Source organism: Callospermophilus lateralis, chromosome X, assembly GCF_048772815.1.
Source record: "Callospermophilus lateralis isolate mCalLat2 chromosome X, mCalLat2.hap1, whole genome shotgun sequence".
NCBI classification, from domain to species: Eukaryota; Metazoa; Chordata; class Mammalia; order Rodentia; family Sciuridae; genus Callospermophilus; species Callospermophilus lateralis.
The window spans coordinates 84,978,040-85,122,218 of NC_135325.1; positions in this window are offsets into that span (position 1 = coordinate 84,978,040).

A 144,179-nucleotide genomic window follows, 5' to 3' on the forward strand; every position below is an offset into this window, starting at 1 on the left:
GGCAAGAGGATTGTGAGTTCAAAACCAGCCTCAGCAACTAAGTGAGGCCCTAAGCTACTGAGCAAGATGCAGTCTCAAAATAAATAAATAAATAAATAAATAAATAAATAAATAAATAAATAAATAAGACTGTAGCTCAGTGGATTTAGGATTTGGATGTGAGGTGTCCCCCAAAAACTCATGAGTGAGAAAATGCAATAAAGTTAGAGGAGAAATTATTGTATTAGAGAGCCTTAACCCAAATAGTAAATTAACTCCCTATTGGGATTAACTCTGATAACTAAAGGCAGGTAGGGTATGGCTGGAAGAGGTGGATCATTGGTGGCATGCCTTTGGGGTATATATTTTGTATCTGGAAAGTAGAGTCTCCTTTGCTGCCTGATCATCATGTGAACTGCTTTCTGCCATTCTCTTTTGTCATGATGTTCTGCCTAACCTTGAGCCCTGAGTAATGGAGCCTGCTGTCCATCAACTGAGACCTCTTAAACCCTCAGCCTTCAATATTTTCCTCTACAATTGTTCTGGTCAGATCTTTTAGTCACTGCAGTGAAAAAGCTGACTAAAACAATGGTATGGCACCTCTAGCTTTGATCCCCAGTAATAAAGGGAAAAAGATATTGAAATGTAGTGACATAATAATCTTAAATAAAATAATGAGACAAGAGTAGTGAAATATTTTTTTTATTTGTTCTAATTAGTTATACATGATAGCAGAATGTATTTTGACATACTGTACACAAATGGAGCCCAACTTCTCATTCCTCTGGCTGTACGCAATGCAGAATCACACCGGCTGTGCAATCATACATGTACATAGGGTAATAATGTCTGTCTCATTCCACTGTCCTTCCCAACCCCAAACCCCCTCCCCTCTGCTCAATCCAAGGTTCATCCATTACTCCTTAGCCTCCCCTACATTATGGGTCAGCATCACCATACCAGAGAAAACATTTGGCCTTTGGTTTCTTTGGGTTAGCTTATTTTGCTTAGCATGATATTCTCCAGCTCCATCTATTTATCAGCAAATGCAATAATTTCATTCTTTTTTAACACTGAGTAATATTCCATTGTGTGTATATATAGCACATTTTCTTTATCCATTCAACTGTTGAAGGGTATCTAGGTTTGTTCCATAGTTTAGCTATTATGAACTACTGCACTGCTATAAATATTAATGTGTCTTCATCACTGTAGTATGCTGATTTTAAGTCCTTTAGGTATAAACTGAGGAGTGGATAGCTGGGCCAAATGGTGGTTCCATTTCAGGTTTTCTGAGTAATCTCCATACTGCTTTCTAGAGTGGTTACATCAATTTGCAGTTCCACCAGCAATGTATGAGTGTACCTTTTCCCCCACATCCCCACCAACAATTATTGTTCCTTGTATTCTCGATAATTGCCATTCTGATTGGAGTGAAATGAAATCTTAGAGTAGTTTTAATTTGCATTTCTCTAAGTAGTCAGAGATTTACAACAAAACAAGAAGTGATGAAACAGAGAGAGAAAAGTGTCAGCTTTGCTTATACAGAAAACCAGTAATGATCTGACTTTTCCAATTCAAACCTGTGTGATATTCAGCAAAAGCACAAGTTCCTTCCCAGCATTTAGTCAAAATATAAACAATATTGGTGATTTTGCCCACTAAAATGGCCAAAAATAAAGAATCCCTATGACACTGAGTTTCTTTCATTATTATTGTTAAAGGTAGCATTCACATATTCACTGCCCGTTGACTTGGTTTCCCTATTTTTGACTTGCTCCATTTATAGCCTGAACCAATTAACCACTCATTATACAAACTTACTGCACTCCACTACCAAAAGGTCACAATACTGATGCCAAACATAGTGAAGAAAACCTACCAGCATAGCACAATATGGGCCAGATTTACTGGGCTTAAGCAATGATCCTAAGGTTCCTGAGTACTGGAACTACAGGCTTACCATGACAATCAACCGTTTCCCTATTTTTGATTTGTGGTTGCATAATAAATTTCATTTCTCTTCCCAATACAATAGGAGGCAAAGTTTAGAAAAATATCTATCTGCTGGCAATTTAAATGCTGAAAAATAGAGGTCATAATGCTTAAACTGAAATCTGATGCTCTCAGGAAGCAGGTGTGGCTCCCTATTACTTAGTATTACCTTGAATTTTTGATGCTGCTATTTATCCTTCATATTCCAAATAAAGAACAGTCACTTTTGTGTCCTACCAGCCCTGGGATTGAAGATGACATTTTGACTCTTTGTCATAAAAGGAAACTAAGAGACAGAGCATACCACTGAAGAAGCTGAGCCACGTGCAAATTTTCTGAAGGACTCTTAGGTTAGAAAAGAGACCCCCAGAGCTATATCAGTATTTCACAACCAGAAGAAATGATGACAGATACATGGGGGCCATGGTAGTAAGTGTCTTGTTGCTCAACTCACAGAGGAATGGCTGAAAACTTTACTTTGTATATGGGCATGATGCTGTCCCAGCCTGGCCTTACACCTGTGTATCCCACAAAAAACATGGTGGCTTCTTGAGTAGGAATCCCTGAGGTGAAAAGAACTGTTTCTCATATATATATATATATATATATATATATATATATATATATATATACACACACACACACACACACATACATTTTTTTCAGTTGTTGATGGACACAATACCTTTATTTTATTTGTTTATCTTTATATGGTGTGGGGGATTGAACCCAGTGCCTTACGCATGCTAGGCAAGTGTTCTACCACTGACCTTCAACCCTATCCAGAAGAATGGCTTCTTAACTATGGGACAAGTGCTGTCCCCTTGAACTGATGTATTGGTGCATACTGATAAATATGAATGTTCTTGTTCACAATTCAGCAGCTTCTTTCTACAACTGTTCATGTGTCATGATGTCCAACAGCCATGCGGCTATGTGGGGTCTTACCTTGGAAGTGAGCAAATTGCTGCATTTCTTCAAGGGAAAACTCAGGTTCCAATGTCAGAGGTCCAGATTGACTTGTTAATGACTGGCAAAAACCAGGAACTCTCTGGGAGTTCATCATTTGTCAGACACCTTTCTTTCTCCTTTTATTACACATATGTGTTTCCAAACAATGACCTGTGCATCATTGCACAGGCAGAACTCGTTATGTGGCTTGCCTTCCTCTGTACGTGGAGGTTTTGATATCTCCAGCTTCTGCAATAGTGATACTTCTCCAAAGCATCCTGAGAGTTTATGGGCATTCCACCCACACCAATCAACTTATCCTCCTGACAGCCCAGAGGAATCTGGTAACAAGAGTATGTCAGATCAGATCTTATGCATTGTTCAGGGGCAAAAGAAATCTCTTCCCCTACATTGCCTTAGCTCTGTGTTGTGAATGAAGTCATCACATTTTGGGTGTTAGCATTTTCTGTGCTTCTTCATTCGCTCAGCTATAGCAGTGTGAATCAGAGGTGAGCCTTTTTGATCTGGTTCAATGCTGATGTGGTAATGACAAATGTAATGTGTCGTGGAAATGACACACATCTCGTGACTCAAGAGCCAAAGAACTTTCTCTACTGACTGCCATTGAAGTAATAACTTGTGGCTGGATTGAGATTAAAAAAGCAGTGCTCGGGATTGATTAGGCCTTCCACGCATCAGGAATGCCTCTCAGGGTTTCCCCTGGTGGGTTAGTCAGATTGGGTGTGGGTTCTTGATGGCCAATGATGGCAAATAACACAACCTTCATGAAACCAAACAAAGTCCTGAAATACACAGAAAAGGGCATCTCAGAGATATTTCTCATCCTTGAGTCTGTGGTTCAATTGCAGCAGCTTGGGAGCTCAGAGATTTTGGTGTTCCTTCACAGCCAAGCAGGCAATAAGTCGACCCCAAACAAATCCTCACTGTGACTGTGGTGGCAATCAGAATCCTTCATCAATTGTAAGCTTGCTCCATCATCTATTCCTTGAACAGTTTGTTCCACACAGTACCATTAATATAAAGGTAGCTAAGTATGTCCCTTAAGCATTTGCTCATCCATTACCCTTGTAATTGGTATAACTTGCAGAGCTGATGCTTCAGTGATGAATAGAACTCTGGGAGTGAGAGACACAGAGACACAGATTTCATATATGTTATATGTGTGTGTGTGTGTGTGTGTTTCATATATGTTTCCAATACATATATACATAATATGTATGTATGTGTGTGTGCGTGTATTTCCCATTGTTAGGCAGTGATATTTCTATACAGGCAATATGACATTTTGTTTTTTTATGAGAAGCATCTGTGCGATTGAGTCCTAGGACTTGGATCAGATATAATTACAGGCAGGAAAGGCTGAAACTGTGAATCAATTACAAGCCTGTGCAAAGTCTATCATGACAGTGTGTTTGTGTGAGTCTGTCTGGGTCTCTGTGTATTTCTTAGAGGGAGAGGGTGTTGGGTTCTTCCTGTTGTGTGGGAGATGCTGGCAGCTCTTGCTGAGAGGAGCCTGAAGAGGCTGAGTCACCAGTCAGTGTTTTTCCTTCATTGATTCTGTGAGGGCGACTATGCTAGCTGGGCCTTTTGATGTCTGGTTTCATAAAACAGAGCTCTCTGACCTTTTCTAAATAAGCACGGTGCTGAAGACAGCTTTTCCCTCAGTATTTTCAAGACGTGTGGCACATGTCATAAAAAAACCCTCGGCGTAATAATATTGAAGGTATGTTAGAAACAGACACAATCAATGTTGGCAAGATTTTTCAGTGAAGTGCCAGATATTAGAAATTTCATTTTGGATATTCATAGGTCTTTGTTCCAGACCAATGTCAGCTCTGCCATTCTCTCAGAGAAGAAGCCACGGAAATCAAAGGGCTATTGTGTTCCAATAAAATTGATTAGAAAGAAAAGGAGACGTGGCAGGACAGATACTACTCTCAGGCCATCATTTGTTGGCCCCTGATAGAAAAGATTAGATACCTAAGTGTTTGCAGGTGCCTCATGCTATCCTTCTGGGCCGTAATCCATCATCATTTTGCTCATCACAGACATACCTGAGGCTGAGTTTGGACACAAACTGTCTAAAGGTAAAGCTGTGTCTTTTCTAGCCACTAATTCAAATCTCTGTATAGCTGTCCTGTACTTGTGGCATAAGGCCCAGGCTCCCTAGAAAGACTCCTTGAGGAAAGTGTGGGTGCCTGCCAATAGATATCGATTTTGATGGAGTTAATAGGAACACTTTGAAAGAAATGTGTTGTCTCTTTAGTCCTTCTTCCTGATATTCATTCATGATATCTGCTGAGAGAAGAGCCAGATGGTAGATTAGAGGTATCTAAATATGTCAGTTCCACATTTCTTCAATGCCCTGATTTTGTGGCCTGGCCCCTGAGATCAGTGTTCCTCCTTTCCCACTGTTGCCCCTTCCTTCTGATCATTGGCAATGCCACGGGGAGAAGGAAACCTAGGGGAGAAAGGAGCAGGTGCAATTCCCATTCTGCTTCCACTCAGACCAATTTGCTTTTCTCTTTCCTTATGCTCTCTGGAAGTTACTTTAAAGGCGTTGGAAAAACAACCAGATGCACTGCTTTTAACATGAAACAATGGACTGAACACTGAAATTGAAGGTCATTGTTCACTACAAGCAGTGATCCTAGTTTTCCTAGTTTTCACATGAGTCCCATTTCCTCAGCTTTGGATATGGCACTCGGGTTGCTTTTTCTATGGGTTCTTAGGTTATTTTGTTCCAAGGGATAACTGTGTAATGGTGTTCCAAAAGTATGGGCATTTCACACAAATTAAGCAGTGTTGATTTAAAGGCTCATATTTTCACCTGGTATTTTTCTTCTGTGCAAAATATCTACCTTTGTGTGTCTACCTTTCCCTTTTATAAAAGCACTTGGCAACCTGGGGCCAGGGGAGAGGCTTTTCCTTCAATCTAAGAAAGGCTGTCACCAAAACAAACTGCTATTAACATCAGGGTTCCTGATGACAGACTAATCTTCCACCTAACATCAAAAGACCAGGAGGTTGACTCTGGCCACTTCTTTGACTCAAGAACTACTCATATACAAATAATTTAAAGCCTTTCCCATTAAGCCCTGAGGTACTGGCATTGCTTGCTGTAGGGCTAAATATGTGTAAATTGAAAAGATTAGAGTGGCATTATTGTTTGTTTGCTACAATTCAGCTTCTCTCCTTCACAGACTGGTCAAGTCACCTAATCAATCAAGGATAGTGAAAGAGGCTTACCTTGCAGAAAGAGATAATCCAAGAAGCCCCACTGGCCCATGCTCAGCATTCCACAGACTCTACCCCAGCCCCCTAACAGCTCATACCATTTCACCAAGTAATTGACATGTTCAGTAAACATGCTATTTTACCACTTGCCATTATCTAAGGGAACTCCAAGCCTAGAATCTTGTTCTCCTTCTATAAATGTTCAAAGCCACCACTTGGGAAATGTGGGAATCTAAATTCCTACTTAATATATTATGAAAGCATGGATGTTTATTGCAAGACTTCCCTTTCAAGTAAAGTGGCAAAATTCACTGTAATAAAAATACCTGAGAAAATGTGAAGGACTTACGTGGCAATATTACTTCTTTATCATTCTCAGTTCAGTACAAGCAGTGATCCTGTGAAGGTAGAGTGTGGAGAAATCCCCTTAGTAATATTTTCCTTTCATATTCATTTGATTATGAATCCTAACCTTTTAGACTTAAACGGGTTTTTCCCCAGGTCTTTCACAAGTACTGGATATGTATGTAAATGCAAGGTCCTCTGAGAAATTGAGGGGAGATTAAAAGAGCTAGGGTGATCATCAGCCTCTTTTACTGCTGGAGAGGTCCTGTGGGGCAGGAGCCAGAGAACACAGTGGTGGGGCAGCTTCATGGCTTTCCCTGAGGATATCTACATATTTTTTTTCACATATTTAGTTTTTTTTTTCATACACTATGAACCAAATTACTACTTTTATGTTTCTGGGGTGAACCCCATGCAAGCCAATCACAGTAAAATGCACACAAATGAGAACCCTGATGGATGTATTTGCTTTTAAAGGCTATTCATGAAATCCACAAAATACACATGTGGGCAGAATAAAATTTGAAATCCAGACACATTTGTTTACACCAAACCTTTAAATCAACTGTTACAACTTTCAAGGGGGATTCCTATGATGGGGAGACAAGAGATGAATATCCTTATATGACATGACACACTCCTTCGTGGGGAACACACACAGACCTGCAGGCAGGCCTTGTCCTCAGGTGATGGTGGAATATCTGAGGCCTGGAGAGTGTTACCTGAGTGCCTTGTCCCTGGTTGCCCAAGTGTCCTGGGTTATTTCCCTTTCAGTGTCCCTGTGCAGAATTCTAGCTCTGGTCAGCAGGTGGCACCTTTCTATACTCCTGTGACTCCTCAGAAGGAAGTTTGTGGGAAGGATGCTTATGGTACAACATGGAGCACACAATACAAACGTACAAAAATCTATGCATGCATTGGGGTGACAAAGCTGCTTTCGCCAAATGAGGGAAACTGAAATGTAATGACTTGGAATGATGTGCAGTTGCATGAGCAAAGTAAATTCAAGAATGACGTGCATTGGATAGTTCTGTGTCTGGGAAAAGTGCCACTGAAATAAGGTAGACACACCAGCATGCCACCTTCTCCTTAGCTCAGGTGGAGGGATTCTTTGGGCTGCACCCAGACCTGAGGGCTGCAGAGTCCTGGAATTCCACCCTCTGATTTCTCCTCCTGTGCAAAGTTGTGTGCACTTCCCGTTCTGACCCAGGACTCTGTTATAAGTGTTGGAGATACAGGTGAGAGAAGTTGTTGTTTTGAAAGTCAGCTTGTTGGACTCTTACGAAGCAGTCATATGACCATCTTCCTTAATTCTACAATCCAAACTGCTCTTTTTTATTTTAATCCATTTTTATTCTGAAACAACTTATGGAGACTATGAAATATAAATAATATTACCTTAAGAGTATAGCACATTAGGGCTTGGGTTGTAGCTCAGTGGTAGAGAGCTGTCCTAGCATGTGTGAGGTACTAGGTTCAATGCTCAGCACCACATAAAATAAATTTAATGAAAGGTATTGTGGGGCTGAGATTGTGGCTCAGTGGTAGAATGCTTGCCTAGCATGTGAGAGGCACCGGGTTTGATTCTTAGCACTTCATATAAATAAACAAAATAAAGTTCATTGACAACCAAAAGAACTTTAAAAATAGGTATTGTGTCCATCTACAACTTAAAAAAGAATATAGCACATTGTAGCACATCATGCTAACATGATGGGGTTTTGCTTCCTACAGTTTTTTCATGCAATCATAGATACTTACATGCACAGATTATACAAAACATTTTTCACTCAATATTATATTTAAGCTACTTTTCATGTAAATAAATATTTGTCAAAGTTCTTTGTGATTTTTAAAGCAATTTGTTTCTAAAATTCACCTTTAGAAATTTCAAGCAATGAAAAAAATATATAACATGGGAGATGAATTTTTTTCTCAATATTCTTTTCTTAATCCAAAATTTTTTTGCTGTGTTTGTGTATATCATCCCATTTTTCTGTATAGATTTTAGAAATATATATTACAATACATTTGTATATTTTATCACTTGTGTTGACTTCAAATTTTGTTTTCTAAATATTTTTATAATAAATACATATATTTCTTTATACATGCTCTTATATGCAATATACATATATAAGTTGTAATTGTATTTATGCATATATAGTTTGATGATAATATGCACAAATCTTTTTCTTGGAACAGTAGATTATCTCACAAGTGTGTAGGATTTCACTTCAGACAATTTAGACAACTTGGCTATCAAATCATAGGTGTCATCTGAGGACACAGTAAAACTTGTAAATATCTGGTATCTGATGAGTAAGTCATCTTAATTTCTTCTCAGGAAGACTTATATACCTTTCTCACAAAATTCAGTTGATTCAGTCAGAAATAACTTCCTAAGCTCTAACACACACACACACACACACACACACACACACACACACAAACAAACACACACACACACACCATATTCAAGTGAATTCTGATATTAATTCATGTATCCTATAATTAATGCCTATGTACATTCCTGCAATTTTTTTTCTAATTTTGGTATTACTTTCAACTTCAATTACTCAAAATTCTTGGGAGAAAATGTAAAATAATGTTTAAAATTTAAAAGAAATAGGCCTCGATTTGTGGCACAGTGGTAGAGTGCTTGCATAGCATGTGTGAGGCACTGGGTTTGATCCTTATTACCACATAAAAATAAATAAAATAAAGGTTCATCAACAACTAAAAAAAGAAATTAAAAAGAAAGAAATATATAAAGCATTAGTATCCCAATAACCCAGGAATACTTAGTATAAATATTTCGATCCATATACCCCAGGATTTTAATCCTACTTATACATATGCTTATATAAAATATCAAAGCTATTTAAGAATGTACAGTCCATTTAGATATTTGTCAATATTCACATTTACTTGCATCTTTTTAGAGGTAAACTCCTTTTAAACAGTACTATAAATACATATTAAAATAATGTTTATTGTTTTGTTACAAAAGAATTATATGCCTGATAGAAACAAAGATAAGGAAAATACATTAAATAAAAATATTTACCTGTTCCTTCACAGTGCACTTTGATCCTATAAACACACTCTTTTTTTCTCAATCTAATGAAATCTTGTGTTTTCTTTTTCTGAGTGCATCAGAGTTGTATATAAAAGTTGGGTTCATTTTGACATAACCATCCCTGAACAGAATTTAATTTACCTAATTTCAGTCCCACCCACTCTTTCCCATCCCTTCTCCCTTTCCCTATTGCCCTGACTCTACCACACATTTATTATTTATTTTAATTGTTGATACACACACATGCACACGCGCACACACACACACACACACACACACACACACGAAGGTAGAATTTACTGTGGTATATTTATACATGTATTTAGCATAGTTTTATCAAATTAATTTTTCATTTACTCACCTTTCCCTCCTCCCTCCCACTAAATCTCCTTCTTCTATTCCAATAATCTTTCCTCTATGATATCCAAGCAGCTCCACTCCCCTACTTTCCCTCACTTTGCTCTATTTTCCATGTATAAGAGAAATCATTTGACCTTTGATTTTCTGAGTTTGGTTTATTTCACTTAGCATGATGGTCTCCCATTCCATTCACTTGCAGGAAAATGCTATAATTTCATTATTCTTTATGAGTAAGTAAAACTCCATTGTGTGTGTGTGTGTGTGTGTGTGTGTGTGTAAACAATTTCTTAATTCACTCACCTGTTGATGAGTATCTCGGCTGGTTTCATATCTTGGCTATTTTGAGGTGCACTGTAATAAACATGGATGTGGCTGTATCACCATAACATGCTGATTTTAGTGCTTTGGGATATATTACTGAGGAGTGGATTAGCTAGGTCATATGGTGGGTCCACTCCTAGCATTTTGAGGAATCTACACTGCTTTCCAAAGTGGTTGTACTAATTTTTAGTCCCACCAACAATGTATGAGTGTACCTTTCTCCCCACACCTTTGCCAGCATTTTTATTATTTGTAATTTTGATGATTGCAATTCTAACTGGAGTGAAATGAAATTTAAATGTAGTTTTGATTTGCATTTCCATATTTGATAGAAATGTTGGAGATTTTTTCATGTATTAGTTGGCTATTTGTATTTCTTCTTTTGAGAAATGTCTGTTTAGTTATTTTGCCCATTTATTAATTGGGTTTTTTGAATTTCATCGAGATTGGGTCCTTTGGAAGACGTCTATCTCACTTTAGCTTTGGGCCTTCCCCACAGAGGTGCTGGGAGAATGCCCAGATTCTTATAGAATTCCCACCCCTGGTTCTCTCTGTCAGTCCAGGACTCTGAGGTTGGATGTTCCAAGGGTGCTATGCTGTGTCTGCTGGCTCTTTCCATTGTGTGAAGGAGCACAGGATGAAGAGCTCAGGGCTGTTACTCTGACTGTAGTGAGATGTTGCACATCTGCTCACCTCTACAGGGTCCTCTTCCATGTGGCATAAAGTCTGGTTGCTGTCTGAAAGTGCAGGCTCTATGATTGTGGGCTCTCTGTGAGTGGTTTGTGGTATGGAAGCATCCCCTCCTGATCATTGAAGATCCCCAGTACACTGTTTTGGGAATGAGAAAGAGACTCAGCTGGTACACATTTATCCAAGCTCTTACTATCTGTGGTTGTGAATTGGGGGTACTATTCCCCTCTGCTTACTGGGAAAGTGTTCTTCTGCCTGTACTGGAGCTCCCACTGCCCACAACTGTGAATTGTAGGTGTCATTCTCCCCACACTGCCTGGTACAGAGAAATTTGTCTTTGAGATCTAACTGCCTACAACTGTAAATCACAGGTGTCCTCTCATATCTGCCTGAGCTCCCCTGGAGGCTTTGTGGGATGCTGGATTAGGCTAGCACGTCCCAGGAGTGACTAGCTCTCAAGTTCCACCCAACTCTCCTTGTCTGTAGTGAGGGGGAAGGGGCTTCAGTAACGTTCAGCTAGCAGTGATCCCTCTACAAGTTCCATCTAGATGGATTGTTGAGGCATCCCACTGTAGAGGTATTCCCTCTGCTATTTTTTGTTTCTATCTGAATGTGGAGAGATTCTGTGTTGATTTAATATCTTCTATGGAAGATGGATAGGTATGGACTCTACAAAATGGCTACCATGCCTAGTATGAATTTCAGTCCACAGTTTGGGTTAAACTACTTATTCTCCTATTCTCCTTCACTGACTTGTTACATTTTTTCCCCTTTATTTTATTTTTGTACCAAGCATTGAACTCAGGGATGCCTAACCACTGAGCCACATCCCCAGACCTTTTTTGTATTTTATTAGGGACTGAATCTTGCTGAGTTGCTTAGGACTTTGGTAAGTTGCTGAGGCTGGCTTTGAACTTCTGATCTGTCTTTGAAACTTTGAACTGCCTCAGCCTCCTGAGCTGCTGGGATTATAGGTGTGAGGAACTGCCATGCAGACTTTTTTGCTCTTGTCACATTTTTATTCAGTCTGCTTTTTATTTTCAGTAGTTAAGAAAGTGAGTCTATGTATTTTTCCTCACTCTCTTTCTCTCTTTATTGCCCATATACCCTCACCCAACCCAGGTTTGGTTTCAGATTTAGAGAACTCTATTCTTATTTTCTATTTCAGTAACCAAACTTCAAGTCTCTCTAAATCTCAGAATGTCCAGGATTGAGTTTTAGATTTTTTTACTCTGTCACCCAACTCTGGTAAGCTCTTCTTTTGCTATCTCCTTTCTGGACTGTGGAGGAATCAGGACTTAACTGCCTTGCTCTGCTCTGCCATATTCCTCTCCAATTTCTTATATTATGTTAAAAGTTTCTGATTTTCTATGTGTCTATGATGATTTTGCTATACAATGTTGAATTTCAGTGAATTCCCTTAGTCACTAAACTTGCTGAGGATCAGTGTTCCAGTTTTATTAAATCTTGAGCTGAGTAACTACAGGGAAGTGTACCTTTTCTATACGCCACCATTTTCCCTCCATCAATATAATCTTAAAGATACTCTTCTTTTCATGTTTTTTATTAACAGGAATATCTCTTTACTCTTCTGGGGACAGAGAAATAAATATGGATGACAAACAGAGAAATAATGATATATAAATATTGATCCTCTTTTCCACACCAATACTGATGCCATACTCATAGAACATTGAACATCAGGCTAACTTTTTTTAAAAAAAATAAATTTCATTGAAGACCATGGGAATAAAATGTAATCAACATCTAATTTTAGAATCAAATCAAATACTACTTGAAAATGTGAAAATAATAAGTATATGACAAAGGGGAAATACTGTAACTAGTAAATTTGAAATCTATAGCATCATAGTCAATTTTAGATTATTAAGAAATAAATTTGTCAAATTGAGTAGTTTATTTTTAAGTCCCTGTTTAACTTCTATTCTATGACATTTACTATTTTTAAAGAATGAAATAATTAGATGAAAATTAGTGTTTCTCCAGTTAGCAACCTTGGTTTTGGAGGAAATATTTTGGAAGCTGTATTTTCTTAAATAAATTCTAAGATAATTGCTTAAATAATTTCTGAAGTAAAAAGAAACACAACCCTCAGCAAGGATGAGGATATATTTCTTGATATAAATCCTGTCATACCATTATCCAAAGGCAATGATTCATTTACCACAATGCTCCTTTCCTACAATTACTAGCTATTTGTTAAAGCTTCTTGTAAGCAGTAAGATTTATAATTTAAAGCCTTCAACAAAATTTTTCAAAAAAATATGAGGTGAAAGTTCCCTTTATCAAAGCCACAATTTACAAAATTGCTCTCAAAAAGAAAATAATCCTTGCCTATTCTTGTACATTTCCATCTCCAGATTAATTTTAGCATAAATTTTCAGACAAGAATTTATACAAAAGCTTTTAAGATTTCATTGGGTCCATCATGAATTTGCAGAATGATTGAGTAAATTTTTGTATTTTTAAATTATTTTTCTCTTATGATATTCACTGATTGCAGATATTGCTTCAGAGGTTCATTATTAGAAGAGGGTTTCTAGTACATACTAGAAAATTTAAGTGTACATACATACAAATTTAAATGTCAAATCTTGCAAGCAAAACTTATGAAATTGTCCTAAGTTTTCTAATTAGGAATAAAACTTAGACCTGTACTTGCTTTCCTAATTATATAATATTATCATAAATATAGATACATACATTCAAATGACAAAATTTTCAGTTTTCAAGTTCTGAGTCCCAATAATTCCCTAAACAACCAACCACAAAACCTATTAATCCAGTGTATCACTTCAAGTACTATCTCCCACATAGAAAATGCAAGAGACTCTTTTGACAAAGAGCTATATAGATTTCATGAATGATTTTAAGGAATTAGTTTAAGACTAGAGTGAATATGTTCCCCTTTGAAGGTTATTACTCTACAAAACTTAGGTTGTTGTTGAGGAGGGCAGCTTTCTTTCAGAGATGCTCTTTTAACCTTCTAGATCCCATTACTTTGCCACAGATGGAGCATTTTATATATCACATACAGTGTTCTGGGTTAAAAGGTCAAGGGTAACTTCTTATCCTGAAAGTGAGACCTCCTTAATTACCAATAACCAGATTTGTGAACAATATGTATTGTCCTGAACCTGTTGATTTCCTCGAATTTTGTATAAGAATAAAAATTTTCTTGTCCTATCCAAACTGAATCAAGAGGACATAGATAATTTAAACAGATCAATTAAAAGTAATGAAATAGAAAATGTCATCAAAAGCCTACCCAGAAAAGCCCATGACCAGATGGATTCTCAGCTGAGTTCTATAAGATCTTCAAAGGAGAACACTGATACTCCTCAAAGTATTCCATGAAACAGAAAAGGAGGGAAATCTTCCTAACTCATTCTATGAGGCCAATATCACCCTGATACCAAAATCAGACAAAGACACATGAAAGAAATAAAACTTCAGACCAATATCCCTGAGGAACATAGACACAAAAATTCTCAATAAAACTCTGGCAAATCACATATAAAAACATATTTAAAAGATAGTGCACCACAATCAATTAGGGTTTATCCCAGGGATGCAACATTGGTTCGACATACAGAAATAAATAAATGTAATTCATCACATCAATAGCCTTATAAACAAAAATCATATGATCATCTCAATAGATGCAGAAAAAGCATCTGACAAAATAAAACACCCCTTCATGTTCAAAACACAAGAAAAACTAGGGACAGTAGGAACACACTTCAACATTGCAAAAGCTATACATGCTAAACCCAAGGCAAATATAATTCTAAATGGAAAAAAATTAAAAGCATTCCCTCTAAAAACTGGAACAAGACAAGGATGCCCTCTTTCACCACTTCTGTTCAACATCATTCTTGAAACTCTAGCCAGAGCAATTAGACAGGAGAAAGAAATTAAAGGGATACAAATAGGAAAAGAAGAACTCAAACTATCATTATTTGCAGAAGACATAATTCTATATTTAGAGATCCAAAAAATTCCACCAGAAACTTGTAGAACTAATAAACAAATTCAGCAAAGTAGCAGAATATAAAATCAACACCCATAAATCACATGCACTCCTATACATAAGTGATGAACTACTGAAAGAGAAATTAGGAAAACTACCTCATTCACAATAGCTTAAAAAAATATGAGAGTCAATCTAACAAAAGAGGTAAAAAAAAAACCTCTAAAATGAAAAATACAGAACACTAAAGAAAGAAATTGAAGAAGAACTCGGAAGATGGAAAGATCTCCCATGCTCCTGGATAGGCAGAATTAATATTGTCAAAATGGCCATACTACCAAAAGCATTATACAGATTTAATGCCATTCCAATTAAAATCCCAATGACATTCTTTATAGAACTAAAAAAAGCAATCATGAAATTCATTTGGTAAAATAAAAGAACCAGAATAGCCCAATCACTCTTAGCAAGAAGATTGAAGCAGGAGACATCATGTATTTTAAGGTCTGGTATCTGATACCAGACTTTAAACTATACTACAGAGCCATAGTAATAAGAATGACATGGTATTAGACCCAAAACAGATACACAGACCTATTGGTAGACAATAGGAGACACAGAGAGAAATCCAAATAAACATAGTTATCTCATACTAGACAAAGGGGCCAAAAACATTCAATGGAAAAAAGATAGTCTATTCAATAAATGGTGCTGGGAAAATTGGGAATCCACATGCAACAAAATGAAATTAAACCCCTATCTCTCATCATGCAGGAAACTCAACTCAAAGTGGATCAAATACTTAGCACTAGACCAGAGACCCTGCACCTAATAAAGAAAAAATAGACCCAAATCTTCACCATGTTGGTTTAGGATCTGACTTCCTTAACAAGACTCCTAAACCACAAGAAGTAAAATCAAGAATCAATAAATGGGATGGATTCAAACTAAAAAGCTCATTCTCAGCAAAGGAAACAATCAATAATGTGATGAGAGAACCTACATGGGAGAAAATCTTTATAACATGCACTTCAGATAGAGAATTAATCTCCAGGATATATAAAGAACTCAAAAAAATTTAACACCAAAAAATCAAATAACCAGGGCTGGGGTTGTAGCTCAGTGATAGAAAACTTGCTCCACACGTGTGAGGCCCTGGGTTCAATCTTCAGCACCACACAAAAATAAACAAATAAAAATAAAGATATTGTGTCCATTTACAACTAAAAACAAAAACAAAACAAAAACTAACACAATCAGTAAGTAGGCTAAGTAAGGAACAGAACAGACACTTCACAGAAGAAGCAATACAATTGATTAGCAAATTTATGAAAAAATGTTCAACATCTTTAACAATTAGAGAAATGCAAATCAGAAGTACTCTAAGATTTCATCTTACCCCAGTCAGAATGGCAATTATCATGAATACAAGCAACAGTAAATGTTGCCAGGATGTGGGGGGAAAGGTACACCCATACATTGTTGGTGGGAATGCAAATTGGTGCAACCATTATGGAAAGCAAAATGGAGATTCCTCAGAAAACTTGGAATGGAACCACCATTTGACCCAGCTATCTTACTTCTTGGTTCATACCCAAAGGACTTAAAATCAACATTTTACAGTGATGCAGCCACATCAATGTTTAGAGCAGCTCAACTCACAATAGCTAAAGTATAGAACCAACCTAGGTGCCCTTCATGAATGCAAAAAAATGTGATATATATATATATATATATATATATATATATATATATATGATGGAATATTACTCAGCTTTAAAGAAAAATGAAATTATGGCTTTTGCCAGTAAATGGATGGAGCTGAAGAATATCATACTAAGTGAAATAAGCTATTCCCCAAAACCAAAGGGCAAGTAATTTCTCTAATATGATGATGCTAATTCACAATAATGTGTGGGGCTAGGGAAGAATAGAGTTACTTTAGATTAGATAGAGGGGAGTGAATAAAGGGGAGGGGTATGGGGGTAGAAAGGATAGTAAAATTAAACATACATTATTATGGTATGTACACATATGAGTAATTGACTAATGTGATTCTACAACATGTACAATGAGAAATTATACTCCATTGCTGTATATTAAAGTGCATACATACATTCTACTGTCATATATAATTAGAACAAATAATTTTTTAAAAAAATTTGTAACTTAAAATAGGCCACTAAAAATAAGTTTCTTGTGTCCACAAAATAATCACCCTGATCACAAAACCAGGCAAAGACACATCAAAGAAAGAAAAGTTCAGACCAATATCTCTAATGAACATAGATGCAAAAATTCTCAATAAAATTCTAGCAAATCAAAGACAAAAAATATCAAGAAGATTGTGCACCATGATCAAGTGGGATTCATCCCAGGGATGCAAGGTTGGTTCAACATACGGAAATCAATAAATGTAATTCATCACATCAATAGACTTAAAGATAAGAATCATATGACCATTTCAATAGATGAAGAAAAAGCATTTGATAAAATACAGCACCCCTTTGAGTTCAAAACACTAGAAAAACCAGGGATAACAGGAACATATCTCAACATCGTAAAGGCTATCTATGCTAAGCCTCAGGCCAACATCATTCTAAATGGAGAAAAATTGAAGGCATTCCCTCTAAAAACTGGAACAAGACAGGAGTGCCCTCTTTCACCCCTTTTGTTCAACATAGTTCTAGAAACACTGGCCAGAGCAATTAGACAAAAGAATTCAAAGGGATGTGTATAGGAAAAGAAGAACTTAAATTAGCACTACTTGCTGACGATATGATTCTATACCTAGAAGACCCAAAAAACTCCACCAGAAAACTTCTAGAACTAGTTAATGAATTCAGCAAAGTAGCAGGATATAAAATCAATACCCATAAATCAAAAGCATTTCTATATATCAGTGACAAAGCCTCTGAGAAGGAAATGAGGAAAACTATCCCATTCACAATAACCTCAAAAAGTAAGATACTTGGGAATCAACTAATGAAAGAGGTGAAAGATCTATACAACGAAAACTACAGAACCCTAAAGAGAGAAATCAAAGAAGACCTTAGAAGATGGAAAGATCTACCTTGTTCTAGGATAGGCAGAATTAATATTATAAAAATGGCCATACTACCAAAAGAACTATACAGATTTAATGCAATTCCAATCAAAATCCCAATGGCATTCCTCATAGAAATAGAAAAAGCAGTCATGAAATTCATCTGGAAAAATAAGAGACCCAGAATAGCTAAAACAATCCTTAGCAGGAAGAGTGAAGCAGGTGACATTGCTAAACCAGACCTTAAACTATACTCCTGAAAGGTGACCTTCCACTAGACAGCATGGGAGTAGCTGGCAAGGAAATTGTCATACCTACTTGGCTGATGGCTCCCAGCAATACTACAGAGCAATAGTAACAAAAACAGCATGATATTGAAACCAAAACAGACTGGTAGACCCATGGTACAGAATAGAGGACACAGAAACTAAGCCACAAATTACAACTATCTTATATTATACAGAGGTGCCAAAAACATGCACTAGAGAAAAGATAGCATTTTCAACAAATGATGCTGGGAAAATTGGAAATCCATATGCAACAAAATGAAATTAAATCCATATCTCTCACCATGCATGAAATTTAACTCAAAATGGATCAAGGACCTACGAATTAAACCAGAGACTCTGTGTCTAATAGAAGAAAAAGTAGGCCCTAATCTTCATCATGTGGGATTAGGCCCCAGCTTCCTTAACAAGATTCATATAGTTCAAGAATTAAAACCAAGAATCAATAAATGGGATGGAATCAAACTAAAAAGTTTCTTCTCAGCAAAAGAAACAATCTGTGAGGTGAACAGATAGAGCCTACATCCTGGGAGCAAATCTTTACTCCTCACACATCAGATAGAGCACCAATCTCTAGTGTATATAAAGAACTCAAAAATCTAAGCACCAAACCAAAAAAAAAAAAAAAAGAAAACACAAACAAACAAATAACCCAATCAACAAATGGGCCAAGAACCTGAACAGACACTTCTCAGAAGAGGATATACAATCAATCAACAAATATATGAAAAAATGTTCATCATCTCTAGCAATCAGAGAAATGCACCATAGTTTATCAAAACAACAACAATGAAATTGGATATAACAAATGTGCTATGTATGGGACAGATTGAAAATCCATAGGTAGGTCAACAATGATGTGTTACTTTTCATTTACAAAAACTGATGCAGATCTGAATGTACTAACAGAAAAAATACAGGTTCAAAAATATAGGCTAGTAACCAAACAACACAAATGATTCCATTTATGTAAAAAATATACATAGACAACAATGCTACATATGTTTAACTCAACATAAAAATTACAATATCTTGAATGGTAAACAGAAATCTGATGATATGAGACATGAGAGGAACAAGGACAGAACAATGGTAAAGGTAGGACTGACTTTCCCTATCATATTATGAAAGATTATTGGGAGAAGGCATTTACATGTACATATGCACTTAAGTATTACTTTATAAATACTCTAAGGAGATATGAAATAAAATATATAACTGAACAAAAACAAATCAAACAACAAAATGGTGCCATACAAAAGAGAATGTGAAGAAAATATCCTTAAAATTGTCTTAGGCTGATAATTATCAATGTAAGGTTATATACCTAACCACATAAGAAATGTGAAACTAGAGTACCAGGAAAGGGTTTAGAGAAGTAGAATGTTCAAAGGAACAAAATAAAGGACAACATGAAGTGGAATATTGAAGATGTGCTAATCCCAAAATATACCATCTATACACACAGAGACAAATACAAACACACAACCCAGCACATACACATCTGGGCCTATCATTGTGAAATTCCTAAGATAAAAGAAGAAATTTGGAATAAACAAAATGAAAATCAAACAATTCATAATTTTCTATCCCTCCTTTTTTTAAGTCAGAAAGAACTTGATAGCTTTATTTTGAATCCAAATAGGCATATAGGAAGCAATGATTTAATAGAGATACCAGTAGTAGAAGAAGCAACATGTACTTTCTGGAAAAAGCATAGGGAAATTTTGGTGATTCTAAAATCTGTTTAACTTGGAAAAGGAGATACTGAAATCTGGGACACAGACTTCTAAAGAATTACAGATGCTTACCCAGAGTTTCTATAGATTACTGCAGGAATCCTTAAAACCCAAGACACCATACTTAATGGTTACAGTTATCTATTCATTACTAATACCAAAGCATTAGGATCTGTAAGCTGAGACCAAGAGCTCAGAGAAGAGAGAGCTAAACAGTACAGTATAACTGGTCTTTTTGAGCACACTATGTATGGAGAGTCCTTGAATATTTAGACATGAACCATATTATGGATTATTTGCCCCTACTGAGATACCTGGCTTATTTATTTTAAAAAGGCTTTATTTATAAAGCATCTTACAGGTCAAAATTAAGAGAAACAGAAACAGAGAGGAAAGCAAATTCTGTTCTTCATTCTTCCACACTCCTTGTCTCCTGGTAAACACAAATTGCATAGACTAACAGGAAGCAGATTGGTAAAGACAAAATTACATTGGTAGGGTGGTCCCTGAACCAGTATCATGGATTTTGAGCCACAAGACTTAGATATACTTTTTTAAAATATTTTTTTAGTTGTAGATGGACACAATAGCTTTATTTATTTTTATTTTTGTGTGTGTGTGGTGCTGAGGATCCAATTCAGCATGCCACCCATGCAAGGCAAGCACTCTACCACTGAGCTACAGTCCCAGCCCAAGACTTAGATATTCTTTAGTTAGCAAATGATTCTTCCTAAAGCACATATCCTGACATAAAAGTCATCAGTAAGTCTTTTAGATGCTATGCATTTATTCTGAAACATAATAAACATAGAAATAACTATAAAATAAATAATGTTCACATCCTAAAATGCAAAAACAAAAATCAGAAGCATTGCTAAGGAGCTTGTGCCTTATCCTTCTGTATAAATTAAGAGCCATTTACAGATTTCAATTAGTGTATAAATTAAGAGCCATTTACAGATTTCAATTAGTGGGTGATAGCAGGAAATTTGTACTTTACTGAGAATGTTTTATTAATTCATATGTCAGCTACATGGGTGCCACCTGCAGACCACAGTGAAATATTTGCATATTTATGTAGGGAACAAAAGGGAAGAAATGAAAATATTTAAATTGAAGAATTCTCTTAAAGTTTGAGTGCTTCTCTTAATACCACCCTGTCAGGGAAACATGTCAAAGACTTGATAATGGGCACTGGAGATTACTGAGGGTGCTTCTAGTGGAATGCCGAACATTGACTAATGGACCTTCCAGGAATTATCTCATTCTGTTGGGATATAACCCTTTCATTGTTTTTGACTGATTAGGCTACTATATCACTCTGTAAGGGACAGATGAAAACATGTAGAAAACGGATAGCAACAGCAGCACTTCCTCTTCATAGCCATGCAAATCATTTCTATTCTTTCTAATGTACATTTTATTCTATTGGGAAAAAAAGGAAATTCAATTTGCAATTTAAAAAGTGTTTAATACTCTGCTGCTTCCCTCATTAATTATTGGGACAAATAATAACTTAGACAAGTGTTCATTCAATGATGACAGGAAAATACCAGCATGACAGAGAAGCCTGTGAGATTTGGTGATGACAGACAGGCAACAAAAACAAAAAGTGACAATGGGACTATATCAAACTAAAAAGCTTCTGTACAGCAAAGGAAACAACAGAACAAAGAGGAAACCTACAGAAAGGGGGAAATATTTGCAAACTATACATCTGACAAAGGGCTAATATCCAGAATATTTAAGGAACACAAATAACTCAAACACACATACAGACACACACACACACACACACACACACACACACAGGCCTCCTCATTGTAAAAGCCACAGCTCACTGCATACTGTCCCTGATTCTTATGGGGGGCCCCAGTGCCTTCCTAGACCAGATGCTTTTGTGAAAAGGCATAAACTCTCCAGACACCTTCCATCATTGTCCAGGTTTTTATTGCAATATCACAAATAAACACCAGCGACTTCATTAGGACAACCTCCAATGACCTGAAGACATTTATCAATGTTTTGCTATGAAGCTAAAGCAAAGAGTGGGCTTCTGTTTGACTGAAAACAATTGAGAAAGAAATAGTACCAAATATCAATGGGACCATGAATCTGTTCCTTAATATCATTCTGGGGACCTACAAATGGAGGCAAATCTTCATTTTTAGATATCTTAGCTGCAAGTAAGGATTCACATGGGCCCTCTGGAGATGTTTTTTAAATAAGATGATATCATCATGGGCACACTGATAGAGAAAATTTACAGCTCACAGCAACTCTTTGGCTTCCAATAACTATGATGAATCATGAAAAAATGAGCACATTAACATGGTTATTATAGAGTTAGGGCTGGATAAATTGGCAGATTCGAGGTTGGAACTCATTTTATCCCTACTGTGTCTGGAGGAGAAAGAAAAAGGACTAGTATAGGAATGGAAGTTATCACTGATCCATTCATCATTTTCCTGGGTGATCTGACAACTGGTTAAGATTAAAACTCATACTGTTTTTGTTCTTGAAAAGAAATTCTAAAAAGGAACAAAGAATCATCTTCTTCATTCATCAGTCTTGGCATTCCTTCTTCAAGTTGTTTGACTGCCTCACTTTATTGGTTTCAGAAAACTAATGTTCCTTAGGCCTTCTCAGGAAGTTTTGGGACATTTTATATCAGTTGGTTACCACTATGATCCTAGTAACCACATTTGTATTTCCTCATGGATGTCATTACAAAGACTCCACTGCTGTGATGCTAAGCAGAGGGAAAAGACCATTAAGACAAAAATAATGAAAAAACTTCCAAGACAGAAAAATAAATTATATGAGTTTTATGACAATTCCTTCAACAGAGAAACAAAAGCTGAGTTGGATCAACTCTCAGGAGGTCATAAAATGGAGGATCTTCTTGGGGATCACCTATGTTACCTCCTTCTAGTATCAATTCAGATTGGTCACAAGAGATTCATTCAAAAACTTTTTTTAAACCTTAACATATTTTGAAAGATTTAAATCAACAGATTATATTCCTTGAGTATATTGGAATTAGGTAATAAGTTAGTAACAACAGAAAAACTGGAATTTAATTTATAAATCAGTAACAGGTGTTAGAAAATTGAACAATCTCTTTAAAAATAATCTATAGATGAAAGTTTTTGGTACAAATTAGAAATTATTTTGGATTAAATGAAAAAAAATAAACCAGTCAGAAATCCTTGAAATGAAGGATACAATAGATCATTCAAAAACTTAATGGGATTCCTTAAAAGGGGAGGGAAAATGGAAGATTAGAGGACAGCTACATTGTCCAATTCATGCTCCACAGCTCTGTGATTCAAGCAGCAAGAGTACTGCTTTTTTTAAGCTGTGTGTTATGTTTTAGATATTAGGTGTTCCCCAAAAGCTCATGTGTGAGACAGTGCAAGAAAGTTTAGATGTGAAATAATTGGGTTATGAGAGGCTTAATATAATCAGTGGATTAATCCCCTAATGGGGACTAGTTTGGTGGTATCTGTTGGCAGGTAGGGTGTGGCTAGTGGAGGTGGTACCTGGAGGCATGTCTTTGGGGTTTATATTTTGTCCCTGTTAAGCAAAACTCTGTCTCTGCTTCCTGATGCCGTATTCCCAGATGCTTTCCTCTGCCACACCCTTCCACCATGATATCCTGCCTCATCTTAAGCCCCAAGGAATGGAGCCAGCTTTCTATAGACTATGACCTCTGAAACTGTGAGCCCCCCCCCCAATTTTTTCCTCCTCTAATTGTCTTGTCACCTTTTTATCACAACAGCAAACAGGCTTGCTAAAATGCTGGATGAGTGAGGGCATTCACTGAAATTCAATATTAGAGAGTAAAATAATCATAAAGATACAGAAATTCAAAAGCATTGAACACAGAATAAGAAATAATACATTAGAGAAGTGCCAGCCTTGCTGGCAGTGGCAGCATCAGTGCCACCAAATCACTGCAGAGGGAAGAGGTAACGTAGGCAGGAAAGAGAAAAGCACTGTAAATAATTTTTGCATGAAAGAATATGTGGAACAAGAGTGAGGCTTATCTTGACTGACCCGGAGATGGTAGGGCAAGTTAATGATGGAAAGTGATCAGAATCTCTCACTGGCAAGGGGAGAGCTACAGTGAGAACTATCAGCCAGAGGCAACACGGCAACTTGTAGAGGTGGAACATCAGGAGTTCATAAAGGGCATTCAGCTTGAACCAGCAGGTACCTATCATGGGGTCCAGAGTGTGCCTGGACTAGTGCAACTGAAACATGTGCAGAGAGCATCATTCCCAGGATAATTCAAGCTGGGGATACTGAGGGGAGAAAAAACTCAAGTTCCCTTGGTTGTCCAGAGCCCATGGAAACATTTGGGAAAAGGTCAGAAACTGGTCAAACAGATACCTCTGCACAGCAGTTCCGATACTGGGAAATTCATATCCATGGCAGTGGAATACAGGAGAACTATGGAGGATTAGATCCCCTACTCTAAAAGAGGAATTTGGGGTATGTCCTTGATCCCAGCAACATGAGGAATTGATGTAATCTCAAATACCTCCTGACAAAGTTCCAAAAGGACAGCCAGAATTAAATCCCAACCACTGGAACTTCCCATTTAGAACTTTGCATTAACCTTAGTCTCAGAATGCAGTGACCTAATCTGTCCAGATAAAACTCCAATTGTCATTATTACCCAGTCTATCCTACCCTATAATGAGAGATAGGAAGCTAAAAGCTACTAAAACCAGCTTCAGTTCCAGATCACACTGAGTGGCACCTCACTAAGAATAAAAAGAGGTTGAGTTTAACAACCCCCAGCTCTTGATTCAAGGGGTACATGACATAAAAAGAAATGCAAAGGATAGTGCATCACCATAAGCAATGAACATCCATCTTTGCCATGAGTTTTAACCACCTCAGCAGAAACAAGTCCTTCATTTATTAAGAATTTTTTCCTACTTTTTTCCTTTCCTTTTTTAAAGCTTTTTCCATTCTCTGTGCCTGCACTGATAGATTTGAGAATATATATATATATATATATATATATATATATATATATATATATATATATATATCCATGTATATATACACATAATACATTCCTTTTTCCTTTATTTATTTTATTATTTTTAGCTATTTTTACTCCTCCTTCTTTATAGATGTCACCTGCAACCCTCTCACCTACTGCCTGTCTGTTCACTTTTTACATATTTCAAATATTTTCTTGCCTTGCCATCTCATATTTTCTTCACTTAAGGAATTATAATTTTACTATCTGTTAGAACTATTTAGTTTATATAATTACAACCCCCACGATTCATGTTGTTGTGATTATTAATACAGTAGATGATGTAGTTGAAACCTGCTGTTTAATGTTACATGTATTTCATAGCTCTTTATTGTTGACTTTAACGTTAAATGCTGTCCACACCATCCATCTTCATGTAGGAATTAGTGTTAGAAATGTCATAGTAGGCACAAGATATTTATTTTAAGGCTATATATTTGTTGTTACTATTGATGTCCCTTGCTCCCCCGCTTTTTTTAAGAGGAATTGAGAAATGACTGGGATACTACAAGTTCACAGGGCAGAGATCCTACTACCGCACTACACTCATCACTCTGCAAAGTAACAGTGAAACTCATTCCATGCACAAACTAGCTCCCATTCAACCTTCAACACAAAGAATAAAAGAGACAAAAATCACAAATCAAGAGCACATGCTAGGTAAAAAGGTATGTGACTCTCTCAGCATGAAAGTTTTTTCCTATTTAAATTTTTATTGGCACATAATATTTGTAAATATTTCTCAGGTATAATGTGATGTTTTGACTCATGTATACAATAGGTGGTAATCAACCTGGGGCAATTATCATAATCACTTTACACTTTTGTCATTTCTTTATGGCAACCACATTCAAATTCCTCTCTTCTAATTTAAGATAAACTATGCACTATTGTTCATCATACTGAATGGTGAAAAGCAAATTAGTACAACCACTTTGGAAAGAAGTATGGAGATTTTTCTAAACTATAGGAATAGACCTACTATATAACCCAGCTATCCCACTCCTTGGTATTTTTCCAAAAGAACTACAGTTAGCATACTAGAGAAATACAGCCACATCAGTGTGCTTCTTTCTAAAGCAGAGATTTTGAAAAAAGAATGCCATTAAGTTCATTGTGGTAATACAAAAAGAATGCCATTAAGTTTAAGTGTGGTAATAAAAAGGAAGTCAGCAACATCCACTTCCTAAAATGTAAAACAAAAAACAGGACCTTTGTTAAGGAACTTGTACCTTATGTTTATATTAAGAAGAACCTTTAACAGATTTTAAGTAATGGCATGATGATGGGAAATTAGTCTTTTAAAAATAGGACCTTTGTTAATCTCTGGATTAGCTACTCAAATTGAGCATAATATTAACTGAAGTTTCACAAATTCACATTAAAACTTCCGATCTTACTCATTTGTTTCATCATATGCTGAGTTTACTATTTTTTTGTTCAAAGTATACATATAAAATGAATAATATGCAGCTTTATGGATACAAACAAAAATATTTCTTAAACAGTGGTATCGGATCAGAAATAATTGGACACTTCTGCTTTAAAGAACTCAGATGATGATGCGTACACACATCAAGTATCATCTTTAGACTCAGAAACACAAGGGATGACAGGTGACATCATCCCTTCCATAGTAACTGCTAGACTCTTCAATAAAACAGGAAAGCTTATAGCTCCAAATATCCAATTAAATAACTCGCTCTCCCAAAATACACATACAGAGAGAGAGTCTCACAGTGATAGTAGACACCTACTATGCCAAAAAATTTTGCTGCTAGTCCTTCCTTCCAGCATGTAAATATTCTTCTCATGTTCTGCCTCCAGAATAAAATGACATGTCCTAGTTGTCATAGCAACCAGAATTTCATCAAAAATGTTCTTGTTGATGTCCACTTTCTAAGGAAATCAGGAAGTACACATACATCCTAGAAGCAGAGTACTGATATTGAGCTCAGTTCCTTATCCCATGCCAAATTCAATGAATGAATTCATTAAATTTTAGACACAATACCCAAAGTTCTTCATAGAATGAACATTTTGGGAAAAGGAGATTTTTATACAAGGGATTATGAAAGAAAGAGAGAGAGAAAGAAAGGGAGGGAGGTTTGTTGGTTGGTTGAGAAACTTGATTCACCTATTAGAAACACAGATTCACATTACAATTTCTGTTCTAAACTACCATTCAGCTTTCCATAATACAAGATACATTCCTTCAGGCAGGAGCTTGTGGATTATAATCACTAAAAAATGAGCATCAAAGGAGAACAAATATGAGGATAAAGTACCTGGATGTCAGAAGAAGGCAAACCAGAAATTCTGGATTTCCATGGCCAACATTTGGATACATGCGTATTTGAAGGGTTCTGAGGACAAAATGGGTCCTGAGAAGATAAACAACCTCCACAAGGTACACTGTGCCCTAGGGTAACAATAGATAAATCTCATCATAAGATAAATAATCACTGAGGATCTGTTCTACCCAGGTAATTATTCTAAAACCACATTGATAGTAAATAATATAAGTGGTTCTCTTATAGTCACATTAAAATTCTTAAAACAATCTATATATTGGCACACACAGATTCTGTTAAACACACACTAATTCACAATAGGGAGCCAGAGTTACATTATCATGCAGCACTTTCTGCTACAATAAGAGAGGTCCAGTCTGTGTGTTCAGTCCTAGCAAAAAACATGCAGGTAACAGGCGCTTAGGAGGAGAGAAGTGCAGTAATGATTTCTAGTGTTTCCCAGGTTTAAAACTCTCACTGTGTGGGGCTGGGATGTGGCTTAAGTGGTAGCGCGCTCGCCTGGCATGCGTGCGGCCCGGGTGCCACATACAAACAAAGATGTTGTGTCCACCGAAAACTAAGAAATAAATATTAAAAAATTCTCTCTTTCTCGTCTCTCTCTCTCTTCAAAAAAATAAAACTCTCACTGTGGCCTACATTTTTTTAGCTACCAAGATGCTGTCACTGAACAGTAAGTTGGCAACCTATGTAGTTTTACTGGAAGGGAAAAGAGTGAAATGATTTCATGGTCAGTCTCTTCAAATCCCGGAGATTTAGAAAAAGACAGATGCGGATTTCAGTCTCAGCTGTGCAACTCAAAAATATGACCTACAGCTTCTAATAAAACTCTCTGTGCCTTGGAGTCCATAAATCAAGAAAAGTGATAATATCATGAAGGAAAATTGAAACATTTCTTCCAGAAAATAAAGCTTTTTCCCATTAAACATGTGATTTTATTGGAACATAAAATAGACGTAACATTTTTATTTTAAATGAACAAATCAATGGATCTAAAATGAATTAGCATTATGAATTTTCATATATTGGTAAATATAAGCCACAAACAAAAAAGCTTTTTAAAGTCTTAACATAAACAATAAAAAAGCAAACTTATGGTCATAAGTCAGCTTGATAAGAGTCCAACAAGCTGACTTTCAAAACAACAACTTCTCTCACCTGTATCTCCAACACTTATAACAGAGTCCTGGGTCAGAACGGGAAGTGCACACAACTTTGCACAGGAGGAGAAATCAGAGGGTGGAATTCCAGGACTCTGCAGCCCTCAGGTCTGGGTGCAGCCCAAAGAATCCCTCCACCTGAGCTAAGGAGAAGGTGGCATGCTGGTGTGTCTACCTTATTTCAGTGGCACTTTTCCCAGACACAGAACTATCCAATGCACGTCATTCTTGAATTTACTTTGCTCATGCAACTGCACATCATTCCAAGTCATTACATTTCAGTTTCCCTCATTTGGCGAAAGCAGCTTTGTCACCCCAATGCATGCATAGATTTTTGTACGTTTGTATTGTGTGCTCCATGTTGTACCATAAGCATCCTTCCCACAAACTTCCTTCTGAGGAGTCACAGGAGTATAGAAAGGTGCCACCTGCTGACCAGAGCTAGAATTCTGCACAGGGACACTGAAAGGGAAATAACCCAGGACACTTGGGCAACCAGGGACAAGGCACTCAGGTAACACTCTCCAGGCCTCAGATATTCCACCATCACCTGAGGACAAGGCCTGCCTGCAGGTCTGTGTGTGTTCCCCACGAAGGAGTGTGTCATGTCATATAAGGATATTCATCTCTTGTCTCCCCATCATAGGAATCCCCCTTGAAAGTTGTAACAGTTGATTTAAAGGTTTGGTGTAAACAAATGTGTCTGGATTTCAAATTTTATTCTGCCCACATGTGTATTTTGTGGATTTCATGAATAGCCTTTAAAAGCAAATACATCCATCAGGGTTCTCATTTGTGTGCATTTTACTGTGATTGGCTTGCATGGGGTTCACCCCAGAAACATAAAAGTAGTAATTTGGTTCATAGTGTATGAAAAAAAAAACTAAATATGTGAAAAAAAATATGTAGATATCCTCAGGGAAAGCCATGAAGCTGCCCCACCACTGTGTTCTCTGGCTCCTGCCCCACAGGACCTCTCCAGCAGTAAAAGAGGCTGATGATCACCCTAGCTCTTTTAATCTCCCCTCAATTTCTCAGAGGACCTTGCATTTACATACATATCCAGTACTTGTGAAAGACCTGGGGAAAAACCCGTTTAAGTCTAAAAGGTTAGGATTCATAATCAAATGAATATGAAAGGAAAATATTACTAAGGGGATTTCTCCACACTCTACCTTCACAGGATCACTGCTTGTACTGAACTGAGAATGATAAAGAAGTAATATTGCCACGTAAGTCCTTCACATTTTCTCAGGTATTTTTATTACAGTGAATTTTGCCACTTTACTTGAAAGGGAAGTCTTGCAATAAACATCCATGCTTTCATAATATATTAAGTAGGAATTTAGATTCCCACATTTCCCAAGTGGTGGCTTTGAACATTTATAGAAGGAGAACAAGATTCTAGGCTTGGAGTTCCCTTAGATAATGGCAAGTGGTAAAATAGCATGTTTACTGAACATGTCAATTACTTGGTGAAATGGTATGAGCTGTTAGGGGGCTGGGGTAGAGTCTGTGGAATGCTGAGCATGGGCCAGTGGGGCTTCTTGGATTATCTCTTTCTGCAAGGTAAGCCTCTTTCACTATCCTTGATTGATTAGGTGACTTGACCAGTCTGTGAAGGAGAGAAGCTGAATTGTAGCAAACAAACAATAATGCCACTCTAATCTTTTCAATTTACACATATTTAGCCCTACAGCAAGCAATGCCAGTACCTCAGGGCTTAATGGGAAAGGCTTTAAATTATTTGTATATGAGTAGTTCTTGAGTCAAAGAAGTGGCCAGAGTCAACCTCCTGGTCTTTTGATGTTAGGTGGAAGATTAGTCTGTCATCAGGAACCCTGATGTTAATAGCAGTTTGTTTTGGTGACAGCCTTTCTTAGATTGAAGGAAAAGCCTCTCCCCTGGCCCCAGGTTGCCAAGTGCTTTTATAAAAGGGAAAGGTAGACACACAAAGGTAGATATTTTGCACAGAAGAAAAATACCAGGTGAAAATATGAGCCTTTAAATCAACACTGCTTAATTTGTGTGAAATGCCCATACTTTTGGAACACCATTACACAGTTATCCCTTGGAACAAAATAACCTAAGAACCCATAGAAAAAGCAACCCGAGTGCCATATCCAAAGCTGAGGAAATGGGACTCATGTGAAAACTAGGAAAACTAGGATCACTGCTTGTAGTGAACAATGACCTTCAATTTCAGTGTTCAGTCCATTGTTTCATGTTAAAAGCAGTGCATCTGGTTGTTTTTCCAACGCCTTTAAAGTAACTTCCAGAGAGCATAAGGAAAGAGAAAAGCAAATTGGTCTGAGTGGAAGCAGAATGGGAATTGCACCTGCTCCTTTCTCCCCTAGGTTTCCTTCTCCCCGTGGCATTGCCAATGATCAGAAGGAAGGGGCAACAGTGGGAAAGGAGGAACACTGATCTCAGGGGCCAGGCCACAAAATCAGGGCATTGAAGAAATGTGGAACTGACATATTTAGATACCTCTAATCTACCATCTGGCTCTTCTCTCAGCAGATATCATGAATGAATATCAGGAAGAAGGACTAAAGAGACAACACATTTCTTTCAAAGTGTTCCTATTAACTCCATCAAAATCGATATCTATTGGCAGGCACCCACACTTTCCTCAAGGAGTCTTTCTAGGGAGCCTGGGCCTTATGCCACAAGTACAGGACAGCTATACAGAGATTTGAATTAGTGGCTAGAAAAGACACAGCTTTACCTTTAGACAGTTTGTGTCCAAACTCAGCCTCAGGTATGTCTGTGATGAGCAAAATGATGATGGATTACGGCCCAGAAGGATAGCATGAGGCACCTGCAAACACTTAGGTATCTAATCTTTTCTATCAGGGGCCAACAAATGATGGCCTGAGAGTAGTATCTGTCCTGCCACGTCTCCTTTTCTTTCTAATCAATTTTATTGGAACACAATAGCCCTTTGATTTCCGTGGCTTCTTCTCTGAGAGAATGGCAGAGCTGACATTGGTCTGGAACAAAGACCTATGAATATCCAAAATGAAATTTCTAATATCTGGCACTTCACTGAAAAATCTTGCCAACATTGATTGTGTCTGTTTCTAACATACCTTCAATATTATTACGCCGAGGGTTTTTTTATGACATGTGCCACACGTCTTGAAAATACTGAGGGAAAAGCTGTCTTCAGCACCGTGCTTATTTAGAAAAGGTCAGAGAGCTCTGTTTTATGAAACCAGACATCAAAAGGCCCAGCTAGCATAGTCGCCCTCACAGAATCAATGAAGGAAAAACACTGACTGGTGACTCAGCCTCTTCAGGCTCCTCTCAGCAAGAGCTGCCAGCATCTCCCACACAACAGGAAGAACCCAACACCCTCTCCCTCTAAGAAATACACAGAGACCCAGACAGACTCACACAAACACACTGTCATGATAGACTTTGCACAGGCTTGTAATTGATTCACAGTTTCAGCCTTTCCTGCCTGTAATTATATCTGATCCAAGTCCTAGGACTCAATCGCACAGATGCTTCTCATAAAAAAACAAAATGTCATATTGCCTGTATAGAAATATCACTGCCTAACAATGGGAAATACACGCACACACACATACATACATATTATGTATATATGTATTGGAAACATATATGAAACACACACACACACACACACATATAACATATATGAAATCTGTGTCTCTGTGTCTCTCACTCCCAGAGTTCTATTCATCACTGAAGCATCAGCTCTGCAAGTTATACCAATTACAAGGGTAATGGATGAGCAAATGCTTAAGGGACATACTTAGCTACCTTTATATTAATGGTACTGTGTGGAACAAACTGTTCAAGGAATAGATGATGGAGCAAGCTTACAATTGATGAAGGATTCTGATTGCCACCACAGTCACAGTGAGGATTTGTTTGGGGTCGACTTATTGCCTGCTTGGCTGTGAAGGAACACCAAAATCTCTGAGCTCCCAAGCTGCTGCAATTGAACCACAGACTCAAGGATGAGAAATATCTCTGAGATGCCCTTTTCTGTGTATTTCAGGACTTTGTTTGGTTTCATGAAGGTTGTGTTATTTGCCATCATTGGCCATCAAGAACCCACACCCAATCTGACTAACCCACCAGGGGAAACCCTGAGAGGCATTCCTGATGCGTGGAAGGCCTAATCAATCCCGAGCACTGCTTTTTAAATCTCAATCCAGCCACAAGTTATTACTTCAATGGCAGTCAGTAGAGAAAGTTCTTTGGCTCTTGAGTCACGAGATGTGTGTCATTTCCACGACACATTACATTTGTCATTACCACATCAGCATTGAACCAGATCAAAAAGGCTCACCTCTGATTCACACTGCTATAGCTGAGCGAATGAAGAAGCACAGAAAATGCTAACACCCAAAATGTGATGACTTCATTCACAACACAGAGCTAAGGCAATGTAGGGGAAGAGATTTCTTTTGCCCCTGAACAATGCATAAGATCTGATCTGACATGCTCTTGTTACCAGATTCCTCTGGGCTGTCAGGAGGATAAGTTGATTGGTGTGGGTGGAATGCCCATAAACTCTCAGGATGCTTTGGAGAAGTATCACTATTGCAGAAGCTGGAGATATCAAAACCTCCACGTACAGAGGAAGGCAAGCCACATAACGAGTTCTGCCTGTGCGATGATGCACAGGTCATTGTTTGGAAACACATATGTGTAATAAAAGGAGAAAGAAAGGTGTCTGACAAATGATGAACTCCCAGAGAGTTCCTGGTTTTTGCCAGTCATTAACAAGTCAATCTGGACCTCTGACATTGGAACCTGAGTTTTCCCTTGAAGAAATGCAGCAATTTGCTCACTTCCAAGGTAAGACCCCACATAGCCGCATGGCTGTTGGACATCATGACACATGAACAGTTGTAGAAAGAAGCTGCTGAATTGTGAACAAGAACATTCATATTTATCAGTATGCACCAATACATCAGTTCAAGGGGACAGCACTTGTCCCATAGTTAAGAAGCCATTCTTCTGGATAGGGTTGAAGGTCAGTGGTAGAACACTTGCCTAGCATGCGTAAGGCACTGGGTTCAATCCCCCACACCATATAAAGATAAACAAATAAAATAAAGGTATTGTGTCCATCAACAACTGAAAAAAATGTATGTGTGTGTGTGTGTGTGTGTGTGTATATATATATATATATATATATATATATATGAGAAACAGTTCTTTTCACCTCAGGGATTCCTACTCAAGAAGCCACCATGTTTTTTGTGGGATACACAGGTGTAAGGCCAGGCTGGGACAGCATCATGCCCATATACAAAGTAAAGTTTTCAGCCATTCCTCTGTGAGTTGAGCAACAAGACACTTACTACCATGGCCCCCATGTATCTGTCATCATTTCTTCTGGTTGTGAAATACTGATATAGCTCTGGGGGTCTCTTTTCTAACCTAAGAGTCCTTCAGAAAATTTGCACGTGGCTCAGCTTCTTCAGTGGTATGCTCTGTCTCTTAGTTTCCTTTTATGACAAAGAGTCAAAATGTCATCTTCAATCCTAGGGCTGGTAGGACACAAAAGTGACTGTTCTTTATTTGGAATATGAAGGATAAATAGCAGCATCAAAAATTCAAGGTAATACTAAGTAATAGGGAGCCACACCTGCTTCCTGAGAGCATCAGATTTCAGTTTAAGCATTATGACCTCTATTTTTCAGCATTTAAATTGCCAGCAGATAGATATTTTTCTAAACTTTGCTGCCAGCTGCATGGGAAAAAGAAATGAGATTTATTGTACAACCACAATTCAAAAATAGGAAATGAATAGGCAATTGCCAGTGAATGTGTAAAATGATACCTCCTTCAATAACAATTAAAGAACACAAATGTGAAAAGACTTCTTCAATTTGGTATATTTGGTTTGTTAGAACCAATAAAGAATTGAAATTCATGTTTGTCCATAGCCTGACAAAATAGGCACTGGAGAGAATCTTGGTACCCCTCAGAATCTCCCTGGTAGTTAACCTATGTCTGTATTTTTCTTTCCTCTCTATCATCACTGTAGGAATTCTCATTATAAGTGAGAGTGGAAATATTAAAATTATCAGATACTTTATTGTCAAGATTTTACTATATACTTTTAGCATTTATCCTGCTTCATTCTAAAGCTTTAAGTGTACTCTTTACTGATTTTGAGAGTCTATACCAGATTTAAACATATTTTATCTTTCATATTGTCATCTTTTAAAAAGTATACATCATGTACGAGTGATATTTTCTACATATCTTAAAAATAAAATTCTGTTGTTTTTAAACAAAATTCATATGTACTATATGCAAATAATTCAAAATTCACTTCTTAAAAATTGTTCAAATGTATAGCACTCAATTAATCTTTCTCAATATATTCCGTATTTCCAGGTTTGGATATATTCTTTCAAAAATTTCATTTTCCTGTACCCATATACATCTCACTATTCTCTTCCTCTTTCCTTTTCTATCTCTTCTTCTCTCCTACCCTTCTTCCTTTCTCCTCCACATCTTTCTCTTCTCTCTCTCTCTCCTGTCTGTATTTCATTCGGAATGTCTGTCTTTCTCAATCTCTGCATTGTTGTCTTTCACCATTTCAATAGGGTACTAAACAAGACCCATCTATGTTAAACTATCCTCCATTTCTCAGAGTTTTGGTGCTTTTACAAATTATCAAATATTTCAACATATCTCAACTTATCTGAACTTCAATCATCTAACACTTGGTGTATGTTTAACTCACAATGTGTTTTAGTGGTCCCTAAAACCATCCTCAGTGTCAATGATTTTATCTAAGTTCTCATTGGACTCAGAAATTTGCTATATCTGTAGTTACAGTTTCTCACAGTGAAAATTCATTTCAAATAGGTCACATTATACAAAGGGAAAAAGTACACCAAGCAATGTCTCAGAGAAATGAGACTCAAATTTCCAGGTGTCCCCTCCCAGTATATTTGCATAGGGACCTACTTAAATATCAGTAATAATGTGTGACAATGCAGGCAAAGTATTGCTAAAGAGAGAAGCTCACCTAAAATTTATGTACAGGGTTTTTTGAGGAACCTGTCACATAGACATGCAGAGCATTTTTGGCCTGACTTCACCAACCTAGACCCCAGACTCCCTCTGCACTCTTGGAGCCTACATAGGAATTCAGCATAAATAATATCTGTTTATCTGTTTAAACCAGTACAGCATGGTCCAAGGCTTTGGGCATATGAAAACAAACTTTTGAAGTAAAATATTCAAGTACACAGAGGTTATCTCCCAGGAGTGAGTCAAGGGTTGGGTCTGAAAATAGTACTTTCCTTAGAATATACTATATTTTAGGAAACCAAGAAAGTCAAGTTAACCCTTCCCTGCCTAGATAGCTCCTTTGACCCTTGGTCTAGGATCACTTAGAGCAAAATTATCGTATTTTCTTGTGCATTTGCATTTACTATAACGTATAATCAATACAGCAACAGAATCAGTATGAATATACCTCATAATTAGAGGAGCCAGCAAAGGGGAAAGGAAACATATTATTTCTATACTAATTTGACTGATTTCTCTCCTAAATACAATTTTATTTGTATCTGGTGATAAATTTATATAGAACCATTTAACAAGAAAGTCAGTTGATGGTTAGTGAAATCCAGATCTTTTATGTCCATTTTTTTAATCAGTATTCTGAGACGGTTTTAACTCAATATCCCAATATATTTTGCCAATATCAATATTATTATATGGCTTATTTATACAAGACAGTTGTTGAAGTTGGCACCATTCCTTAGGGGAAACTGTATTTAACCTCTGGTGCTACTGATTTACTTGCATCAGAAATCCATTGTTTTTTAAATTTTTTAATAGCTTTCTATCCACACAAGCATAGGTAATACATACTTTTGTGGCATGTTAGTCATTCCATTGTTATATGCCATCCATCATAACCAGAGACCTTTCTGATTATTTGATCATCAGGCTTTATGACACAGTAATTAGTATGCCAGAAGTTATACACCGCACAGACTGATCATCCAGTATGGAGTTGCTCCTAGAAATTCCTTCCTAAATGATATCCTTTGCAATAAATGTAACTTGAAAATAAGTCCAAGGATACTGGTACATTACTATAGTTACATTAAATCATTAACCATACAACCAGTTAGTCATCATGTTGTATGACCACAAAACAATGAAACCTCAGGTTTGCAGGCTTCTATTTGACCTTGTCAGGTTCAACAGCAGGATTGTCATGGCAAATATATGACTTTACTCTTTTGAGCATCAGGATATAATTGTGCTAAAAGAAAATAGCACTTTCGTGATTGAGCCTCTTTTGAGACAACAATTATTGGATTTCTCTATTTTCTGGTGAGTCACTCTCATTTTCTTACTGTGATACCCAGTGGGGGGAACTGAGATGACAAATCTGATATAGCTTCTTAGACCACTGCTTAATTTTGCAAAAACAAGATTATATGGGATATTCCTAAATCACAGCATTTACATTGACCTTAAGAGATAATATTAAGTGGGTGAATATTTCAGTAATTATAAAGTTAAACCAGCATGGCTTGTATATGCAGCATATTAACTACTTCATCTTTGGCTTAACATTTACCTTTTAAAGTAGGTGAAAAAAAATCATGTTCTTACAGAATGAATGAACTTTATAGAGGTTTTATTCAGTCCATAAGGTTAGTTATCCACTCAGGAAGAAACTGATGTGTTTGTGGACCACATGTAGTCAGTCTCCTCTTCAATAGAAATTAGTGGGTCAGTCCCAAATATACTCTTCTGTTCTTCAGCATTCCAAACCAAGGAGATTGCTCCCAAGTTAGTCACAATCACAATCCATTTTTCTTAAGGTTCTTCAGGAAGAAGATTATATGGATACATAAAAGGAAGCAACTCTTCAAATCCATACTTAACTCATTTCGGTAGTTTTTTTTTTTTTCTTCCATCTGCCACATGGAATACCTTCATGATGAACAGAAGTGTGATCTATTGTTCCAGTACATTTTTTCACTTTTGGTAATAGTTCTGAGGTTAAAAGTCACAGCTCAGATTGAATGAAGTCTGAGTTCAATGCAGTGCTAGGATTCAATTCAACACAATTCTCTGATTTTATTTTATAAATTATAGCTAAAAATAGCAAAGGGGTTGTCTATTTGGCTTGTTTCTCATTACTACTCAGGATTGTTATCTATCAATTTTAAATTAAATTGTTATGTAATTTTTATCTCCAGTAAACTACTTACATAATAGTTGTTGTCTCATACAAAGGGTGTGACTCAATAGCAATCCAAGCATCAAAGTTTATTTTTCATTACTTCTTCCTTCCTCCTCACCCCAAAAAATGCATTCTCAATGTTTTATCATGGCAAGGTTATTCTAATAAATCACACTTCTTACACCAACTCTGTTGGACATCACCAAGAGCACACTCAGGCTTAGTAATTACTAAAAGGACCCAAAGGACTCAGAAGCCCTTGTACTTACATTTATGGCTTATTATCATGAAAGGATACAGGTTAAAGTCAGCAAAGGGAAAAGAAGCATGGGTCATAATACAAGAGAAATCAGGCACAAGTTGCCAAGTGTCCCAGAAGAATCGCACATGGACATAGCTAGTTATACCAGAAATGACATATGTGAATTAGGGAACACCACTTGAGACTTGTATTTCAGGGCTTTTATTGTGGGTAAATCATGTAGCCATGCAGCACTTGCATGAATGACCAGTTGGCTTGCAATATGCAGCATATCAACTACTTCATCTTGGGCATAACATTTAGCTTTTAAAGTAGGTGAAAAAAAATCACCAAGCCCCTAGAACAAAAACAGCCATTCACACAAAACAAACACATTGCTAGGACAAACTTAAACAATCAAACAGGTACCCATAGTCTAAGGACACAAACATAGAAATTAAACTTATCAGTCAGAACATTCCAAAGGTTCCAAGGTTATCTCCCAGGAGCCAAACAAGGGCCAGTTTTGAAGACAGGCTCTTCTTTGGAATGTACATGGTTTGAGCAACTTAATCCTGCTTAGTTAACCCTTCTCAGTCCACAGTAAAATATAAAGATTTAATCTGGCCAAATCCATGCCCAATAAATTGAAAGTTTTCTAAGATTAATCAAGAAATCAAATATCCAAATGAGGGGTTTTACACTTCTAACAAAAAATGATTTATTTTCCCCATTTCTCTTAGGTTGAAATAAAATCACTAGACAAAAAACAGTTTTTATTTATACGATAGGCATACCCTATAAAAAGCATTAATTTGGAAGCCATATTCTTATATTCTCTATCCAGTTGGTTAATTAACATATACCTAAAGGAAAAGAAATCCTATGTATGGAGTTCTCAGTAAATAAAAGCATGTTTCATAATATTATGTTCATGAACACCAAGACCTATAAGAAATTTTTTTCTTACTTTTATTCTAAACCCCCAAAGAAATTTCAAGCTCTTACCTTGGAACTTCTTACATGAAGTAATCTATGTAAATTTTAAAGTACCTGAAGTTTCCAAAAATAAAGACAAAAAAAACATCATTTTACGATAAAAAGACAGTCCATAATGGTCCTGGGTAATAAAATTGTCTTAGCTACTCTGGAATACTACTAACACTATATGAATATTCAAAATGCCTTGTAAAATTAAAAGGAAATTTTGATAATTATTTGCTTGCATATTCAATATCTAGGATGATTTAGGGAGATTTTAGGTCTTTTGCTAAAATTTCATTTTTTTCTAAAAAGTAATACCTAGGGAATTTTTGCCAGGGGGATTTTTAATACATAACGTCAAAATTAAAACTATTATGAACATTTATAAAAGCATTAAATTAATATCAGATTTCTGAAATGAATAGAAAACTTTAGTGGTCTTTCTCATTGTCCCCATTTTATACTATGTTAATCAACAGAATACAACTGAAAGTATCACAAGCAAAGTAAGCTCTCCCTGTACAAGTGTCAGGTTATTTTAGGACACAGAAACAAGAGAAGTGAATGAATAACTGGTGACTCACCTATTTCTAACTCTACTCAGAAGGTGCTAACTATATTTTCCACGTAAAAGAGTTCTCAGACAAAGCTTCATCGATAAAACACATACCCTTCTCAAATGCACATGCACATACATGCACACACATATAAACATGCATACACACAATCGCTGTCATGGTAGACCCTCAATAGGGCTGCTAAGGATGTATGAATACTGTCTTTTCTGCCTTCCCCAATAATTGCTGGTACCTCCAGCTATTAAATAGCATTTCTCAGTGACCATTAAATGAGATTTTCAGCATAATAATCAGCTTGTAATTAACTTTCAATGGAAACTGGGACATACAAATTCATCCTCAGAATCAACATGATCAATAGATAAATGAATAAATTATTAGACAAGGGATATAACAAATTCTCAAATAAAAAACAGTGGAGTAAAAAAAAATACCGAGTTAAAACACACAAAAGGATAATTCATGATTCTGGAATTCCCATGCAACAGACTTGCTTCAGTCTCTCTTCAGAACCATCTTAGAATGTGGAAATAAGAAGTGCTTATACTGAAGTGATCTCAAATTCCATACAACCACAAAGCCAGTGCATAAATATTGAATGGCCAAAGAATCCATTTTTTAAAAAAGTCAACTCCCATAATAGAAACAAAATAGAAATAAAAACAAGATTATGTAAATATACAATGATGTACCCTCATCAAGAGTCTATAGAAAAGCATGCCCAAGGTCACACAAGTAGTATGTCATGGAAAAAATATTGGAACCCAAGTCTTTGTGATACAGAAATAGACATTGTCCTCTCCCCAGCAGTATTCACCACCTCCTGAGCTTGGAATCCCATTCTTATTACAGAGGCCAAAGTCAGCCACAACCATACATCATATTTTATCATGAACTGTATTTAAAGATATCAGTTCCCTAATTCTGTCTCTGTCTTCTTCTCTCTGGTTTCTTTGTCTCTATCATTTTATCTATATAGGCAGTATACACACACACACACACACACACACACATACATATAGACAAATATCTGCAATCACAAATTACAAGGATATACAGAAAAAGTGATATACAGATATATATGCATAAATGTACATCAACACATATAAATATAAACACTCAGATACACACACCACATATATTCACACATGTTATAGATAAATGTCAAAGCCAAAAATGCAGCATGCATTTCAATTTGGCATTGAAACCACCATCACTCAAATATAAACAAAATATACTTATGCAGCTATTTTGAATGCCCAGAAAATTAAATCAAATTTTGAAGAGACAAGTAAAGAGAACATATCTACATATAGTACTTTATTTTATTTTTATTGGTCGGTTATCATTTTAAACACAAATGTTATTGTTTAATAGAGGCAATTGTGCAATGTGCCTTCATCAGAGAACTTATAATCAGTTCATATAATTTCCCTACAAAAGGATGTAAATAAGTACATTTCCTTCAACCTCATTTTTATCATCTGTGCTACCATTCTATTGTTGTGTGTGCAAGCAAACGTATATGTATGTAATCATCATAGTACACAGAACCTCAAATTTTCAGAAGCTATTCAGTGTTCCCAGATATTAAATACTTCAGTACCTTATTAATCTAATTCTCCTTGTCAGATAAATTAGAAAAGAATATTCATAACAAAAAGATAAACAATGTTACAATTAGCAATAAACACTAACTTCAGAATCAAATTAAGTTGACCAAGAAATAAAATTCCCAAAGAAAGGATTCAATTGTCCCTTTTCATTTTTAGAATTTATTTATACTATCTGGCTAAACTATATTAGTATCTGGTTAAAAAATGAAGCCAGGAGCAATGGCATGTGCCTGTAATCCCAGTGGTTTGGGAGGCTAGGACAGGATGGTCGCAAGTTCAAAGTCAACCTCACCAATTTTGTGAGGCCCTAAGCAAATTAGTGAGACCTTGTCTCAAAGTGAAAAATAAAAATGACTGGGGATAGGCTGGGGTTGTGGCTCTGTGGTAGAGCACACTAGCCTAGCACAAAAGTGAATTAATTAATTAATTTAATTTTTTTTAAAATGGCTGCGAATGAGGCTCAGTGATTAAGCACCACTGGGTTTAATCCTTGGTACCAAAAAAAAAAAAAAAAAAAGGAAAGTCTAGATAACAGTGTTCAGTACTGAGAACTACAAAAATAACAACTAAGTCAATAATATAGAAGCAATTATCTGGTAAACTCTTTGCTTTACAGTCAATTTTACATATTAAACCTGAAAACACACACACACACCAATTCTAGGTGATAAATTTTCTTCATAAAGTTATGTTTTTACAAACCTCTGGCTCATTTTGTGAACAAATATTAACTAAAATCCCAGGCTAGTGTTGTGGCTCAGTGGTAGAGTGCTTGCCTCACACATGTGAGGTACTGGATTCAATCCTCAGCACCACGTAAAAATAAATAAAAATATTATGTCCATCTACAGCTAAATTTTTTTTAAAAAAAAATATTGATTAAAATACCTAAAATACTTTATTTAAAAAAGAATCAGTTAAACAAGTTGTCCCATTCTAAACAGCTCTAGGTCCACAGATACATGCACAATTCATACCATGAAACATTTTATAATTAAAAAGTTTTAATTGTAATCATTCCTAAAATGAACAATTTCAAAAGAATGTTTCCAGACATAAATCAACCTACTTTTAAATGAATAATCACCCAAATATGTCATTCACAATTTTTTCAGCAAAATTTTATTCACAAAGAATCCTCTGTTTCAATATATATTCCATTATCAAAAACCCTTAATTCTGCCTCCAGGTAAGTAGACACTTTCTGTTAAAGATATTCATTTATTTTCCAGTTCCCATTAATACAATATAGGTGAGAATTTAATAAATCTCTATAGCTATAATTAATTACTGAATAGTATTTTGTTTTAAGAAGGCAAATGTTTTTTATCCTTTGCCAAAGATAAGACATCCATGATTTCTTTCAAGTGAGTGAGGTAGATGTATAATTTTCTGATCACCTATTGAGTCCTCATTGGTGCTCAAGACACATAGTATCCCAAGCTTATAAGGATATTTTTACAAGGTTATTCATTGCATTGTTTTCTGTTGCAACAAGAAAATATTACTTCACATAATGGAAGTGCTTATCCAAGTACAAATGAATATATAACCTAAAGTCTATTAAGAAAATGAAATATGTATCAATTAGGAGGAGGATGATGTAAATACAACAAATGGCAGACAAATAGGTGAAAATGAGTTTGCAAACAATAAGTACTAAATTGTTTCATTTGTTTAAAAACTCAAAATATATAGAGAGATTTTTTCTTGTAGTATAAAAGTTCATGTTAATGCACAGGATAAAGGTCTGTAATTATATCCCATGATCTCATGAAAGAGTAACATATGAAGTCAGGGAGAATGAGGATGGTGACAGGTGGTAAAACAAGGTTTTAGTATTAGTAGAATATTTGAAATTTTATAAGACAAATGCATTTATGATTCAAATATGCAACTAAATACTACTTTTTAAAATCCTCTAAATAGAATAAAAACATAGGCATGATGTGTGAACAATAACACAGGAAATACAGCAAAGTTTATATAAGAAACATTATAATTTATGACAAATACCTTTCAAAGGAACTAAGGAGTATTTCATTGTAACTAGAATAACTGGTCATAATAAACATTTAAGTACATGATATTATAATTTTAGAATCTATAAAGTAAAGACTAGAAATACATAAGAAATGAATATAAGTGGAAATTGCACAACCAAAAGAAACACTGAAATTAAGAAATAATTTAAATAAATACCTCTGCAATGGTAGAGTGGAGAGCTCCAAAACACAATAAGAACATAAAAAAAGTCAAAATCAGCTTTTCAGAACTCTGAAGATTAATCAAAGGCTTTCAATCATTCAAGGAGAATTTATTAAAGAAAAGTGGCCAAATCTTATGAAAAGTGAGTAAGCTTTATTGCATTTTAATTTGGCCTACTCTGAAGCCCTTCAACCCAGATCTATAACAGTGTTAAACCCAAGTACTTTTCAAGTATGTTATCTGAGAAACTTGCAGCCTGCTAACCAGGAAAGGGGGGAACATCTTGGAGCTCCCCAATAATCACATTCTCAGATAATTACCATTATTTGATCTATCTGACAACTCTCCGAAATGCTCCATTCTTGTTCATGACTTCATTTAATCTTAGTCCATCTTGTATAAACTGGACTAATCTCAGGGCATTTGGGAAAAAATGATAGATGATTGATAGATAGATAGATAGGCTAGGCTAGTGTGCTCTACCAGTGTTAGACAATCATATCTATATGATTGTCTAACACTGAAGCTTCCAGAGAAGGTGATACTAAGTAGAGCTAAAAAGAAGTTGTACAAAAACCTAAAATGAACACCTTGGGATGGAAATTTACACAGGATGTTTGAAAACTTTCCAACATTTATGAGATTTGGAAAGGCATGAGTATGCACAGAACTGTGCATGTCTGGGAACTACCCAGAAAAGCCATAAAATTATCTGTGACTGATATTGAGGCTCTGCTTAAACAGAAACTGAAGCCTTAAGAAGAGTTGTAAACTGTTGGACTGGCTACTGAAGGCATCCCAAAATATACTCACAAAGCACTAGGTAAAAGAATAATTATTGGTTCAAGTCATTTAATAAACTTTCCCCAATTAGTAACTGACTGCTAAGAGAATATAATTCAGTATTTATGGATGATAAAGCATCCAATTAAAATGAATTATTTGAGTAAAATCACTATAAATAAAGAAATAGTAACAAGACCAAGCAACAAAAAATCTAGAGAGGGAGACATACTTTATTTCTAGAGTTGCCACACTGCATTATGAAAAAAACTCAACTAAAACAACAAAAAAACCTACAAAATATGCAAAGAAAGTATGGCTCACGGCAGGGGGGATGTCAATAAAAACTGTTTCTGAAATACATACATTGGACTTAGCAAAGAATCTACATCAACTATTATGTATAAGTTCAAAAATTTAAAGGCATGCATATTGAATATGAGAAAAATACCTCACCAAGTGAAGAATATCAAAAAACAGGCATCATTTTTGTAAAATGAAAAAAAACACAGAAATACTACAGGTGAAAGTATGGTAAGCAAAATAAAAACTCCCTATTGGGGCTCAATATTGTATGTTTTAAATAGTTCAAGAAAGAGTTACTAAATTTGAAGTTAGATCAATTGAGTTTATTCACACTGGGGAAGAGGGAAAACCGAGTGAAGAAAAATGAACTGAGTCAGAGACGTACAGGACAAGAGTGAAGCATGTCCACATTAATGTAATGGGAGTCTTCGAAGGAAAGGAGAGGGAAGAAGGGTCAGAAAGAACGTATAAAGAGATAGTAGCCAAACCTTCCCAAATTAGGTGAAAATCATCAACCTACACATTCAAGAAACTCAATGGCATACTGTTCGATGAAGCTCAACAGTTTTTTTACCTAGGCAAAAAGTAATTAAACTTCCAAAGCTCAAGACAAAAATATATTGAAAATAGGAAGAAAAATAAATAAATTCATACAAAAGATTCTCAATAAGACCAATACCTGACATCAAACATCTTGGATATCCTAAGGTAGTGGGATAATATATTCCAGGTTTGGAAAGAAAAAGATCACCACCAACAAGTATGGAACTAAAACACATTATGTTAAGTCAAATAAACCAGACACAGAAAGACAAACACTGCATGATCTCACTCACAGAATTTTGAAAAGTTGATCTCATAGAAGTTGAAGATAGAATAGTGGTTACTAGAGGGTGGGGAGATTTGGGGTGAATTTAGGATGGCAGAAGATTAATCAATAATAAATATAGTTAGCTAGGAAAATAAATGCTGATATTCTATTACACAGTAGGGTGACTATAGATAATGATAATGTACTATATATTTCAAAAAGCTAGGAGAGGTGGATCCAAGATGGCAGGCCAGAGGGAGACAGCATTTTGTGTCACATTTTGTGAACTGGAACTCAAGTAGTGAGAATACTGCTTCTCTGCAAGCAATAGAGGAAACCCCCACAGATGCTCCTGGCACAGGAGCTGGTCTGAATAGTATACTGAATAGTATATTTGTGTTGTTATTTCTTTTTTTTCTTCTCCAATTTATACTTTTTAACATTTTTACTATCTTTAACATTTCTGAGGCTGAATCAAAGCCTCAGCATCAGAATAGGTCTCCCAACTACTCACCCACACAGGACTACCAGGTTCCCCCACGGGACCACGAGCATCAACACCTATGCAGAACTTTTGGCCACACACCCGATCAGAAATATCAGATGCCACTCCAACATGCAGGAACTCTGGCTGCCACTCCCATGTGGATCCCCATTTACCAACATGCCCCCCCCCCCGCCGTTGCCTCCATCTTGGTCTGCAGCAACTGAGATAATCTCCTACAAGCAGTGGCCTGACTGTACCTGAAGACATTGCATAGGCTCTGAAGACAGCTAAAAGCCACACAGTGCACTCCACAGAGCTAATCTTTGAATACATTATCCAACGCCATCACCCAGCTCCCCTGACCCGGCCTGACACCCCATTGCTGAAAGTAGCCATCTCCATCTTTGGTCACCTTCATCACCATCTTTAGTGGGGGCAACTCCCAGTTTGGAACTCTGACTGACCAGGTACCCATAGTTTCTAACTCCCCTTCTCCCCAGTAGCCACTAACCCAGCACAGTGACTGCCCAATACAAAACAGGTCTCAGGAGCAAGTGCAGCAGGTGTGCATCACACAAAGCACAACACACAAGACCCCCAGAGAGAAAGATCCCTTATTAGGAAGTAGAAAGGGAGAGAGTGAGTATGATACAATTTAGAGACTAACATAGAGAACAGGAACTGGGAGGCCTTCAAGTGAGATAAGGAGATAAAATCAGGCACCCACATCACATGAGCAGGTCCCAAAGGAGATCCTTGAGATGTAGTCTCCCTCCGGGGACCAGCAGATACCACACCCCACTTCCAGACGCCCTGCACCCAAGACCAACCCTCCCACCCTGGTTACCTTCACCATTCTGAGGGCAGAGATGCTACCTAACAACAGACAAACCCATCTCTTGGATGAGAATGGAAGCAGGAAAGATACTTATCTCCAACCAAATCAATCTGGGTTTCTTCCTTCAAGATTATTTTTTTCTCGTCCCTCTCTATTCTCCCACCCGCCCTCACATCCCCAACATATGCGAAACCAAGTACTTTCCATAAATTAGGATATTGAGGACTGGGATGTCTGAATAGTATATTACAGTTGTGTTGTATGTTCTTATTTTCTTCTCCAATTTTTACTATTTTAACATTTTCTTAATATATATTTGTGTTTGTTTTATGTAGAAAACCTGCACTATAGTACATCCTTAGAAAAATATTCCATGAAGAGGAAATGAAAAACAACAATGAAGATCAGCAGAGGGAGGTATTACACTAAAGGAAAAACTAATCAAAGGAGAAACTAAGTCAAGTAAAATAATAAAAATAAACAAAAATGACTGGGAATGAAAATCATATCTCAATAATAACCCTGAATGTGAATGACCTAAACTCACCAATCAAAAGACACAGCTAGGGGCTGGGGTAGTGGCTCAGTGGTAGAGCACTTGCCTAATTTGTGTGAGGCCCTGGGTTCAAACCTCAGCACCACATATAAATAAACAAAGTTAAAAATCCATTGGCAACTAAAAAATATTTTTTAAAAAGACATAGCTAGCAGATTGGATCAAAAAAATTCCCAACAATATGCTGTCTCTAAGAAATTCAAACACAGGAAAAGACATACACAGACTGAAGGTGCAAAGTTGGGAAAAATCGTATCATTCACATGGTCTGTGGAAGCAAGCAAGGGTTTCCATCCTCATACCAAATAAAGCAGACTTCAAGCTAAAGTGAATCAAAAGGGATAAAGAAGGACACTACATAGTGATCAAGGGAACCATACACAAAAAGACTAACAATTATAAATACATATATGCCCCAAACAATGGAGCATCTATGTTCATCAAACAAACTTTTCTCAAGTTGAAGCGTCAAAGGATCGCAACACAATAATTCTGGGTGATTTTAACACACCTCTTTCACCACTGTATGCATCTTCCAAACAAAAGCTGAACAAAGAGACTATAGACTTCAATGATACAATCAAAAACTTAGACTTAACTGACATATATAGAATATACACTTTCTTCTCAGCAGCACATGGATCCTTCTCTAAAATAGACCATATATATACCACAAAGCAACTCTTAGCTAATACAGAAAAGTAGAGATACTACCCTTCATTCTATCAGATTATATTGGAATGAAATTAGAAATCAATGATAAAATAAAAAATAAAAACTACTCCAACATCTGGGAACTAAATAATATCCTACTGAATGAACAATGGGTTGCAAAAGACATCGAGGAAGAGATTAAAAAATTCTTAGAGGTAAATCAGAACACTGAAACAACATATCAAAATCTCTGACACACTATGAAGGAAGTACTAAGAGGAAAGTTCATTGCATGGAATTCATTCCTTAAAAGAAGAAAAAGTCAACAAGTAAATGACCTAATATTGTATATCAAAGCCCTAGAAAAGGAAGACAGGGAACGATATACAGTAGAAAACAGGAAATAATTTAAATCAGAGTTGAAATCAGTGAAATTGAAACAAAAGAAACAATTGAACGAACTGACAAAACAAAAAGTTTGTTCTTAAAAAATAAAATTGACAAAAACCTTAGAAATGCTAATGAAGAAAGGAGAAAACTCAAATTACTAACGTGATGAAAAAGGAAATATCAGAAGAGATATTACAGAAATACAGAGGATAATTAGAAATTACTTTGAAAACTTGTATTCCAGTAAAATAGAAAATATCAAAGGCATCAACAAATTTCTAGAGTCATAGGATTTGCCCAAATTGAAACAGGATAATGAACACAATTTAAACAGATCAATTTCAAGCAATGAAATAGAAGATGCCATCAGAAGCCTACCAACCAAGAAAAGCCCAGGACCAGATGGATACAGAGCTGAGTTCTATAAGACCTTTAAAGAATAACTAATTTTAATACTCTTCAAATTATTTTATGAAATAGAAAAAGAGGGAGCACTTCCAAATTCATTCTATGAGGCCAACATCACCTTGGTTCCAAAACAAGACAAAGACAGATAAAAGAAAGAAAACTTCAGACCAATATCTCTAATAAACATATATGCTAAAATTCTGGCAAATCGAATACAAAAACATATCAAAATATAGTGAACCACAATCAAGTGGGGTTCATCCCAGGGATGCAAGGTTGGTTCAACATATGGAAATCAATAAATGTAATTCATCACATCAATAGACTTAAAGATAAGAATCATATGACCATATCAATAGACACAGAAAAAGCATTTGACAAAATACAGCACCTTGGGGCTGGGGATATAGCTCAAGTAGTAGCGCACTTGCCTGGCATGCGTGAGGCACTGGGTTCGATCCTCAGCACCACATAAAAATAAAATAAAGATATTGTGTCTACCTAAAGCTAAAAAATAAATATTAAAAAATACGGCACCTCTTATGTTCAAAACACTAGAAAAACTAGGAATAACAGGAACATATCATCATAAAAGCTATCTATGCTAAGCCCCATGCCAACATCATTCTAAATGGAGTAAAATTGAAAGCATTCCCTCTAAAATCTGGAACAAGACAGTTATGCCCTATTTCACCACTTCTATTTAATATAGTTCTTGAAACACTTGCCAGAGCAATTAGACATATGAAAAAAATTAAAGGGATATGGATAGGAAAAGAAGAACTCAAATTAACACTATTTTCCAATGATATGATTCTATATCTAAAAAAACCCAAAAAATTCCATCAGAAAACTTCTAGAACTAGTAAATGAATTCAGCAAAGTAGCAGGATATAAAATCAACACCCATAAATCAAAGGCATTTCTGTACATCAGTGACAAATTCTCTGAAAGGGAAATAAGGAAAACTACCCCATTTACAACAACCTCAAAAAAAACTTGGAAATCAACTTAACAAAAGAGGAAAAGACCTATATGATGAAAACTACAGAATTCTAAAGAAAGAAATTAAAGAAGTCTTTAGAAGATGGAAGATCTCCCTTGTTCTTGGATAGACAGAATTAATATTATCAAAATGACCATTCTACCAAAATCTCTATACAAATTGAATGCAATTCCAATCAAAATCCCAATGACATTCCTCATAGAAATAGAAAAAGCAGTCATGAAATTTATCTGGGAAAATTAGAGACCCAGAATAGCTAAAGCAATCCTTAGCAAGAAGATTGAAGCAAGTGGCATCACTATACCAGACCTTAAAATATACTACAGATCAATAGTAACAAAAATAGCATGGTATTGGCACCAAAATAGACTGGTAGACCAATGGTACAGAATAAACTACACTGAGACTAACCCACATAATTACAGTTATCTTATATTAGACAAATGTCCCAAAAGCATATATTGGAGAAAAGATAGCCTCTTCAACAAATGGTGCTGGGAAAACTGGAAATCCACATGTAACAAAATGAAATTAAACCCCTATCTCTCACCATGCACAAAACTCAACACAAAGTGGATCAAAGACCTAGGAATTAAACCAGAGACCATGTGTCTAATAGAAGAAAAAATAAGCCCAAATCTCCTTCATGTTGGATTAGTGCCAACTTCCTTAATAAGACTCCTATAGTGCAAGAATTAAAATCAGTAATCAATAAATGAGATGGATTCAAACTGAAAAGCTTCTTCTTAGCAGAAGAAACAATCAGTGAGATGAATAAAGAGACTACATTTTGGAAGCAAATTTTTACCACACCCACATCAGATAGAGCAGGAATCCCTAGGATATATAAAGAAATAAATATCTAAACATCAAAAACCCAACCAGGTTGGCAAATACCTTAATTCTCACAAAAATGATGTCTACTTTATTTAAACACTTTTGTGGTTTGGCAGGGATGTGAAAGCTAGTAGGTGGATTCATGGATAACTCAACAACTAGAGGAACAAGTTGTATAGGAAACTAGCCCCATTAGGTAGGGATACACTGAGCTATACTAGGGGAAATCAGTTAAGCCTTTCAGGATTTATGAAGCTAAAAGGTGTCAAGGCAACACTTTCAATTTTATTTAATATACAAATGGGAAGCCTATGTAATCTTATCTATAGACTAAAATTTAAATGTTTTATATATCAGTTGAAAATAATGTTTTAATTTTTTATTTGTTCTTTTTAGTTATACATGACATTAGATTATATTTTGACACATTACACAAAAAATAAAAGAAATAAATACTTGTTGATCCTCTTGACACCATAGTACTAAAACAAACCTGACATCTTTTAGAACATTTGGAACCTGAGCGCAAAATAATCTTCATTTACAAATTTTACTTAAGTCCTCTGATGCTGTTATTTGAAAATCTGTCTACCTTGAATGAGTCCAAGAAAAGTCACTAACACCTGTTTCAATTGCAATTACAACAAATGCTGCTGTTAAGAGTAGGCCCCAGATGTCTCCACTACAGAGGGTTTAGCCAACTCACTTCTTGTCTCTAAGAATCTCAGAACTTCTCATAATGGCCAGGCATGGGTTTAATTATGTTAAAATATCCAAATTAACTTTTTGCCCCACCCCTTCTGAAAGGGCTTTGGTCTGCTGATAATTTATCTATACTTTTCTTCAATTTTAAACAACTTTTTCCCCTACTGGTACAACCTGTGTCCTAGTGGACACTAGGAACAAAATACTGAATGTCCTGGGGCTATGGCATATTTAACCCTACACAGCAGTTTTGCTGACATAGGTAGAATTAAGAGAACAGGGCTTACCTGAACATCCAGGGCTTCATTAAAGAAACCTGAGGACCTTGACCATCCATTGGATATGGGGCATGTCAATCCTCGCTTCTCAGCAAGAGAGCTTTGGGCAATCCAGGACCCTTTCTTGACCCTTCCATGCTCCACCCCCGACTTGTCTCAGCGTGCAGTTCCAATGGACTGCTTCTTCAGCCTCCTTCATGCACTTCCTATTTATCAGGGTCCCGCACAGGCAGTGGCACTCTCAGTATGCTATTTCATGGGTGGCACCCTCTCTGGCACCGCCCCCACCTCCCAGCATGCCCTATGGCTAAAACCCCCCTCACAGCACGCGTCTGGGCGACGCCATCTTTACTGACGTCGTTATTGCAGCCAGGTGTCCGCTCCCAGTCCAAGTCTTTGCTGACGTGTCTCTAGGACCATGTCTGACACCAACAAACAAGACCTGGTCCCAGGTGGCCAGAGTGAAGCTGATGAAGAGGCAGGCCTGGACCCTGGGTCCCTAGGCACTCCCTTGGTGCCTGTGGAGTGGTTAGCTGCAGTGGCGGGAGTTGCAGCCCTTTTGGCTTTCCAGGTGGTTGTAAAAGCCTTTGAAGACAAGGGGCATGAGGAAGTGACCTGGCCCGCCACCACGGAGAACAAGAATTTACAGCCTCTAGAAGAGGAGGAAGAAGAGGAGGAGGAGGAGGAGGAAGAGGAGGAGGAGGAGGGGGAGCTGAAGGTAGAACACTACCAGGAACTGGAGGATGATGATGGTGGCGAGGAAGAGGAAGGAGATGATGAGGAAGACGATGGCGGGCGTGAGGAGAACGAAGAGGGTGCAGCAGCTGCTGGTGTCTGTGAGTTTCCTGTGGTGTTTCAGTCCCAGCTCTCCTTCCCTTCTCCACAGTAGCTTCTATAATGATCTTATCTTGGTCGGGCCCCACACTGCCCTCATGGTGACCAGGCGCTACCCCGTGGGACCCCAGGGAGCTGGTAGAGGAGCCGGTGGGTTGGGAGTGGGGAGGACCTGGCAGTCGGAGCCGAGGCCTGTGGAGAGCAATACCTGGCAAAGGGATCCCGGTCCTGGGTGGCAGTCTGCAGACAGGACAGCGTCCCAGAGGGCTGAGGACGTGGTAGTAGAGGACAAGGTCTCAGAGGGTGGTGCCTGGCCTGTGGCTCGGCATGGCTACGGTTTGAGTTATAGGGAGGCGGGGGCCTGTGCACCCGAGGGGGCCAAGGTTGCTGAGTAGCAGCAAAGTCCTCTGGCCCTTGCAGCCTCTGTTGGCGTGGCTGGCTCACTCACAGGCCGTGCTCAGATCTTGCCTGCCTGGGTAAGCAGTGGGTCGATATTCTCAAAAAAAAAAAAAAAAAAAAAAGAAAGAAAGAAAAGAAAGAAAAGAAAAAGAAACCCAATCCGAGAAAGACTTTCTAGTTTTGAGAATCTCCAGTGTGCTGCCTTCTACCAACCTCAGTTTGATAAAAGATCTGAGACAATGCAGTGTATGAGCCTGCAAACATGAACGTCAGTGATTAGTAGATATTTCAGGAAAGATTAAGGAATGGAAAGCGCCTGAAGGCAAAGGACAGACAAGTGGACAAGTGGCATTCCTCACTTGTGGTTGACAGCTTTTAAAAAAATGTGGTTTCTTGGGGCTGGGGATATAGCTCAGTTGGTAGAGTGCTTGCCTCACATGCACAAAGCCCTGGGTTCGATCCCCAGCACCACCGAAAAAATTAAAAAATAATAATAAATGTGGTTTCTTGGTAGGATGATCAAAATAAAAAAAAAGAGTGAACCAATATTAGAGCACTTCACAGGTGTAAACATTCTCTTTTCAGGGATTGAGGAACCAGTGAGCTTCACCATAGAATTGTTTTAAGTCAAACGAATCTTTTTTCAAGAAAGTTACAACAAAATTATACATGGGATCAGACCTAAATGATTCAAATCCTTTCTTCTATCAGGTACCATAAACAATCAGCAGCATTGGGGTGGTGTTTGATAGCAAAATACACTAATATTAATAATAAAAGCCCTAACAATTATCTTCCTAGAAGCAGTTTATAATCCACTAATACCTGAAATGGTGGAAGGGATAATACCATGAAAGCTATCAAGCAGAAGAATTATTAGAGCCATGGAAGTATTGTATCATTCAGTAGAAACTAATAGAGATATTTCTTTTTATCATGTATTTCTTTTATCCAGATTTTCCTGAGGATAAAGTACCAGATGCCAAAACCAAGTGTAAGGTGGGATATTATTTCTGTGACCTTAGGGTCCCTAAGCCTCTATCAATACTAGCTAAAGAAGCAGCTGAATATTACTACAAAAAACATAATGAAGTGTCTGAAGAAACTAGAGGTGAGGATGGGGACAAGGAAGGGAATGGAAATGAAGAACTGGAAGAAAAACCCCAAAAGGATCTGGACTCAGCAGAGAGCAGCCTCCCTTAGAAATCCAGGTATTGATTTCTAAATCAATTAACTAACCTTTCTGACACACACTTGTTACTTTTGGCTTTATATTTTGCAGTTTTCTCCTAAGTCAAATAAAATATTGCTACAATTTAGTTTGAAAAAGTTTGGTATTAATAATGTGCTTATATGTTAGGGAACAGAAGGTAATATATTCTGACATGTACTTTATTCCTGGCTACAAATTCTTTATCCTATAGCTATAAGGTAACTATAGATGGGAAATTTATCAGACCTTGTAGCTGAGACCAATGAAGCAGATAAAGTGACTGGGCCATGTATTAGCTGGGCTTACATTGCTTGACTACAAAAAGGTAGCCTCTTATACTAACAATGCCTTTGATAGGGTTGACTGTTGACAAAGTAATAAAAGGTTCAGGATGTCAAGTGAGACCGTATTTCACTACATAAGTACTAGTTTTCATAGAACATTCAAACAAAAAAAAGACAATTAGTAAGACTTGTTTATCACTGAGTCAGAAACTAGGTCTTATATTTTCAGTGTTTGTTTTTCTCTTTCTGAATTTTCAGATCTGTGGACATCAGATAATATCCTCATTCTCATTTTGCAGATATAAAAACTGAGGTTATGAGAGCTTATGGAAATATATGTGGTTGATGTAAAGAGCGTGGGCAGGAAGATTATGTAAATCAAGTAGCTTCTCATAAAAAAGAGCATTTATTAGCATTTATTGTGGTGGGCAAGGAGACAATGACATTAATGTGATCAGGTGATTAAAGCCCTCAAAGGCCTGAGCACCCCCATATCTAAAGTTCTATTTCTAAGAGGAACTTGTTTGGTTTCTACTCACTGAGACAACAGATATGCATATTATCTACTCAGATTTAAAGAGTATATGTTAATGGCATACAAATGTTAATTGTCCTTTGTTTCATTCTACAGTTGGAAAACAGAAAGAAATGGATGGAGAAAGAAACAGCGAATTTGTTCTTCATGATTTTTCTTCTTAAAATTTACCCAGAACACTGATTTTTTTCCAAAGTTCATCACACAAAAAAAGACATCAACTGACATCTGTCTATATGCTAACTTTTTGCTGATATATTTGACTGCTTCTGTTTTGTTAAAAATAAAAGCTTGTTTGAAATGTATAAGGTGTACATTATTTATGTGAATAACTATGACTCAAATCTAACTTTATATCTTTTTTTTCTTTTGGCCCTCATTGCTATAAATAAAATGAGGTTCTTTCATTATTAGCCAGCTTTATAAAAAAATCTTTATTAAATTTATTATCTGATACATAAAAACAAAAAATTGAACAAATTGATTAGGTACTATGTAATGTACACATGTATGCCACATAATGTTTAAATGAGATTGAACTTATTCTCCTTAAATATTTATCATTTCTTTATGGTCAAAACTCTCAAAATCTAAAACTTTCTTTTAGGTTTTTGACAAATTATTTAAATGTAGATCAAAATAAACTAAAATTGAAAGTTGTAAAGATTTGACAAAAGAAATGAAGGTCTAGCCCCTACTGCATTTATTGAAGGAAACCAATGAATGGCCTAGCTTACCAGGAGACCAAGTGATATAAATTGGCTGCTATCAGCCATCAGCATCAGTAGCAGCTGGGAACTTAATAAAAATGCAGCTCCTTGGGGCCCTATTCCAAACCTACTGAATCAGTTCTTAAGGCAGTCTAGCAATCAGGACATATATGTCTTCCAGGTACTTCCAAACAAATGAAACTTTAAGAAACCTGATTTAAATCATTAGTGTAACCCAGCAGACCTCACCTAGAGTAAGACCAACCTTCGTTTGCTGACTTGTTATGGTTCTAAATGGGATAGAAAAGTTTTAGACTGAGGAAGAGCCCCAGATACGTGAAGCATGTGTGAAAGGATGGGGCTTGGTCTCCATGTGTGCACTTCCCCATGACCCCACATACTGGATTCTGCTGCTTGCAGAGAATTTAGGGTAGAAGAGGACAGGAATGGAGACTTCAAAGTATAGGGCCCTGATGGGGTTAGTGAAATTGTGGGAGATGAAAAGTTTATGGTTTATCACAATAATGCAGAATTTTAGTATGAAAAGCTTTATTTATATCCCTGAATGGTCTTATAAGAAAGAAAAAAAATGTTCACAAACATTTAAAATGTTTAAAACATTCAGAGCCAACACCATAAATTGCTTATGGGTACATATTTGTAGTTAAAAGAATGCAATAACATGATGCCTGCATATTTAGCATACAGAAACTCATGTAAGAGAATAATCAACATGTTGTTTAGGATACTGGATATTTTTGGAAAAAGAGGAGAATAAATTTGGGCTTCAATGGTATTCATAATGTTATATTGATTAAGTTGAGTGGCAGGTATATAGAGAGTAGTATTCTATATTATTTTGTGTAGCTTGGCAATATTTATTAATTAAGAATAAAACAAATGAAGAAAGACAAGAAAAATTTGGCCCAATAAGATTAGTTTAAGCAAAAAATGTCAAGTTTAAGATGACCAGAGTAGAGGATCTGAGGGAAAAGGATAGGGAATTGAGGGTGGAATTCTCATTCTACATTAATATAACTTTGCTCTGATTCTATGTAGATAGCCCTACTATCTTCTCTCATATTCTTTGGTAAAACAACTCTTTTGTAATTATTTTATGTGATAGTAAGTTATAGCCACAAGAGAAGACAGAGAGAGACTCAGGAAAATATTGTTCTTTTTATTCTATTACACTCCCAGGTCTTAGAGACAGGAGGTATAACAAACCACAGAGGATCATATGCAAAAGACACTGGGGTGGCCATTAGGCAGAAGATAGAAAGGAGGGGACCCTTATCCTGAGAACTTTACTAGGGTTTCCATAGGAAAGGCAGGCAGGACAGTACTGAACGTTTAGGATTGGTTACTTTGAATAATTTGGGGAGGAGTTCTAAGCCATAAGGGTGATCTCAAGTTGTCTGGTACCTAGCCCTGGAATGACAGAGGCAGAGGAATATTGCTTCCTGGGGTATAATGGCCACATGGAGGATTTATAGTTGTGTGTTTGTTAGTATGTATACCAAAAGAGATGCTCTAGTTGGACCCTTTGTTAATCTTTGAGAAATGGCAAGCCCAGGGAGAGGCAATCTCTCCTCAGCCAGTAAGGTGTGTGGTTTTGTTTTTTAGGTGTCAAAATATATAGAAAATTTAAAAATATTTACTATATAATTGGTCCTCTGATGTTCTGGCATCATTAACAAAACTTTCAGGTGATTTTTGTTAAGATTTTTGGAGAGAAGGACATAAATTGCACCAAAAGGCATAGAACTTATTTTATTATGAGAATAAAAAATAAGGAACATAAGTACAAGTACAAGGAGGCTCTACAGGCTGGCCCAAAACCAGATTTCCCATGTATATGGTATTAGCCAAGTAAAACAAATGTGAAACTTTTGTATTCTCTAAAACTATCTTGGTAGAATTGTAAAGCATGTTAGAAATTGTAAAGCAAGTTGCCAGGTCTAGCAGTTATGTTGTTAGAGGTTATGAAATGATAATTTAGTAAACTTTATGTAAATATTGCTGATATTTGTGTGTAATACAAAAGTAAGAGTGGTTATAATCAGAGGGAAAGGTCAGGAGTTCATGGTGGAAACTTGGAGGGGTTTTAGTCAGAGAAGGCAGTGGAGCATGAATGATCTTCCCTGTAAGGGGTCGTGAGATTGGCTGCAAAGAGATAGGTGTTTCCTGAGGAAAGCAATAATCTCCACTTTTTAGACAGGCATAGATAGTAGTAACCATAACCAGATTTCCCTTTAGGCACAAGAGTTAAAGGAGAGAAAAGATTTCTCACCTATTCTTAGTTTCATATAACAAAAGACAGACTGAAAAGAGAAAAGTAAACAAATTTATTTAATGTAAGTTTTGCAAGACAAAGCAACCTTCACAAATGAAGATCCATGATATCAGAGAAACCTGAATATTTTTATGCTTAGATTTGATGGAGAGTGAACTATTATTGTAGAAGTATAACTGGACAAAAGGAATATGATCTAATGATAATAAATTGAGGGTAACTTAGCAAGGCTTATTTATTCAGATCCTTCCCAGCATTTCTGTCTTCAAGGATAAGGATGTTCCATTCATCTGGGTATAAGAAACGGAGGGTATCTTTGAAATGAAAATTTTATTATTGTTTTAGTCAGCTTTTTTTTTCTTCCATGACCAAAAAGACCTGACAAGAGCAATTAGACAAATGTGGGGGCTGAGTTTCAGAGGTCCAAGTCCATAGATGGCTAACTTCATTCCCTGGGGCTCAAGGTAAGGCAGAACATCATGGAAGAAGGGTGTGGCAGAGGAAAGTGGCACAGAACATCACAACGGGAAGCAGAGAGCTCTGCTCAATAAGGAGAAAATATAGACCCCAAAGTCAAGCCCCCAGTGACCCACCTTCTCCAGCCAAATTTTACCTGCCAATAGTTACCACCCAATTAATCCCTATTAGGGGACTAATGCACTGATTAGGTTAATGGTGTCATAACCCAATCATTTTACCTTTGAACCTTCTTGTGTTGTCTCACACATGAGCTTTTGGATAACATCTCACATCTAAAGCATAGCCATTATCTACATTAAGGGGAAAGTGCAAGATGAAGGTGAGAATAACCTTTCAACTTCTGCTATTTTCTCAAATGCAAAGATGTCATATTTTGGGATAGCATGTCCTGCACCCCATAGATTGTAGGGATATACACTCACAGAGATCAAGTAGTATACCAGGATCATGGGCTAAGAAGAGAAGGGACTTGGAAATATGATAGACTCCCTAATATAAAACAAAAAAAGCCAAAATTTTCTGAGTCTAGTTAGAACCTTAAGATAGGCAGTCCATGGGCATCACTGGGAAAGAGGCTTTAATGTCTGGGATAAAATCATTTCCAGCAATAGGAACAAAAACATCTTCAACAGGAAGATCTTAGGCTGGGATGATATTGTTTGAGGACATATGATCTCCAACAGTAAGCTTCTTGCCCAGGGTTACGTCTCCTGAGCTGTGGAATTGGGGTATCATTTTTGAATGAGTACACACTACACACTCAAGTTGGTATGCTACTCAGCATTTGCCACGGTTTGCTTGTTTGGTACTGGGGATTGAACCCAGGGGCTCTTAAACACTGAGCCAAATTCTTAGCTCTTTTTATTTTTTAATTTTAAGGCAGGGTCTTGTTAAGTTGCTTAGGGCCTACCTAAATTGCTGAGGCTGGCCTTAAACTTGCAATCATCCTGCCTCAGTTTCCCAAGTCACTCAGAGTACAAGCACCACGCTCAGCTGCATTTGCCATGTTTGATTTAGTGAAAGGCTCACTTGGAAGTTTGGGGCCTTCATTTTGTAGACCAATAAAATCACCCAGACCAGGAGTAAGATCAATAGTCAACAGAATGCTGTACAACAGAACCTGACAAGGTTTTGTTTTGTTTGTTTCCTTTTCTTTTCTTTTGGTTTGATTTGGGTTTTGTTTCTAATTTTTTTTTTGGTGAAGCTTTAGGTTCAAATTGGTCTTATGTCAGGTAAGATGATGTCTGGGCTGTTGGGCAATCTATGGTTAATGTAACCTATGGGAATATGTTTTCAATCTAGCCTTGATGAGCTAATATTAAAAATAAGTTAAGTCTTGGGACAAGATAGATAATTTTATTTGTTGTTCTAGAATTCAGAAGAGGTTTGGGGTTTGTTTTTTAGAAAGCCATTATGTCCCAATTACACTGGATATCTGGGGGCTATCCAGGATGTGGAAGTTCTACTGAATGTAATTTTTAAGAGCACAGTATTGTGTATTCTAATAAGGGAAGTGAAGTATGTGTGTGTGTGTGTGTGTGTGTGTGTGTGTGTGTGTGTGTATGCACATGTATCTTGAGTACTAACAGTAATGTCTATAATTTTGAAGAGAAAAAGGAATGTTCTGGTGAAGCCTTGTATCATGACCTTAGTATATATGGTGACAAACAATTTTTATTTATATTTTGGACATCTTAGAGGCAAGAATTCAAGGTTATTATCTTCAAGGGAACACTTTTTAGGTAATGGCCCAATAGCATAATAATGTGAAGATGGGGCCATTTGTAGATTGGGGCATCCAATGCAAAGACAATTGCCTGAAGTTTGGCCACATGAGTTGTTTCATGGATCCTATCCTTACTGGGGACAACCTGACTAAGGGGTGGCAAGCAGCAACATTCCATGAAGCTACATCACATAATGGTTAGTGGTGCCATCATGTAGTCTACAAACTCCTTTTATTGTTTGTACAGTTAATCATAAGCCCTGTGTAGGTAGCCATGAGAACTCAGAGATGAGTGACCTTCTTAAACATTCTGGAATCTGGCAAGGAATAGGTAGGGAAAGCTATCTCTCCAGCAAATATAGTATATGAGAAGGCCTTAGTTTACTTCCATCCTATCTTAGGGGGTTTTTAATAGCCATGTTAAGCTTGTGGATGCTGTTTCCAGGACTCAAAGCATAGCAGGCAGTTAGGTATATGCTTTAGTCAGCTTTCTATCACTGTAACAAAATATCTTAGACAATCAATTTAAAATAAAAAAAGGTTTATTTTGACTCACAGTTTTATAGAAATTTTGATCCACAACCTATTGGCTCTATTGCTTTGAGCCTGTGATGAGGCAACACACCATGGTGGGGAGTGCATGGGGAGTTGATTTCCTCATGCCTTGGGAAAAAAAGAGAAGAAGTAGAAGGAGTTGGGTTTCCAGTATCTTATTCAAAGGTATATCCCTAATAATCTAAAGTCCTTCTATTAGATCTCACCTCATAAAGGTTCCACCACTTCCCAATAGCACCACAAACTGGGGACCAAGCCGTAGTGCCAAGTCTGGAGACACATGGGCCTTTGAGGGACATTTAAGTTGAAAATTATAGTAGTATGGAAGGCCACAGGCTTAGGGTCTCTGAGAGTCTTGAATTCCAGAATAATCCATGAGGTATCCATTCCTTTGGTATTTTAATGATGCATAGCATGAGGCTAGGAGAAGCAATTTCTTTCATCAGAAGCCCGTGGATAACTAATGACCATCATAAGTGGTCCAGAGACTCCAGTATATATGAGAACAAGTTGTCAAAGTTTCTACAGTTAAAGAGTTTTTTGAGAGCACTAACAGTAGAGCCTATTAATTTTAATTTGAAAGTAATATTTGTAAATGAGGCATATGTTGCTACCAGAATCCATAAAGAACCACAAGATTAACATCTTGTGGTCCTTAATGAGTGTGTCAATGAGTTTCCTTGAAGGAAAATGCCATTGATGAAATATCTTACCTTCATTACTTGAGAAAGGTGAATTTAGTTGTGATAATGTGTAAAAAGATTGTGATATAAAAACTATTGAGGTCCCTCAGAGATAGCATGTAAATGTTGTATTATCCCTTTGAAACTGGGGACCAGCTGTAGTTGAGAGGCTGGTGAAATAGATATTGAACAGTGCATGTTAGCAAAATATATAAAAATACTTACTGGCTATTGACAGAAAAGGATCAGTAATTTTAATAATACTGTATATTGGGTATGAGAACTTTGATGAATGGGACCATATCATTAAGGTTGTAATAAACCATCAGAAGACATTCATTACTTTTTCCCCATTTAAGAACAAGGAAGGGGCTGGGGTTGTGGCTCTTTGGTAGAGTACTCACCTAGCACATGTGAGGTTCTGGGTTTGATCCTCAGCACCACATATAAATAAATAAATAAAATAAAGGTATTGACAACTACAATTAAAAAATAAATATTAAAAAAAATACAAGCAAAATTGGGCAGTGAAATGGAGGTGTAGTGGGGACATTCATCCTTTATCAATTAGGTTTTTATGCAATAAGTTTTAATCTCTGAATGTTCTGTTTTAGTTTACACTGGGCTATAATAAGTATTTTTACTGGGGATTTATGACATACTATTTTCTAAAGACAATTTGTATATACTGTTGATGTAAAGTGGAGGTCAGCCTAAAGAATCCCTGAGTAAACCAAGCTGGTTAGGCCTCATAAGTAACCTTAATCTTGCTTGATTTGCAATCATATGAGAATTTTAACTTGAGCTATTTCTTGTAAATGCTTACATGAAAGAAAAGCAAATTTAAGCCCAACCAATCTGAAGCAACCAACAAACTTATATAACAAGGGTCTTTTCAATGGATATAAGGACAACTTAAAACTGTAACCAATTAAGTATTTTCTTTGTATTAGTTCTGAATTCACTCTATAAAAGCCTGTGCCTTATACCTCTTCGATTCGTGAATCACAATGTGCTCAAATAAACTCTTTAAAATGTTGTTTGTCTAGTTTACCTTTTTAATAATGTCAAAGACACACTTTAATTTTATTTAGCCAATAATTGTTAGAGCATATGTTTAGGGGTAAAAGGATATTTCCCCTCTGCCTTCTGAAGATTTATTAGAATTGATTACAGAACCAATAGAAGAAAAGATACACACATTTATTATGTGCTCACAGGCAATCACACAGTTCAATTACTCAGTGATAAAACATGATTTAGAAGCTTGTATACCCCTTTTGCATAGGGGAGGGGGTAAAGGGAGAATGTAGATAATTTCTGGGGGAATAGTAAATGATTTGAGGAAAATTATATGGGCTTGGTGAAACATACAGTGACTTGGGACGAAGTCACTGGGCTTGGAGAATATAAAATGGATTGAAAACTATTCTCTTTGGAATGCTGAATGAGACCAAAGTAGCAGACAATGGTTTGTAGTAAAAGTCTATTCAGATATGTTGACAGACTCCAGTCTTGTTTCTGTCATAGGAAAGGCACCAAAAGTTATTGTTTTCTTCCTTCATGGAGTAAAGCCTCTTCCAACATCTGCTGTTCCCTATCACTATAACAAAATATCTGAGACAATTAGCTTATGAAGGAAAAGGTTTATTTTGGCTCACAGTTTTAGAGATTCCAGACCATGATTGACTCCATTTGCTTTGGGCCTGGAGCATGTGGTGAAGCAAAACTGCTCACCTTGAACTTGGGTTGTGGCTCAGTGGTAGAGCAGTTGCCTAGCATGTGTGAGGTTCAATCTGCAGCACCACATAAATATAAATAAATAAAATAAAGGCTTAAAAAGTAATTTTTCAATTAAAAAACTGCTTACCGGGAGGAGGAAGCCCAGCGCCAGCCCGGCCCAGACCGGTGGAGGCAGCCCGGCCCCACCCCACGTGCTAGTCCGGAGGAAGCCCATCAACCCTTAAAACCCATCAAAGGGGGTGTGGCTACCAGCATGGTTCTGCAGCTGATCCAGGTACCCGATTTCCAACTCCCCCACCCTTAGCTGCGATAACTCAAAATATTTCCCACAAGCTTTTGGGGGTTGTAGCTATCAATGCAAAACAACAACTGTACAGGCACCTTGTTTCCACCTCAGAGACTAGAGTATGGAAGATACAGGTGGAAGCTCATGTCTTTTCACACTGGCTATATCCACCACCCTGAATACAGAGGCTCAAGCTAGGAATAGACAACACCACCTACTGGAAGAAAGGAAAATAGTGTTCTGAGAAACTTTTTCTTCTCTTTCTCTCTTTTCTTCTCTCTCTTTCACAACCTCAACATATGTGAAACCAAGAACTGTGCATGAAAAACCGAATCACCAAAATAATATAATATAGAGGAATTGCATATGCTCCAACTTCCCCCCATTTATTTTCTTTATTTCTATCTTACTTTCTTTTTCCTTCTCTCTTATTTCTCTTTTCTTCCTTGTTATTTTTTTCTTTTCTTCATATTCCCTCTATCCCACTTTCAACCTCCTAACTTTTGCTATCTATATATAGAGTAACTATCTAAATACAGATAGGAGGTTGAGTCTATACGTTCTTCCATAAACTACCAGTCTATTGGTTAGAGTTCTCCAAAGTTGCTAAGTTAATTTAACCTAATACCCTCACTCCTTTCCCTCTAAGTATAACATCCTTTGTCTGAAATTAAGTTTTCTATATGCCACCAGATATGGTATGCCTTTTATGAAACTAATGACTATATTCTTAAATGATAATTAAAACCAATATCTGTAGACTTAGAATCTAACTATAAATGTATTAATAATGAAAACTTGTGCTTAGATGATGTACTGTTGATATTGGGAACTGTTAACATTATCTTTCTCCGCAAAAGAGGGATTTTGGAGCTGTACAAGAACAATACAAATATATAAGGGGAAAACCATTAACACAACAGTTTCACAAAGCAAGAAATAAACATGAGTAGTATGAAAAGACAAGGAAAGAAAGGACCACAAACAATACAGGCCAATTCAACATTAGATGAGGTAATATCTGCAGCTGATGGAATGTCAGATAAAGAGTTCAGGATATACATGCTTCAGATGATCTGGAGTCTCAAGGAAGATATTATACAGCAAATTCAGACAATGAAACATCACTTTGACAATTAATTACATAAACAAATCCAAGAAGCAAAAGATCAACTCTATAGGGAGATAGAGGATATAAAAAAACAAACAGAAATCCTGGAAATGCAGGAAACACTAAACCAAATTAAAAACTCAAATGAGAGTATTACCAGCAGAGTAGAACACTTAGAAGATAGAAATTCAGACAACGAAGACAAAGTTTTTCAACTTGAAAAGAACATAGACAGTTCAGCGAGAATGTTAAGAAATCATGAGCAGAACATCCAAGAATTATGGGATAACATAAAGAAACCAAACCTAAGAGTTATTGGGATACAAGAGGGTATAGAGGTCCAAACCAAGGGAATGAGCAATCTATTCAATGAAATAATACTAGAAAACTTCCCAGACTTAAAGAATGAAAAAGAAATCCAAATACTAGAAGCCTACAGGACACCAAATGTACAAAATCATAAGAGATCCACACCAAGACACATAATAATGAAGATGCCCAACATAAAAAATAAGGAGAGAATCTTAAAAGCCAAAAGGGAGAGGAAGCAGATTACATTTAGGGGTAAACCAATCAGGATAACTGCTGATCTTTCAACACAGACTCTGAAAGCTAGAAGATCCTAGAACAACATATTTCAAACGCTGAAAGAAAAAGGGTTCCAACCAAGAATCATGTATCCAGCAAAATTAAGCTTCAGGATTGAAGATGAAATAAAAATCTTCCACGATAAACAAAAGTTAAAAGAATTTGCAGCTAGAAAACCACCTCTTCAAAACATCCTTGGCAAAACATTACAGGAAGAGGAAATGAAAAATAACAATGAAAACCAACAATGGGAGGTAGTACAGTAAAGGAAAAACTAATCATAGAGGAAAAACAAATCATGTTAAATAACATACATAATCAAATATGGCTGGAAATACAAACCATATCTCAATAGTAACCCTAAATGTTAATGGCTTAAATGCACCAATCAAAAGACCTAGGCTTGTAGAATGGATTAAAAAAAAAGATCCAACAATATGATGCCTACAGGAGACTCATCTGATAGGAAAAGACATACACAGACTGAAGGTGAAAGGTTGGGAAAAATCATATCACTCATATGGACCCCGGAAGCAAGCAGGGGTGTCCATACTTGTATCAAATAAAATATACTTCAAGCCAAAGTTAATCAAAAGGGATAAACAAGGACACTACATACTGCTCAAGGGAACCATACACCAACAAGACTTAACAATCATTAATATATATGCTCCAAACAATAGTGCAGCTACGTTCATCAAACAAACTCTTCTCAAGTTCAAGAGTCAAATAGACCACAACACAATAATCATGGGAGATTTTAACACACCTCTCTCATCACTGGACAGATCTTCCAAACAAAAGTTGAATAAAGAAACCATATAGCTCAATAATACAATTAATAACTTAGGCTTAATTAATATATACAGAATATACAACCCAACATCAAGCGGATACACTTTCTTCTCAGCAGCACATGGATCCTTCTCAAAAATAGACCATATATTATGTCACAGGGCAAATGTTAGCAATTACAAAGGAGTAGAGATAATACCATGCATGTTATCTGATCATAATTGAATGAAATTGGAAATCAATAATAAAATAAGAAAGAAAAAATCCTACATCACATGGATAATAAACAATATGCTACTGAATAAACAAAGGGTTACAGAAGACATCAAAAGGAAATTAAAAAATTCCTAGAGGTAAATGAAAACTCAGACACAACATATCGAAATCTCTGGGACACTATGAAAGCAGTACTAAGAGGAAAATTCATTTCATGGAGTTCATTCCTTAAAAGAAGGAAAAGCCAACAAATAAATGACCTCACACTACACCTCAAAGCCTTAGAAAAAGAAGAACAAATCAGCAGCAAATACAGTAGAAGGCAAGAAATAATTAAAATCAGAGCTGAAATCAATGAAATCGAAACAAAAGAAACAATCGAAAAAATTGACAAAAACTAAAAGTTGGTTCTTTGAAAAAATAAATAAGATTGATAGACCACTAGCCACGCTGACAAAGAGAAGAAGAGAGAGAACCCAAATTACTAGCTTACGGGATGAAAAAGGCAACATCACAACAGACAATTCAGAAATACAGAAGATAATTAGAAATTATTTTGAAACCCTATACTCTAATAACATAGAAGATAGTGAAGGCATCAATAAATGCCTTAAGGCATAGGAGCTACCCAGATTGAGTCAAGATGACATAAACAACCTAAACAGACCAATATCAAGGGAGGAAATAGAAGAAGCCATCAAAAGACTACCAACCAAGAAAAGCCCAGGACTGGACGAATATACAGCAGAGTTTTACAAGAACTTTAAAGAAGAACTAATACCAATACTCTATAATCTATTTCAGGAGATAGAAAAAGAGGGAGTACTTCCAAATTCTTTCTATGAGGCCAATATCACCTTGATTCCCAAACCAGATAAAGATACCTCAAAGAAAGAAAACTATAGACCAATATCCCTAATGAATTTAGATGCAAAAATCCTCGATAAAATTCTGGCAAATCGGATACAAAAGCATATAAAAAAGATTGTGCACCATGACCAAGTGGGATTCATCCCTGGGATGCAAGGCTGGTTCAATATATGAAAATCAATAAATGTAATTCACCACATCAATAGACTTAAAGAAAAGAACCATATGATCATCTCAATAGATGCTGAAAAAGCATTCGACAAAATGCAGCATCCCTTTATGTTCAAAACACTAGAAAAATTAGGGATAACATTTTACCATTACCTCAAAATGGTAAAAGCTATCTGCGCTAAGCCTCAGGCCAGCATCATTCTAAATGGAGAAAAATTGAAGACATTCCCTTTAAAACAAGACAGGGATGCCCTCTCTCACCACTTCTATTCAACATAGTTCTTGAAACACTAGCCAGAGCAATTAGACAGATGAAAGAAATTAAAGGCATAAATATAGGAAAAGAAGAACTTAAATTAGCACTATTTGCCAATGACATGATCCTATACCTAGCAGACCCAAAAAATTCAACCAAGAAACTTTTAGAACTAGTAAATGAATTCAGCAAAGTGGCAGGATATAAAATCAATACCAATAAATCACAGGCATTCCTGTATATCAGTGACAAATTCTCTGAAATGGAAATGAGGACAACTACTCCATTCACAATATCCTCAAAAAAAAAATACCTGGGAATCAACTTAACAAAAAAGATGAAAGAGCTATACAATGAAAACTACAGAACCCTGAAGAAAGAAATAGAAGAAGACATTAGAAGATGGAAGGATTTACCTTGCTCATGGATTGGTAGAATTAATATTATTAAGATGGCCACACTACCAAAAGCACTTTATAGATTCAATGCAATTCCCATCAAAATCCCAATGACATTCCTTGCAGAAATAGAAAAAGCAATCATGAAATTCATCTGGAAAAACAAGAGACCCAGAAGAGCGAAAGTAATTCTAAGCAGGAAGAGTGAAATTGGTGGTATTGCGATTCCAGACCTTAAACTATATTATAGAGCAATGGTAACAAAACCAGCATGGTACTGGCACCAAAGCAGGCTGGTAGACCAATGGTACAAAATAGAGGACACAGAGACAAATCCACAAAATTACAACTACCTTATATTAGACAAAGGTGCTAAAACCATGCAATGGAGAAAGGATAGCATCTTCAACAAATGGTGCTTGGTGCTGGGAGAACTGGAAATCCATATGCAACAAAATGAAATTGAATCCCTTTCTCTCACCATGCACAAAAGTCAACTCAAAATGGATCAAGGAGCTAGGAATCAGACCAGAGACCCTGCATCTAATAGAATATAAAGTTGGTCCTAATCTTCATCAGGTGGGGGCAGGCCCCAAATTTCTTAATAAGATACCTATAGCACAAGAGTTAAAACCAAGAATCAACAAATGGGATGAATTCAAACTAAAAAGTTTTTTCTCAGCAAGAGAAATAATATGCGAGGTGAATAGGGAGCCTACATCCTGGGAACAAATTTTTACCCCTCAAACATCAGATAGAGCTCTAATCTCTAGAGTATACAAAGAACTCAAAAAGTTAAAGAACAAAAAAGCAAATAACCTAATCAACAAATGGGCCAAAGACTTGAACAGAAACTTCTCAGAAGAGGATAAACAATCAATCAACAAATACATGGAAAAATGCTCACCATCTCTAGCAATCAGAGAAATGCAAATTAACACTACTCTAAGATACCATCTCATTCCAATAAGATTGGCAGCCATTATGAAGTCAAACAACAATAAGTGCTGGTGAGGATGCGGGGGAAAAAGGTACACTCATACATTGCTGGTGGGACTGCAAATTGGTGCAGCCAATTTGGAAAGCAGTATGGAGATTCCTGGAAAAGCTGGGAATGGAACCACCATTTGACCCAGCTATTCCCCTTCTCGGACTATACCCAAAAGACCTAAGAAGAGCATACTACAGGGACACATCCACATCAATGTTTATAGCAGCACAAATAGCTAGATGTGGAACCAACCTAGATACCCTTAAATAGGTGAATGGATTAAAAAATGTGGCATTTATACACAATGGAATATTACTCAGCACTAAAAAATAATAAAATAATGGCATTTGCAGGCAAATGGATGGCATTAGAGCAGATTATGCTAAGTGAAGTTAGCCAATCCCTAAAAATCAAATGACGAATGTCTTCTCTGATATAAGGGGGGTGACTCAAAATGGGATAGGGAGGAAGAGCATGAGAAGAAGACTACCACTAAATAGGGAAGAAAGGTGGGAGGGAAAAAGAGGGAGAGGGGAGTTGCACAGAAGATGGAAGGAGAACCTCATTGTTATACAGAATACATATATGATGTTGTAATGAGAAAAAGAAAAAAAAGAGTGTGTCACATTAGATTGGATAGAGAAAAAGGATGGGAGAGGAGGGGAGGAGTAGGGAGGATAGGAAGGGCAGCAGAATAGAATAGACAATATGATTGATGTATGAACATTCCATGTATGTATTATATGTCAAAATGCATTCTACTGTCATGTATGACTAAAACAAAAACCAGGAATTCTAATAAACCATGTATTACACAATTCTCATAAAAAGGAAAAAAAAAACTGCTTACCTTATCATTAGTTACAGAGCAAAAGAGAAGGGTGCCAGGGTCCAATCCGACTCCTTCAAGGTTATGCTCTCAATTACTTAAGTATCTCCCACAATATAGAACTCTGAAAGATCCATCTACTTCCAATAACATCAAGCCAGGGATTGAGCCGTTAACAAATATAACTTTGGGGGAAATTAAAAATCCAACTATTGCACCAAGTCACCATAGTTTGGGGTGATGGTCCCTGGACTTCTTCACTCAATATAATATAGAGTATTTTAGAGCAACATGCATTGTGATCGTGGGAAATTTAGACAAGGCTACAATTAAAGCAAGGCATACCCAGTTTCTATTTTATATTTACTTTTTAAAGTTATGGGAGTATAGTTTAATGGAGTTCTTAGTTATAAGTAGAATCTGATTCCCTGTATTAAGTCCATGAAGGTTAATTGATTGGTGAATTTTAGCAAGTATTAAAGTTATAATCTGTTGTACAGACACAAAAGTCAATCAATTCTCTTTCCTATTTTGTGTATATGAGTTCAATTCCCAGTACCCAAATTACATAAATTGTTTCAAATATAAATTTTGTTTTACCAATTGGTTCAAATTGTGAAACTGTATTTAGTTATAAATTATATATACATATACACAAATTATTTAGTATATATTTAAATTAAAATATTATATACATACTTAATTTTTTCTTTTCTCCATCTGTACTTAAGGGTTTGTTTATAAATTATTAAGTATCTAAGGCTATGATTATCTTTGCTATACCTGTAATTTGCCCCATACATAATATTAAAAGTTTTAAAGTTCCTTTTTTTCCCCTTTGGACTTGTAGCAACAGCCTCTCTCTCTCTCTCTCTCTCTCTCTCTCTATATATATATATATATATATATATATATATATATATATGTGTGTGTGTGTGTGTGTGTGTGTGTGTGTGTGTGTGTGTGTATTTCCACCAAAAGCAGCAGTCCTTTGTCTTTGATTTTTGGCCGATAAAAGTAAAAGCGGTAATGGATAAGGGGCCCTTGCTTCCAGGCAGTAACTTTCCCTTGGGATATCCTGCATCTACAATATACTCTTTCCTTTCCCCCATTTTTTAAAAAGCCAAACCTTTGGAATTGCTCATATTTCAGGTGACTATTTTTATTCTTTTATTGTTTTCGGTCTGTTTCTGTTTCTTTTTCCTTCTGTTTTTTTTTTTTTTTTTTTTTTTTTTTACGTTTATCTGATAAGCTCCCATAGCCCTTAGTGGTCTCTGCTATGAGCAGCAGTCTCCCTCTATAGGGTGTTATAATCAGCCTCTGAGAGGCTGGGGTCTACATCGAAGAAAGTAACTATGACCTCAAATTTATCTTTTAAATTCTTTTTATGACAATTTAATCTTCAGAAGGAAACTCTCAGCATGTCAAAGGTAACAACATTTAAAAGTATCCAGGTGCCAAGTGCAGTGGTGCACACCTGTAATCCCAGTGGCTTGGGAAGCTGAGGAAGGAGGATGATGAATTCAAAGCCTTGGGAGCCTTGGGAGATTTGGAAGGCTGAGGCAGGAGGATCACAAGTTCAAAGCCAGCCATAGCAGCAGTGAGACACTAAGCAACTCAGTGAGACCTTGTCTCTAAATGAAATACCAAGTAGGGCTGGGGGTGTGTCTCTGAATTCAATCCCTAGTACCCCAAAAATAAAAAATAAAAAAATAAAGTACCCAAGTACATTGACTTGTAAATTTGTACTCTCAAATCAGCTAAGAAACTTGATCAGATATTTTAGGGGTAGTAGGAACAAAGTGCCCCTTAACTTTCCCTTTTTTAAACACTGAACCATTGGTCACCATGAATGAGATCTGGGATGTCCCGTGAGGTCATAAATGAAGACTGGCAGAAGAAAGCATACAGCAGGGAAGGGATTTCCCATCAGCAATGGACCTTTGCTGGATGTCAAAGTAGGCTTGCCACATGAAGAAGATGAGAAACATGAATTTGAATGTGAATATGAGGCAGTTCCCAGTCCCAGTGCAAGTGATATGGTGAAGGTCACCAGCTCTTATTTGCTCACAAATTAGTTAATAGCTGGCATCTGATATCCAGTAAAGCTTTCTAAGATTTGAAGGAAGTCAACTGTCCACTGTCACTCTTAGTCCAGTGAAAATTTTATAATATTTTTAGCTATTTATACCAGTCTATCCCTTAAATTAAGGAACATGAGGAGGATTTTTTTCCCCTTCTTGCCAAATTAAGTCTTTCCAGAAGCAGTCTCTGGGAACTCTAGGATGATAAGATTCATAATGGGCAGTAAGCATTAGCAGTCTCCAAAAGAAGCAACACAGCCAGGAGTGGTGGCTCACGCCTATAATCCCAGCAGCTTGGGAGGCTGAGGCAGGAGGATCACGAGTTCAAAGCCAGCCTCAGCAACGGAGAGGCACTAAGCAACTCAGTGAGACCCTGCCCCTGCCTCTAAATAAAATACAAAATAGGGCTGGGGATGTGGTTCAGTGGTCAAGTGCCCCTGAGTTCAATCCCTGGTTCCAAAAAAAAAAAAAAAGTGCCATCACGAAGCAGCATAGAGCAGTAAACATGACATTGACAATGTTAACATGACATTGAAACCTCACAGGTGGTAGAATCCAACCAAGACATCTTATTAGTAAACTAAACCACTAAGGAGCATCCCCTAAGTCTTCTCTCAACCATAAGTAATCCACCCTATTTGTGTTGTCAATCATTTTGTAATTCTTCTATAAGATATCAGTCTCATGCAGCCATGAGGGGATTGAGAGAAGAAGCTCAGAAAAAAATCATAGTTTATTGTGTTCACAGTACATAGAGACAGGAGGTACATTCCAAATCTAATTGGTCAATGCTGGTGAAATTTTACCATATAATATATTAAAACTAATTCAGCACCTTTCAGGAATTTCATTGGGATTAACTCCATTATACCAAAGGCATACCTACTTATTTATTTCAGATGAACTGTTTTCACCTTGGATTTCTGCTAAGACTTCTTAGACTCAACCATTCATCTTCTTAGAATGTCTGTTATTTTGCTAAATGTCTCTGTGAGGTACTACCTGTTATCTTCCTGAGTTCCCAAAACAGGATTTTATACTTACACTCTTGACTTCATGTTTAGACTATGTTTTCCAGAAGATTCTTGGATTTGATCTTTATCTAGAAGCAATTTCTTGATTTTAATATTCTGTGCTATTGCAAGCCATCCATGGGCTGTGTATGTGAGCTATGTGCATTTGAGCATATGGGAGGACTGGCCTGTCGTTGTGGGCTCATTAGGATGTGAGATGCACATGTGCCCTTTCCTCTCGCTTAGCCTGTGTTCCACATGGCACATGAGATGGGTGTGACTTGCAAAGATGTCAATCAATCTACTGACCACAAGACATCAAGAAGGTAGACTCAACCCCCTGAAACCTGACTCCTGCCTTATTTTGAAAGAACATTCCATCGAACCTCCTTTTGTGTGCCCCCCTCCCTATAAAAATAAAGAGAATCCAGGTGCATGCTCTTTCCAGCAGACCCTAGAGGTCTCAGAGCCATCTCTGATTCCCGCAAAAGGTATTTCTGTGTTTCGCATGCTTTCTTCACTGTTTTCTTAGTTATTGATGTAGCCAGCTCATGTGAACCCAGCACAGGTCGCCAGCCTGGCTAGTTGGTGATACTTTGCTATTTAGAGTAGCTAGGGATATTTATAATCATTGACCTTTTTATTTAATAGTTCTTTAACTTTCTCTCTTACACATAGAAGGAAGAAACCATGTAGCATCTGCAAGACTATAATTTTCCTTAGTTATATCACCCACTTTATTAGGAACATTTTCTACTTTTCATCTCACTGCACGAAATCACAAGCCATCCCTTTCCTCCAGTGCCTAATAATGTTTTCCTCATTTACCCTTAAGTTTTTACAGGCATTTTCCACATCAGCCAACATGTTTCTGATAATAGTCTGTTCCAAGCATCTTTGACTTTCACTAATACTGTCCTGAATTTCTTTCCAGTTTTCCCCTTTAATCAGTGGAAAGCCACTCTCATAGTTTTTATTACTGTAGCACCCTAGTCTTGGTACTAAAACATGTTTTCATTGTCTATTTCTGCATAATAAATGAATTTGAGATGGAGTGGCTTAAAATAGCAACCATATAATATCTATTTTAGTCAGATTTTCACTGCTGTGATAAAAGACCTGGTGAGAACAATTTTAGAGGAAGTAAAGTGTATTTGGGGGCTCATTGTTCCAGAAGTCTCAGTCCAGAGAAGTCTGACTCAATTCCTCAGGGCTCAAAGTGAGGCAGAATATCATGGCAGAAAAGTGTGGTAGAGTAATGTGGCTCAAGACATCACACCAGAAAGGAGAGAGAGAGAGAGAGAGAGAGAGAGAGAGAGAGAGAGAGAGAGAGAGAGAGAGAGAGAACTCTACTTGTTAGATACAAAATGTGTACCCCATAGGCATCCCCCAATGACCCACCTCCTCCAGCCATACCCTACCTGCCTTCAGTTACCACCCAGTTAATTCCCATCAGGGGATTAATTCATTGGTTGGGTTAAGGCTCTTATAACCCAATCATTTCATTTCTGAACCTTCTTGCATTGTCTCACACATGAGTTTTTTGTGACACCTGATCTAAATCATAACAATATCTCAAAATAGATGGCTTCTTAAGCATATAGCTTGGACTCGAAAAAATATATATGAATACATTTATATTTATATATGAGTATATTTATGTTTATGTAGGAATGTGTGTGAATTGTTTGAAATCCATATTTGTGTGAGTCAATGAGTGCATCTTATGAGTGATTTTATAAAAATTTGAATACACATAAACATAAATATGACAGTGTATATGATGTCCTATTCATAGGTGAGCACACTGGTAGTAAATGTGTGTATAAGTGAGTATTTGTATGTGCTAATCTGTATCAGTGTATTTGTAAGCTTTTGAATATTTGCAAATTTGTGGGTAATGAATGTGTGTTTTGGGGGGTGTGATCTAATAACTTATATATATTAGTATAAAATATACTTATTTGTGTAAAGAAATGTGTAAACTTATGGGTCACTGAATGTAAGTGAATGTAAGTATTAGTGTGTTTGAATGAATTTGTGAACTTCTTGGTGTGATGATCCTGTGCCAGTTAAGATATGAACATGCTCTTCTGTGTCAATAATAATGTCTATGTGAAGGTGGATATATGATTATATATAAATGTATGGATGGGATTGGTATGTGAATTTCTTAGCATGTATGTTTGTGTGAACTGTGATAATACATACATGAACAAGTGAGGTGTGAGCATGTTTGTGTTAGTGTGTGAGCCTGGGCATATATGGGAACAAGCATATTTGATTGAGTGAATATGTGAACTTAAATATGTGAGAATAAATTAGTGTGATGATATTTGGGTTTTGAAGCTAAATTTTGTGTATTCAAGTGTATGCTTGTATTTGTTACAATATGCATAAATGTTAGATGATCATGTGAGTGACTGAATATGTGTGTATTGTGGTGAGCTAATTAACATGTGAGTACATTCTGTGAAAGAAATGTGAGCATGTAAGTGCAAGTGTATGTGAGTACATTTTCTTTTGGTGGCTGTGAGTATGTCTGTGTGTGTCGATGTGTGCAAATTCCTGATTATGAATGTAAATATGCATGTGAAAGTGAGTGGGACCATCTGAGTGTATATATTTGAGTCCTGGTGTGTATGAACTTATGGTCATGAGCATAAGATTGAGTGAATGTTTAAACATGTTTTTGGAGTAATTTATTTGTGTGTGTATAAATACACTTTATGGGTCTATGTATTTAAGTTCATTTGTGAATATATTCATATAAGTGAGTGACTATATGATGAAGCTCTTGTGAGTGATGGTGAGAGTATATTTTGGTGAATGAGTGAATGTGTAAATACATGAAAGTGAATATATTAGTGTATCTGTATGTATGAGTACTTTGTTGTGCTTAGTGAGTTATAAATGTTAATATAAGCGAATATGTGTACATGTGCATATGGCTGAGAATTTGTAAATGTGTTTAAGTGTAACAATATTTGAGTGTTAAAGTAAATGTTTAGATATGTTCCATTGCATTATGAATTTGTGAACATGTACATAGGTGTGTTGGCATGTTTGTGTCAGTGAGTGACTGTTAGTCACTGTTAATTTGTGTGAACTTGTTAATGTATGAGTTAATTGTGGGTATGTTAGTGCATCTTTGTATGAGAGTGAATGTTTGAGTTCATGATGAATGGAAGTATATTAGTGTAAGGTGACTAGATAAGCATATTCCTGTTTGTGAGTATGTTGATGTAACTGTTTAAGTAAATTAGTGAGTGTGAACACATAGTGTATACGGCTATGTCTCTGTAGGTGTGAATTTTTGAATTCACGAATTTGTGAGCATGTTCATGTGCATGAGTGAATATGTGTGCTAGTGGTAATATATGTCTACATATGTGTAAAAAATAAGCATGTTCACATTAGTGAATGTGTTGCTGTGTTTATATATATGAACATGTATTTGTGTTTTCATGAATGTGTGAGCATATTCATGTGTGAGAACATATAAATATGTAAATAAATAGCAAGACTGCATATGTAAATATATAAGATTCATTTTTAAGACATTACACATGTGAATATGTAATTATGGGGTTACAAATGTACATATGATTATATATTGCATGATTATACATAGAGATGTCATATGTAAATAATTTTATAAGTGTTTTTGTGTGATTTAATACATTAACAATGTATGTTAACATATTATGATGAGGATATTCATGCACATGATTGAATGTAATAGCATATCCCTCTTTGTGTTTATATATATGTGTGTGTAACAGAAAATGTGGTTGAGTTAATATGAGCATACTTGAATATCCTAATTGCAAGTGAATTATGGGCATACTCATGTGAAAGAATGAATATGTTAGCAGTCTTATGTGATGTGTGAGCATGAGGATGAGAATATATATATTTCTATATGTGTTAATAAATTTGTAAGCATATTACAAGTGAATGTGTGTCCATTTGTAAGCTCATTAATGAATGAATTAATTGTGAGATTCTTTGTAAGTGTGAGCATATTTGTGTGCAGTAAGCATGTGAACATGTTTTTGTGATCAAATTATTTTGTATGTTTAAGTTAGCATATATACTCACATAAATGTAGAAGATTCTGTTTGTTATGTGATTTTTGTGAAATTATACATATGAGTGAGTGCCTGCATGTGACTTTGTCTACAAAATTGAAGAGTTGCACAGTTTGTTGGGGAAAGTACATGGGAGATTCAGCTGCTGAATAAAAAGCTGGAAAGTTGGAGCTCTTCTGTAATTCCAGAGATCTAGGAAACCAAACATTATGGTTTAGGTGATGTGATGTCCCACAAAAGATCATGTGTAAGACAATGCAAGAAGGTTTGGTGGAGAAGTGATTGGGTTATTGCCTTAACCAATCAGTTAATTTATCCCTGATAGGATTAACTGGGGGGTAACTGGAGGCAGGTGGTGTGTGCCTGGAGGAAGTGGTTCATTGGAGGCATGGATATGGGGTATATATTTTGTATCTGGAGTCTCTCTGCTTTCTGATCATCATGTGAGCTGTTTCCCTCTGCCACAATCTGCCTCCATAATGTTCAGCCTCAGTTGGAACCCTGAGGAATGGAGTCTGCTGTATATGGATTGAGACCTCTGAAACCGTGAGCCCCTAAATAAACTTTTCCTCCCCTAAAATTGTTCTGGTTGGGTCTTTTAGTCACACTGGCAAAATAGCTGACTAAAATAATAAGTCAGGAGGATCACAAGTTCAAAGCTAGTCTCACCAATTTAGTGAGATTCTAAGAAACTTAGCAAGACCATATCTCAAAAAAGTTTTTTTTTAATATTTATTTTTTAGTTGTAGATGGACAGCATGCCTTTATTTCACTTACTTATTTTTATGTGGTGCTGAGGATAAAACCCAGTGCCTCATGTATGTGAGGCGAGTACGCTACACTTGAGCCACATCCCCAGCCCCAATTTTTTTTTTTTAAATTATAAAATGGACTGGGGATGTAGCTCAGTGGTAAAGCATCCCTGAGTTTAATCACTAGTACAAAACTTAATTTGGAAAGTTAGGCCAAATCCAAGTCCAAGAAATATTTTTCTAGGTCAGACAAGGGGAAGGTTGTGACAGGAGAAAACATCTGATTCCCTTGCAGATCTAATAGGCTCCCTCTGTGACTTTTGCTAGTTTGAATATAAATTGTGTGACTTGGCACAATTTCAGATGGTGTTAATAGGAAGAATATAATGTCAAGGTGAATGAGCTTGCATACCTTACATTTAGGACCTGAGTCAACTACATTGGTTAGGTGCTGAGACCACCAATTTCCACATATTTGTATTATATTATCCCTTGGGTATATCAGGTGGATTTCAATGATCAGAAGAATGGGCCTATCTTGATAATTGAGACTCATGGGATAGCTTGGCCTGAGAGAAGTTGTTATGGTTTAGATATGAGGGGTCCCCCAAAAGTTCACGTGTGGGAAAATGTAAGAATTTTCAGAGGTGATATGATTATATCATGAGGTGTAAACTAATCAGTAGATTAATCCACTTATGTGGATTAACTGGGAAGTAACTGTATGCAGGTAGGGTGTGGCTGAAGGAAGTAGGTTATTGGGGATGTGCCTTTGTGGTTTAAATTTTGTCTCTGGTAAGCAGAGCCCATTTTGTCTGCTTCTGGCTGTCCTGTCCTAAGCTGCTTTTTTCCACCATGTCCTTCTGCCATAATATTCCACCTCACTTAGGTGTAGAGCTATGGAGTTGGCCAACCATGGACTAACCTCAGAAACCATGAGCCTGAATAAACTTTTCCTCCTTTACATTGTTCATGGTCAGGCATATTGGTCACAGACATGCAAAAGCTGACTAAACTAGAAGTATGCTCTGTACCAAAATGATGGGTTGGGAGCAACCTCAGTGTGTGGTTTCATCATATATTCATATAAGGCTATGTGCAGTTTGGTTTGGTGAGCAATTGTATATTCCTTCCTGTTCAGATCAGTGTGCATTGTTGCTTGGGGTTTTCTGCCAATAATATTGCTGTATTCCTATGGGCATGGAAAAGTTTCTAAGATGTTCTCAGCAGTTTGGGGAAAAGTTGCTAATTTAGCCATGAAACAAATTAAGACACTGAATTATAGGAAACTCACACGTGAAAGCTTCATAGATAAGCCAAGTGATTTCAAAAAATGACCTCAAAATGAATCATAATATTATGTATAATTAAAAAGAACCAATAATAAACAAAAAATAAAATAAATTAAATTGCCATCATGTTTTCAGTGTGAGTTTTCACATTGTATTCTGAAAAAAAACCCTCAACATTATTATACTTATATATTTAAATGTCCCTATTTATCACAAAGGGTAGCACATGAGCCAGTGTGTTGATTTTTCCCACATCTCTTGACCTTATATTCTTCTTGGAGGGGCAGGGGTACCAGGAATTGAACTACTCAGGGGCACTTGACCACTGAGCCACATCCCCAGCCCTAGTTTGTATTTTATTTAGAGATAGGGTCTCACTGAGTTGCTTAGCTGGTTTTAAACTCATGATCCTCCTGCTTTAGCCTCCCAAGCCACTGGAATTACAGGCATGTGCCACTACACTCAGTTTGATTTTGTATTCTTTAACAGTGATTTTGCCAAAGCCCCAGTTATCAGACATTATCCATAAGTTTGTTAAAACATAAACTTTAGGAAATGTTTGTCAGGGCATATTATATTACTAGGAATTTTGCATGCTACTAAGTTCATTGTGTACTTTGGTCTGTCCTCCCAGAATTGGAGTGTTTGTATTAGGAGTGATAGTCTGAGGTCATCCATTGTCTGGCTCCCTCATATCCTGTGCTCAGTTGATAGGTAAATAGATATCATTTCTTTTCCTTTTTGAGAGTGTTGACTACCCACCCTGTGGTCCCCAATGAGCAAGAACCAGATGTAATTTGGGAGGTTTTGGAAGACTAAGCACAGTGCCAGGATAGGTGGTTACTTCCCCATGGCACTGTGACATTCTAGTAGTGTTGAGTTTAGCTTAATCCAATAGATAACATTTCCATTTTAATGAAGAGGTTTCTGTTCAGTTTCATGAGGAGTTTTTTTTTTTTTTTTTTTTCCATGACCCATCGTATAATGAGAATCTCAGTCCATGGGGTAACTGGCTCTTCCTCAGTAATGGATTTAATTTCAGTAAGTGCCCAATGTCTACAAGAATTGGCTCTCTAGTGGCAAATAGGACCAAATCTAGGAGATGCTTATACCAAAAACTTTTGGATAAGTAATTTACCTGTCCCTTTGGTACAGAGGTTCCATGAAGTAAATTTTGGGATCACAGAACTAATTATGAGACCTGCTCTTCGGAAAATGCTGGGAGAGTGAAAGTGATAGTCTCCTTTAGTCTCTCTAGTGCCTGTTGTGACTTGGGTCCACACTGAAAAGTAGAAGACATGGGTGATTCAATAATTTCACTCAGTATGTTGTTTGTATAATTAACAGGCGTTGCTGATTGTGTTTGTCTTTCATGAGTTTCTATTAAATCTAAGCAGCTGTTACTCTTGAAATGTTTAACAATGGCCATCATTGCCAGTAAGGAGGGCTTATATTTGTTAGGAGTGCCACTGAGAAACAACTGGGTGGACTCAGGTCTCAACTCACCCTCCTCTGGATTTGCCAATTTACCATGCAACATACCATCTGTTCCCTAATAAGTTCATTCTAACATTCCCAGATGACAGGAAGCTAAAATTTTCCATTGACAGTCTGTTCAGGGCTGATATAAGGTATAAATATTTCAAAGGCATCAATATACATAACAGCAAAGTACTATATATGCAGGCTAGGATGTGAAGCCTCCTCTGGGGGCTATTCCTAATTTTTGCATTAATTGTGTGGGATCCTTTAGGGGGGGCATGTCATTTTTCCATATCATATTATAGCAGTCAGTTGTTTAATTCCAGCCCCTGTTAGATGGAGCTTGCATCCCCAAAGATTCCATATAAACAGTAAGCCCTTTTTTGTTAGGTTGTTGGGCTAGTTCCTTAACATGAAACTGAATTTTAAGGCAAGAGAAAGGATATGTTTCCTCCAATAAAGAACTACCCTCACCTCATTGGTCCTCATATTTTGTCTTCTCTGTATTTATTACTCTGAATGGTTGACAAGAAAGTACAGGCTAACTTTTCTTCCTCTGTTTTGCCGCAGTCTCTGGCTGGGCACAAATCACGAGTCTGCACACAGCTTGTAGATTCAAACAGCAATTCTTTATTCCCGAACTCACACTGGCCGTCTACAAACACGTTCTGGGGAAATCCACGTTCTCTGCCCAAATCCACTCTCTCCCCAAATCCATACTCTGCCCAAATCCACTCCACATGGGCTTCTGTCTCCCAAAATATACTGTCTGACCCTAAGAACTCAAGAGGAACTCAGCAGCAGGATACGCCCTATTCTAAAGGGGGAACACCCTAATCTCCTATTATGCTAAACTGCCCTGGTCCTTGAGCAAGGTCACCTTTCAGAAGTCCTTCCACTAGACAGCATGGAAGTAAGCTGGCAAGGAGATTGTCATACCTACTTGGCTGATGGCTCCCAGCACTGTTTCATGGTAGCACTGTACTGTTTTTTCTTCTAGAGCCCACTAGTCTTCCCTAGAAATCTCCTCTTTGTCTTATCTCCCCCAAGTTGTTTGAGCTTCTGCCTCCTTTCTATAGCATCCTAGTGAGAGACTGCCCTGAGCAAAGCCTAGGTCTTAGAGCACCAATTCAGTAGGAGAACCACTTCCTTCAGAGTTCTGCGAAAAGCAGGAATATAAACTTATTTGCATGTAGTAATCTTAATGATTTAGCTGTCTCTGTGAAGGAATTCAGGTTTCAATATATTTTAAGGGAACAAATAAAATGATGCCTTTTATAATAGCAGATCCAAGTGAGACAGCAAAGGAGTCATAGTAGCTGTTTATAAAGGTGTGTACCCCCAAGCTGGGGCTGTAGCTCATGGCAGAATGCTTGCCTAGCATGTGTGGCACTGGATTTGATCCTTAGCATTGCATAAAATAAATAAATAAATAAATAGACAAATTAATTAATTAATTAATTAAGAAAAGGTATGTCCCTCAACTGTGTTTAAGAAACCAGCCTTGGTCTGACATCTCTGCCTTATTGGCTTATTTATGTGCCATGGCAGTCCCTGGGGACAAGAATGTCCTCTAATTTCTGAGTACACAATCTCCCAGTCATGGGTAACTCCCCCTGCTACATTCCATTATGATGTCAGAAATAGCCTTCCCTTGGTCCACAGGTATACACTCCTCTCCTTTTTCTTTCTTTTTAAAAGATGAGATAGATAGATAGATAGATAGATAGAGAATTTTTTAATATTTATTTTTTTCGTTTTCAGCAGACATAACATCTTTATTTTTATGTGGTGCTGAGGATTGAACTCAGCACCTTGCACATGGCAGGCGAGCACGCTACTGCTTGAGCCACATCCCCAGCCCCACTTCTCTCCTTTTTCTATCTGGGCCTACAGGGCTGACTGACCTCTTTCCTTATGAAGCTCCATACCTCTCACCCCAAAAGTCAGTTACAATGACATGAGTTCACTCAAGGCTAGTGCTACTGCTTGATTAGACTAATGAGGCAGAGTGGGAGACAATAACAAATTTATGCTATAATATAGCACAGCATTATGCCATACCAACCCAGAGGCATTCCAAATTTTTAGTCTCAATTATTTAAGGCTGTCTAGGATAATTTTTTCAATTGATTGTCCTACTGACTGGGTGAATCCTTTATCCATTTCCTTATCATCACCAAAATCTTCCCCTGTACTCATCACCATTTGTATTGTGTTCAAGGGACTTAAGAACTAGTCAAGAAAAAAAAGATATGATGCCAAGGTGACAGTAGCACACATAAGTTTATTTGGATGACATCTTCCCAGGTTTACATAAAGAAGAAATTCCTCACATCAGATCTTTCAGAAGAAGGCAAGAGATTTTTCAGAGAAGATTAGGATCAGAGATGGGACCTGTATGTCTAGGAGACATCATTCATCAGCACAATGGGAAGTCTATTGGTGAGAGAAAGCTAAAGAACAGAAATGACTTGGATCTTTGAGAACTATAAGGTTTATCATATCCATGGCTACCAGATGTTGGATGCAGTTTGGCAGACAATGCAAAATAGATTCTCAATGGCTAAAACTTTGCTTATATGGGCTATATTTAAAACAACTGACTATGTAAAATTTGAGTTTGGTGCCAGCTGGCTTTTGAGCTAATAGGTCCCAGCATGCTGTGAAAAATAAACAATATAGGAACTAGACACAGAGACCATCTTTGACTCAATGTTCGTGTTGGAGAGTAAATATGCATGCATATTCAAATATGAGTGAGTTTATATAAATATAGTTGTGAGATTAAGTAAATGTTCAGGTTCATGAGTATGAGTGAACATATGACTGTATCTATGAATATTAGCATTTTGTGTGTATGGGTGAATTTAAACATGTTTTGTATGAGGGTTTTAATATGTGAGTATATTTAAGAAAAGTTGTGAGCATATGTGTGAGAATATTCATGAGTATGTATGTGTATTTGTAATCATGTACATGAATGTTAGCATATTCGTGTGTGTGAAATGATGTGTAAATATGTTTGAGTGAGCTTGTTGAAATATGAGTACATGTGAGTATATGTGAATATATCTATGTACATGAGTAAATGTGTGATCTGCATGGTGAATGTGAACATATTTGTGGTGGTATTGTGAAAATACACAATATATACTATTTGTGAGTGTGTTAATGTGGGTGGGTGAGGAAATGTATAATCATACATGAGTATATATGAGCAAATTTGTAAGTATAGTCATGTCAGTGAATATATGAAAAAGTTTGAGCAAATGCATGCATAAGTATTTTTTGCATGAGTAAGTGAATGCATGAGTGTATATAAATGTTGGTGAATATGAGTGCATTTATGTGTGTGATTAAATCTGTGAGCATGCTTATGTGAGTCCATCAAAGTGTGTATTAATGTGAATCAATAAATTTGTAAGCATGGGAATGTATGTGAGCATGTTTTTCTGTTAGAAGGAAGTTGTGAGCATCTTTATGTGAGTGAGCATGTTTGTATGTATCAGTGAATAATGAGTACATTTGTTAATATATGAGTGTGTTAATGTGTGTTGCTGGAGTTTTGAGTGAGTGTAAGAGATTTATGTGAGGGAGTGTGTTGATGTATCTATACTTGCAAGCATGTTCTATGTGTGTAAGTATATATGTGAACATATTAAAATGATGTACGTGCAACTGATTGTGTGAGTGTGTTGATGTGTTTCAGCAGATCTGTGGATAATTTTATAATGTGAGCTTAATTGGTTGTGTGAGTAAATGAACATTGTCTTGTATATAAGCAAGTAAATTTGACTATCTCTGAAGTTCAGTGAATGTTTTAATGTATGTGAGTGTATGTCTGTCTGAAGTATGAGTAAATTTGCAAGTATGATCATGTGATTAAGTAAATTATGAGTTTTTAAATGTCTGTTTCTCCCTTTGTGTGAGTGACGGTGTGTATTATTGTTTTAATGTACATGTGAGATAGAATGAATATCTGAGTGTGTTTCTTCCTTCTGTGGTTTTTCTTCAAGCTTCTGTGTTACCACTGTCTACTGGTAGGACTCAAAATATGACCAGAGATTTTGAAGTACATAAAAGTATAAGGTACTATGCACAAACAATTTATTATTATTTTTCCCTATCTGTTCAAAGTTCTGTATAACCAGGTCTACAGTAAGGTCATTATTCTGTATGTATTATATTACATCATACTCCTTCTATGAAAACATATGTAATCCTTATAATTTTAGCTTATTGACTTCACTGCAGGCTAATTGCCCAGAAGCCGCTTTGCAAAGGGAGAAATGTGTTACTCTAAGTACAGTGCTTCAGAAAGCAAGTGCTATTGGGAATAACTATTTTAAATACCACTGAGAAGTAAATGGGCCTCTGAGTTATAGTACAACCCACACTCCAGCAATCAGGCTTCTGTGAACAAGCCTTAGTGAAGTGCTTGCTATGTAGTAACAGGGATTTTCAGGAACACAGTTCTTGATTATAGCCTTTTAGCACCTACATGACTTTAGGGAATGGTAGTTGTGTTTGGAAGTTAACATATGGGGTCAGTAGGACCCAGCTCACCAGTGTCTCTCCTCCTAATCCAAGGATCAGAATCCTAATATTATGGTTTGGATATGAGATGTCCACCGATAAGCTTATGTGATAGATTATGCAGGGATATTCAGAGGTAAAATGATTAGACTATGAGAGTTGTGATCTAATCACTGGATTAATTCATTTGATGTATTAATAGTTTGAGAAGTCTACTGTACAGGGTGGTAATTGTAAGCAGGTAGAGTGTGGCTGGGGGAAATGGGTCTCTGGGGACATGCCTTTAGAGATTATACCTTGTCCCCCTGGATATTCTCTCTCTCTCTCTCTCTCTCTCTCTCTCTCTCTCTCTCTCTCTCTCTCTCCTGGCTGCAGTGAGCTGAGCAATTTTCCTTCATCTTGCCCTCATGTCATGATGTCCTGCCTCACTGTTGGCCCAGAGTGATGGAGTCAGATGAGCATCAACTAAACTTCTGAAACCATGAACCCCAAATAAACATTTTCTCTTCTAAGTTGTTTTTGTCAAGAATTTTAATCAGAGCAATGAGAAGATAATACATCTGGTTACCCTAAAGGATCAGCACCAGAGACCTGTCCAATGGCTCCAAGCTGAAAGATCAAGTGGGAGCAAAAATACTATCCACGTTTCTCTTACCACACTATGCATTCTGGCACAGGGATGCATCCCAGAAAAAATTACTTTATTTCTTCCTTTATTTTCCTAGAAGTGCCATCTTATGGGCTAGCAATGATCAAGATAAGAACTTAACTAAGATATATCCACATCTCTACATCTCTAAAAAGGGTAATTAGAAGCTTCCAGATAAGTTAAATAAATGCCATCTTTGGTGTGATGGTCTCAGCCCAGTATCACTGTCCTCCCTGAGGAAGAAAGCAAGAAAAATGGTGGAAGTAATCATTTCTCCTCCATAGCATTCACCATAGTGCCAGTGCTCAAAGAACAGGCATATGAAGGAATGGATGAAACACTCATCAGTGTGTCTATGTCATAACAGCTGCTGGACTAGGTAATGCCCTATGGGAGCATCTTTTCAGGGCACTTTGGGCATCCCAGTACTCTTACCCAGCTTTGTTGGATTTCTCAGCCTCGTCCTTCTCTTATCAGTGTCCAAATTTCTCTCCTTAAGAAAGTTCCTATTTGAATCTGACCAGGGCATAGCCACTAAGTCCTTTGCCTGTGGACTCAAGGGGGCAGGGAATGGGTTGAACTTTGAAAGTCTATTCTATTTCAGATGAAGAGGGAAATTTGACTCTTAGACTAAGAAGCTTCACAAGGAGTTCTGGCGTCCCTAAATTCTGAACCCCTTGACCCATTTTCCCTGAATAACTCTTGAGAAAGGGGATATTGGGACAGGGGCTTATGACTCGTTTCTGGAGTAGGGTCACTGCTTGGATCCTACTTGCCACTGCTAAATAGACAAACCAGGGCTTGGGCTTGGGCTTGGGCTTGGGCTTGGGCTCAACTTACCTGTGGAGTAGGCAATAGTTTAAATGGATTTTAAGTACTATTGACATACTGATTACTACTTATCTGGGAAATGTTTTACTTCCTATCTCTCTGTTCTTCATTCTCATCCCTTTTCCTCTCTGTCCCAGCTTCCCTACTTATCTCTGTTCAATGTCAACTTCCATTCTACTGATGCATCTTTCCTTCTTCAAGTAAATACAATTCATGTAATCTAGTCTGTTCACTCCTTGATTCCTTGATTTTCTTTCTCTGCTAAAATGAAGTTATAAATCTCTTCCATGTTCATTATTCCTCCCACATACACACTCCCAGCAACTTTCACCTTTCTTTAACAGTGTCTATTCTCTTGCTGCTTTGCTGTAGACTTCCCTCTAAAGCATGCTGCAGTTGCTGACCAGATGGAGACTACCTCCAAGGACAAATGCCTCACACCACAGTGTTTTGCTTTGTTCTTTGCTCCTTCACCAATGCCGCCTACTCTATTCAGAGAGCAACTGATCTATTTAAAGGCCTGCTTCCTATGCACGCACACACACACACACACACAAACACACACACACGGGTGCACGTACATATACACTCCCACTCACATACACACATACAGACTTATAGTCTGTAGTACCACCTCATGTCCTAAGAAGATCCTGAGCTATCCTTGCCCTCCCACATCATAAAACAGTTGGGGAAATGAACTTACTATATTTAAATGATTGTTGCTTAGCCTTTGCTGAGATACACATGAATAAGGAACGGAGAAAGTTAAATAGCTACTTCTGTGACACCCACCAGTTTTAGTACAATTAGAAGCATAGTACAAGTGCTGGTGTAGGCAAGAGGGAGCTGCCTGTGCCCGAGCACCTGAACTCCCATAAGCTGAGACTTCTTTCTCTTAAGAGTCTTAACCTCCTTTCTAGAGAGCCCCACTAGAAAAAGCACTGCTATACTTAGAGGATAAAATTATTGAAAGAGCCTGCCCTCTCCACCGAAATTTCCAAGTTCCCAGGTTTACATTCACATTAGAAACTGTGGACTACATCTTATGTGCCACCCTCTGGAAGGAACAATGGAACAAAGAGAAATCAACAATCAAATGAGCCATTTCCAAATTCAGGGTCCAAAGTGATGACTTTGATTTTTAAGGCACAACAACTCAGAAGCAAGATGACCAAGGCCTAATCTGAGGACTCATGGTCAACAGAAAAATAAGTGCAGACTTGAAATGTTTTCCTGAGACTCAGGGAAGAAAGGAAAGCACCTGAGGCCCGGGTAGATGGAGTACACTGAACAGGGAAGGAAATGCATTCAGTTTTGCATAAACTTAATGACAAGTGTTCAGGGTTAAAGGAATTTATGCTCAAGTGCTCTCCCCTAGAGAATGACAGGTGGAAAGGGAAACTCTAGCTTGGGAAGGACAGCATGCTGCAGCTTGCATACCCATTTTTGTGGATGCTTCTCCAACCATGCCAAGGTGTGTACTTTGGGCCTCACAAGGGAGTTTCAAAAGAGCATGTGAAACAGAGACATTGGAGAGATTCAAGGGGCAGAGCAAAAGCCATGGGGATAAAATGTCTAGGGGTACTCCTCTTCAGGTCTCTGTTGGGTCAAGAAAGTAGTGTCTGGGGATACAGTAGTATAGAGCCTGGTGAGTGCCACTCACTGGTAAGCTTACCGACTAGATTGGTTTGCTGTATCTCAGTTCTAGTCTCGAGTGTCTACATGTGGCTAACATCTGAAATTTAGTCTCAGATGGACATTGTATCCTGTCAGCACCTTGTCCAAAACCTTTGAACCATAACTTCATTTACACAGTTTTTATTTTAACTGGTCATGCCACACTGCTTCTCAGAAAACAAACAGTAAAGAAGACCCCAGCGCAACTTTCTTTTGCATTTTCCCTTCTCTTGCACACATGCAGACATGTATATCTGTGAGTGTATGCACCTTTACCACCCCTCCTCCCTTCCGTTGGTGGGTCAGCCAGAAGCACAAAAATGAGAAAGACTCCTTTCCACTCATGCTTTCATCTAGAGGACAGGACACAAAAATTTGATGCATGTTATCAGGCAGGATGAGGGGGTCAGAGGCAATCATTCTGAAAAGTATAAAGGAGAGGAAGCAGACAGGTGGGAGACATCAGAGAAATGTCTTACTTCAACCACCTAAAGAGTCCCACCATGCAATCATTATAGACAAAGCCCTCCAGGTTAATGGGTTCCTCATTTCAGGGGTATATAATTCACCCAGAAAAGTAATCTTCCATCCTCAGTCCCCTCATGAGTTGAGTCAACCAGTCTACTTTATTAGCTCTATATCCCATCTCCCTACCCAGCATGGGACTGAGCATTTTGTTGCCACAACCATGTCAACCTCACTCTGGTGTATTTCTGCTTTCAGGGATGGGCACGTAGCATATGATACAGAGACACAGCTTTTGTTCACATTGCAGCGATTAATGACTTTTACCCAATAAAGATTCTTGAGGTTCATGACTGTCTTTGCAAAGGCATCTTTTCTGGGAGTTGGCATTTCTTTCAATAATTATGTGCTTCTACCCTGGAAGTGTCTTGAGCAAATATATGTAAGTACCCAGAAGTATCCCAGCAGAGAGTTGCCCTTTTCAGAGATCTGTGATATACTCACCCAAGACACCTGAGATTGTTTGCAATGTCATTTACCTCCAAAAGGCACTTTTGAACAGGCACTGAATATCCCTGACTCTTAGAACCTTTCACATCCTGATCAAGGAGCTCTGGTCCTTGCAAATCTCAGTGTGTATGTGTGTGCATGTTTCACTAGTCATCTCCTATAGGACTGTACGAATTATAAGACTGTTCAACTAGCACCTGGTCCAACTATTGTTTTTAACCCTCATACACATTTATTTTGGGGTTTTCCATATAAACCTTTTTATTGATTAGCTTTTATCATAAAATTTCATTTTGAAATATTCCAAATTATGTGCATTAATTATTCCTGAATTAAATCAATGTATTTTCCCTAGTTTCCTATCATACTTCACTAATGTGCCAGTGCTCAGGATTTGTGGCCATAGCAAATATATATTTCTGTTTCATCTACATGGAAATGGATCACTGATTAACATCTTCTGTTATTAGCAGACCCAAACAAACTTGAAGTCAAAAAAAAGTCTTAAAATTTTTCACAAGGATAAATACAAAAATGCACCCTCTAGGGCTATACAATTACTCAGCCATAGATGGAACTCTTTGGGTTCTGATGAAACTGAGTCTATCATTTCTATCTGTGACATTAAAAAGTGAACCCTAATTTCTCATCACAAACACACCACAGACACATGCATATACACAAACAGACAGACATACACACACACACACACACACACACACACACACACACACTAGAAATGAGCTAAAATTCAGAGTCAAACAGGTGTCTCTCCTGTCTGCATTTTGTATCTTGCCCATCATCCTATACTCCTGTTTTGCTTACCTCCTTTTCACCCTAATGATAAGGAAAGGATCCCTGCCTTAGGGTTATATATATGGCAAGAAACCTGACATCCAACAAACACTGGACAAATTAGTCACGTACATTATAGCCCTGGGGAATGTACTGCATATCACACAGAGACACATGGGGTTGTACTCAACACAGTGAACAACCAGGGTCTGTAGGAGGCAGGCAAGCTTTGTCATATCAAGAGGAGGATGTAACTCTAGTTCCTGGGAAAGGGCATAATGGAATTTTTTGAATGAATTCCACAGGCTGGCATGGAATTGAACCTCTTTAGCAACAACTATACCTAGTCCACTTAATAAGGGGAGAAATTTGGCTAGGAAACCATATTTGTAGGCATGGAGTAGGGCATGGAAATTGCAATTAAACCATTTGAGGCTCTCTCAATTTTACCAAATGTCAGGCAACACATGATAATCTTAATATGGGTCTTGTGCCATAATTGACTCCTTAATGCCTTCACAACAATGTAAACTCTGATGATGACTGAGAATTCTAGGGAGGTAGGAAGGAAGGGAACCACAGAGGAAAGTGGTCATCAAAAACAAAATTTTATTCCCTTTTATGACCAGTAAAGGCAATTGAGGGACCTGTGTGGCACTGGTGTAAGGAGTATATATCCTAGAAAGTATAAAATTAGACTAATTAATGCCTATAGAATAGTGGCATCTAGAGGGGTGCCAGTTTTTAACTTAAAAAGGAATTATTTGAGGAGCCCATTATACCTGTCAATTAGATCAGCTGCCTGAAGAGAACTAGAAGCTGGGGTAAGGGAAGTAGAAGTTCAAATGAACACTTTGTTCAAAAGCCTAACATTGTATAATATGGAAATATAATTAGTGCCTTGGTCATAACATTAATGTCTAGAATGCCACAGGGAATAGAGAGTATCTTGTTAATGATACTAGGATATTAAATTATTTTGTTGTAAAACAAGTATTTTAGTAAGTTTTGTATTTCTTATTAGGTTAAATTATGAAGCTTTATTTCCATTTTAATTTTTATATATTTTCCTCTGTATTCAGATTTGTTACTTGCTATGTATGTATGTATGTATGAATCAATCTATCTATCTCTCTTTCATTCCTTTTTTATTGTTACAGGATTTACTTTGTGGGGTTTAGAGGTATCCTCTTTAGCTGCTCATAGTTAATATGCATCCTAATCAGTGTCTTCAGGATTAGGTTTTTCCCTTTAGTAATAGAATGATTTATAAAATTTAAAGACTCTGGGATTAGATTCATTTGAATTAACCTCATTTCAGTGCCACAATGGCACCATGGGTGTTTTGTCCTACAACTATGATAACCAGGATTGTTGTTACAATGGTGGAATGACCCAGTAGAACTTTGCTGGATTTACAATCCAGAGGTTAATGGACTGAAACCATCTTCTGTTATGGTCCTGCCATCTCTGCTATAATGATATTTTTGTGTTTTTTTTTTCTCAGTGTCTAAATTCCCTTAGGATATTTTAAATTTCTAGTCATCCTTCTTCAGAGAGTGCCAATCTTTAGGGGGTCAGAGTTCACATCCAGTGAGTTCATTTTGTCTATGATCCACGTGGAGGTAACCAAATCCCATGATCACAAGATTAGCCCTTTGGGTTGCTAGTAAGTGGCAACAATTAGAAAAGCCAAAGTGCATTGAACAGGAGTTTTGCATTGCAAGAGAAGTTCACTACCAATATATTCTTCTTATTTCCTTTTTGTATCAGTGCCTGGGCCACAGGTCACCATGAATGAGTACTTTGATAACTGGGGTCAGAAGAGTATTCACAGCAGCAAGGGAAGCAGCAGACAGGAGATGGATAAGATCATTACCTTTAACTGAATAATAACTATTAGGCAACCAGGTGTGTTATCCTCACAGATAACATATGTATGTTTGCCCCAAGCTGTCAGTAGTAGTCACCAGGCTAGATGCAGTTGTCACTACCTGAGAGTCACTAGCCCAACCCTTAGTAAGTATACTCAAGTGTTGATGTTTTAGGGAATGTGTGGTTGTAGGAGACTCAGAGTCCACCTGCCAAATACAGGCCAAACTTGATAACACATCACACAATTGTATAGTTAATGAATTTTGATGCAATACCCAACAAAGAAAACACAGTGCCACATAGGATAAAGCATGTGCCTATAAACAATTGGTAGTCTCATTCTAGATAGTCTTCACTATATCATGAAACTGGCTAGTTAACCAAGGAGCAACTCATTAAAACTGTGTCCTTTGTCATGATTGGACCATCCTGAGCAATATTTAATGATTTCCTGTTCATCCCACTAGTGAGGGAGAGATTCTGCCTTAAGGTTATAGTGATGGCCAAACACACAATACCCAACACTGAACAGATGAGATCCACAACAATTTACTGGTTTCAAACACAGGGGAGATTGAACCCAGGGGTGATTTGCCACTAAACTATATTCCCAGCCCTTTTATTATTTTTTTAAATTTTGAGTCAGGGTCTCCCTAAGTTCCTGACCAAGACTGGCCTCAAATTTGTAATACTCCTACCTCAGCCTCTCCAGTCATTGGGATTACAAGCATGTGCCACTGTGCCCATAAGAAAAAGAGAATAGTTTATAAGATTTTTCAATGGAAGGTATATGGGTCCCAGACAGTGGGCACCTCTGTTGTCAAATGTTTAAAAAACTAGCCATTTGCCAAGGTGCAGTGGCACATGCCTGTAATCCCAGCTGTGCAGTAAGCACAGGAAGGAGAATTGCAAGTCCAAAGCCAGCCTCAGCAACTTAGTGAAGCCCTAAGCAACTCAGCAAGACCCCCCTCTCTGAAGAAAATATAAAAAGGGCTACAAATGTGGCTCAGTGGTTAAGTGCCCCAGGGTTCAATCCCCAGTATCCCCCCTCCCAAAAAAAGGAGCCATTTCTGGAGTGTGAATTCTATACATATTGCCTCATTCACATGGGTTGGGGAGAGTTTCCATCCAATGGATATTAAGAAAACAAGTGATCAAAGTTTCTGGGTTGATTATATGAGGCTGTGTCTGACTTTTATTGTGGTCAGCATTTCTGACAGGCATTTTTCCAAGTGTTACTTTCTCCTATAACCTGGGACTAGGGGGTGTTGGAGAAGGGAGTGCTTTGTGCACTTCTAGCTAACCCATTGTTGTGTTAATCTATAAAATATAGGACATGCAGAAGAAAAGAGACTTCAGAGAACTGAGCCTGATAGGTAGAGAAGCTTATCTGTGCTATCAAAAGGAGTGCAATGATTTGGTCACCATGGCTGAATCTGCATTCTGAAAGACCTGACAACTTTGGGATACCTTTTGAGGTACTTTACTGCTAATCATGTCTAGATCCTTGAGGATCCAGTAAATCTGAGTTCCTTACCACTGTGGTTAGCTGGAGCTGAGGTAGTTATTGAGATGGACCACCAATGGGTTTTATGGCAGGAATCTAGCCAAGAAGGATAGAAGGAGGGAGGGCTCCAGTAACTTGATAGTTGCCTGAAAATTTAAATTTTCTACTATGCTCTTTGCCCTAACTTAAAGTTCCCCATGACAAAGCTCAGATAACTAGAAGGGTTGCTTCATGAACAAGAATCACCCCACAAAATATAACCCCATTGCATAACTTGGAGATGCAAAATTAAAGTTAGGGTGGTTTGGGCTAACTAAAGTGAAGAAAAAGGAAAAGGTCAATATATCTGATCTTCAAAAAAGTTAGACCCTGGCAAAGAAAGCTGCTCCAGTGCTGTGGTATTCTAGCCCCATCATGTGGAAAAGCATGGCATTTTAACTCCTATTCTTTCTACAATCTTGAGCACTGCCCTGTGGAACATAATATTCTCAGAATATGAGGAAATATCTCTGTTCAATTCCCTCAACCTTTCCTGTCTTGGACCTATGACAAAGTGAATCCAGAAATAGACTTCTCCAGACCCATAAGCCAGAGAGGCAATCAACAAACATAGCTCAGTTATGTTCACCAGTGCTCGACCTCCTAAGGCAGGCCATTTAAAAGTTCAAGTTCATTCTTGATTAACTGGAATAGTCAGACAGAAACATGCTCTCCTTCCCTTTCTCCTTGGTATTTGATGAACTGATCTAGTACTGCATGTGCTCAGCAATTGCAAATCTTCAGTTACTAGAAACTACTAGGAGTGGTTGAATGTTTTGCAGTGCTAAATACTTTTAACTCTTTACTAACCCTTTCTTAAAAACATTAGAATCACGTTTTTTCTTTTAAGTGTCTCATAGTATCCTGCCTCCTTTTGAGCAGTAGATTACCCTCACACCTTCTTCTTTCTCATTTTCCCCATATTTTCTCTTCCATTGCAGCAAAAAATGTACAAGAGAAGGGAAAAAAAGGTGGGGGAACTACACATCACCAATCATCACATCCACAAATGGGTCATTTGAGTTCAGCCCTACTGCTATTAATCCTGTGACCCTGATGATCCCTGGTCAACCAGACATCCTTGTAGAGACAAACCTTGCTTGTCAAAAATGCAAGGGCCATTTTATATCATTTTGTCCAAGCAACTGAAATATTCTTGTGGGGAAACTGAGGCCTATAGAAGGAAGAGGTTTCTTGGTGAGAGAGAAAAAAATAGAACCCTATTTTCAGGTTTGCCTGCTTCTGTAACATTGTATTTTTCAGTGAGTCATCTTTGGCTGGTTATTTCAGGCAAACACCAGCAGGTGGGAGTAGAATTGTTAGGAAGTGGGTGGTTTCCAGCACCTTAGAATCAAATTCTGTAATCAGCTCTTCATTTGTAGGGAAAGCAAGGTGAAGCTGGAAGTTTTGACCCTAGATGCCCTTATAACTGCAGATTGCCAGATGGGAATGATGACAACAATTAATTCATTTCCAAACTGCACATCCCAGACCCACATGGCAAATGGCCAAAAAGGCAACAAACATATGAAAACACTAGTATAATATGTACTTATTGAGCTTTTGCCTAGTTAATTTATTTTAATATCCTTCAAAATCCAAATTTAATGGACTTGAATCTGAATGGTCATTGTGTAGGGGAAAGAGAAACTACCTATGCTGCAGTCTGGCTGGGCACAAGATCACGAGCCACTCAAACAGGAACAAACTTTATTTGAAAAAACTGCCAATACCACCTCCGTGCCCGGGAAGCTTCCCGATCCACCCACGCGGCGTTCCGCCGGTTCCTTCCCAGAACTCCAGAGCAAGCGCCTCCCCCGGAATTCCCTCCTACTGCACTTTCCCAACCAATGGGAACTCTCCAGGAGTCCCGCAGCAGGAGTCCGGTATCCATATGAATGTAATTTTTAACATAATCATATCATCTCAATGGCTAGCTGGCATCACCTTTCAATCAAAAATGCCATGCATCATATTAATTGGCTGTGGCTCCCAGCATCTCCCCGCTTCTGTTTAATTAAGCAACAAGTAATGTGGCTAGGGACCGTGCCTGTTAGGTTTGTCCAATTCAACATATGGTTCTTACCCATCATTGGAAAACTGACCTTTAGTCGTCAGCCTCCTGTCTTAGGTTGATACCACTGCAATTGGATCATACCTGTCACTGACTACCGGTCCAGCATATAGCCATACTTGTGGATAGGCCTATGCACCAGTGGGGGGGTGAGGTTCTTTGCCTCACCTCTGTTGGCCCCCAGATTTGGCCTTGGTGCCAGTGGGGGGGTGAGGTTCTTTGCCTCACCTCTGTTGGCCCCCAAAATTAGACCATCACTAGTAGAAGGGAGGAGGATACAGAAATGCCACAACACCAAATCAATTGACGACTCCTAGGGAAAATTGCATCACTGGTGACACATCAGCAAAAATACGCCAGCATTACCATAATTTGTTGTATCAACAGATAGATCACAGTGCATACAAGTGATACGTAGTCCAGGCAAGTTTTGTAAGCAGTTCAAAGTGGAGTAATCTATCAATATGTCCATTTCCTCCCAAGATCATTGATGTATCAGTTTATACAGTTTGTTGTGATAATTATCGAAGAAGTTGTAGTTTGGTTTCATCTTTGTCTTCACCGGCACTGGGATGAAAAATAGGAATTCTGACAATGATGTTAAAGAGAGAAAGAAAAAAAATGTAACATTTTAACAGGTACTAAGAAAACATTTTTTTTTAGAACAATTTACATTATCTTGAACAGAATTATTAAATATAATGAAAAGGAAAGATGAAAATAAACAAACAGATTTGTTAACCTGCTTATTTGTACACATATTAAAATAATTTTTAACAGCTGTTTACCCAATTTAAATTAAACCATTAAAATTACGTGAATAATAAAAAGTACTTGGATCCATTTTTTTATGAGCACTCCTCATATATGATCTATGGACATACGCACATATAGACATATAACACAAAACAGAAGTGTGCACATATAACATACAACACATAAGACAATAGTAAAGGCCTTGTAGTTTCACCTAGGTGAAATCTCCATTGCAATGTTAAAAACTCCACAGTCAAAAAATAAAACTGATCAGAAAAACATCAACCTAGGTCTGTATGAGCTCAAAAATAAAATAGAACTTTATGATGTGGGAAAAAGCAATAATAAAATAGATATTGAAAAAAGCATCCTGGTTAATCACTGTCGCAGATGTAAGAATGGCCAAGCTGGAGTTCTGGATATCAGCTGTTATGGATTTGAGTCAAATCATCTTCTTTTTGATCTGTAGAAATCGTTTTGGTTAGTCTTTCTGGAATCCAAATCGGCTGCTGTTCTCCCTGTGGAAACACGCAAACAGAGCCCTGACTCCAGACAATTACTGGGTCAGGACCTTTCCATTGTCCTGTTAGAATGTCTTTCCAAAGAACTTTAGGCTTATGCACATTTTTTGGATACATATGCCTTTCCGCAGCACTAAGTCCTGATGAATCCAAATTTAAAAAGTTTAGAGTAAAGAGGGTTATTTTAAGTTTATCTTTGGGGGATATATACCCCTTTCCAATTCCCTCCTTTTGTTTTAATAAGTACATTTTAATAGTTTGATGAGCTCTTTCAACTATGCCTTGTCCCTGTGGATTGTATGGAATTCCTGTTATGTGAGTAATGCCAAATGATGAGCAGAATTGTTTAAAAGAGGTAGAAGCATAACCAGGACCGTTATCTGTTTTTAACTGTTTTGGAACGCCCACAGTGGCAAAATTTTGTAAGCAATGAGCTATAACATCTTTAGCTTTTTCTCCGGCATGAAGGGAGCCCATCAAAAATCCAGAAGAAGTATCAACTGTAACATGCAAATATTTTAATTTTCCAAATTCTGGCAAGTGTGTGACGTCCATCTGCCAAATATGGTTAGGTATCAGTCCTCTAGGATTGACTCCAAGATTAACTTGTGGTAAAAATGTCACACAATTTTGACATTGTTTTATTATATGTCTGGCTTGTTCTTTAGTTATTTTAAAACGTTTTTGTAAAGTATTAGCATTGACATGGAACCTTTTATGAAAATTTATAGCTTCTTCTATTGTGGAGAAAATATGTATGTCATGTGTAGATTTATCTGCTAATTCATTGCCCAAACTAAGGGCTCCAGGAAATCCTGTATGTGCCCTGATATGTCCTATAAAGAATGGATCTTTTCTGTCCCAGATTAGACTTTGTATACTGGAAAACAAAGAGAAAACAGTAGAAGAAGGGGAAATCCTACCTGCATCTTCAAGGGATACTATAGCATTAACTACATATTGACTATCAGAAAATAAATTAAATACAGAATCTTTAAACATCATAAAAGCTTGTAATACTGCATTAAGCTCTACCTTTTGAGCTGATTGTTTGGGTACTAAAAATGTAAAGGTTTGATCAGGGGTAACTACTGCTGCTGTACCATTATTTGACCCATCAGTGAATATATTTGGAGCATTCATGATAGGGGTCTTTCTTGTCATTTTTGGAAAAACTACAGGATGCTTAGACCAAAAAGACAACAAAGGATTAGATGGCAAGTGATTATCAAATGAAACATTAGATTTACACATGATTATTGCCCAAGTATTTAGCTCATTGGCTAACTCATCAATTTGATCCATAGTATATGGAGTAATAATTTTATTGGGAGAAATCCCAAACACTCCCTTTACTGCTTTTATTCCTTTGAGTATTAATTGTCCTACAGCCTCAGGATATCTAGTAAGAATAGTATTAGGAGAATAAGATAAATGTATCCACAATAATGGACCTTCTTGCCAAAATACTCCTGTAGGAATATTTTTTGTTGGTAGTACAATAAATAATAAAGGCAAACTTATATCCATTCTATCCAAGTGCATATTTTCCATATATGTTTCAATGATTTTTAATGCCTTTCTTGCTTCAGGCGTGGTGAATTTGGATCTGATGGACCTTTTAGGATATCAAATAAAGGTCCTAGCTCTCCTGTTGGTATGCCTAGATAAGGCCTTATCCAATTTATGTCTCCCAATAACTTTTGAAAGTCATTAAGTGATTTGAGTTGATCTACTCGTATTTGAATTTTTGGTGGACGGACCATGGTTGAGGATAACAGGACTCCTAGATAATTAATTGGAAGATTTAATTGTACTTTATCTATTGCTATCTCTAGATTATAACCTTTTAATAAATTTGTAAGTGTGGCATAACATTCTAGCAGTGTGTTTTTATCTTTATGTGCCAATAACATATCATCCATATAGTGAAATATTTGTAATTCAGGATTTTGATTTCTAAGTGGTTGGATTGCTTTGTTAACATAAATTTGACACATAGTTGGACTATTAGCCATCCCCTGAGGGAGTACTTTCCATTCATATCTCTGATCAGGACCTTCATGATTTAGTGCAGGCATAGTAAATGCAAAATGTGGACTATCCTCAGGATGAATTGGAATTGAAAAAAAACAATCTTTAATATCTATAGCTAAAACATACCAGGTTTTTGGTAAAGCAGACAATTGGGGAATCCCTGATTGAGCAGGTCCCATAATAACCATCTCATTATTAATGGCTCTTAAATCTTGTAATAATCTCCATTTACCAGATTTTTTTTTAATGACAAAAATGGGAGTATTATGGGGAGATATGGAAGGTTGTATATGTCCTTTCGCTAATTGTTGTTTGACCAGATCATGGGCTACTTGTATCTTTTCTTTAGTTAGGGGCCACTGAGGAACCCACACTGGTCTTTCTGATTTCCAAGTAATTTTTATTGTCTCAGTGGCCCTTTCTGAAAATCCAACCCATGTCTGTCTGTTCCTTGATCTATTTGAATTGGTGCTGCTATATTTTGTCCTTGTTTTCCTAATCTTTTTTCTTTTTTAAAACCTTGTCTAGCCCTAGTAGTGGGCGCATTAGGATTGATGTTATTTGTTAACGTCAAACCTAATTGATCTAGGACATCTCGTCCCCATAAATTTATAGGAAGATGATCCAATACATATGGCTGTATAGTTCCCTCACATCCTTCAGGATCCTTCCAATCTAATACCATTGCACTTCTATGGGGATTAGTAGCCACTCCTAGGCCTCGAAGCGTTTGAGTGGCTTGTTGTAATGGCCAATGTTTTGGCCATTCCTGACTAGATATGATGCTAAGGTCGGCACCTGTGTCCAGTAGCCCATTAAAGTCGTGTCCTTGAATATTTAGTTTTAGCATGGGGCGAGAATCTAAATTTAAAGACAGCATAGCCCAATCTACACCTGTGGAGCCCAATCCCCTGGTACCTCTTTCTACAGTATGACTGGAAAATTTATCATGTAGGCTGGGTATTATTAGTAACTGTGCTATTCTATCCCCTGGTGAGATAACTGATATGCCTCTTGGAGAACTAGCTATAATTTTTATTTCACCTTTATAATCGGGATCAATTACCCCGGGACTTATCATAAGTCCTTTTAGTGTAGAAGAACTGCGTCCCAATAATAAGCCTACCGTTCCTTGGGGAAGAGGTCCTTTTACTCCTGTGGGAATGATTTGAATTCCCATCTCTGGAGTTAGTACTGCTCTTGCAGAGGCGCAGATGTCCAGCCCTGCACTCCCTCTAGTTTTTCTGATGAGGGATTTAATGGATAATGTGTCCTGGGCACTACCTTGATGGTGCTGCTGGGTTCCTCCATTGCCCCGTATATTTGTGGTTTTGGGCCCTGGAGCATTGGGCCCTCCAGTCCGTTTTTTGGCAATGGAGCCTGATGCCTTTCTCCACAATATCATGGGTAAACACTTGATCCTTGTCCATTTTTTGATAACGGAGTGCCCTCTATGGTGGTTTGAGAACGGCATTCATTAGCCCAATGTCTCCCTCTACGGCATCGTGGGCAAATACCTGGTATTCTATTCCTTTGATACCTAGCTTTGTTAACCCTCCTCCTATGGGGCAATTCCTTTTAAAATGTCCTGTCTGATCACAATTGTAGCATGTTTTTGGCCTGGCATCTAAAGCCTGTTGTACTGCTGCTAAGACTTGTCCTTGTTCATTAATGTCTCTACATAATTTAATATATGTGTTTAAATCTTCATGTTTCCATGGTCTAATGACCTCTCTGCAGCAACGATTTGCTTGGTCATAAGCCAGTTGTTTTATAAATGGCATTGCCTGTTCTACATCTCCAAATATTCTAGAAGCTGTCTGAATAAGCCTATCTACAAATTCAGCGTAAGGTTCGTTTGTTCCTTGTATTACCTTAGATAACTGTCCTTGTAAATCTCCATGCCCCTGTAAAGTTTTCCATGCCCTAACTGCATCTGCAGCAATTTGTGCATATACACCAGGATCATATTCAATTTGTTGCCGTTGACCCTCATAAGGTCCCTTTCCTAACAACATCTCCAGATTTCTTTGAGGGTAACCGGCTGCTGTATTTCGCCTAGCTGTCTCCATGCAGAATTCCTCATTGGCAACCTTCCATAACAAATATTGTCCTCCATTTAGCACAGATTGACACATGTTAGCCCAATCTGCTGGTGTCATGTCTAAGTTGGTAATAGATTCGACCATGCTTATGGTGAAGGGTGCTTGCGGGCCATAGGTTGTTACAGCCTCCTTTAATTGCTTTACTGTTTTGAAATCTAAAGCACGGTGAATTCGTTGCCCTCCTGCCTGCTCAAGTACAGGGCATGCTAGTCTTTGGGATCTTGCCTTAGGATTTTGTGCATCAACTACGAGAGTTGAGGGCCGCTCAGCTGTAGGTGGAGCTGTTGGTTGAATTACGCCCTCTGGTGATAGAACGGAGTTAGTAGCAGCCTCCTGTTGTAACTCCCCAACTGATGGTCGTTTTTCCTCTAAGCTTTCTTTCTTCAAATTTTCCTCTGTCTGACTAGCTGGAGAGACCTTCTCTTTTGCTTGACCTGACATGTTTTCTACCACAGTTTGGACCTCTAACAATTTACTTAACAGTTTTTCAGTTTGTTTTTTACTAGTTTCTAATCTACTATAAAGGTAACGCAACCCAATAAGGTAGCATAAAACAAAACCGAAACAGAATGAAACAAAAACGGAGCAAAGAATAGTTGTATCAATTTTCTCTTTCTCAGGGCCAAACAACTTCAAGCCTTGAGCCAACCATTTTTCCCAGTTTGCCTGAGAAAATTCTAGGGATAGGCAGCTTGAAACAAAAACAAAATAAATCAAAAGAAGAACACATTGTTTTTTGAAATGGTCACCCATTCTGTCGCCTTCCCTCAGGGGCGAGCAATTTTACTCACCTCCAAGCTTCAGGCGCTCCCCGTACAGGGCCACCAGTTGCCGCAGTCTGGCTGGACACAAGATCACGAGCCACTCAAACAGGAACAAACTTTATTTGAAAAAACCGCCAACACCACGTCCGTGCCCGGGAAGCTTCCCGATCCACCCACGCGGCGTTCCGCCGGTTCCTTCCCGGAACTCCAGCGCAAGCGCCTCCCCCGGACTTCCCTCCTACTGCACTTTCCCAACCAATGGGAACTCTCCAGGAGTCCCGCAGCAGGAGTCCAGTATCCATATGAATGTAATTTTTAACATAATCATATCATCTCAATGGCTAGCTGGCATCACCTTTCAATCAAAAATGCCATGCATCATATTAATTGGCTGTGGCTCCCAGCACACCTAGGAATTAACCCATCTGTGTTCTGACCCAACGGCCAGGTTGACAATGAGTATTACATCTTGGCTAGAGTGGGTGAGCTGGGAGGTAAGACAATATAAAAGATGTTAAAAGTCAACATGTAACATCTGGTCTGGTAAAGGTCATACATTTAATGTATAATAAACGCTGGTCAAGTGAATTAATGAAGCAAGAAAGAGAGTTTGGGACCTGATTGTCCAAACTAAGAAATTCTATTTTTTAAAAATTTTAATTATATATGACAGTAGAATGTAGTTTGGCAGAATATACATACATAGAGTATAACTTATTCTGTTTAGGTTCCCACTCAAGGTTTTACATGATGTGGAGTTACTCTGGTCATATATACAAATACAAGTCTAGGAAAGTTATGACCAGTGAATTCTCCTGTCCTTCCTATTCCCCTCCCTTCCCTTAATCCAGTATATTTCTGTTATTCTCCTCCCCAACCTCCCTTGTTTTGGATTGGCATCCACAAATCAGAGAGAACATTTAGCCTTTGGTTTTTGGGGATTGGCTTAAGGAAATTTTATTTCTAGTTTAGATCTTATGTGAAGCTTTTCAAGGACTTGTACATAGAAATGATACAATCAGACTGGTGCCTTAGAAGGAACTTTTGTTAATTCATGAAGAAGGAACTAGAATGAGCAGATACTGGAGACAAGGAGAGCATTTCAAGAAGTACTACAGACTTCTGCTTTTGACAGTGTCAAACTAGGTAATTTGAACTAATTGTTGCAATGAAGAAAACTAAAATAACTGGATGGAGTATAAAAATAAGTTATCTTTATTGAGAACTAAGAAATGATGAAGCTGGAAGCTAGATGACAAAAACTGACAGGAAAGGCCAATACTCAATGTCACTTTTGCCTAAAAGCATTTGCTGAATCCAGAAGAAAGTGTTAACAAATTGAGGTGTGGCCTTATGGAAAAAGGGGACACAAATTGAAGCCCTGGGCCCAAATGAGTAGGGGATCTAGTAAGTTCCCCAGTCACATTCAGTGCAGACTCTGAATGACTACCTCTTCAGGATAATGGTGAACCAGCCCTTGCATGGACTTGCAGCCTAGCTACCAATCACCTGGGTGATCCAAGTAATCTCAAGCTTTGAACTTGGATTAAAGTGGTCTTTAAAAGGTAGTGACAGAGAAGTCTGTCATTTGTCAAAAGCAAATGAAACTACTCTAAGGGCAGAAAGGTTCTGTTTTCCTAAGCCTGAAATTGGTCCTAAAAATAAATTTTCAATAATAGTACCCAGTCAAAGATAACTAGGCACACAAAGGAAAAATACCTTGTAAATGATGGTCAGGAGAAAAAAATAAATAACAAAAATTTCACAAAGACTTCAGATATCCAAATTATGAGACATAGATTCTAATCACTATGGTTTCCTGTAGTTTAAAAAACAAAAGATAAGTTTTGAAATATCTTCAAGGAAAGACAAATAACAAATGACATAGTAAAATGAAAAATAATCAAATAAGATTTCTAAAACTAAAAACAAGTACAATTGAGAATTTAATGGATATATTTAATGGAAAGCTAAACACAACTATTAAATAATGATAAATATAATATGAAAAATTAACATTATAGTTATTGAATTGCAAGATAGATCGGAAAAAAATCATTTAGAATTCTTCCATGAGAAATAGTCATAAATTGCATAAAGAAAAGATAGGATAAGTGACACCATGAATATAAGGGAAAAAATCTAACATACATTTAAAGCTCAGACAGAAGAGAGAAATGGGAAAGTTGATGGTCAAAAATTTTCTAGAACAGATGAAAGGCACTAATTGATCCACAAATTCTAGAAGCCCAGTAAATCCCAGGCAGGATAAATAGAAATCTATTCCCTCACACATAGTAAACATGCAGAAATCCATAGAGAAAGATTATAACAATGATCCAAATTAGATGTAATGACTCTTGATCTTGGGCTGGAGCAGAATGAATTGAGACAGGAAATGGGCCTTTAGACAGTGGACCTTTTGAATGTCTTTTACTTAAAATTTCCATGAAACACTCTTTAATAAAGAATTATCCATTTATTTCATAATTAGTAAAACAATTTTTTGAGTCAGTTTATGGGAGCAACCTTATACCTAGAAGCCTTTCCCAATGGTCTTTGTCATACATTGAAAGCCATCATCTTACAAGTATATGTCTATCAGCTCATGAACCAAGAAAAAGATGATTTTCATAACACTGAAATGCTAGTTGCAACTGAGCTCTAAGGCTAAATAATTGTGCTTTTATGTGACTTTCTAAAACAAAACAGAACAGAAGTGAATATTTGTAGAAATTCCTCCTTCTGCTTACTGTCCAACTTTCACACACTTCCTAAGGAAAAGTGTATAAAATGAACAATTTTGTGGTTCCCAGGGCATCTTATTACATACTTGACCATATGCACTCACTGACAGGGCCATCTATGCTTGGCAGGCATACAATTCCTGCAGGTGTTTATATTTGGAATAGAGCTAAAAATGCAATGTTCTGTCTTTTGTGAGAGTGAGCTCTTTACTTGTTACTACAACTGCTCATACAAAGACTAAATGGCCACTTATCAGGAATATGATTGAAGAAACTCTGCTTCATATTCAGGATGTTACTTTAGGGATTCTGTGGTCCCCTGAATCTCTGAAATTTTCTGACAGCAGTCTAAGCCAGAAACAGCTATATAGTTTTCTAAGGAGAATTTCAAATGTTTTTTTGCGGTTGCTGTTATTGTTGCTGTTAAAAAATCTGCCAAGCATTCATCCTATTTGAAGGGAAAATATCTCAGACCCCACCACCACCACCTCATAAAACTGTTTTCCTTAGAGGACATATGGGGAGGGCAGATTTAATCCTATTGCCTAACACTAAGCCAATCAGAAAGCTGTCTGACAGTGAAGACATTAACCTGCTTTCATCTGTGGTAAGCATTGTTACTAACAATTTTGAACAGTGTAACAAATGGAGGGATTGCTGGATTTTTTCTGTCTTTGCAAATTTTCTCTTCACTTTTGCTAGGCATTCACATATTTTGTGAGTCACAGCTCTCTCTTTCAAGTCTGCAGAAACATGCCTTTTAACATTTATAGCATCTTCTAGTAGTATCTTCATCCCACACCATGGTAGAGCAGGAGAATGGGAAATGCTCCCATAACTATAAGTTTTTTTTTTTTTTTTTTATTCCAAAGATTTGTTGTAGCATAGTATAACAAAAAGGGCATTTGACAACAAATCTCAAGATTTAGTGTCACAGCCTCTGAATCTCAGTTTTCTCATCTAAAATATGAACATTATAATTTCTTTTAAAAATAAAAACAACTATGACAAAAGGGAATCCCTGTCTGTCCCAGTTTCTTGGCCCTGGGACTTCATCTCCCTGATTCCCTCAGCTTGATGTTTAATAATCTCCTTCTGGAAAAACTGCTGCCACTACCAGGCCTAGCCACCAGAGGTCCTCAGCATTCCTGGTCTAATTGAGACCAGGATTTTTCTTTTCTCTCTCCTTCCTTCCTTCCTTCCTTCCTTCCTTCCTTCCTTCCTTCCTTCCTTCCTCCCTCCCTCCCTCCCTTCCTTCCTTCTTCCTTTCTTCCTTTCTTCCTAATCTACAGTCATTGTTTCCCCAGATGCTGGCAAGCTGGGTTGATACTTACAGAAGAAATCTTTTTCAGAAGCCCAGTTAAACAGAAGAGGGAAGCATAGAGAGCAGATACTTTTCTGAGGAAGAAGATTTAATGTTTGAATGGATGAACCTCTCCTTATACTCTTGAGTCTTAGTTACCACTAGTTATTCTGCCCCTGGTCAGGCTGTTGATGGTGTTGGGAGCATCCTGTCTCTGCTTCTGCTCCCAATGAGTGAAAACCAGGGATCCTGTACCAATGATGAGTAGTGCCTCCTACCTTTTTGCAGGGCACAACCTGTGTGGCCACATGTGATGCCTTGGTGGAGAAGTGATCCAGTCTTTTTTTAAAAATTTAAATTATTTTTAACTTATACATAAAATTGTACATATTTATTGGGCATCATGTGAGAGTATGATACATGTGTACAATACATAATGTTTAAATCAGGTTAAACTCCTATCTCCACAAATATCATTTTTAAGCATGTATTTATTATGTGCATGTTGATACCTAATTTTCTCAGTACAGTGGTATTATTAAAATACTGTCATTTCTCCACTTCTGTATGTGGATATCTAGTTTTTCCAACACCATTTCTTGAATAGTCTGTTCTTTCTGTATTGTGTGTTTTCAGAAACTTTGTTAAAAACCATTTGGCTGCAAATGCATGGTTTTACTTACAGGTTCTCAAATTCTGTTCCAACGGCCCATGTGTCTGTTTTGATGCCAATACCATTCTTTGTAGAATATTTTGAAGTCAGGTAGTGTGTTGCCTCCTGCTTTGTGATTTTTGCTCAAGATGACTTTGGCTAATTTGTGTTTCATACAAATTTTAGAATGGGTTTTTATCATTCTGTGAAAACTATAATTATTATTTTGATAGGAATTACATAGAATCTGAAGATATTTTGGGTAGTATAGGCATTTTAGCAATATTGATTCTTACAATCTGTGGATGTGGCATGTCTTTCTAATTGTGTGTGTGTGTGTGTGTGTGTGTGTGTATGTGCACATGTGTGCACACATATCCTCTTCAATTTCTTTCATCAATATTTTATAGTTTTCATTATAGACAATATTTCATTTCTTTGGTTAAATGTGTTCATGGGTATTTTTCATAGCAACTATAAATAGGATTCATTTATTGATTTTCATTTTAGATAATTTGCTATGATTTGTTATTAACATTGTGTCAATCAACTTTCCTTCAATGTGACAAAAAATAAGATAAACAACCTAAGGGGAGGAAAGGTTTATGTCCATCTAACAGTGCAAAATGTAGTTAGTCCATCTCCAAGAGTTGTTAAAATCCGAAATGTTCCAGCACTACTGAAGTATCCAAGTTCAAAGACTCACGGACTCTCATTTTAGTGTATCTCATCATTTGCTGCTCTTAACAGGTAGGGGTTATATATAGTGCTGGGCTAAATACACAGGAGAAGCTTGCAAATTGAAGGTTTGTCCATTCAAATGATCTGAACTTCAACACCCTGCTTTGTTACTTCCAAGATGTCTGGACTGAACCAAGCACATGTTCTTGTAGGAAAAAAAAATCACCAAATAGGTTACAGAGCAGGTCACAAACCAGCCAATTAGAAAATTGGATGCCAATGATTGATGATATCCATTGCACACACAAGTCTGGTCTGGTTGTTCTTCACATTGTTTGCATATGTATTCTCAATTTCACAATTGCAAGAATATTCTTCAGGAATACCACATTTTTAAGGTATTTTTAATTTTCACTCTTGTATGCTTTGCTTTTTATTGTTGTTGTTGTACCAGGGAATGATGAACCCAGGGGCACTTAACCACTGAGCCACATCCCCATACCTTTTTATTTATTTATTTTATTAGAGACAGTATCTTTCTGAATTGCTTAGGGCCTCACTAAGTTGCTGAGGCTGGCTTTGAACTTGTGATCCTTCTGCCTCAGCCTCCCAAGCCGCTGGGATTACAGGAGTATGCCACCAGACCTGGACTGTTTTTTGCATTCAAAAACACCCAAAATATCACTGCAACCCTCAAAAATCCCTGGTGTCTTTTATTTCTTCTTCTTCTTAAGCTCTAGGTATTTTTTTCAATTTGTATGTATCGCTGATTTTCCTATGGATCCACTGAAAAAATTAAGACAGAGTCCCTACCTTCATATAACTAATATAATAGTGGGAAGAAGCAAATGATGTATCAAAACATAAATAATAAGATTATCTCACAAAATTATTTCTGTAGAAAACAAACAGGGTACTGTTATAGAGGGCAAAATTTGGCTACTTTAGGTTAAAATAAGATGACTGAAATTAAGTGAAAAATTGACTCACATACCTATCTGGAGAACGAATACTAGAAGAAATGGTATAAATGCCAGGCCCTGAAGTAGGAAAGTCCTGGGTATGTTTCAGAAATGAAAAGAAACTCTACTTACTTTCTACTTGGCTACTTTATATTAGAAGAGATGTGACTGCAAGGAAATTATGAGCTTGGCTTTTATTATAAACAGCATAGGAAGCCATTGGAATGTTTTGGTCAAGATTATAGGATCTACTTTCCATTTTTTTTTTAAGATTTTCATTAACTTCAGTATAGACTGTAGAATGTAGAGTGATCTTAAAGATCCAGAAATAACTTTAATGCATAAATATAAAGGAGGAATTGTGTGCTTTCAAAGGTATTGAAAGAGCCAGAAGAATAGTCTCTAGACTAAATTTCCAAAATTATTTCCCTAGACAACACCACAGAACTGGTACACTCAGGAGGAGAGAGAGTGAGTAAAGCATTACCACAAGAGCTGGCTCTCAGATCAGACTGCTTCTGCTGAGATAATTACAAATTTTAGCTTTAAGACCACATTCTCCATCTATGTAAGCAAAATGAACATTTCATGCCTTGCCTTTTGATATATAAAATACTATGATCAATACTCTGGGACCTTTATTACCACTGCTGCGGAAGAAGCAAAAACTTCCCAAACCAGCCTCATTTGCAAAAATCAAAAACCACAGAAGAATCATGGACTGCCCTTCATTCCCCCTTCCAAATCTCATGCAGATTTGTCCATTTGTCAGAAACTAAGCCATGCATGAAATCTAGTACATACGGGTGGAAGTTCAGGAAATACAGTCTTGCTTTCTAGCCTGTATCAATCAGTAAGTCATGTGATAATTGGGGTTAAAATGTAGTTAAGTGAATTAATCTATGATATTTGCCATAGGAATAAAAATCAGAAGTGAGGAAAACAGTTAGGAGGCCATTGTAGTTTACCTGAAAAACGATACTGACCTGGGTCAGAGTGAAAAAAAGAAAAGGTGTTAAAAAGTAGTTGGAATTATATTTTACTCTGAAAATAGGACTTGCTTATAGATTGGGTCAGAGTTGAGAAAAATATATAAAAGTGTGAAGATTAACACTTAACTTCCAGGCATGCCGAGCCACCTGATTTTCTTTGCAAACCAGCAAGCCTGGTTTAGGAGCTCCTCTTGTGTGTATCACAGCACCACACAATATTGGAATCACTTGTTTCACCATCTGTAGTACTACTAAATTATCACATCCCCAGGGGCAGAACATGTGTCTGGCTGTGCATGGCAAAATGCCTGGCAAGTGGTGCTGTCGCAATAAATATTGTTTATAAGACTAGATAAAAGAATACTGAATCACCTGAGTGTACCTGCTCAGAGGCCTGGTGACTACTCTATGCTAGGGGGCCCTTGTGATTCGTTGCTTATTGCTAGTATTGCTAGACACTGCATATTTCTTCGTGCATTGCGAAACCCTTTGAGTAGTCAGAGACTGGAATCCAATTCCAAGTGAGGGGCATGCGATTGATACTTACTCAAGCTGACACACATTATGCTCTGCTAAATTCCTCCTTTGCTTTCCATGTGGGTGATTGTTCCAAGTACACTTATCCCTCATTTTAGCAAAATAAAAACATGAAGAAATCTTGCATTTTGTCTTGTATTCCATTGTGAACCAAACCAGTTTCCACAGGAATTTCTGAAACAAAGCTGCTAATAGGAAGGTACAGATGCTGAAGCCACTGCTATAGAAACTACCCAAGAGTGTGCCTGAAAAGTAAAAGGGAAACATTAGTTAATTCAATATGAACTGAGAGCTTTGAACAAAATTATATTTGAAATATTTAAATTGAGATGACAATAAAACACCAAGTCCAATGATGAATTACAAGTTACAATGTTAAAAAGTGGTCCCACATGAGTCAGGTAGTTTATTCCACTGCTTGGTTAACAGCAACTGTCCTTCCAAGGTAAAACTATAATGTGCTGTTAGTTGATTTGTGAATTGCTACTTGTAAATTAGGAGTGTAAAATCATAGTTTAAAAATGAATTCATTGTAATTAATTGGGCTCAGTACTTTCTATATTCCTTGGGGTTCCAAATTCTTCTTGAAACCTTGTTCATGTAGGAAAAGGCCTTTTAATATTTTCTGAACTCCAGGAAATCCCAGTTGGGGCAGACACATTTATGACACATCTCAGGCACTCACTCTCCCTGGATTGCATTCTCTAATCCTTCTATATGCTAGCACTGTCCTGCCCCCAATCATAGTCACACAGCTCATTCTAAGAGCTAAGGATAAATCCAGACTGCTCCAATAAGCCATATTTTTCCTTCCCACTATCCTAATGAATGACCAGAATATGACCACTTAACTTCAGAAGAAGAAAAAGATCTTTCATTGTTTACTTGGTGATAATTTTAGGTGTTTCCATATGTTAACCTATTTTACTATATAAGGAATTCTTATTATTATGTCACTCTGGAGATGAGAAAAACGAGGCACAGTGAAGTTAGCTAAATTGCTTAGGATCACACAATTAATGAGTGGCAGAGCTAAGATTCAAACCTAAGCAGTATGAGTTCAGACTTCTGGGTCTAAACTTTGACCTCTACTATAGCTTCTTCCCTTCTGGCTAAAAAGTGGGGTTAATCATAGCATCTACTATATAGGACTGCTTTGAGGATTATTCTCTTTTTTTAAAGTCATCTGGAATAAGGTGATGGCTTTCTGATCTGTGAGATGGTATAGAGAGAATACTTTGCAAATTAAGTTCCAGACATGATCTTCAAGTTGAAACAAGCATTTCCATTTATTTTAATAAACACAAAATGAAGTTCTGCATAGATAGAATGGCATAGAAATGCATTTTGCTGTAAAAAGCTCTCTTTATAAGTTTACATTTAATGGAATACAAGAAGAGTTACTCCAACTTCATTTCCATAACTGAATCCTAAATAGAAGCTATAAGTTCAAAGCAAAAATTCCCTGAATGTAATAGCTTTCTGAACAGATCATGCACTTAAATATATATGTATCCTGTTCCTAATATAATTTTTCCCTGATTTAGCCATATTAATATTAACAAACATAACCTTGGTGGCTGTTTGTCCAGTAGGGCATATTGCCAATTCATGTCCCACCTCAACCCAATCCGCTCCATGTGGGAGAAAAGAAGTGTGGGGGAAACAATTCCCTATAATGAGAAATGTTCTCATAAACAACATCTGGAACACGGAAACTGTTAGAAAGTCTGTAGTGGATTCCTGTCATCTTGTTTTGTGAAAATGGATGATGCCCCCAAATTACTATACTTACCTCTGAATCTAGACCAGCCCACACTGTAAATTCAAAGGATTAAATAGATGCAATACACCCACATTCTTAAGAGCAAAATAAAGAATTATTCATGGCTTAAAAACCCCATATGGCCCAAGAACAAGCAAAAGACTAAGTTAGTCAAACCACAAGCTAAGAAATAAATCAAATAAATAGTTTAACCAACCTTCCCACTTGAGTTTGACATTTAAATAAAAGAGAAAGGGACACCAGGGGAGCAAATGTGGTGCCTTATTAATTAATTAAGAACACCTGCTACTGCAACTGTCATGTATACCTAAAAGAACAAATTTTAAAAAAGAACACCTAGGCAGAATTCAATGGAATTGATTAATTGTAGCCTCATTATTTTTCAATCAGACTCCTACACTGGCAAATAGTACCTAAATGACTTCTATATTTTGTGTTTTAGGATATCACCTGTCAAATTTTTCAAGTAAAACCCACATGCAACCTGGTTAGGGTTCTTTGTTTATTTGTTAAATAGGATAGAGATTCAGGGGATGAATTATGGTGGACAAAAAGAGTTTGTTTTAAAAATGAGGAAGAATATGAAGAGAATGGAGCTATGGATGAGTGAAATGAATATTCCAGACTTTTAAGGGAAATGAGACATAATCACATAGAAGGGAGGCTGAGGCAAGGAGGATCATAAGTTCAAGACTGGTGAAGGCAAGTTAGTGAGACCCTGTCGTTTTTTTTTTTTGTTTTGTTTTTTTGTTTTTTTGGAGAGAGAGAGAGAGAATTTTAATATTTATTTTTTAGTTTTCGGCGGACACAACATCTTTGTTTGTATGTGGTGCTGAGGATCGAACCCGGGCTGCACGCAAGGCAGGCGAGCACGCTACCACTTGAGCCACAACCCAAGCCCCGAGACCCTGTCTTAAAATTAAAAATAAATAAATAAATAAAAAGAATTAGCAGTGTAACTCACTGGCAGAGTACTTGACTATCATTTTTGAAGCCCTGGGTTCAATCCCCAGTACAACAGAAAAATATACATAAAAAGCTACTATGGGATCCGGGCACAAGGAGAGCAGTACATTGCACATGCAATTAGAGCCCGCAAATGGGGCTTTGGGAGAAGGGTATATAGTCTTGTATTTAAAAGAAGATGGAGTTCTGATAGAAGAAGGATTACTTAAATCTATAATAATGGATCACTTAGGGGAAGACCAGTAGCCTCTAGTCTGGATCCAAGTGTGCATAACAGGAAGGGCATAGAGAAGATAGATGGAAAGGTAAATGGCCTTATACAGAAGGGATTAAAGAGGGGGCATACACACCAGAGGAGGAAATGAATAAGAAATATATTAGTAAAGTCTAGGTCAGGGATGAAAGCTTGAACTGAGGTCAGCAGCAGTGGTGTGAAGAGGTGCAGTGGAGAGAAGCATCATGGAGAAAAACTTGAAGGAAAACCTGTAGAAGATATTGTAAACTACACATAAAAGCCTAGATAGCCAAGAAACACTGTTTCTCATTGTACTGACTTCTAATGTCTTCTCCCAAATGGGAGTCAAATATTAAAAAAAAAAAAAACAGGAAATAGTGAATGAAAAGATTAGTATGAGAAGCCCCACTTAAATCAAGGAGTGAAATAAACATGCAGACATTTCATTGGCCTCTTTGATTACTGGAAAATCATGTATTGGTGAGAAAGGATGTCAAGCACAGCAGGAACAGACAGCACTATGCACAGTATATTCAAATCTGTACCCTCACCCCACCCCTGCTGCCACCATTGATTTCAGATAGCATACACCCTCACCTCTAGGCCAATTTCTCCAAAAGGATCTAATTTAGGCCCAATGACTCCATTATGCTCAATGTGATCTCAATGACAACTTTTATGTCTACATTTCTATTGCTTGAAATTCTCAAAATTATTTTTAAATGATTGGAAAGGACTTCAATGCTCAAATTTTACAAATGAGGAAATTGAATGTAATAAAACATGACTTTTCCAAAGTTACATAGCCAGTGAGTGGTGGAGATGGAATGTGATCTCCTGAATCTACCAGATTCTGACACTGCCTTCATTAGACCCTAGTCTAAGTGAAAATTGATTGGTCTGTAAATTCCACCACTGCTTGGGTTATAACAATGCTTCAGGGAAAGATATAGTTGGAGAAACAAATCTTCTAGTTCCTTTTCATTATCAAAACAATTGAGAAGCACTTGAGATCTGATTACCAAAATAAATGATAAACAAGTTTTGTAGCAGAGCCCTCAGAAAGAGCGCCGCCTATCCTTACCCTTTTTAGATTCTTCAACATGGCACTGTTTTCTGCTCTCTCTCTGCTCACTAATGAACCCTCCAATCAACAAATCTGTTGACCATGTCCAAGTCCTTTTTTTATGAGCTCCAAATTCTGGACATTCTCTCCACTCTTACTTTCTGGAATGATTCACAACAGCTGGGTTGGGTATTAAAGAAATTCTAGGAATGTTCTGGACAGGGAAGGGAAAGGAAAGATCACATATTTCAAATTCCTATTCAACATTAACATTTCTGTGATGGTATCAGTCAAAGCAAAAGTAAAATGTTCAAAATTAAATTATTCTTATATTACACCAAATACAAAAATTAATTCAAAATGTGTCAAAGACCAAAACTCAAGATTGAAAACTACAAGATTTTTAAGAAAAAAACGTGTCTCCCTCTCACTTACTCTGTTCTACATTTAGGACTTCTTTTCTTTTCTTTTAAGTAAACCAAGCAGGATTCCACCTTCAAGGTTTCCCAATTATTGTTCCCTTTCTTAGAATCCTCTTCTCCTATATGGCTTTTGCTCTTATATCTTTCAGGTCTCTGCTCAAATGCCACCTTCAGAATGAAACCTGCCTTGAGCAGCTTATTTAAAATAACATCTCAACCTTCCAAACACCACTCTCTACTTGCTACCCTTTCTTACTTTAATTTCCCCCATTGCACTTAACATCTTTTAAGGATTATGCATTTTAGTTATTTTGTGGGTTGTGTACCTCCCCCTGCTAAATATAAGTACCATGGTAGCAAGGAGTTTTGAATGGTTTTTACACTGCTACATCCCAGTTCTCCTAAAGCACCTTGCAGATAATAGGTGTTCAATAAATATTTGATGAATGAATGAATGATGAGTCTTTGCATATGAGAATGGAGAAAGAGAAGAAAATGATATAGATGACTCATAGGCTACAATCAGATCATAACTGAATATTCATCCATTCATAGGAATTGAAGGGCCAAAATGAGAAGACATTTAATGGACTAAAATAAGGGATATTTTGGATGCACACTACCTATAAAACATGGAGGAAGAGGAGTTCATAGGCTTCTATAATAATGGTACAGATGTTGATAGGAGTACTGGAGAAAAGGTACATTTGTTAAGATAGGTTAGATTTTGCTGGAATAAATGAACATCTCAGAACGTTGGCTTGACTTTTCAGCTTCCATGAGTTCAAATGAATATTAACAGTTCTTTTTCCCATCTGAGGACTCAGGGATCTAGGTTCCGCCCATCTTTGATGTTCTCATCTCAATATCTGGTTTTCATGTTCACAGGGCCAGGGAAGAGAAAGCTTGAGGATCATGCACTAGCTCTCAAATGACTCATCCTAGAAATGGTATAAGTCACTAATATTCACATTTCATTATTTATAAATAATTACATGTTCCCATTTAATTGAAAGAGAGCTACAGCACAATTCACAATAGCCATGTTATGGAACCCACCTAGGTGCCTGTCAGAGGTTGAATGGATAAAGAACACGTATGTAGTATATATACAATGGAGTTTTATTCAGCCATAAAGAAAGACAAAATTGTGTTATCATCAGGGAAATGGATGGAAGTTGAGAACATTGTGTTAAGCAAAATAAGCCAGACTTAGAAAGTCATGGTCCAGATTTTTTCTTTCTCATACATGGAAACAAGAGAGAAAAAGGAGGGCTGGGGATGTGGCTCAAGTGGTAGCGCGCTCGCCTGGCATGCGTGCTACCCGGGTTCGATCCTCAGCACCACATACAAACAAAGATGTTATATCCACTGATAACTAGTTCATAACCATCTTGAATCTAATGTATGAAATATGATATGTCAAGAGCTTTATAATGTTTTGAACAACCAATAAAAAAATAAAAATAAATAAAAATAAAAAATAAATATTAAAATTCTCTCTCTCTCTCTCTCTCTCTCTCCTCTCTCTTTAAAAAAAAGAGAGAGAAAAAGGAAAGAAAGATTGGGAAGTATCTCATGAAAATAGAAGAGAGAACAAGTAAAGTAGAGAAAGGGCCCCCATGGGGAGGGAAGAGAGAAGGGAAAAGGGGAAGTACTGAAATTGACCAAATTACATTATGAGCACGTGTGAATATGTCACAATGTATTCCATTTTATGCATAATTATAATGCATCAATTTTTAAAGGGGGCAGTAGAATATGGGGACCATACGAAATACTTGATTAGCACTACTGATAATGTCTCAGAGATCACAGAGTAAATAAATATGTCAGAATGATTTTGAAAAGTTCAGTGACTTAAGTTAATGACAGGATTAAATTTCGAATTAGGAAATATTGCTGTTATCACAATGCAGAATATATTGATTAGTCCTTCTAAGAAACTCTCTTGGTCAGGTAAAATATAACCTGAGGGGAAAACAGAAAGAACATTGCTAAGGATACAAGGATACAGTAATTAGGAGCAAAGGGAGTTGGAGTGAAATCTAAAATAATTGAAGACCAGTGCAAGATTAATGCAGGCCCCCTGACACCCAAAAGATAGTCACATTAGAAAGGAGCCCTTCTCACAAGCAAACTATATATCTGGCAAGGAGTTAATATCCACAATATATAAGGAACTTGTAAAGCAGAGAAATCGATCTAAATATATTAGTGGACAACAAGTATATGAAAAAAATTTCAATATAACTAATCAGCATCAGAGAACTGTGAATCAACAATATAAGGAGCTATCACCTTACCCCTATAAGAATAGCTATTATCAAAAAGACTAAAAATATAAGTTCTAATTGAAAAACTAGCCTCTACCTCAGAGCAAAGCCTGTCCAAGGAAGGGACATGACCTTTGTCCTTGGAAAGACCCACAGAGCACTCCTAGGCACATTTCCACCCTGCTAAGTGGTTCATCTACAAATAACAGGAGAGATCTGCTGTTATCTGCTGTCCCTGACTCAGTCAGGCTAGGTTGGGACCCATAGCAATCCCCTAGCAGCCACCAATCAGCATGAGACAGGGAAATACCTGGGATGCCAGATGACCCTCCCAGTAGATTATGGTGTTGGGAAACCATGTAGTTCAGCACAAACACCCCTCTTGGCTTAAACCAATCAGTTCAAATGAATACCCCTTTTGTACTGACCAATCACCCCTACCCAACTTGTTCCCCCCAGTGAATGTGCTAATCATGTTTCAGAGTTGTTTTATGATTTTCCCATGGTGTGTGATGATTTGCTAAGAGATGCTATGATGTATGTGAAGTCCCTGCCCTCTCCAAAGAGTGTATAAAACTTCTGCAAACCCTGGGCTCGGGGCCTCTCAGTGTCACCAGTTGCTGTGTGCACTCGGAGGACCAAGCTAGCTTGCAATAAACACCTCTTTGCTGTTTACATCTCAGTCTCTGGTGGTCTTTTGGGGGTCCCGAATTCGAGCATAACACTAATGAGGAGGTAGAATAAAAGGGAGCCCTAACATATTGTTGATAGAAATGTAAATTAGTATAGTCATTATAAATAAAACAGTACAGTGGTTCCTCAAAGAGTTAAAAATAGAACTGCTTTCATGTTCACTGTAGCATTATTCACAATAGCCAAGAAAATATGAAGAAAAAAAATGTAAGTATCCATCAACTGATGAGCAGATAAAGAAATTGTGGGACACGTACACAACAGAATATCATTCATACTTAAAAATGTTGAAATTTTGTCATTTGGAATATTGTGGATGGACTGAAGATCATTGTATTAAGTGGAATAAGCCAGGCACAAAAAGACAAATACCACATGATCTCTTTCATATGTAGAATCTAAAAATGTTAATCTCATACAAGTTGAGATTGGAATGCTAGTTACCAGAGGTTTAGGACAGTAGAGCAGAGAGAGGAATGAGGAAAAGTTGGTCAAAGGGTACTGAGATAAGAGAAATGTGTTCTGTTTTCTATTGCACAGTGGAGTGACTAATGATAGCAATAATACTGCATATTTCAAAAAAAAAGCTGTAAGAAATGATTTTGAACATTTTCATCACAAAGAATGATAATTTTTGAGCAGATAGAGATGCTTACCCTAATTCAAACAATACATAATACATACATATCAAAACATCATAAGGTATCCTATAAATATGTACAATTTTTGCATGCCAATTTAAATTTTTTTTTGAAAAGGAAAATAAGGCTGGCTATACAGTCTCATGCTTATAATCCCAGTGACTTGGGAGGCTAAGGCAGGAGGATCACAAGTTTGAGGATACTAATGTGCTATTTTCTTTCCAAATATTTGAGTTTTCAAAGTTATCTTTTTGTTAACTTCTGCATAAGCATTATGATGAGAGAACCTACTTTTTACAATTCAGATCCTTTGGAATTTATTGAAGCCTCTTTTTTCCTATTTTATGTTCTATTTCTATAAATGATGGATGTACTCAAAAGAACATGTAATCTATTTTTGTTGAGTATACAGTTTTATATTTATCATATACCTCAAACTTGTTATTGTGTTCACACCTTTTATAACATTGTTTTTTGCAAGCTTTAACTTTCACATTCTGAGAGTAATGAATTAAAATATCTAGGGATGTCGGGGTTTTTATTTTTTTTATTTTTATTTTTATTTATTTATTTTTTGTCAGGGTTTTTAGACCCTCGTTCTCTTCTGACCTGTGGGAGAGATTGGGGAGAGCATGCCCTGACCAGGATGAGCCAAGAAAGGAGAGGGTCAACTGACCATCAGCACCCAGCCCTCCCTAGCCAGAGGACAATCAGATATGTCAGGGACACCAGTCAAAGGAGGATCTCATTTATTGAGAAAACACACACTGCTAGTATAATGTACAGGAGCCAATCAGGATAAAGGTCAGCAGGGTGGGGAGAGTTCACATGTACACCCATCCTACAGGTCGTAATGGGAGACACAAGCTGTCTGTGAGGGCAGAATGGTTTTGAGCCTATCCTAGAGGTGGTCTGATTTTTCAGCACGGCAATGCCTTCTGGCTGATCGCCAGGCGCTATCTTAGCCACTTGTGGCCCCAGGACTTGGAAGTGGGTAGCAGCCAACAAGTTAGGTTTCCTCCTTTCTGATGCAACATGCCCCACAAGTTACATCATGCCCTACCTAGGTATAATTGTTAATGTATCTATTACTCTGTAAAGTCTTAATATTTTTATTACCTAATTATGTAATCTAACATTATAAGACCAAAAGCTGATATAAATATGAAGAGAAATAAACAATCATATTTGAATAATATACCTCTCTCGGTAATTAAGAAACAAGCAAAAAAAAAATCAATAAACACATAGTAGAATTGAATAAAATCATTAAAAAACTTGACCTAACTACATCTATATCTACCAAGCAAATAAAAAGCAATTTTTCAAGTACATATGTAACAGTTATAAAAATTGACTGTATCCATGTCCATTTAACAAGTTGTAAAATATTGAAAACACACAGATTATATTATGACACAGTGGTTTAAAGCTAGAAATCAAAAACAAAATGCTAACTAGAAAATTCTAATGTTTGAAAGTATTCCATTTAAAAGAATTCATGGATAAAGGAAGCAATTATAATGAAGATTCAAAACAATTTGAACTAAAAAACAATGAATATACCAAATAGCAAAATTTTGTGACATGCAGTTAAAGTAGAAATCAGAAGAGAAAAAGTCTCTTAATTAGTGACTTTTCCCAAGAAGTTATAAAAATAAAATTGACTCAAGAAACTAATTATAAAATTAAATTAAAACTAAGTTTTGGGGATGTAGCTTAGTGGTAGAGCACTTACCTAGCACTGGGTTTAATCCTCAGCACCACATAAAAATAAAATAAATTAATTTAAAAAAAACTGTTTTACAGTGGTACTTAAAATATGAAGTGCCTAGAAATCTATTTATTCATATAAGTCTAATGTAAAATGTGCAAGACCTCTACAAAATATTATAGAACTATGTTGTATGTCACAAAACCCAATATTGTAAATATGTGTTATGGTTTAGATGTGGTGTGCCCCAAAAGCTCACATATGAGACAATGCAAGAAGTTTCAGAGGACAAATGATTGGGTTATACCCTTAACCTAATCAGTGAATTAATCCCTAATGGGATAACTGAATGGTAACTGGAGGCAGGTGGGTGTGGCTGGAGGAAGTGGTTCACTGGGAGTGTTGCTATGGGCTAAATATTTTGTATCTCGAGAGTGGAGACTTTCTCTCTGTTTCCGGGTCACCATGATGTGAGCTGCTTCCCTCTGCCACCCTATCCCACCATGATGTTCAGCCTTACCTCCAGCTCTGAGAAATGTAGCTGGACTTCCTATGGACTAAGACCTCTGAAACTATGAGCCCTCAAATAAACTCTTCCTCCTCTATAATTGTCCTGGTCAGGTCCTTTAGTCACAGCAATGAAAAAGCTGGCAAAAACAATATATTAATAGTCTTCCAATTTATTGATAATTCAATGCAATTGCAGTCAAATTCTAACAGGCCCTATTATGTGGAAGTTATCAATATAACTCTAAAATTTATATGTTAAGGAATCAATGGTCAAAATACTAAAGAAGGTGGTGGGAAGATTCACTCCACTATGTTAAATATCATTATAAGGCTATAGTAATTAGTGAAGTTCTTGCTCAAGGCTAAATAAATACATCAATGGAACAGAATGAGAAACCCAGAAACATCTCCAGTCCAATATCTTCTTTGATTGTTTCCTTCATCTTCAGGACTTAACTGCAACCTGGCTTTTCCCTAAGATCATAACTTACCTTGAAGTCCTCTTCTGTGAACACTGTTCTTGCCTGCAATGTGGACCTTAGGACCATAAGAAATATGGGGTTTTCTTCATTCTCATGTTGCTTCTAGACCATTTCTCATTATCATTGTAAATAACCTCTGTATTTTCAAGGTTTGTACCATCTTGCAATACCATGTTCTATGACTTCATCATGCTATCATCCACTGATCAAAGCAATTCACTGGTCTTCCTCTCTGCTCCATCCTACTACCTCCAGATGATCCCAATATCTACATTAACCACTCAAAAAATTTGATTTCCTCATTTTCTGCTGAACTTGTTTATACCATACTAGCCACAGTTAGACAAAAACTCACTCTTAACTTGTTCTTCACCTTAAATTACTCTTTGACATTTGAAATTAAATAGACCACAATCTGATGCTCTTTCATTCTTCCATTCCTTCTCCGCACTTCATTGATACCTCCCATTACTTGACATATTTTCTACCCATCTGCCCTTTCTCTTTTATCTATCTCATTGTCATCACCATTCATTTGGTTTAGGGGGGCATTCTCCTCATTGCCTTCTTTCCCTATTCCCAGTCAGGCTTACTAAATTGTCAGTACATCCATTACCAATTATACCTCTAAGTTTTCAATACGTGCTGCATCCCCCCATATCCAAATATAGCCCACACCCCATCAATTGTTGATTCTCAATTCTATGGACTTTTCAACATGCCTTCTACCTCTACTTCAGTATCTCTCAAATAAACTACTGCTATAATCTTCACTCGATGTTTCCCTTCTTTGATCCATTCTCCACAAATTTTCCAGAGTGGCATTTCTTTTTTTAATATTTATTTTTTAGTTATAGGTGGACACATATTTGTATGTGGTGCTGGGGATCGAACCCAGTGCCCCACACATGGTAGGCGAGCACTCTACCTCTGAGCCACAGCCCCAACCCCAGAGTGGCATTTCTAAAACACAAATCACTTCCCATATTACACTTTAATGGACTCTCACAGCTGTAAGAATCAAGTCTGGTCAACTGATACTTGGTCTCTGACGACTGAACCCCTTGCCTGACTCTTTAGCCTCAACTCTCACTACTCTACCTCACACTGAAACATTGGCAGTACCTTCAAAATATTATTTTTTTGCCTCGATGACTTTCTTTGAACTTAACATTCTTTCTGCCTGGAGATTTCAATTATATGCCATTATTTCTCCAAAAGCTCCTCATCTTTCAAATTTCAGTTTATTTTATACTCCTGTGTGCTTACTTTGCACTATGAAGACACTCGTCCAACTGCTCTGTGATTATTGTTTTGCTGACCAAGAAACTTTCAGTTAGTTACTCTACATTTTTAACCTTTTGAGTCAAACAAATTTGAGGTCAGAACCATGTTTTTTTCTTTGCATTGCTAGTTACAAGATCAAGATCACCAGATATGCAGCAGGTACACTTTTAGTTAATTTTTATTAACATAGGGGAAAAATAAACAAATTTCTCACCTGCCTTGGACTTCAACCTAGTCTTAATTATACCTTAGGGAAAATAATAAAATTGTTTTCCAACATTTAGATAATTTTTTTTAGAATAAGACAAACCTAAATGCGGTTTAAAAGCCTCTTATTTTGTTTTGCAAATTAGCTGTGAGTTAACTAGATTGCTGCAAATGCTGCCCAGAGAACTACCATGTGGGGATTGTTTGGCAAGAGACTACCTCAAAATGAATCCTTGAATTTATCAATGTGTTTTCAGTCAGCAAGAAATAAATTTGAATTTAACACAAAAACAACTCTTTGAAATATGACAAGCTAGACACATGATGACCAATTTTAAGAAGAGCTGTTAGTTTAGGCCTTAAGCAAGTAAACTCCCCTGAGATTTAGAATAAAACACTGAATAATAACTAAGCATAGTAGCATCGGTGTCAATGACTTTTCTTAGCCATATATTGAAGTGTCCTGAAGCCCATCTCCACTGAAAGACAAAGTTGTGAGCCTTAGTGCACCTGCAAAAAGACTTATGAAGCACTCTCTAAACATAGCATCAGGAAGAAGTGTTTTAAAGAAGTGCAATCACCCTGGTCATTCCTTTTGTTATACATGGCCTCAGAACACTATGTAAAAGAAAGAATTAGACAGTGGTCTACTGTCTAATTTTTTTTTCACTCTTTTCCTCAAGTCACCAAGTTAGAGGAAGCTGTCCCTTTCCTTGTGGGTTGCAAAAGACATCTGGAAGAAAAAAACAACTCTAATAAATTAGGTTTTTTTCTTCTTTTTCTCTCAGTTCAGATCCTGCTCAGGCTGGAGGCCCCTAGTTAAATCCCCTTAGTCTCCTGGCCAGTTTCACTGGGTCCAGGACCAAGACCATGACATGTGGAATATATGGTTCCTGGCATGCTTCATCATCATAGCCTCCTCCAGATCTGCTTGATAGTCATCAGAGACAGGCAGGACAGAACAGCAACAGGAAGATACCAGAGCCCAAGGGAAGACCCAAAGGGAGAAAGTACCTGGACACTAGCAAGCCAACAACAACCCTATCAGGGTATGCAGGAAAAAGCCAATCTCCCCAGTTCTCCGAGACACCTCTCTGTTCCATCCCCATTGAATACTCACATCATAATTGTATATAGAAGGACCAGACATGATGTATGGGGGCCAAAATTGCAAACTGGAAAACATTAGGTTCCAAGAGGTAAGGATTCCTGAGAACAATCATGTACTGGTGAGGGGCAAAGTTTCCTGCGATCAAAGATTTGGGTGCAGGGGAAGCTAAAAATAGGATCAGTTATAGAGTTGTCCTGGATCTTCTTTTTACCCTATATCCCCAGTATGTACAGTGGTGCCAGGCACCATAATAGATGCTCAGTAAATTAGAATATATATTGACTAGATGAATGCAAGTGCCTATAAATTACTGAGCAAATGACCATAAGAAAGAGCATGTATTCAACAATAAATAAAGGTGAACAGACAGCAGAGAAAAAGAAGAGCTTATTTAAGTACTATGTAATAGGCCATAATAGGTTGGTATTTGTAGTTATACGGAGCTTGTAGGCCATTTTATGTGGATTTTCATTGCCAGGCTTCTTTTGTATGCAATTACAGCTAGAATTGGTGAGAATGTGGAGCAAATAGAATTCTCATTTACTGTTGGTGGGACTATATACTAGTACAACCACTTTAAAATATAATTGGCATTACCTAGAAAAGTTGAACTTATACAGATCCAAAAATTTCACATCTAGATATATAGTGATCATTCTGTTTACTCCACATTCTCACCAATTCTTAGTATCATTACCTTTATTACTATTTGCCTGGAATTTTGTTATATTGTCCTAATGTTGCCCCACCTTCATCTTGTTCCCTCACATATCCAGTCTTCATGTTATTACCAAATTAATCATCATAAAACTCAACTATGATCAAGGCCAATTACTGTGATGAATTTTCTATCTGTAATTGCATACAAAAGAAGCCTGGCAATCAAAATCCACTTAAAATGGTCTACGAGCTCTGTACAACAATATTGACATTTTGAGCCAGGTTATACTTAGTTGTGAAGGGTTGTCATCTACAGCATTCCAAGTGTTTTAGTCAGATTCTTTGTGTGTATGTGTGTGTGTGTGTGTGTGTGTGTGTGTGTGTTTTAATATAGGAGGAAAAGTTTATTTTGGCTCATGATTTTAGAGGTTGAGTCCATGGTTGGCTGGAGGAAGAACAGAGGAAAGCAGCCCTGGACACAGGAGCAGGGAAGCAGAATGAGCTCCACTCACCAGGGATGAAATATAAACACAAAGACATACCCTCAGTGGCCCACATCCTCCAGCCACATGCCACCTTCCTACAGTTACCACCCAGTTAATCTTTATCAGTGGATTAATCCACTGATTAGATCACAACTCTCATAATTCAATCATTTCACCTCTGAGCATTCCTACATTGTCTTAGACATAAACCTTTGGGAGACACCTCATATTATATATATATATATATATATATATATATATATATAGAGAGAGAGAGAGAGAGAGAGAGAGAGAGAGAGAGAGAGAGAGAGAGCGAGCGCACTAGGGATATGGCTCAGTGGTTAAGCACCCCTGGGCTCAATCCCTGGTACAAAAACAAAAAAAAAGATTGAGAGGATGATAGGTTAGGAAAGGTATAAGTGGACTTCAAAGAATAAGAGCATTCTAGTTCTCAAACGTGGTGATGGATCTATAAGATTTCACTTTATTTCATTACATACCTTACATAGGCCAACTTCTCTTCTGTGTCCCTGAAATAATAACCTGTAAGGAACTGATGGGGTTCAAAACCCCAAAAGTTAGAAAGAATGAAGAGCAGGGTACCAGGATAAAAAACTAGATGAGGGAGCCAGGAGCACCAACTTTTAGGTGCTTCTTAAGTGAAAGAAAGAAGAATCTTAAAGTAATTTTCTTCATAGATTTTATGATAAACTCAGTGATTCCTGATATTCTAAGTGACCATCCATGATGCAGTGCTCGGACTTTTGAGAAATCTACATTCATACCTAAAAACATCTCACTATATTATATGATTCATGAGACTCGATAATGCCATATTTACCAAAATTCTATTTTCTCAGAATTCTGGCCTGTTCAAATCTTAAAATACGTATTCATTTTTTGCCTTAAAGTCATAAGCATATTAAAATAGGAGGCTTAGAATCAAAGTGATGTTTTTGTTTAACTTTGATATTAGAATACATTGGAACATCCCTAACTGGTATAGAAAACTTTTTCCAATTCTGACACCTGTTCTCACTCCTTCTCCCTTTTCCCCCACTACTCTCTCTTCAGATAGTGGACTAAAAGTAAATTTTTTTGGTCAAATACTTTCAAAAGATTTAGCCATAACCAAGGAAACTAGAAAATTAACTTAAATTTTCCTGGGTGTTACAAAGGGGAACAAGACAGTCCTTTCTATGGAAAAAAAAATAAGATTATCAAAGTTGAAGAAACCACTGAAACATTCAGCAGGTGTAAAAATAGCAAAACCCACAAACATCCAAATGAACAGAAATATACGAAATGTCTTGACCTAGTTTAGGGACAAGCTTTCAGAGGCTCAAAGATGCCCGATACATTGGAGTTATAGCAACTCCTAAGAGCAACAAGTACAAGTTTACAATGGAATGTGTGAGAGAGAAGTGAGACACAGAAGGGGAATGTTTTTTTTCAGTACCAGGGATTGAACACGGGGCACTTAACCACTGAGCAACATCCCCAGCCCTTTTTTATATTTTATTTAGAGACAGGGCCTCGCTGAGTTGCATAAGGCCTTGCTAAGATGCTGAGGCTGGCTTTGAACTTGCAATCCTCTTGCCTCAGGCTCCCAAGTTGCTAGGATTACAGGCATGTATCACCAAGCCTGGAAAGGGGAACTTTCTGGACCAAGGTCCTCTAGCTAACTAGAGACAGAGCTGATGGTAGAATCCTTATCTCCTCCCAGTTCTTTGCTGTTCCAGAGGTTAAGAATTCCAGAAATACCCATGAGTATTGTTATTTCCATTGTTGGAGCTGGAAGTAAACTTAGAGATCATTTTGTAAAATTGTCATTTTATGCTGGTATTAAAACTTAGACCCAGAAAAGAGAAGTGACTTGTAAAACTCACAGAGCTAGAGTGAGAAATTGTTATGCAGATTTGAAACATGACACTTAACAATTTTTTTAGTTTTTTTTTTAACTCAAAATTCAGTTTTTGTTACCAGTGTATTGAATAGTCAGTGATTATTAGCTGAAATTGACAGAAACACCTTTCAAACAGACTTAAGCAAAAAATATTGGCTTACGTAACAGAAAATTTTAAGGATATATCTAGTGGTTCAGATGATATTCACACACTTTAGTTTCCAGTGATTGCCACATGTTGCTCAACTCATGAAGCAGGAGGGGAAATGACCCACAAAGAACAGGCCATGTATATGGGGTAGCTTTCATTTATAATATTCTTCTTTTAGGAGAACTAATCCACTTGTGAGTTACAAAGTAACTGCTCTTTCATGGCCCACTATAAACTTCAGAAAAAGGAATCCTGGGAAATGTAGTTTGGCTTAGCCAGTTTGATACATTACTAAGCCAAGTGCTATGTGAAGATATTGGTGGGAACTACTTTCTGATTAGAAGCAAAAGAGGTTCCAACCAGAGGAAACAGGCAGAACAAGAGCATGAATATAATGCATGGGGTATGTTAGGGAAACAACAAGTATCCCAGTTTTTCAGAAACTTGGGCTATAGGAATAAGCATGTATAAAGCTGTAGGAATAAGGATGTAAAGGACGTTTGGGGCAGTATTAAGTGACTCTTGAATGCTTGTTATTTTTTTTGGATGTGAAGTGTCCCCCAGTAGTTCACATGTGAGATAACAAGAAGGTTCAGAGGAGAAATGATTGGATTATGAGAGCCTTTATCTAATCAATGCCTTAATCCCCTGATAGGGATTAACTGAGAGGTAATTGAAGTGGTAGGGTGTGGCTGAAGGAGGTGGGAATTGGGGGTGTGGCTCTGGGGTATATATTTGTGCCTGGCAAGTGGAGTCTCTCTCTGCTTCCTGATCACCTGATCCCTCTTTCACCCTCTTCCACGGTGATATTCAGCCTCACAGCCCTCAGGAATGAAATTGGCCTTCTATAGACTAAAACATCTGAAACCGTGAGCCCTCTAGTAAACTTATCTTTCCCTCAATTGTGCTGGTTGGGTCCTTTAGTTGCAGTACCAAAAAAGCTAACACAATGCTAGAGACTAAACTAATACCATAATGATTGGAGGAATTATTGAGGGTTGCTGAGTAGGTAAGTGACATTTTTGGAAATGTAATCTTTCAGTAGACACAGGATAGTACAGACAAGGGAGAGATCAACGCAAGAAATGATCTTGCTGCCAGACAGAGCTTGTTTCTGCTTCATCTCAGCCATCAAGCATTGGAAAGGCTTGGGAAAGGACAGGAACTAAATACTGCTCCAAGGCACTCAGTTGCCAGCTCTCCCACTCTGTGTGATTCATTAGCCCCAGTCTGACCTTAGTTACAAATTACTCCTGTCTCTCAAATATCCCTCCCCCAGCCCAGGAGGTATTTTTAAATTATTTTTTAAAATATTTTTTATCTGTAGATGAACACAATACTTTATTTTATTTATTAAATTTTATGTGGTGCTGAGGATCAAACCCAGTGCCTCACACGTGTTAGGCAAGTGCTCTACCACTGAGCTACAATCCCAGCCCTGGTTTTTAATTATTGGTAATTGTTCTGACAATGAGCAAGGCATTGTTCTCCTGAGAAGTTGTGTGCTAGTGATCTCAAGGGTTTGTCAGATGCTGCCTGCAAAATGAGCCAATTAAGTCATGTTCTTGGATACACAAATGGACATATTTGAACACTATGGGGAAAAAGATGAAAAACTAAGCCTTTACTTTTTTGGAACTTTGCAATAGCTCTTCAGTTCCCATCTCAACAGTTGGTGAAAAGCAAGGGATTCCTGATCAGGTCCACCACATTTAGTGTGCAATTGGAAAAGATAGCCCTATCCCTAGAACTTGGAATCAAGGTCATGGATAGAGCCCTAGGTAACCACTCTTGTTCTCAGGGCCTTAGATTCTTCATATGTGTAATTGAAGTAGTGACAATCACTGCATTACCTGACAGCTACAATCAGGGGCTCATGATATGATAAGGTAAAAGCACCTGGTAAAATGTAAAAAAAAAAAAAAAAAAAAAAAAAAGCTGTGCTCAGGAGACAAGCTATTATTGCAGTTTTGTAAATCGATCTTTACTTGCCTGAGCAATCCTGTGGACACAGTAGTACTTAATAAATAATTCCTAGTTCATTCTGCTGCTAAAACTGTGGTTTTTGAATCATGATAAAAACTTAAATTAGAACAAGGGACTGGGTAACTTTCATTGTAAGTGTAACATTGCAGCCTATCTGTGAAGGGGCCTGGAAATGTAGAGTTGCTCCAACATCCCCTCACTTTCTCTTTTGGACATTTCTCTTTTCAGCCTTTGCTCCTCTTCCTTTTCTTTTTTCTTCAATTGAATTCATCTGACAGCCTATCCCCAGACCTTTCTCCATTTCCTGTTTTCTCCACAACTTACTATCATTCTCTCTCATTTCTTTTATCTATTTGTTTACTAAACTCTCTATTTGTCTCTTCATTTCACTTTGTTTCTAGCTCTCTATCTTTGTGTCTTGTTGTCTCTGTTTCTGACTCTCATACACACTTTCTAATCTAATTTAGTCTGCTGCATGACTCCAGAAAAGACAGCCTTCTAGCCACTGTTGCCAGGCAACTCCTTATCACATGACAAACCCCACATTTCCTGTCTGCCTTTATTTCAGAGATTTGCTACTCAGACTCAATACTATAGCTCAGATTCAATATTACACCTCAGATTCAGCATATGTCACATAAAAACAGGTCTGATCCGTTCACTTACAGTTCGCCAAAGGTGTTGGATTCACTCTGAGATATCTAAATTAGGGAAAATTTAATAGGGGAAAAAAGCTAAGGAAATGAAACTGTTACAGGATGGCATTTAATCCTACACACTGCTCTCTAGAGCAGTGAGTTCTTGTAGGGAATTCCTAGGTACTATTGTATTCTTCATATTTGAAGAAGCCACAGGGGTTGAAACTGTCTTGCAAAGCCATGCAAAATCAAATATTTATATTTATTCATGGTTTTTGTTGTTGTTGTTTTGAAGATCCATAGCTTTTATCAAAGTCACCAAGGAAGCACTTCTTTCCAGGACGGTGTTTCATGTGTTCCCAACATTTTTAAAATTGTCCATGCTGAATGTCTTCAATTGCCCCCACCCTGCACATTACTATTCTGCCCACTTTTCTGCTCTGTCGTGTGGATTGCTTCAATGGACCCCTTCATCCAATGGATTCAAGTTGATTTCAGCCAATAGAGGACATTGCCAGGAAATCAGAGGAAGGGATTAGAAAAGAGTGAGGTCAGAGTATTATTGCCATGGTTACTTCACTCCTAGCTTATCAGGGATTTGTTAAACCCTTATACAGCTTGTCCCAACTCCTGACTGGCAGCCCTGTCCATATGGATACCATATGCCTTCTGTTAATTTATTCCTTTAGACTTAAGGAAAGTAAGAGCTCCAGCAGTTAACAGCCCCAGGGAACTTTGTTGGTTTTCTTGAGACTTGTCCACACCTTAGTAAATAGTCTTCTTATTAAACCTTCCTCATACCACTCACTTTGAAAGAGCCATATGTTTCCTATTGAGACCCTGAATAATAAATGTCATCATATAAAATTAGAAAATGGAGGCTATAGGTAAGGATTTGAAAGTTATTCACATTTAAGTAAGAAGAATTTACATAGGCATAGTTACTTTCAAAACCCTGCTTGGATAGCCAAAGCTATTCAGATAAATTTATATTGTTCCACCAGGATCCTTTGCTAGTAATGGAAAGAGCATGACAACTTGAGCATTCCTACCCTGACATCAGAATTCCAATGATCTGCGTATTCCTGGTGGTATTTGCCTTTACAGCCATGATCACTTCAGATTAAGAGCAACCCTTGTAGCAATGGCCATTTCACTGGAGTCTTGATTTAATCAGAGATCTCGTGACATTTCTTTTTCATTCCATCTTTCCCAGCTGTTAAGAAGTTTATGAGGGGCCTGGGTTGCTGAATGATTTTAGGAAGGCCTTGTTCCTGATGTGTACTCAATCCATGAGTAACAGGCTCCTTGAACCACAACTGGTGAAACTTGATGGTTTCTCCCTTTCTCATTTCACTCCTTTCCATGGGGTGTCTTTCCCCTTTTGTTCTGAGCCAATAGAATCTGGAGCAAGAGAAGAAAAGAAAACTAGGTTACAAATGCTTTTAAATATTCTATCATACGCCTAAATTTATGGCTTTTGAAAACCTCATGAGTCATTATTTTGACACTTCTGTTCTCTAGTTATATTTTGACCATTTCCTCTAAAGCCATGGATGACTCATATCTAGCATTTGGGCTGGGATAAGAGAGGGTCCCAAGTAAAAGTCAATGAAGCACATAAGAAGAAAGCATATAGACTAATACTGGAGTTCCACTTTTTGTCACAAAAATTCCTGAAATAAGGTGAAGTTCACCTCATAATGGCTATAGAAGGCATGAGCATCCACTTTCTTTAGTATTAGAAATTTCCCCTGGAATTTTTTCCCTGATTTTGGAAACTCTTTCAAATAAGACTGCAAAGAATGATGTAATTCACATTCAACAATGTGGAAAGAATGTAAAGAAATTTTGGACTTCCTACATGTGTAGGAGGACCCTATTTGTAATTGAGGACATTATTTGGGAATTCATCTTCAGTCCCTTAGATAAGATGATATGACAGAGTTTCCACTTTTCTGAGTCAATTTAATGTTTTCACATTTTAATTTTTCTGCTATCATATCTAATTGGGCATTATAAAAGTATTGCAGCTGTTAGTTATGCTCATCTAATGTAGTAAAATGAACAAAATAATTTCCATGACAGATAATGATGAGCTGGTTCATGAAATCATTTGGTATTTTTGTTACTAAAGTCCTGGGACTTGTGAAGTACACATAGCATGGCACTGTATGCAAAGAATCTATGTCTCAGGAAAAATACTATCTTCCACATATTGTCTTTTTCACCAAAACTTGAATATAAGAACCCTAGAGGTTTTTACTTCATGAACCAACTGACCTATCAAAAATATTTGAATAATTCTGGAATGAATGGAAACACTCACCCATGTGTTAACAACAAATTGAATATAGTGCTCAATATGTAATAACACATAATTTCATTATTTTTCTTTACCCAAATACCTGGTGATATATTTATATGTGGGGGGAGGGGTAAAAGGAACAAATACTTCAACTCTCTCTGAAATGTATTTACATCACAAATAGGTGATTTTGAATATGAATGCTCCAGAGAGCAGACACTGAGTGAGAGATATAGGCGTATAAGTGGTTTATTAGAGTACATCTGTGAGCAATAAAAGGGGGATGAAACATGACTGGGGAGAGACAGTCTCAGTCCCCAGGACAGATATAACAAAGTGTTGGTCCATCCAATAGGGAAGCTCTAGGGCAATCATTTCTAATTACATGAATTCTGTGTTGGGAATAAATTGCCAGGCAATTTCTAGCCATTACATGAGGTCTAGCTGGGAAAAATCTTGCCCAGGAAGCAGAAAGAGAAGTTTTTGCACAAAAGCTAAGATAGATCCTGAAAGCAATAATAACTGGAGGCTCTCACCAAACATCACTGGTTGTAGCTGAATGGCAACTTTTTGCTTAAAGGGAGATCCCCAAAACAACACCCGTGTGTTTGCCACAATGACATATTGATTTTGGCTGCAGAAACGATTTTGTTTTGTTTTTCCTGAAAGTATTCCTATCATTCACTTTCTTTCACAAACACTTGACCTGTGGTCACTGAATGACATAAATGTCATACATAGGACTCCAAGTTTTTATATAGCACTCTTTATGCAGTCTTCTGTATGAAGACATGGTTGCAGAAGTTGGTAGCAGGGATAAAACACATGCCATATAGTGTCCAAGATTCTTAATAACCAGGAAGATTGCCAAGTTTAGAATAATTCTGGAAGAAACACTCAGATGCTCTGAGTTAGTAGCCTGAGCAACATAGTGAGACTCTGTATCAAAAAAAGAAAGAAAGGGAAATGAAAAGGAAGAATAAAAGTAAGGAGGAGCAATTGGGCTATATAGATCAAAGATAGTCAGCTGGCAGGATCCAGAACTCAGAAAATCAATGAGCCCACAAGAGCAACACCAGCAAATAGCTTGTTGTTCTAAGACAGAATATGTTTTGACTCTTCTTGGATGCAACCTACCTTTGGAATCAAGCCTTCTGAAGCCAGTAGATATAAATTCTAGTCAAAAGGTAACAACTCTGCCCCTGAGTATGCAAGGATATACCAAGATTCTCTCATGACCAGGCATGATAGGATTCTCAGTACTACTTGAAGTTTATTCATGTTTTACACATATCTACTATGATTTTAATCACATTTAAGTAGAAAAAATGAATAAATGCAGTTCTTTTTATTTTACATTAAATAGGATCTCAGCCACCACATTATTGTCAACACCAGTCTTGGTTTTTAAGGGAATAAAAGTGTTATCTCAACTAACAAATTTGAGATAAAATGCTTAAGAAGTTGAGTAATAGATCCAAAAGAGCAAAAATAAAATTTCCTTCCAAATGTAACTTGGAGACCCCCAAAACACTTTAATGTAGAAATACAAGGCAGGGCTATGAGAAATAAAATATCTTGATAAAACATAATTTGAATATAAATGTTGGGGGCCACAATCAAGTCAAGATGGCGCCTGACAGTTTGCCAGGAGGAGTGGTTTGTGAGACAACGCCACCGAGCCATTAAGATGGTGGGGATTCCTTATTGGCTGATTGCTGTATCTAGATGATGCTAATTGAGTCAAGCTGTGTGTAATCACTTAGGTATATATACCTCTGCTGTTCCGCAATAAAGCAGTTCCCGCTTCAACCTTCAAGTTACTTGTCACCTCCCGGTTATTTTGCCCAGTCGGACTGCGGCATATAAATAACTAGATTGGGGATCAGAGTTGGGAGCCTTGAAAGGGATTTACAAAAGTACAGCATCTGCACTATTTACCTCAGAACAAGCATTTAGAAGCAAGTGAAGAAACACCCATCCTCAAATGATGCTTTCTCCAGAAAACACTAGTTGCTCTCTAACTTGGACTTGGTGATAACCACAATCATCAGATAATCATGAGAATTAAACCAAGGACTAGAAATGGTTAATTTTGGAATGAAATGATGACGAATAACACATTCTACTGATATTTTTTGGTGGGGGGCAGTTTATTGGGGATTGAACCCAGAGATGTTTAATAACTGAGCCACAACCCCAGCGCTTTATTATATATATATTTTTTTTTTAAAGAGAGAGAGAGAAAGAGAGAGAGAATTTTTAATATTTATGTTTTAGTTTTGGTAGACACAACATCTTTATATTATTTTTATGTGGTGCTGAGGATCGAACCCAGCACCCCGCACATGCCAGGTGAGTGTGTTACCGCTTGAGCCACATCCACAGCCCCCTTTATTATATTTTATTTAGAGACAGGGTCTTGCTAAGTTGCTGAGGCTGGCTATGAACTCACAATCCTCCTCCTCAGCCTTCTGAACTGCTGGGATTTACAGGCATGCGCCACTGTGCATAGCACATTCTACTGATTTTACTTGATATTTCTTTCACCCTCTCATCTTTGTCCTTTCCTCTATTTTCACCATCTTCAGACTCTCCTAATTCAACCCTTGACTTTTTAGTAATGAATCTTAGAGTAATTAGTACATTTTATTAGAAATTGCTTTTGGCTTCCTGGTAGTGACTGCTTTTAGGAGACATTTTTTTTCTCCAAATATGCTTAATCAAGACATTTTTTTTAGAAAAAGAGTGGGTTAAAGCTTGATAATAGAAGTCCAACAGGTTCTCTCCTCCTTTGCTCCATTTAAGAATCATTCATATTTTTAAGTGCTTTGTGCTTCTCTTACTGAATTTGGACTTATCTTTGCTCTGCTAAAACCACATTCATTTCATTTCTTACTGGATTTTTTATTCCCTGAGAACAAAGCATGGATTTAATCATTTCTACATATTATATGAGAGCCTGAGGGTATTAAATTTTGTTATATGTTCAATGGGAAATGAAACCAATATAACTTATGACTCTGGTGGTATCCTGGAGGTTATACTAGAGATAGCTGGAGTAGTTGCAGAGAACTGAGTAGGAGGCTGTTGCAGTAATTCAGGTGAAAAGTTATGATGTGAACATAGATAGTGAAGTTGAAAAACTGGATTTGTGAGAAGCTTAGACAGTTTAGAAGACTACCATATTATATACAAATAACTAAGGTAGTTAATTCAGAAGGAGAAACACATTCAAGCAGAGAAAAAATAAATATAGCTGGGACATGAATTTGAAGAAATTTCACTGTTCCAAAGACAAGATGGTATCCAAAAGTTGTACAGGAGAAATGAGAGCTAGGTAAAGAAAGAGGGAAATGGATTCAAATGTCCTCATTTTAGAGATGATGTTTTGAAATAGTAATAGATTAGATCGACCAGATATTTAGGAAAAAGTGATAAGAGGAGAGTCCTGAAAAAAATCAACATAAAAAGGAGCATAAATAAGAGAACCTTTGAAGGAGACTGAGGTGATGCAGCCAGAGAGGATGTCAAGTGTCAAAACCCAAAACTACAAGCTTCTAGAATTGATTATCTCAAATCTCTTATACATGTTGTGTTACCTGGCCACTTTGGTTTTAGTCCCTGAAGATTTCCTTATTTTCTTGCAAGTTCAGGTATGCTGTGTGTTGAATTTTAGATGTCAACTTGACTAATTTAAGGAATAACTGAAGAACTGCTAAAGCATTACTTCTGGGTGTATCTGTGAGAGTGTTTCCAGAGGAGACTGGTGTTTGAGTCAGTGCACTGAGTACAGAAGATTTGCCCTCAATGTGGGGAGTACCATCCAATTGCCTGAAGGCCCTAATAGAACAAAAAAGTAGATAAAAGGATTTTTATTATCCTTCCTGGAATCGGGACACTATTCTCTTTCTTTTGGACATCAAAACTCAAGACTCTCTGAATTTTGAACTCCAGGACTTAAACTAGGTCCTCTTACCCAACCACAATCTGAGGCTTTCAAATTTGGACTGAGCCATGCTGTCAGCATCCCAGTGTCTCCAGCTTGCAGATAGCTTGTCATGAAAATTCTTAGCTTCCATAATCATATGAGCCCCAATTCTTCTAATAATTCCCCTCTCATCTGTCTATATCTAATTATTTATCCATCCATCTATATCTCTATCTCTTGAGAACCCTAATACACATGTATTTACAAGGATATTTGTTGTTAATTTATTTACCCACTTGTTTTGTGGTTCAAGAAAGTACTTCAGAATACCCAATTTATCAAGCTGCTGAAAGTATTATACAGTATTACCTTGTAAATTAAAAGGTTGATTTCAAACTGATAAAGGAAATTTATAAAAAACTAACATCATACTTAATGGTGAAAAACTGAATACTTCCCCTAAAATGAAGAGGAAGACAAGGATGTTCATGTTTGCCCTTTATATGCAATATTGAATTCAAGATTATAGCTGGGAAAATCAGTCAAAAGAATAAGGAAAAGGAGGGAAATTAGGAGAAAGAGGGAGACATAGAGTATATAAAAGTCATCTATATTGGAAAGGTAGAATCAGTTATATTTTTTCTTTGGCAGACTGCATGTTCATCTATGTAGAAAATCCTATTATATATACAAAATGTACTAGAAATAAAAGATTTGATAAGTGTCTATAATATAAAATCAATATACAAAAATCCCTCCAAATTTCTGTATACTAGCAATGAACAATTGGAAAATTAAATTTTGGAAAAATACATGCTCAATTATAATGGCACCAAGTATGAAATATCTAACAATAAATATAATGAATGCTATGAATGACCTATGCAACAAAAACTAAAAAACTCTGAGAGAAATTTTCAAAATAAATGAAAAGATATATCACATTCTAAGTCTAAAAAACTCAATATTTTTCAAATGCTATTTCTCCCCCGATTGACCTATAAATTCAATGAAATTCTAATCAAAATCTTAGCAAATGCTTTTGTAGAAATTGACAAGTAGATTCTAAAATTCCTGTGGAAATGAAAATGATCTGGAATACCCAAATTAACTTTGGAATAAAAAAACAAAGTTGGAGGATTCAATTTAACTCATTTTAAGATGTAACATGAAGCTACATCCTATTATATATACAAAATGTACTAGAAATAAAAGGTTTGATAAGTGTCTATGATATAAAATTAACTTTGGAATAAAAAAACAAAAAAGTAGATAAAAGGATTTTTATTCTCTTTCCTGGAATCGGGAAACTATTCTTTTTAATCAGGAAAGTGAGTCACTAGAATAAAGATAAATGGTATTATAACAAATATCAAATCAACAGCCATATGCAAAAAAAAAAAACAAACAAATAGGAGAACAACTTTGATTAATGCATTTTCCCATATAAACAATTAAATCAAGCCAAGTGCAGTGGCACACGCTTATAACCCCCAAGACTCTGGAGGCTGAAGCAGGGGGATTGCAAGCTCAAAGCCAGCGTCAGCAATTTACCAAGACCCTAAACAACTTAGCGAGACCCTATCTCAAAATAAAATCTAAAAAGGGGTGGGAATGTGGTTCAGTGAGTAGTCACCCTGGGATCAATCCCTACTACCAAGACAAATAAAAAATTAAATCAAGATGGGTCATAGACATAGATGTAAAACCTAAAGTCATAAAATTTCAAGAGAAGGTATATAAGAAAATTTTTGAAACTTTAGCTTAAGAAAATGTTGCTTTGATAGATCACAAAATGCCATAAACCACAAAATAAAATGTTGTCATTTTTTTATTTGTCTATCCCAGATCATTTATATTTCTGTAGGAATTTTTGATCAGCTTGCCCCAAAGTATCTATTGAGATTTTTGATTGGAATTGCATTGAAAATTACTGTTAATGGAATGAAAAACCAAGCCACAGACTTGGAAAAATATTTACAAGTCATATCTGATAATGGTTTGTATTCAGAATACATAAAGAACTCTTATAATTCAAAGACCAATCCCAATAAATAAAATTGTCCAAAGGCATTTCATCAAAGCAGTTGTCAATGGAAAATAAGCATGGGTAAAATTTCTCAACATTATTACTTATTATGAAATTGAAAATTAGAGCCACAATGAGATACCACTACCAACTCATTGGACCAATTATATATCAAGTATTGCCAAGAATAAGAAACAACTAGAATAATCATAAACTGCTGTTGGGAATGTAAAAATGTATAAATACGTTTTAAAAAATACTTAGGCAGTTTCTTTTTAAAAAATGTTAAACATTCATCTACCATATGACCCAGTCACAGCTAGACTACTATATATTTATTTCAGTAATAAAATCATATGCCCATTCAAAGCCTTGTAATAAATGCTCATAGTAATTTTATTTGTGACAGCAAACAATGGATAAAGGGTGAATAAATAAATAAATTATGGCACATCCATAAAACATATTACTACTCAGTAATAAAATAAATTATTGATATGTGCTGCATAATGAATGAATCTCAAAATAATTTTACTGAGTGAAAGAAATGAGACTAAAAGGGGTACATGCTGTATGATTACATTTATATAAAATTCTACAAAATGCAAGTTAGTCTAGAGTGACATAAAGCAAATCAAATGTAGTCTGAAGATTGAGGTGGGCGGTAGGAGGAGGGAATGAGAAACGTTTGAGGGTGATAGGTAAGTTTCTGTATTTTGATTATGGTGATGATTCACAGATGTATTAATATGTCAAATCTTTTTGAAATCTCTTAATTTTTAATTGTACATGTATATGAAGTACAGTATGAGATGTGATACCTATATATAATATATAATGATCAAATTTTAAAAAGTACTTATTTATTTTTTTTAGTTGTGGATGGACACAATACCTTTATTTTATTTATTTATTTTTATGTGGTGCTGAGGATTGAACCCAGGACCTCGAATGTGCTAGGTGAGTGCTCTATCACTGAGCCACAATCCCAGCCCCAATGATCAACTTTTTAAAAAGTTTTGAGAGAGCCACCGGGCGCCTGCAAGGTAGGCGGACCCGCGATCCACCAGCAGAACAGGCACAGTAATCCGCAGAGCGGCAGAGCCACCCCCCAAGCCTGCAAGGTAGGCAGATCTGCGACCCACCGGCAGGTCAGGCCCAACAACCTGCAAAGGGGCACAGCTGCCCCACGAGCCTGCTAGGTAGGCAGAACCGTGACCACCGACAGAACAGGCCCAGCGGCCGGCCAGACACATCGCCCCGCCCCGGTTGGGGGAGGGGCAGAGCCGCCGGGCGCCTGCAAGGTAGGCAGACCTGCGACTCACCAGCAGATCAGGCCCAGCGACCCGCGGAGCGGCAGAGCCACCCCCGCGCCTGCAAGGTAGGTGCATTTGCCACCCACTGGCAGGTCAGGCCCAGAAACTCTCGGAGGGACACAGCTGCTCCACACGCATGCAAGGTAGGTGGAACTGTGACCACCGACAAAACAGGCCCAGTGGGCCGCCAGACACATCGCCCCGGTTGGGGGAGGGGCAGAGCCGCCGGGCGCCTGCAAGGTAGGCGGACCCGCGACCCACCAGCAGAACAGGCACAGCAATCCACAGAGCGGCAGAGCCACCCCCCGAGCCTGCAAGGTAGGCAGACCTGCGACCCACCGGCAGGTCAGGCCCAGCAACCTGCGGAGGGGCACAGCTGCCCCACACGCCTGCAAGGTAGGCAGAACCGTGACCACCGACAAAACAGGCCCAGTGGCCCGCCAGACACATCGCCCCGGTTGGGGGAGGGGCAGAGCCGCCACCAGCGCCTGTTAGATAGACAGACCTGCAACCGACAGACAGAACAGGCCTAGCGGCCAGCGGAGGGGCAGAGCCGCTGCTCACGCCTGCAAGGTAGGCGGACCTGTGACCACCGAAAGAACAGGCCCACCGAAAGTACAGGCACAGCGGCCTGCCGGCGTGGTAGGCACATTGCCCCAATTGGAGGAGGGGCAGAACCACCACCAAAGCCTGCGAGGGAGACTTTGCAACTATACAAGAGCAATATATATACAAGAGCATATATAGGGGGAAAAATAAATAACACAACAGTTTCACCAAGCAGAAAGAAACGCGATCAGTATGAAAAGACAAGGAAAGAAAGGACCACAAGCAATGCAGGTCAACTCAACTTTAGAAGAGGTAATATCTGCAGCAGATGGAATGTCAGATAAAGAATTCAGGATATACATGCTTCAGATGATCTGGAGTCTCAAGGAAGACATTAGACAGCAAAATCAGACAATGAAAAACCACTTCGACCACTTCGACAATGAATTACATAAACAAATCCAAGAAGCAAAAGATCAATTATACAGGGAGATAGAGGTTATAAAAAACAAACAAACAGAAATTCTGGAAATGCAGGAAACAATAAACCAACTTAAAAACTCAATTGAGAATACTACCAGCAGAGTAGAACACTTAGAAGATAGAACATCAGACAATGAAGACAAAGTATTTCAACTGGAGAAGAACATAGACAGCTCAGCAAAGCTGTTAAGAAACCATGAGCAGAACATTCAAGAAATATGGGATAACATAAAGAGACCAAACTTAAGAGTCATTGGGATACAGGAAGGTATAGAGGTCCAAACCAAAGGAATGAGCAATCTATTCAACGAAATAATATGAGAAAACTTCCCAGACTTGAAGAATGAGACAGAATCCCAAATCCTAGAAGCCTACAGGACGCCGAATGTGCAAAATCATAAGAGATCCAAACCTAGACACATTATAATGAAGATGCCCAACATACAGAATAAGGAGAGAATTTTAAAAGCTACAAGAGAAAGGAAGCAGATTACATTTAGGGGTAAACCAATCAGGATAACAGCTGATCTTTCAACACAGACTCTGAAAGCTAGAAGATCCTGGAATAACATATTTCAAACACTGAAAGAAAATGGGTTCCAACCAAGAATTGTGTATCCAGCAAAATTAAGCTTCAGGATGGAAGATGAAATTAAAACCTTCCATGATAAACAAAAGTTAAAAGAATTTGCAGCTAGAAAACCATCTCTTCAAAACATCCTTGGCAAAATATTACAGGAAGAGGAAATAAAAAATATCAATGAAAACCAACAGCGGGAGGTAGTACAGTAAAGGGGGGGATAATCAAAGAGGAAAACAAACCATGTTTAGTAACATAAATAAACAAATATGGCTGGAAGAACAACCCATATCTCAATAATAACCCTAAATGTTAATGGCTTAAACTCACCAATTAAGAGACACAGGCTAGTAGAATGGATCACAAAACAAGACCCAACAATATACTGCCTTCAGGAGATGCATTTGATAGGAAAAGACACACATAGACTGAAGGTGAAAGGTTGGGAAAAATCATATCACTCATATGGACTTCGGAAACAAGCAGGAGTGTCCATACTCATATCAAATAAAATAGATTTCAAGCCAAAGTTAATCAAAAGGGATGAAGAGGGACACTACATACTGCTCAAAGGAACCATACACCAACAAGACATAACAATCATAAATATATATGCCCCAAACAATAGTGCAGCTATGTTCATCAAACAAACTCTTCTCAAGTTCAAGAGTCCAATAGACCACCATACAATAATCATGGGAGACTTCAACACACCTCTCTCACCACTGGACAGATCTTCCAAACAAAAATTGAATAAGGAAACTATAGAACTCAATAACATAATTAATAACCTAGACTTAATTGACATATATAGAATATACCACCCAAGATCAAGCAGTTACACTTTTTTCTCAGCAGCACATGGATCCTTCTCAAAAATAGATCATATATTATGTCACAGGGCAACTCTTAGACAATATAAAGGAGTAGAGATAATACCATGCATCTTATCTGATCATAATGGAATGAAACTGAAAATCAAGGATAAAAGAAGGAAGGAAAAATCATGCAACACTTGGAGAATTAACAATAGGTTACTGAATGATCAATGGGTTATAGAAGACATCAAGGAGGCAATTAAAAAATTCTTAGAGATAAATGAAAACACAGACACAACATATCGGAATCTATGGGACACATTGAAAGCAGTTCTAAGAGGAAAATTTATTGCTTGGAGTTCATTCCTTAAAAAAAGAAAAAACCAACAAATAAATTATCTAATACTTCAACTCAAAATCCTAGAAAAAGATGAGCAAAACAACAGCAAAAGAAGTAGAAGACAAGAAATAATTAAAATCAGAGCTGAAATTAATGAAATAGAAACAAAAGAAACAATTGAAAAAATTGACAAAACTAAAAGTTGGTTCTTTGAAAAAATAAATAAAATCAACAGACCCTTAGCCATGCTAACGAAGAGAAGAAGAGAGAGAACTCAAATTACTAGCATACGGGATGAAAAAGGCAATATCACAATAGACACTTCAGAAATACAGAAGATTATCAGAAATTATTTTGAATCCTTATACTCCAATAAAATAGAAGATAGTGAAGGCATCGATAAATTTCTTAAGTCATATGATTTGCCCAGATTGAGTCAGGAGGATATTGACAACCTAAACAGACCAATATCAATTGAGGAAATAGAAGAAACCATCAAAAGACTACCAACTAAGAAAAGCCCAGGACCAGATGGGTATACAGCAGAGTTTTACAAAACCTTTAAAGAGGAACTAATACCAATACTTTTCAAGCTATTTCAGGAAATAGAAAAAGAGGGAGAACTTCCAAATTCATTCTATGAGGCCAACATCACCCTGATTCCTAAACCAGACAAAGACACTTCAAAGAAAGAAAACTACAAACCAATATCTCTAATGAACCTAGATGCAAAAATCCTCAAGAAACTTCTGGCGAACCGGATACAAAAACATATCAAAAAAATTGTGCACCATGATCAGGTAGGATTTATCCCTGGGATGCAAGGTTGGTTCAATATACGGAAATCAATAAATGTTATTCACCACATCAATAGGCTTAAAAATAAGAACCATATGATCATCTCGATAGATGCGGAAAAAGCATTCGACAAAGTACAGCATCCCTTTATGTTCAAAACTCTAGAAAAACTAGGGATAACAGGAACATACCTCAATATTGTAAAAGCAATCTATGCTAAGCCTCAGGCTAGCATCATTCTGAATGGAGAAAAACTGAAGGCATTCCCTCTAAAATCTGGAACAAGACAGGGATGCCCTCTCTCACCACTTCTGTTCAACATAGTTCTCGAATCACTGGCCAGAGCAATTAGACAGACAAAAGAAATTAAAGGCATAAAAATAGGAAAAGAAGAACTCAAATTATCACTATTTGCAGATGACATGATTCTATACCTAGCAGACCCAAAAGGGTCTACAAAGAAACTATTAGAGCTAATAAATGAATTCAGCAAAGTGGCAGGATATAAAATCAACACGCATAAATCAAAGGCATTCCTGTATATCAGCGACAAATCCTCTGAAATGGAAATGAGGACAACCACCCCATTCACGATATCCTCAAAAAAAATAAAATACTTGGGAATCAACCTAACAAAAGAGGTGAAAGACTTATACAATGAAAACTACAGAACCCTAAAGAGAGAAATAGAAGAAGATCTTAGAAGATGGAAAAATATACCCTGTTCATGGATAGGTAGAACTAACATCATCAAAATGGCGATATTACCAAAAGTTCTCTATAGGTTTAATGCAATGCCAATCAAAATCCCAACGGCATTTCTTGTAGAAATAGAGAAAGCAATCATGAAATTCATATGGAAAAATAAAAGACCCAGAATAGCAAAAACAGTGCTAAGCAGGAAGTGTGAATCAGGCGGTATAGCTATACCAGACTTCAAACTATACTACAGAGCAATAGTAACAAAAACAGCATGGTACTGGTACCAAAACAGGTGGGTGGACCAATGGTACAGAATAGAGGACACAGAAACCAATCCACAAAACTGCAACTATCTTATATTCGATAAAGGGGCTAAAAGCATGCAATGGAAGAAGGATAGCATCTTCAACAAATGGTGTTGGGAAAACTGGAAATCCATATGCAACAAAATGAAACTGAATCCCTTTCTCTCGCCATGCACAAAAGTTAACTCAAAGTGGATCAAGGAACTTGATATCAAATCAGAGACATGGTGTCTGATAGAAGAAAAAGTTGGCTACGATCTACATACTGTGGGATCGGGCTCCAAATTCCTCAATAGGACACCCAGAGCACAATAGTTAATAACTAGAATCAACAAATGGGACTTACTCAAACTAAAAAGTTTTTTCTCAGCAAAAGAAACAATAAGAGAGGTAAATAGGGAGCCTACGTCCTGGGAACAAATCTTTACTCCTCACACTTCAGACAGAGCCATAATATCCAGAATATACAAAGAACTAAAAAAATTAGACAATGAGATAACAAATAACCCAATCAACAAATGGGCCAAGGACCTGAACAGAAATTTCTCAGAGGAGGACATACAATCAATCAACAAGTACATGAACAAATGCTCACCATCTCTAGCAGTCAGAGAAATGCAAATCAAAACCACCCTAAGATACCATCTCACTCCAGTAAGATTGGCAGCCATTAGGAAGTCAAACAACAACAAGTGCTGGCGAGGATGTGGGGAAAAGGGTACTCTTGTACATTGCTGGTGGGACTGCAAATTGGTGCGGCCAATTTGGAAAGCAGTATGGAGATTTCTTGGAAAGCTGGGAATGGAACCACCATTTGATCCAGCTATTCCCCTACTCAGTCTATTCCCTAAAGACCTAAAAAGAGCACACTATAGGGACACTCCTACATCCATGTTCATAGCAGCACAATTCACAATAGCAAGACTGTGGAACCAACCTAGATGCCCTTCAATAGACGAATGGATAAAAAAAATGTGGCATTTATACACAATGGAGTATTACTCTGCATTAAGAAATGACAAAATCATAGAATTTGGAGGGAAATGGATGGCATTAGAGCAGATTATGCTAAGTGAAGCTAGCCAATCCCTTAAAAACAAATGCCAAATGTCTTCTTTGATATAAGGAGAGTAACTAAGAACAGAGTAGGGACGAAGAGCATGAGAAGAAGATTAACATTAAACAGGGATGAGAGGTGGAAGGGAAAGGGAGAGAGAAGGGAAATTGCATGTAAATGGAAGGAGACCCTCAGGGGTATACAAAATTACATACAAGAGGAAGTGAGGGGAAAGGAGGAAAAATATAAGGGGGAGAAATGAATTACAGTAGAGGGGGTAGAGAGAGAAGAGGGGAGGGAAGGGGGGATAGTAGAGGATAGGAAAGGCAGCAGAATACAATAGACACCAGAATGGCAATATGTAAATCAATGGTTGTGCAACTGATGTGATTCTGCAATCTGTATATGGGGTAAAAATGGGAGCTCATATCCCACTTGAATCAAAATGTGAAATATGATATATCAAGAACTATGTAATGTTTTGAACAACCTACAATAAAAATTAATTTAAAAAAAAGTTTTGAAATAACATAATAATCATACA